The 143,191-nt window shown below is 35.2% G+C and overlaps 2 protein-coding genes across 2 annotated transcripts in view; both read left to right on the plus strand.

Annotated features, from left to right (window-relative positions):
* Positions 1 to 12,773: 12,773 nt before the first annotated feature.
* Positions 12,774 to 52,232, plus strand: LOC145255588 (uncharacterized). The gene is made up of 4 exons (XM_080114069.1): positions 12,774 to 12,906; positions 31,044 to 31,196; positions 38,440 to 38,691; positions 50,865 to 52,232. The coding sequence occupies exons 1-4, from the start codon at positions 12,901 to 12,903 to the stop codon at positions 51,459 to 51,461; spliced, it is 1,008 nt and encodes a 335-aa protein (XP_079970195.1). The 5' UTR covers positions 12,774 to 12,900; the 3' UTR covers positions 51,462 to 52,232.
* A 90,683-nt stretch (positions 52,233 to 142,915) lies between these two features.
* Positions 142,916 to 143,191, plus strand: part of LOC145255595 (uncharacterized) — a 111,423-nt gene continuing 111,147 nt past the window's right edge. Inside the window, exon 1 of the mRNA XM_080114081.1 lies at positions 142,916 to 143,191. This exon is cut by the window's right edge and continues 641 nt beyond it. The gene's annotated coding sequence lies outside the window, so the exon portion shown is untranslated.

A 143,191-nucleotide genomic window follows, 5' to 3' on the forward strand; every position in this document is an offset into this window, starting at 1 on the left:
ATGTTACTAATTTTGACAATTATTTTTCATAATTTAAACCATCCTTATCGCCCTCTCTTACTTACATAATTACTTTGATATATTTCCTGGGCTGATTATTTTATTATAAACACACAATCGATTAACTCACATTTAATCTTTGTTCATAATCCTGGATATGTTACTAATTTCGACAATAATTTTTATAATTAAAAACCCACATTATGCCTCTCTCTCCTACTCATATAATATATTTGATATATTGTCTGGGCTTATTATATCATTACAAACACATTAATCAAGTAACTGACATTTCATCATTTTTCATAATTCTTGGATATGTTACTAATTTGGAAAAATAATTTTCATAACTTTAACCCACTATGTCGCTCCCCCTTACTTAAATGATTACTTCGATATATTGCCTGGGCTGATTATTTCATTACAGACACATAAATAAATTCTGTGTTTTCTCATAGTATATATGTTTCACCTATCTTATCCAATCCTGGATGACGCCGCATATTCTGCTAATATATATCGTTCACCTATCTTATTTGATCCTGGGCGACGCTGGGTATTTTGCTACTATATGTTTTCCACCTATCTCATTCAATACTGGGCGACGCTTTCTGATAGTATATATTTACACATCTCATTCAATCCCTGGACTGATTTCATATCCTCCCCCCCCACTGTTCAAAATATACATTAAATAAAGTAATGTTTTAATCGTAAACTATTTCAGCCATTTCTGGGACCGACTTTATATCCCAAACCCACTGCTAAAAATGTACATGAAATAATGTAATGTCTAAATAGTAAACTGTTTCAGCCATTTCCGGGACCGACTTTACATCCCCAACCCACTGCTAAAAATATACATGAAATAATGTAATGTCTAAACAGTAAACTGTTTCAGCCATTTCCGAGACCGACTTTATATCCCAAACCCATTGCTAAAAATATACATGAAATAATGTAATGTCTAAATCGTAAATTGTTTCAGCCATTTCCGGGACAGACTTTATATTCCCAACCCACTGCTAAAAATATACATGAAATAATGTAATGTCTAAATAGTAAACTGTTTCAGCCATTTCCGGTACCGACTTTATATCCCCAACCCACTGCTAAAAATATGCATGAAATAATGTAATGTCTAAACAGTAAACTGTTTCAGCCATTTCCAGTACCGACTTTATATCCCAAACCCACTGCTAAAAATATACATGAAATAATGTAATGTCTAAATAGTAAACTGTTTCAGCCATTTCCGGGACCGACTTTATATCCCCAACCCACTGCTAAAAATATGCATGAAATAATGTAATGTCTAAATCGTAAATTGTTTCAGCCATTTCCGGGACCGACTTTATATTCCCAACCCACTGCTAAAAATATACATGAAATAATGTAATGTCTAAATAGTAAACTGTTTCAGCCATTTCCGGTACCGACTTTATATCCCAAACCCACTGCTAAAAATATACATGAAATAATGTAATGTCTAAATAGTAAACTGTTTCAGCCATTTCTGGGACCGATTTTATATCCCGAACCCACTGCTAAAAATATACATGAAATAATGTAATGTCTAAATAGTAAACCGTTTCAGTCATTTCCGGGACCGACTTTATATTCCCAACCCACTGCTAAAAATATACATGAAATAATGTAATGTCTAAAATGTTTACGATTTAAACATTACTTTATTTTATGTATATTTTTTGCAGTGGGTTGGGTATATAAAGTCAGTTCCGAAAATGGCTGAAACAGTTTACTATTACTAAAAATATACATGAAATCATGTAATGTCTAAATAGTAAACTGTTTCAGCCATTTCTGGAACTGACTTATAATCCCCACCCCACTGTTGAAAATATACATGAAATAAAGTAATGTATAAATCGTAAACTTTTTCAGCCATTTCCGGGATTGACTTCTCATCTCCCATCCTTCTGTTAAAAATATGCATTAAATAAAGTAATGTTCAAGACGTGAATGGTTGCAGCCATTTCCGGAACCGACTTCATATTTCCCACCCCACTGTTAAAAATATACATGAAATAAAGTAATGTTTAAATCGTAAACGGTTTGACTAATCTCTTGGACTGACTTCATATCCCGTAACCCACTGCTTAAAATATACTTGAAATAAAGTAATGTTTAAATCATAAATTGTTTCAGCAGTTTTTCGAAAGTAATACATAAAAAACATTAACACAGTTAGTGATTAGGTAACCATTGCTTCAACATGAATGTCTGAGTGTACTATCAGTTTCAGCATTCCAGTGACTTAAATCTCCTATTTTTTAGTTAATTTGGTTAATGGAGGAGAAATCCTTCATTACTGATACAATTCTTATTTTTGTTATTGACCAGAGAGCCCCTTTTGGGGAGCTGGTTTCCCCCATAATTTTTAACCGACCTCATGTCCAATTCCGCCCTTGTGGGGAGGAAAGTAAACAAAAAAAAAATCAGAACGGACATTTTCCAGGGCATTTTATAATTAATCAGGAGTAACACTTCCAGTGCATTTTGTAATTAAATCAGAAATAACTTTTTCCGGTTACTTTTTTAATATTAAAACTTTGTTACATTAAACATAGTACCTATTCACAATGCTTCCCCACGGGACAGAATTAGACACCAGGGTCGTTTTTTTTTTTTAACGTGGAGAAAAAATTGTCTTAGTCGTAAATGATTTCTCTTCCGCTGAGAGAGAAGAAATTGAAATGTAGCACCTGAAGAACAGATACTAACTACACTTTGATCTTAGCCAAAAAGGCAAAGAAAGACAAATCATTTTTATTAGCTTTGCCTCAACAGCGACACCAATTTTTTTTGTTTTATTAGGAAATTGGAATTTCCACTTTGCTTTTAAGGGGTGACAATTTTTATTTGGAATATTCAACTTTCCCTTTTAAGGGATGCACAGCATGATAACGGACGGAGCGATAAGCGTAATAATATAATGATTAGGGGTTTTGATAGAGTGTCTTACTTAAGGGGTCGGTTTGTCAGGAGTTTGTTTATGTTGGACTTGAAGAAGTTCAAGTTGTAGTCAGGTGGGAAACAGGCAAGCGGCAGAGAGTTCCACTGGCGTGCAGTTCTAAGAAAGAAGCTTTGCTCATGAAATCTACGTTTGGATTTAGGCACAGATAAAGAGTGGGGAAAATTATTGACAGTAGTTTCAGCCAGACGGGTGTTTCTTGTGAAAGATTGGCGAGGGGGAACGAGGGATTGGAGCCCAGACGAGCACCTGCCATTGAAATAATGATAAAACAAAGACAGGCTCGCAACGTCTCTCCTGAAGAGAAAAGGACATCCCCCACTAAACCACGAAGTCTATTTTGTACTCTGTCAAGGCAGGATAGGCTGTTTTTAGCAGCTCCTGCCCAAATGTGGCAGCAGTACTCCATCCTTGGACGTACTTGGCTTTTATATAGATAGAGAATTGCATCAGTAGTGAGATATCTTCTGGAGCAGTAGAAGGATCCACCATTTTCCCACCGTCCCTGGCAACAGATTTGATGTACGTGTTCCATTTCAGATCAGGAGTAAAGGTCAAACCCAGAAGCTTGTCAAAACATGGAGCCTCCCCAAGACGAGAGCCATCCATTTCAATTGATGCCAGATGGGGATCAGAGCGTTGATGATGTAAAGATAGAAGCTTGGTTTTAGATGAATTAAAAGTGACCAGCCACTTCTTCCCCCATTGTACCATGTGCTCAAGATCAGAGGAGAGAGAATTAGAGAGAACTTTGTCATTTACGGCCTTTGATGTGTTGCCATAGATGGTCGTGTCATGAACATAAATGTCAACGAATGATTTAAGTATGTGTTTTGAGAGATCATTGATGTAGATCAGGAAGAGAGTTGGGCCCAGGATGGACCCCTGAGGGACTCCAGCATTAATACTGTGGGCCTCTGATTTCTGCCTATCAACCACTACTCTTATGAGCCTATCGGAGAGAAATGATTTAATGATTGAGAAAACATTTCCAGTAATACCGTAGCTGGAAATCTTGTGAAGTAGGCCCTTATGCCATACCTTATCGAAGGCCTTTGATAAGTCAAGAGCAATTGCCCTGGAAAGGAAACCTTTGTCAAGCATGCCGGCTGATTGAAGAAGAGAACATTTTAGTCCACGTGTGTTTATATGCAGTAGTAGCCGGGGTAAAGGAAACCGATTATAAGAGAAAGAAAGGGCAAAGTCTTCTGTGTATTAATGTGTTGTCGTGCGTGAGTGTGAGTTGTATGTTTTTAGCATGACAAAAAAATGTTCGTTTGGGTAGAGCACGTGGAAATAAATGGGAGTTTGAAGAGAGCCAAAGCTAGCTTGTAGTACTCACGATGTTTGCTGTTGGGCAAACCAGCGAGAAAGAGGATTAATGGTTTCAAATTTCGCCTTTTATATACTCTGTCACGTGACAGTGTAATTGGACAAGCCAGGGAGAAATGGATTTCAAATCTCGAAGTTGTGAGAAGTAGTCTCTGCCTGTTTGTAGCGGCTGCTACAAACAACATTTATTTTTTCTATTCTCCTGCGACGCGTTATTTCTGATTACGGCTGTGACGTCACTCACGTGATCCCTCTCTGGAACGTGCTCTTTCCTTTTTATAGTCTTCTTTTTCCTTACCGTCGCCGCCATTTTGCCTACAGGTCGGTATTTGAATATAGTCGTCACCGCTATGTCACAATTTCTTTTTTTTACACAGGCATCACCGCTTATCAAGGCCCAGAGGCCACTCGAGGATAAGGGTTAAAGATTGTACAGTAATCAATTGGACAATATAGTAATCGTTAGTAATGGAAATTCTGGAAATTGTTTAAATTAAGTGAAACGGCTCATCAAGAACTTGTTTACGTTGGACTTGAAGACTACCATATTGTAGTCAGCTGGAAAGTAGGAAAACGGAAAACAGTTCCACAGGCGTATAGTTCTAAGAAATAAACTTTGTTCATGGAATCTACGTTTAGGTTTAGGCACAAATAAATAGTGGGGGAAATTATTTATAGTGTTTTTAACTAGACGAGTGTTTCTCGTGAAAGTTTGGTGAGGGGGGGGAGGCATAGATTGGAGCTCAGAAGAGCACTTGCCATGAAAATAACAATAAGCAGGGACAGACTCGCAACATCTCTTCTGTGAGAAAGAAGTTGCAGAGAAGAGAAAAGGCTACAAAGTCTATTTTGAACTCTATCAAGGCAGGATAAGGTCTTTCTAGCAGCTCCTGCCCAGATGTGACAACAGTACTCCATCCTTGGACGTACCTGGCTCTTATATAGGTAGAGAATTGTATCAACAGTGAGATATCTACTGGATCGATAGAAGAATCCTATCATTTTTCCAGCGACCTTGGCAACGGATTTGATGTATGTGTCTACAATTAGATCTTCTTTTCAAATAATCATATTGTCGTTAGAATTTAAATACAGTTTAAACATGACGGTAAAGATATAAATTCAATTAAACTTTTTTTTATATTGACCGCAAACAAACGTAAAGAATAGACACATTCATTCTATTTAAATTCATTTAGATAACAACGGTTTCCAATAGGAAATGTAAACCACTTCTAAAACGTTTAAATAAAAAGTTGAGCAAGCAATCACAAGGTTTTTAAAGCATGGTGCGGTCAAATTTTAATCGTTCTTTGAAAGTTTGTGACTATTTTTTTTTACACTTTTGACTGAACTAGAAATACGTTATGTAATTCTGATACGAAGGTCATGGAAAAAGGTGGAAAGTACTGAAAATCAACAGTAAACAACTATTGAGATAGCGCAAATTAATTTGCAATGGTTATGGAAAGAGGTGAAGATTACTGAAAATCTGTTGCAATAAAGTAAATTAATTTGCAAAGATTATGGAAAGAGGTGGAGAGCACTGAAAATCAATGGTAAACAGCTGTTGCAATAAATCAAATTAATTTGAAAAGGTTACAGAAAGAGGTGAAGAGTACTGAAAATCAATGGTAAACAACTGTTGCAATAAAGCAAATTAATTTGCAAAAGTTCTGGAAAGAGGTCGAGAGTACTGGAAATCAATGGTAAACGGCTGTTGTAATAACTCAAATTGATTTGTAAAGGTTATGAAAAGAGATGGAGAGTACTAGAAATCAATGGTAAACAGCTGTTGCGATAGCGCAAATTAATTTTTAAAGGTTATGGAAAGAGGTGGTGAGTACTGGAAATCATTGGAGACTTGCTGTCAATGTAGACTCCAGGAAGCACCGCAGGTTGTTGATAGAGATCAATCTTTGATGATAGCCAGTGTAAAAACTCCTAGTGAGTACATATTTATAATGTGCATTCTGGATGGTGATAGAGGTTTATTTTTTGCATTCTTTGAACCTTAAAATGTTATGTCTATACATCTAGGCAGACAAGCGAAAATCTAAGTGTTCGACTGAGCGTCAATCTATGGTTATTCCCTGCAAAACATTCACAACAAAACCTCGTCTAGCTGCAACCATTGTCAATAATTTCCCTTTGTCCCTCTGTATATCCAAAACTAAATGGAACTTCTCATGGGCCAAATTTATTCCCTAAAACTATCCGTCTGTGGAGCACAGTATCACAGGGCTGCTTCTTGATTAACTACAACATTGCAGTTTTCAAGTCCAATGTAAACAAATTCTTGTTGAGCCATCCTCTGAAAGAATGAATTTCTAAACATCGTTACAAATCCCCTCGATGTTTCATCGTCCGCTTGATAAAATCAATAAGCATTGTCCTCAAAGTGTTTCTTTTTAATAATGAGTCTTCATTTTAAAGTTCAGAGGCCACTTGATTAAAAGGGTTAATAATATGGAATGATTATCAGTTGAAAGATGAAGAATACCATAATCGGATTGAAAATGATTAATCAATGTTGTTGTAAGAAAACGCCAAAAACATGGCGATCCATAATTTGTTATATTACATAGGTTCTTTTGCATATAAGGAAGATTTACAGACAGACAGGCGGCAATATTACCATTTCATATACAGAAAGAAATAAATATATACGATATTATCACGTTGACACCGGTTCCCGTTAGGTCACCGAAGTTAAGCAACATTGAGCCTGGTCAGAACTAAAATGGGTAACCATTTAGGAATTCCAGGTACTGTATGTGCTCTCCGCTTATCTCAGCATTGTCTCTAGTCGTTCTGGATCTCTCCTTATCACTGGGCTCAAGCAGTGCCGATCCGGGAGAGGTATGGTTGTAGATTACGCAACCCTTACTTCATAGTTACATGCGCATCGAATTTTATAGGGGGTATCCATTGTCTTTTGAGACTGAACGGAGGCATTCGTTTATCCATATACGATATCGAATGACATAAAATACTAGGCTTGTCTGAATGTCAGATGGCAGAAGTTTTCACCGGTTAGTTTAGTTGAAGAATGAACCGTTGATTTTCACACATCAAGAGGAAACATTCTGGATCATGCTAGGCATGGGTGGGTCTCGTCCATTCGTAAATAAGGAATGACAGAATACTAGTGAGAGGATGATATCAATGTGATTAACAAACTGGCTTATATTAGTCCCAAGTCCTCGTTTTTTTGTTTGTTTTTTAAAAAAATTTTTTTATTAACATTTTATTAATGAGAAAATAATGTTCATACAAATCTATAGCTTCATAAGTACTATTCACACTTTGCTCCATTGGATACAACGGTTAATACTGCTTATTAACATTAAAAAAATGTTTACAAACTCAATTTAGCCGCGGTTCTGGATATGACCTTAAACTATACCCAATTGTGAGGCCCCCGCTTGCGGGCTTTAGGGAGTGTGAAACCACCCTTTAATTGCCATTGCTCCCATGTCCATTCTAACCCGGAGTGATAGTACCTGTTAGGGTCCCAACTATGGGTTAAATAGAAACCGACTTAAAAAACAAAACAAAAAAAAAAACAAAAAACAAATATACTCTATTAAACAATTGTTTTTCAAAATCACTGGATTCGGCATTAAATAACCTGAAAAGGGTTGATATGCCGTAAAACAAAAATGAACAAACAATTTAGCCGATCGTAAATTGAAGTTTCGTTAAATAACAGAAAAGTTGAAGATATCAGAAGTGCATTTATCATTTTTAACATTAAAAAATTCCAATGAAAAAAGCTGCGTTCAATGTTTGCTGTGTTGTTCACAATCGATCAAAAAAAAAAAAAAAATAATATCCACAATTCAAAACAACTGTTTCAAGATACCTAAAAGGAATTTTTTTGCCTCAATATGTGACTGTCACATGGTGTCACAATATCTTGAGATACAATTACCGTTTGGAGCAACACTTGTCCATTGTCTTTTAAGTCCATGGTGGGAAGAAGATCTTCAAGACTTCTTATGTTTTGAAAGTGCTATTTGGACGAGTGGGTGAGTTGATTTTCTGTTAGCATTAATTCCTCACATCATAAATCAAGTACCAGAAGTTTGGAGTTCTAGCAATGAAATAGAATGCTTTATAATGAAGATAAGGCATTCTAGTCTCAGAAAACATTGTTTTATTGCTTTATTCCATTTCACAGTCCAATTCATTTGGTAACGCAGCTTCCAATGAATAAAAAAAAAGAAAAAAAGAAAGAAAACAGCAGTATTCTATTTTTTCCTTCTCACAAGTAAAAAAACAAAAACAAAACAAAACAAACAAACAATAGAAAGAGAGAAAACAAAAACGAAATTCACATCATGTCTGCCACTCAACCACATCGCATACTCTCATCATCGTGTACTCGTCACGGCCGGGGGCCAATTTAACTTTTCTAGATCTTTTAACTCCTTTACATTTGCACATCGGGAAATGGTTGACAACCTGTTTTTTTACTAGGGGGAAAATGCTTCAAGATACCTAGAATGATAGCAGACCAGCGCTTTAATAGGTATAAGTCGATTTTTAAATATGGGGAAATTTCTATTCATCTCAAGATTCGTCTAAGGTCATGCAAACAACGACTTTCATTTTCACTTTCACTTTCACACACACACACACACACACACACACACACACACACACACACACACACACACACACACACACACACACACACACACACACACCTCTATATAAAAAAATGGAAACGCTTTTTTGCTACTTCTGGCAGCACTTCCTATGCACAACTTTTACGTTCATCACTTACAGTTATTTCTGAAGTGTGTTCCTATTCAGCAACGCATACATTTTGTCCTTGTTTTATAATTCATATTTTTCCTGTTGGACGTACCCTCTTAAATACGTACACCCACTGAGAAAGTAGATATAGCTTTTATTCTAATGCAAATCTCTCCTCCCCCCCCACATATATATATATATATATATATATATATATATATATATATCGTATGTAGTTTATTATTTGCCTTTAAACATATTACTATTTTATACATAATACATTACAGTTAAAAATTTATTTAATAAATGCTCCCTTATTCTTAATCGCTTATTTTAATAACAATTTCGACAGAACCTACCAGCTCACTACACTTATTACGCGTGCATACAATTACTTTCAGGAATAACAGATTGTGACAAAAACGAACACCTCAATTTGCATGAACATGACCGCCTTTGTATACAGATAGCATGAAAATAAACTGTGTTTTTTTTTATATTGTCGTATTAAATTAGTTTCCTTTAATTCGATTTCACAAGACTAACAAAATTATCCTTGCTTATATGCGTACACTATACATACATAAAGATTCCATTTTTATGCTTCCAAACACGAACACACCTACTATATAGTGAGCGCTACGGTAGCCTGAACGAATAAAAAAAAACTATTTACCGGATCTTTTCACTTCCATAAGACTATATGATGAATTTAAGCGCCAAAAGACAACCTTACAAATTCGCCAATAACGTACACATCTGGTAACGTGCGACATATTTCTGCATAGGATTTGCAAGTTCCAGTAATATATTTGCAGTATTTTTGTTTATTAAGTTTTTCGAGTAACGTATATACTATTTACACAGATAACGGGACGTGTTGCTTTCTTTCCCTTATAGGATATTTACGTTGAATTCAAAACATAGGAGGACTTACATTTGGAACGACCCTTATATATATATATATATATATATATATATATATATATATATATATATATATTCAATGAGTAAAAATAAAAGATGGTTGACGTTATGTTGTTTTGCGAAAGAAAAACCGAAGAATTTAAAAAATGCAGGGGACATCATCAGGATATCAACAGGAAAAATGCAGAAGAAAAAAAAAAAAAAAAACGTTGATCACCATTTTATAAATTCTTCCTTTTTTCTTTCTCAAAACAATATATATATATATATATATATATATATATATATATATATATATATATATATATATATATATATATAGAGAGAGAGAGAGAGAGAGAGAGAGAGATAGATAGATAGATAGATAATTCATTCCCTTTTTCATTGTACCTATTTGTGAATTATTCCACGGATTTCTGCCTTTTGGATTATTTTTGACCATCTACCAATTACGCGATTCCCTTGGATTTTACTTGTGCGATTGGAAATTTAACCAACCTTCTTGGATTCTGTATTTTTGGATTTTACTGTCATTGGATACTTTACCCCTTACCAGACTATCCATTCACGTGAAATCACTTTTTCCTTCACCCTATTCCTTCTGCTTCACTTTTTGTTATTAAGTAAGATCTATGACTTACTTGTAGTTTCATTAAATACTTTTGCAAGCAAAATCCGATCCCGCATTTTGCTAAATCCTACCCTTTGATAATAAGGAAAGTATTTCTTCGAAACTTAGTGTTTCCTCTTCAAATTAAATATGTTTTTAACTCTTTTTCAAAGTGTTTTTTAACATGTTTTATTAACTGCTTGCGCTTATATATATATATATATAATATATATATATATATATATATATATATATATATATATATATATATATATATATATATATATATATATATATACTAGCTAAAGTACACGTCGTTGACTGGGTTCAAAAACAGCCTACAGAAATTGGACTCTGATTTATGAAAGTATGATAGTATATGAAAAGGAAGGGTTGTAAATTTGAGTTGAATTTGGGGGTATCAAAACCAAAGCAAAATATGATGAAAGTAAAAATAAAATAGATAAACCCCATAATTTATTATACCGTACCTGTTTACACTGAAACACTTATCAAAATATTCTGTGGATCTATATTAAAAAACCTTGTTAAACTTTGTGACATATTTCCATTCTATGGAGGTCAGGCGCGAACGAACATCCCATAATTTTATTATACCATATTTCTTCAAACTGAAACATAATTATCAAAGTATACTTATGCAGATAGATATGAAAAGTTTTTATTAAAGTTTGTGCCTATTTCTATTCTATGGAAGCCAGGTGCGAACGCAGACCCCACAATTTTATCATACCATCCCTATTTAAGTAAAAACTTACTTATCAACATCTATATCAAAAACACTTGTAAACGTTTTTTTTTTTAATTTTTATTTTTTTTATTTTCATACTTTGTGGACCAGGCGCGAACGCAGACCCCAGAATTTTAATAAACCACCGTTCTGCCAGATCAAACATACCCATTCCTGCGTCTCGATACATTTTCTATCATTATATGTACTCATTTTTTTTTTAAATAGTCAACCATATAGGAGCCTATTCGTGATCACACACACACACACACACACACACACACACACACACACACACACACACACACACATTCAGCTTTATATTATATATATATATATATATATATATATATATATATATATATATATATATATAATGAGAAAACGATAAATGGTAAAAAAACTGAAGAAAGTGCTCAATATTGATGTAGAGCAAAATATGTTTTAATATGGGATTAAAAACGGCAATAAAATACACACACATATGTATATACACACACACACACACACACACACACACACACACACACACACACACACACATATATATATATATATATATATATATATATATATATACACAAAGGTGGTTCGAAAGGTAAAGCATCATATTTTTTAGCTCTAAAAGTTGAAGAGCTAAGAAGACGGGAGTGATACCATTAAATCGATGACCTTTTGTGCTCCAGGGTTTATTTTTATACATAGTCACCACTATTCTCAGTGCATTTTTGCCAGGAATAAAATAATCCATCACTGCTTCTGACGCACATCCATAACAGGTGTTGGTTTCTTAAAGTTTCACAACATCAATATCTGCAACATAGAGATGAAACTTTCTGATCATGAATGCATAAGTTCAGTTATCATAATAACGTAATTTGCAATCTCCTCTGACCCAGAATAAAAATAGGAGACATTACTTTTGGATCGTCCCTTTTATTATCTTAAGAAACAAAGTCTAAAAATAATCTTATTTCTGTTAGTACGTTTCATTCTCTTTTAATAATCCATTAAAAGCGACATTTTTGTATTTCATTTTGAAAGCTTTCTTTTTCTAAATTTAGCACTTGATTCATTGTAAAAGGAATTTATTTTCTTGTAAATACTCCATAAAAATGTCATACGTATAAATTTTATATTTTACTTTGAGTGATTATTTCTATATTTAGTAAGAGGCGCATTCGAAGGTGAACTTAAGATTTAGCAACAAGCAGTACAGAAAAAAAAGAGATTGCAATGTATAAAAATGTATAAAAGGAATTGTTTAGGTATCGCATGGGAAACCTAAGGCAATAAAACGTATTGTTTTTGGCTTGTTTTTAAGAGCAACACATGAAGTTCTTCATTGCATCGGACATAAACATTTTAATGTCTGTTTTTTTTTTTTTTTTTTTTTTTTTTTTTTACCGGAGATCAGAAGAATTCTCAGTGTTTATTATTCTATGTTTTGAATATCTTTACAGTCTATGGATTTATAGATGAGAAGTACCGAGTACTTGTTCATGAAATATTCAAGATATGTCTGTAAGCAAATTTCTAAATTATGTATTTGGTGATGTTTTTGAGATAAGATTTTTTTTTTCACTTACATCATTTACATGTTTTTCAATGTTGTCATCTTTTTAGTTGTTATTGTGTTAACAATTTTGTAGACATAAAATTAAAGGATTTGATGTTCTAATTTAAAGGATTTCGTAAAGATAGTCTATTCTCCAATAAGCGGCTACCATATTGAATATGTGTTCTGGAGAACACAAGGGTCGGAAGTAAATGAAAAAATAATAATGTTAAAATGAAACGATATAGTTTTCATAGTTTTTAAGATTACGTTGTATATCTATATAGTTATTATGTTCTATATCTATATAGTTATTATGTTCTATAGCTATATAGTTATTATGTTCTATATCTATATAGTTATTATGTTCTATATATATATAGTTATTATGTTCTATAGCTATATAGTTATTATGTTCTATATCTATATAGTTATGTTCTATAGCTATATAGTTATTGTGTTCTATAGCTATATAGTTATAATCATTGAATCAAATAATTATCCACATTCTTTATTGCAAACATGAGAGGTCACGGTGGTCCCGGCTGACGACTTAGGTGTCTCAAGTTCGATTCCAGTTCGTTCCACAAAAATCACTTTTACTTAGGATGTTGACAACCTTCATACAGTTTTTCATGTACCCCCCCTTAAAAAGAGTCTAAATTGAAATTTACGAAACATCACGATTACTCTGCTTACTTTAAATGAATCAACAAGTTTGATCTTGTGTTTGCTTGATATGTTTTTTTTTATTCTTTAGTTTTGTTTTGTTGTATAAGATTAAATGAGAAAAAAAGTGATAAAAGCAAGTCTGAAGGGATTTTGATTGAGTGTTTCAAAAAGTATTTGCTAGCCCTCCTCCATAAAAACTCAGAGAAATAAATATTCAGATCACTCCCCTTAGGTTTATTACCGCATAATCACGATGACATGCAAGTTCTCATTAGATTGTCGAAGTTAAGCAACGTTGAGCCTGTCCAGTACTAGATGGATGACTTTTTGAGAATACCAGGCGCCGTATGTAGGAGGAGATCGACATCTCCCTGCAAGAACTGCAAAAACCTAATGTTATCTCCCCTGGTAGGGATATTTAAGCGGCTGAGGACAGCTTGTGAATTTGATATTCCCTTAACACTTCTTCCTTTGGGGGAAGCCGGTTCAATGCGCCTAGAGTGAATGCCACTGGCTGGCTGGCTTTATTAACCTGTTGACAAGGATACACACACATAAAACAAACAATTGTCTCAACAAATATCAAAGACAAATGTAAGTTAAAATCCTTTGATGAATTGAAATCAAAAACCAGTTGAATGAAAATGGCTTCATTCGTTTTTAATTTTGTTTGACTCTTTTACGGCAAATTGACTCTTTGGAGATTGTTTGATCCCAATAGCGCCTACTTTTACAAGGTGCTTTCAATAATTTTCAAGACGTTTTTTGTACAGGCATTTAAAATTTTCGTAGAATCTTGAAAATTCAGTATGTTATTGCTATACTTCTTATGAGATGACTGACCAATTTTTATGATTTCAGGTTCAAATGAACAGCTACAGCAAGAATTGGAATACACGCTACCAAAGCCTGCTTGTCACAGCTGGTGAATTTCAAAAATGCAATCTGGACATAAGGACACTTTAGAAGAACGATATGCAATAAAATTATTTTTTAAAATTTGAAAAAATGCCACAGAAAAGTATGGAATGCTTCAGACTGCTTTTGGACCATCTTGCATAAATAGCGCATCAGTTTTTGAGTGACAGAATTCTCAGTGGAGCATGCTGAATCTTCCATACCACAAAAGGCCACACAATGCAAATCCACCCAGAAACTTATGATGATCCCCCTTTATGACAGCATTGGCATGATCTACATGCACTGGGTTTCCACTGGACAGACAGTCAAAAAGGAATACAACGTTAAGGTTTTAAGGGAGTTCAAGAAGAGATTCCATTCGAAGAGGCCAGCACTCTTCAAATAAGTTCATTGGCATTTCCACCAAGACAATGCACCAATTCACAACTTAATCCTTGTCACAAACTATTTGACCAAGATGAGCATCAAGACAGTTCCTCACCTCCCCATAGTCCAGACCTTGCGCCCTGTGACTTTGTGGTATTCTATAAGCTCAATGAAAACATTAGAAGCTACCGTTATGAGACAATTGAGCAGATGAAAGAAGCTGTTATGAGAGTCATTGACACGCTCACACAAGAGGACTTGCATGAGCCTTCCAGAAGTTGTTGCAACAGTACAACAAGTGCGTTGCAGCCGAAGGAGATTACTTCGAAGGGGATTAGAATTTTATGTGTTTACTATCAATAAAAGTACCCATACAAAAAAAGTCTGGAAACTTATTTAAGGCACCTCGGATATTGGTTTTGGTGAAGCTTGCTGCATCCGCTAATGATGTGGTTTATTATCATTTATTATTACTAGGTGTTTTCACAAAAGCAACTATCAGTGATTGCTCAGTGACAACACCCAGGGTGTTCCCTGGATTCTGAGTGAGTTAATGTCCGAAATGTTCAACAGTTTCTACCTCTTGATAACAGTTGCAAATCATTTACCAATGATTACTTGCTGGCACTGACTGTTGGTTTTCTCTGAGATTTGAGTGGTGATAGACTTCTCCAATGTTCCAGTACACTCTGCACCCTTCCAGTAAAGGTCTGGTTGGTGCTCTCCTTTCTGTCTTTCAATAGCTGAGGTTGGTGTCATCATGTGTAAGAATGTATACATTTTTCTTTTTTGAAGTGGGAGTATCAGTTTATAAGGTTTATGGTAGTGTTAGTTTCCTTGTGTTCGTGTGATGGTCTTTCAATGTTTTTGTTTCCATTTCAACTTACCTGTGGCTGATTAGCCTTCATTGGTTATGTGGGGTTGTTTCCGTATTTGAAGACTTTTCTTAATATTTTAGTTTTACTTTAATTACTCATTGCAATGTGTTGTATAGTAGCAGTCTTCCTTTTGATTCCAATTTCTTCTAGTTCCTTTTTCAGTTTTTTTTTTCAGGACTGTTCCTAGTGTTCCTACAATTATTGGAATTATAGTGATTTTCTTTATGTTTAAATCTATGGCAACTTTTGTGTATTTACTTTGAGTGATTATTTCTATATTTAGTAAGAGGCGCATTCGAAGGTGAACTTAAGATTTAGCAACAAGCGGGACAGAAAAAAAAAAAAGAGATTGCAATGTTTTATAAGGAATTGTTTAGGTATCGCATGGGAAATCTAAGGCAATAAAACGTGTTAAGACGGCAAATCTATATTTTCACAGTCTCTTTTCTTTCTGCTGACTATTATCACATCTTCTATCCTTGCTTGGATGAGTTTGTATGCTTATAACTCCTTGTCCCAGAAAATGTTATGCTTTTAATTTTGTAATTCTATCTACAGCTTATGTCTGTACTATTTCTCTGCATGTTCAACGTGCAGGCATTTGCATAGTTCCTAGTAGACTACTTTTCCCATGCAGTAATTTGTTTTGATATTCTTTCACCTTAGTCAGAGGATATGTTTTCAATTGAGTTTGTGATTATGTTTGTTTATAGCCACCTCGCTTGACCAATCGTCATCAAAATTGTTCAAAATATCGGTCATTATGTGACTGATTTAATTTTGGGACATCACAATTTGGGTGATAACTTTGGTTCTGTTCATCGTAGGGACTCGTCATATTGTGGCCAATGAAGGTACACATCTTATATGACTTTGAGCTTTGACCTAGAAAATTTTAGTCAGGTTGAAATTTTGATGGCATTACAACTTCCTATTTTTCTAGATCTGCTGTTTTTTCGTAACAGTAGCCACCATGCCAAATTTCAGTCGGATCAGATAAACAGTTTCCATCACATAACTTTGGAAATACTTCATACAACATGGAGAAGTAAGGTCCAGCCAATATTTTGGTCCATCTTTACGTTGGTAGAGGAGATGCAGTAGCACGAGTGTCTTCTTCTTCTTCTTCTTCTTCTTCTTCTTCTTCTTCTTCTTCTTTGCCAAGCAAGAAAAATAACTTTAAAAAATTAGAATGAGCGTTGCATGACATGTTTTTTTTTAAAGAACACATTTTTTAAATTTTGCAAACACACACACACACACACACACACACACACACACACACACACACACACACACACACACACACACACACACACACACACATATTTACATTATTTATGAAGTACGTTTTACACATGTGTTGTTGAATAGCGGAAGTTCACCAAACAACTCATCAGAAACAAATATAATCTTCCTCAAAAGACAGTTGGAAATCTATAAAACTCAGATAAGCTTACTTGCCTGGCCGTTTAAATCATCTTTCCGGGTTCTGACTTCCAGTTTAAAAAATTCGTCTGCTTACCTATTTCATGGCCGTCCGGTCTTAAGTCCGATATTAAAAGCTACTGCGGCTATTCAAAGTATACACAAGGTCAACAATATGGTTTTTGTTTTAACTTATTTTGACATGTATTCCTTACAAATAAATGTAATTTAACCCCGTCGAGTTACAAAACTGATTTAAATATAAACATACAATATATAACTATAAGCATATTTATAACACTATTTACTGCTTTTAATAGCGCTCCTGTGGATTCTGACGATTTATTTACATTTTTTTTTTCAGGCTTTACTTAAAAATTATTTTCTCTTCAAGGAGGGGAAAGGTAGAAACTTAGTTTAAGTAGTGCTTTTAGTAGGGCCTCCTTAATTTTAATTTCTTAATTTTAATTAGTGCTTGCAGTAGTGCTCTGGAGGCTTCCTGAGTTTTATTTTTTTCACTCATCACTTGAAAAACTGTTTTATCAAGACAATAAAAGGCAATATAACCTCAAAATCACTTTTTGTTTTGAATATTTTTTATCTTACCTTTTATGGGTCAACGGATAGACTAGTATATATTGAATCCCCAAACAGTGTTTTTTTTTTTTTTTTTTTTTACACTGTGATCACCACTTATCAAGGCCTGGAAGCCACTCAGGGATAAGGGTTATTGCAAGTACATTACGTTAGTGTGGAGATTTGATGAAGTGTTTACTTAAGGGGGCGGTTCATTAGGAATTTGTTAACATTGGACTTTAAGACATCCAAGTTGTAGTCAGGTGGGAAGCAGGCAGACGGAACAGAGTTCCACAGGCGTGCAGTTCTAAGAAAGAAGCTTTGTGCATGGAATCCGCGTTTTGATTTAGGCACAGATATAGAGTGGGGGAAATTTTTCACAGTGGATTCAGCTAGACGGGTGTTTTTCGTGAAAGATTGGCGAGGGGGGACCAGGGATTGGAGTTCAGACGAGCACCTGCCATGAAAATAACGATAAAACAAGGATAGGCTCGCAACGTCTCTTCTGTGGGAGAGGGGTTGCAGGGTAGAGAAAAGGGCATCCCCCACTAAACCACGAAGTCTATTTTGTACTCTGTCAAGGCATGATAGGCTGTTTTTGGCAGCTCCTGCCCAGATATGGCAACAGTATTCCATCCTTGGATGTACTTGGCTTTTATATAGATAGAGAATTGCATCAGTAGTGAGATATCTTCTGGAGCGGTAGAAGGATCCCACCATCTTTCCAGCGACCTTGGCAACAGACTTGATGTACGTGTTCCATTTCAGATCAGGAGTAAAGATCAAACCCAGAAGCTTGTCAAAACACGGGGCCTCACCCAGACGAGAGCCATCCATCCCAATTGATGCCAGCTGGGGATCAGAGCGTTGATGATGTAAGGATAGGAGTTTGGTTTGGATGAATTAAAGGTAACCAGCCACATCTTCCCCCACTGAACCACGCGCTCGAGATCAGAGGAGAGAGAATCCGAGAGAACTTTGTCATTTATAGCCTTTGATGTGTTGCCGTAGATGGTCGTGTCATCAGCATAGATGTCAACGAATGATTTAAGTATGTGTTTAGGGAGGTCATTGATGTAGATCAGGAAGAGAGTTGGGCCCAAGATTGACCCCTGAGGGACTCCAGCATTTATATTGCAGGCCTCCGATTTTTGTCCATCTACCACTACTCTTATGAGCCTATCGGAGAGAAATGATTTAATGATTGAGAAAACATTTCCAGTTATACCATAGCTGGAAATCTTGTGAAGTAGACCCTTATGCCATACCTTGTCGAAGGCCTTTGATATGTCAAGAGCAATTGCCCTAGAAAGGAAACCTTTGTCAAGAGATTCACTAATCCTGTGAGATATAACCGTCAGCACATCTGCGGTAGATCTTGCAGAGCGGAAACCATATTGTGTGTCACTAAGAAGGTTATTCCTGCTGAGATGGTTGACTATTTCTCTATTTAATATGGATTCCAGCAACTTACTCATAACACACAGGAGACTTATTGGTCTGTACTGAGAGGGAGAGGACTTATCACATGAATTCTTAAATACAGGGCAAACTGATGAGGTCTTCCAGGGGGTCGGAAAGCACTTCTCCTTAAGGCAGCGCTTAAATAGTTTCGTAAGTATGGGAGAAAATTCTGGTTGAAGCTTTTTTAACACTATAATTGGGATGCCATCAGGGCCCGTTGCTTTACTGGAATCTAGATTTTTTATTAGCTTTGCGACCTCATGCACGGATATTTGTATGTTACCTAGCTTGTTCTGTGTTATAGGAGGAAATATGGGGAGTTGATGGCCTTCGTCGCATAGGGTAGAATTAGCTGCAAAGTTCTTTGCAAATAGTTTGGCCTTGTCTGACGCTGACGAGATGACCTCTGGTCCATTGATAATGGTTGGGATAGAACGCACACTTCTGTTCAGGATCCTATTTGTTATTTGCCAAAACTGGTGGGATCCAAGCCGCTGATCAGCTACTTTGGATTTAACAGACTGGGCATATAGCTCTCTTGCATTTTTTATTACTCTTTTACAGTGGTTGCTTGCAGACCTGAAAGCAGTTTTAGTCTCAGTGCATCTATTACGTTGGTAGCTATGGAAAAAGTAATTTCTGTGCGCGATAGCAGCAGCACATTCTGGGGAGAACCATGGCTGGCTGTTAGGTTTTTGTTGGAATTTTTTAGATGGTATGAATTGGTCTATGCCTACAATTAACCATTCGGTCAGATCTGATACTATAGAGGACACTTCCTTTTTAAACATGGAGTGCAGAGGTAAATCAGATATGAATGTACGGAAGCTATCCCAGTCAGCCATAGAGTATCGGTATACAGTACGGTGCAGGGGTACGTCTGGGGGCTTCTTACATTTCGTTTTTATCTTACCTGATACGACGGAGTGGTCGGAGGATCCTAGGGGAGAATGAACGGTACATGAACATAGCTCAGGGGAAGTTGAGAGAAAATGGTCTAAGAGGCTTGCATATTGATCGGGTGTATCGGGCACACGGGTGGGTTCGCAAACAATCTGAGTGAGGTCATAAGCAATGGCAAAATCATGACAAAACCTCCCCTCATCATCTGTCTTATTTAAATGGGTCAGCCATTCCACGTTATGGACGTTGAAGTCACCACAGATGTGGATATTAGCCGAGGGATGTGAAGACAGTATGTGGTCTATTTTCTCAGATATGCTCTTAAAGATAGTAACTCCGCTGTTGTGGGGCCTATAGAGGGCAAATATAAATGCAGTGGTGTTAGCAAGTGCAACCCTGAAGCACATATAGGGTAAATTAGGATCTTCTCTAGAGATATCCCTGCCACACGGGAAGCCATCCTTAATGTAAGCACATATTCCATGCCCATGGCGATCTTGGGTGTCAGATTTAGCTGTTAAATTGGAGTATCCATTAATTAAGAACTCATCTAGGGAAGTGGTCGGCCCTATTCCAGTTTCACTTAGAAATAATATGTCCGGTTTCGTTTCCTGTAATTGGGTTTCAACCTCTGGAAGGTTGGAACGTAGACCCCTGATATTGGAGAAGGAGACCTGGTAGTAGGGGTCTACGTTGGAAGATGGGGTTCTAGGTTTAATCGAGTTTTTATTCTGGAGATATTTCATGTTGAGGTTTTGGGATTTGTGGAATAGGTCGGCATACTTGGTTAGGGCAGTACAGAGAGGGAAAGTAAGAGAGAAAAGGACAGGAAAATTTTTTTTTTGTAGCACACGAAAAGGTAAAGCCGTAACAATTACCCACTAGTATGGCATCGAGAGGCCCCACCAGAGACTGCTGCATGGTCCAGATCCACTCACCAAATGGCAATACAGCAGTCCCAGTACTTTGCGCCTGCTGATAGGACAGCCTCCTTAGTGGTTAATCCAAGGTTCGGGTCCCTGACTATCAGGCGGATAACATCAGCCCAGACAAAACGTTTACCTCCAGCACCCTTACTAGTGACATGGCCACAAGGGACAGACAGAGACAGAAAAATTTCCGACATCTCAGACTACTGGTCACCAAGTACTACCGACCTTTAAGCAGCTTTTTCTTCACCCTTTGTCAGAAAAATCACTCATTAAATGAGGACTGAATGACAAAATAGGAGAAGCGAGAGTTACTGGTGTTTCATGGTAAACAACTGATGATCCATTTAAGAATATTGTTTGTTCATGTAAGCAAAACTATTAAGCAATGCAGGACTTACTGACAAAATAATGTTCCAACGAAGGGCAACTTTTTAAAGGTTTTAAAGAAACTTCCAAAACTATATATATAGCCTTTAAATTCCATGAAACGTGATGTTTACGCAGAACAACGCGTACCGTTTAAGCTTAACTATTATTTTTTAAACAATTCTTGCTTTTGTTTTTGTTTTCTTTAATTCATATTGCATAAAATTCAGTTTCAGTATAAATCGGTTCGTGTTCTTGCCTTAAATGCAGTTAAAATCTGATTTCTCAAAAACAGCCTCAGTCATCGAAATGCCTCACTTGCCTCCAAACATATGACGTAATTTTCGGCCGAACAGATCTTCTTAACATAGGTCGTGCCCTGACCTTTGTTCTGGTGGTTCAGTTTATTGGCCAGTCCTGGAGATCATCATGATCCAGTGATAAATTTCTCTTTTTTTTCTTTCTGTCTCATCATGTTCAAACACGTGAAGCCGTTCAATCTTTCCAGAGAAACACGTTTGAACCACAGTATTATCTGTAATGAGAAAATTCAGATTAGTCTGATTAAAATAAAATCTAAATTAAGGCATTTTATTCAATCTCCAAAGAAAGAGAGAGACAGAGATAAAGAGAGAGAGAGAGAGAGAGAGAGAGAGAGAGAGAGAGAGAGAGAGAGAGAGAGAGAGAGAGGATGGGTATCAAAAGATTAACTACATCTGACGTTTTAATTTTATGTCTTTTTTATTGTTATGCACTTACATGGATGGTTAATTGTGTTATGCATCTACTGAGATTTTGGTAGCCAAGTGAATGTACGTCCAGCCATTCTGATGAATCGTGGAGGACGAAGCAGCTATCTGTGGATTACTACATTTTATATTTATGTATACTCTCCCTACTTATAGTAATATATCCCTAATAAAGATGATATAGAAGTAAAGAGACTCATCATTTTTAGTGCAAGAAGAATTTCTTAACATATGACACACCACTCAATAAGTTCCGGACCTAACATATAGGTGGCGCCATTAATACAAAAAAAATGCATATGGTATTTATAAGGTACTAACTTTCAAGTAGTATGTGTCACAATTTAAGCCCAATCGGGTTATTAGTTTACAAATATTCAAAACTGCCTTAAGGAGAAGTGCTTTCCGACTCCCTGGAAGACCTCATCAGTTTGCCCTGTATTTAAGAATTCAGGTGATAAGTCATATCCCTCTCAGTACAGACCAATAAGTCTCCTGTGTGTTATGAGTAAGTTGCTGGAATCCATATTAAATAGAGAAATAGTCAACCACCTCAGCAGAAACAACCTTCTTAGTGACACACAATATGGTTTCCGCTCTGCAAGCTCTACCGCAGATGTGCTGACAGTTATATCTCACAGGATTAGTGAATCTCTTGACAAAGGCTTCCTTTCCAGGGCAATTGCTCTTGACATGTCAAAAGCCTTCGACAAGGTATGACATAAGGTTCTACTTCACAAGATTTCCAGCTACGGTATAACTGGAAATGTTTTCTCAATCATTAAATCATTTCTCTCCGATAGGCTCATAAGAGTAGTGGTCGATGGACAAAAATCAGAGGCCTGCAGTATTAATGCTGGAGTCCCTCAGGGGTCAATCCTGGGCTCACCTCTCTTTCTGATCTGCATCAATGACCTCCCTAAACACATACTTAAATCATTCGTTGACATCTATGCTGATGACACGACCATCTACGGCAACACATCAAAGGCTATAAATGACAAAGTTCTCTCTGATTCTCTCTCCTCTGATCTCAGGCGCGTGGTTCAGTGGGGGAAAACGTGGCTGGTTACCTTTAATTCATCTAAAACCAAACTCCTATCCTTACATAATCAACGCTCTGATCCCCATCTGGCATCAATTGTGATGGATGGCTCTCGTCTGGGAGAGGGCCCGTGTTTTGACAAGCTTCTGGGTTTGATCTTTACTCCTGATCTGAAATGGAACACGTACATCAAGTCTGTTACCAAGGTTGCTGGAAAGATGGTGGGATCCTTCTACAACTCCAGAAGATATCTCACTACTGATGCAATTCTCTATCTATATAAAAGCCAAGTACATCCAAGGATGGAATACTGTTGCCATATCTGGGCAGGAGCTGCTAAAAACAGCCTATCCTGCCTTGACAGAGTACAAAATAGACTTTATGGCTTAGTCGGGAATGCCCTTTTCTCTACCTTGCAACCCCTCTCCCACAGAAGAGACGTTGCGAGCCTGTCTTTGTTTTATCGTTATTTCCATGGCAGGTGCTCGTCTGAACTCCAATCTCTGGTCCCCCCTCGCCAATCTTTCACGAAAAACACCCGTCTAGTTGAATCTACTGTGAAAAATTTCCCCCACTCTTTGTTTGTGCCTAAATCAAAACGTGGATTCCATGAACAAAGCTTCTTTCTTAGAACTGCACGCCTGTGGAACTCTGTTCCGTCTGCCTGCTTCCCACCTGACTACAACTTGGATGTCTTCAAGTCCAGCGTTAACAAATTCCTAATGAACCGCCCCCTTAAGTAAACACTTCATCAAATCTCCACACTAACGTAATGTACTTGCAATAACCCTTATCCCTGAGTGGCTTCCGGGCCTTGATAAGTGGTGACCACTCTTTAAAAAAAAAAAAATATCTGAATTTTGTGTGTTCATAAAGCATTACTTTCTGAGTGAAAAAAAATACTGCTCAAGCAATGGCTTGATGACTTATTTGGACTCTGTTCCGTCTAAAACAGTGGTTAAGAGGTGGTATACTGACTTTAAACGTGTTCGTAGAAACACAAATGATGCTGAACGCACAGGTCGTCCAAATGCAGCAGTTGTCCCAGAAAACATAAAAATGTTTACAAACTCGTTTTGGCCGATCGTAAGTTTACATTGTCTGAGATAGCAGAGAAGTTGAAGATATCAGAATGCACTGCTTTCAACATTTTGCATAAATATTTGTTAACGAGAAAGCTGTCTACAAAATGGGTGCCGCATTTGCTCACAGTCAAGAATGCATGAATGACGCAGAGCATTTTTGTAGCAGTTTCAAAGCAACAAAAAGAAGTTTTGGCATCAATATGTGACAATGGATGAAGCACGAAGACTACTTTACTTCAGAGTCAAATTGGTGGTCAATTGAATGGATAGCAAACAGGTGAAAGCTGTCCAAAATAGCTAAAGATTCAAACATTAGCAGGCAAGGTTTTGACCTCCATATTTTTAAATGTGCAAGGTATTTTGTTGCTCAATTACATTGAAAAAGGAAAAACGATGAATAGCAAATATTATATATCATATATAGCATTATTGGTGCGTTTGGAGAAAGTAATCGTCAAAAATCGGTCACAACTGAAAAGAAAAAAGATAATTTATTGTATCATAAATGGATTGCAACGATATCAAAATTACATGGACACATTTAGAATTGCTTTTGCATCCAGCTGCGTCTCTAGATATGTCTAGTGATTATTAGCTGTTTTCAAACTCCAAAAGAATGAATGCTTCAGGGAAAAAAGTTTGGCTTCAATGAAGAAGTGATATCATAAAATGTGCATTAGTACTTGTTCAGTTGAGAAAAAAAACATGGCCGACAGCAAAATATAAAAGATTAAAGGTCTTAATATCCAGAAAACTACTTGTCTGTCCCAAATTTAAATGTGATATTTGTCTTCAGCATACCTGAAGACCTTGAAAGTCGTCAATTTAACAGTGAATGTTGGGTTGCAGTTAGATGAAAAAAGTACCAAACAAATACAGGGCGGAACGATAGAATTGTTGCCCTAGAAAAGATATGATTCCATTTTCGTTTGATGAAAACCGGCTTTCTTTTTTTGTTGCAGCCCATCTATTAGTTGGCCAGTAGTGTAGAAATCCCAAGAGTGAGAAGAGCCTTCTATCATGTCTGAAAGTGACACAATGTTCAACAATCCAGATCAGAGATGTGCCACTGTACAACTCATGCTCTCTACCAATACAAGTTATGACAACCGAACCATTGCAAGCAGCCTCAAAATGTATTGTTGGATTGCTACAAAGAAGGACGTGCCCAGGGTGATGAAAACAAAGTTTCCAGCTATGGTTATAGTCTTTGGTGTGGTTTCAAGTAAGGGCCACATCATGCCACCTAACATTTTTGAAGTCAGCTTGAAAGTCAACACCAAAGTGTACCTGAATGTGCTGAAGACTGTGGTGATCCCCTGGTGCAATCAGGTGGCCGCTGACAGACCCTGGGTGTGGCATCAGGATTTGGTGCCAGCCCAAAAGTTCAACGAGACCCAGGCTTGTCTTCAGAACGAGTGCTATGACTTTGTACCCTTCTCTCATTGGCTTCTCTACTCCCCTCACCTGAACCTGCTGAACTACTTCGTTTGGTCATAAGTCGAGAACATCACCAGCATAACCTCCCACAACACCAAAGCCAACCTGATCGCCGCCATTCGCCCAATATTTGCCGACCTCCCGCCGACGCTTGTGGAAAAAGCATGCTCTCAATTCCAGACCCATATCGAGGCAGTGATTGAGACTGAAGGCGACTACATTGGATAGATGTCAGCTCTACTACATAATCAAGTTACCTTAATTGATTTTTTTCAATAAAAGTTTTAAAATAAAAGCTGTAGTGTTGTTTTCTTTAGGGCGATACTTTTATCGTTCCATCCTGTAAGGGTTGGTTTAGTCTAGTTTTCCTAAGCTTATATGCCATATGATCACTAAACATACAGTAATTCTTAAGTTTATTAATCAGCAGTCAACTGTACAAAGCATTGATCCCCTTCCAGTGCATCTTGTTGAACTCCGGAATCTTTTTGTTAAACTCGAGAATCTGTACAGAATTTCGAACAGAACTAATTAAAATCCACAAGGATATCTTGCTCTCATTCCATCAGCCATGATCAGGTTGAAGTCTTAAGTAATTTGTTGACTCCCACTTTAAGCTTATTATTACTTAGTACTTGTATCTTTTATACGACATTGTGAAACACAGTATTTATTATGAATAATTGATGGCATGGTTTATACAGTTACTTTTTTCCATGATATTCACTACAACATAGTTGTGTCACGTTAACAAAAAGGTTTTATTCAATATAGACTTGTTACGTATTTACAGTAATGGTGATCATTTTGTGAATCTTTCTTTGTGAGATTTTTTATGTTCAATTCAAGTGGTTTCCTATCTGGTACAGGCATTGATGGCTATGATTCTCCATCTATCTCTCACCTTTGAGTCATTCATGAATTCATTGTTGCTCATCATTCACAACCCCATTCATGTTGTTTTCTCGAAAGTGCTTGATGTATTGCCGCAGCTTTCTTTGCAGTTGTACAGACAGTAGGTTGCAGTTTCTTTCTGTCCGAGCAATGATCTGGGTGATTATCTTGACCATTGTACTCAAAGAGATCTGTCCAGCTCAACAAGATACGAAACCATAAACAGAATTATTTCTGATTACTTCCATAGTACATCAGTCACCTGCTTTCCATAACCTCACGTTACCCTGGTTGAGGGGTGAGGGTGAAATGGGTACTCGATTTTGCTTAGAGGTCTCTCACAGACTAGCGGACGGAAGGAAGCGCCTAACTTTTCCTTTGACAGTAGTGCTATCTTGCTACCCTATACTTTGCCTAGTATTCCCAAATGGTCACTCATCTGGTATTAGTCAGGTTCAGCATTGTTTAATTTCGGTGACCTGGCAAGAACCGGTGTGTCAACGTGATTATGCCGTTACATTTTTATGTAAAGGGCTAAAATAAATGACAGATAATTATTGCAAAGAAAGGAGATGCCTAGTGACTTTAGTCTTGAAAAAATCAAGGCTGTGGGTAGGAGGAAAGCAGTCAGCAGGAAAAGAGTTTTACAAGACTGCAGTTCTTGCAGAGAAATTACTAGAATAGGATGCTGAGATATCTAAACAGTGGGTTGAAGGAGACCACTAGACCAAAGAGTCAAACGAGCTGCAGTAAAGGAAGCAGGGAATAGATCAGACAACTTTGAAGAACACATGCCATAATAGTATTTATAGAAGAAATGTTGAGACTAGCAAAATCGCATTCTGTGTGTGTGTGTGTGTGTGTGTGTGTGTGTGTGTGTGTGTGTGTGTGTGTGTGAGAGAGAGAGAGAGAGAGAGAGAGAGAGAGAGAGAGTGCAAAGGAGAAGAAAGGGTGGAGCCAGTCAAACCTTATCAAGAACCCTTAAATGGAACAGAGATTCACCTACCCAAATATGACAGCAGTAATCCATGCATAGATATGTAGAAAGATATAGAATAGCCTTAGATGTGAGAAAGTGTTTGAAGCAAAAGAGAGAATCGACTTCACATAAAACGGAAAGAGCAATGGATTTTATGTATGAATTTCGAGAAAGATTTGATGAGAAAGAAAGACCAAGAAGTTTCAGAATCAATTTATCCTAAAAAAAAATATATATATATATACGGAATAATCACACCAGTTCTCGTTAAATCATTGAAATTAAGCAACATCGAGCCTGATCAGTGCCAGATGGTAACCAATTTGGGGATACCAGGCGCTGTATGTAGGAGGACGTCGACACCTCCCTGCAAAAGTTGCAAAAACAATATTGTCAACTCCTCTAACAAGGCTATACATGCGACTGGGGACCGCTTGTGAATTTCATACTCTCATAAAACTTCCTCCTTAGGAGGAAGCTGTTTAAACACGGCCAGGGTTAGTGCCGCAGTTTCATTTCATTTCATTCTACTCAAAAACAGGAAGAAAAGGATCACACCTATGATTGAAAGATAAGCTGTGTCTTAGCAGGATTAAACGAAACAAACCTTTTTTTTTTTAATCCTATCCACAACCGAACCTCAGTCAACTTTCAGATCAGCTGCATATTCAATCTGATTTCAAATGCAATAACCACAGTTGATTAATTGATCTCGTATCAATAAGATTATAACGTTACTAGCTGTCTCTGATAGGGGATGGGGGGGGGGAGAGGAATTAGTTGTTTATTTTTCTAAATATTTTTTTAAATTTATTTTTTTATTTTTTATTTTTGTTTTAATTATAATGTGTTTGAGGAAAGAAGGAAAAAAATAGAGAAAAAATATAAATAAGAAGGCTTATGCTGATAACAGATGTTAGAAACATAATCGACCGATGTTGATTCTGAGGCCCCAACATTTTAGCTATGAGGGGTCGATTTTTTCTGTTTAAAAATAATCATTAATAATCGACTGTGTGCTGGAGCTACCACCACGAGTTGTTGTTGTTGTTATTGTTGTTGTTTAAACGAGTTGGACCAGAATGCAGCAGCGTTAAACCTGATATTGGCTGTTTTTAATGAAAGTTCTTTTAGTGGATTTAGAACACTCCATGTTGCTGAAGGATTTCCTGTTACTCCTGATGTCAAGTCAACAAGGATCAGCAGATGTACCGAGGCACTGAGTGGCAGTTTCATATGCACCAATGCTGTTGTCCTCATGCGATAGATTTCTCCTCAAATGCATTAGCAAGATACACCCGAAAGCAGCCAGATCCTGGTGCAGACACCTTTGCACTTTACCAGAACGCATTTAGCCAGATTGCAGCCTTAATATTGTTGGGTGTCAGGTTAATCCTCTTCAGGTGGCCCTGCCAAAAACTAAAATTCCTAACAGCATAGTCCTGACATTATCTGCTATCACAGCTCTTCCGGAGAAGTTGCATTGCTGATATTTACTTCCTTCCCACCACAGAAAGATATGACATAAGGTCAGAAAGTGAGGAGACTCAAGCGAACGCCCTCAAGAAGAAGCACTCTGACCTATTCAACAATTATGGCGCTTCAGTCAGTTAGCAATAACCTAACTCCTCTCAAAGAAAGAAAACAAGATCTAGGATGGTGGACCTCCTAGGTGCAATTAAAACCAAAACCACAGCCTGACGGATAAAAGGTTACCAAAATAGCTCAGTTTCTGCCAGACTGATTGTCAGAAATGGATCCTTAACTGATATTTAGCAATCCAGCGTCTATAAGCAACTGTAGCTGCATAGAGACTGCTTCTGCTACTAGTTTGATGTGAACGGCAGGGCTCCTTTTAAGGCTGCTAATATCTTAGCTATTAACTGTCGTTTTTGTGTTTTAAAAATGATTATTAATAACTAACAGGAGTGGTGGTGCCAAATCTTGCTGGTCGTAAAATACGTCTGAATATATTTTAATTCATACAGATTTCGTAATAATTATTACAAAGTCAATTCTCTATTGAATATCATATTGTACCTAATATGTACTACTATTTTAAAAGTAAAAAAAAAAAATAAATTGAAAAGTAAAAAATGACTTGAGTGCTATCAGCTAGAATCGAAACCAAAACATTTAGCACTCCTGCCATGTTCCTTCACGTTCCTACCGTTTAACCTTACCCAATAGATTGGAAAATTTAAAAATTAAACCACTTTTAGCTATGTTTAGTTTTACGCATGTGAAAACTAATACAAATATGTCGGCAGGTTGAAATGAACATTTTGTATTTCAAAATGCGGCTTTCAGCATGCGTTATTCCTCCATCTTGTTATTATAAACGACACTTGGTGTATGATTACTATTTCCTGTTAATTTCAGTGTTATGTGACCAGTAGTTTAAGAGTTTATCGGTTAAATATTTACGCAGACACAGCCACACGTCCATACATCTACTCTTTTATTTATATAAATTTACTGCCTGTTATAAATTCAAACAATACAAGTGGCTATACCTTGAAAAGAATCTACTAATCAGCCAGGATAAATCAAAGAGTTATAATAAAGGCTCTTTGTAATAATTTATAAAGACAGCATACTAAATAGTCTTTTTGCGAATAAATTATTGTAGTCCCTCTTATGATAAACAAGCAATTTAAAGAAATAAATATGTTAATATTTATTTTTAAAAATGTAATTATTTTATCTCAAGTCGAACATGGGTAAACAAAATGTAGAAAATTATTTTCATTAATTTTGTAAGTGGATGGTGCTGTTTATTTTATAAACGAAAATTGTCCCCAGCATAATAAACTTCCGAGCCAGCATAAGTATTTAATGTAAAAAAATTATTTTTATTAATGTTGTAACTGGATGGTGCTGTTTATCTCATAAATGAAAAATGTTCCCAGTATAACAAACTTCCAAGCCAGCATAAGTGGGTAATGATGGAAACTAAAGCAAATTAAACTTTTAGTTTAAAGAATATACTGTGAGTATAAAAAGGAAGAAAGCACTAGTCAGAATCAAATATCGATTTATCTATACTATATGGTTCTAAGGTCAAAAATCTGACTGACTTTTATATATTACATAATGAAATTCACTAAATACACCATAGTACGATTTTGGAAGTAATTTCTTGCACATTGTACCGGATTTGTTTAGTTTATCTGCTTTATGGTATGATAATGTTTTCATGTGTATTTACTGTTGAACCATAGTCTCTAAAAGTATCCATTCTGGTAATAATGCATCTCACTTATCAATTTAAAAATTTTCATTTGACACAGATTTAAAACAAAATGATGAAATTAAAAATTTTTTTTACAACTTTGATTCATTTTTCTTCATTGTATTTACTGAAATATTAAATGTAATTGTTATTTGAATTGTATTTTCAAGGTTCATATGCCAGCAGTGGCCGGTTACAAGTCCATCTTTGTTGGCCGAGAGCTTTTGGCCAAACAAGGTTATGCCATTCTTTCTTATCCGTTAAGAAAAGGAATTGTTATTGACTGGGATGGATTGGAAGAAATATGGAAATGCATTGTCCAAGTTAGTATAACTTTTATTTTTACTAATTGTAATAAATCCTTCCTTCTCTCCCCGCCCTTGTTGGAGATTATCTCCCTTGTATGAAAAAAATTTCCAGTATAAGATTATCTCCCTAAAATAAGACTCACCTTTTATAGATATTAGTTGATTTTTATACACTTTTTTTTTTTTTTACTTTACATAATCATTTTAACTTATGACCAACAGTACGAATGTCGGCCATTCTGTTCTACTTTGGATATCATAACGGTCAGCTATGAACTTATATATGACAGCCTGGATAAATTAGGCGAAATCAATACAATAGCATTAGATATCTTCAAAGCCTTTGATAAAGTGTAGGTGTTCCTGGGAAAATAAATTTACTTGTTTTACAATTAATGTCATGGAATGTGCTCCAATGAACTTGCTGCACACGTACCTCCTCAACATAAATACCCCCAACTCATCTGAATAGCAGCAAAATCATAATCTTCTCTGTAAAGGTTTTCAGACCAATGTATATATATATATATATATATATATATATATATATATATATGTGTGTGTGTGTGTGTGTGTGTGTGTGTGTGTGTGTGTGCGTGTGTGTGTGTGTGTGTGTTTTAGAAGACTGAATATATCTAAAGAAGTAATCCGAAGCTATGAGTTATCTCTAGCAGAAGAAGAAACAAAACGGAAACTGAAAAACAAAGAGAGATCAACTACACACGTTTAAATACAAAAAGGTACGGTAGGCTGATTGCAACAAATACATATATACTAACTTTTGATTCCCAAACAATACCAAAATAAGTTAAAATTGGTTATTTAAACGTAAAAGTACAGCAATATATACCAACTCCTGCAGGAGGAAAAAAAAACATGTGAAAAGTGCAGGATAGAGAGTCAGACCACTCAGAGGAAGAGTGTACCAATGAATTAAAATGTACAAACTGCAGAGAAAACCATCCTGCATACTCTAAAATATGTAAAATATATGCAAAGGAAGATGAAATAACGGAGATAAAACGCAAGAAACATAACTTTTCTAGAAGCAAGGAAAATAGTTGAAGCATATTTGAAAGATAAAACATGACGGAATCACAAAAAACACAAAAAATAATCCAATAGATTTTAAAACAAATATGAACGAACTACTTCTGCTACTAACTCAAGAACACACCACAATAGTTTGCCTTCAAGAAACCTTCCTGAAACAAGAAGACAACATTGATATTAAAAATTGCCAAATATTTAATTGCACTCATAACTCTGGTATCAGGACCTCTGGGGGTGGGGTAACAATTCAAGTCAGAAATACTATACTCTACAGCAAAATAAACATACAAACTAACATCCAAGCAATTGCCATTAACGCCACTCTACATAAAACAATAACGGTAAGTTCTCTGTATATCCCAGCAAATGATAAAATGAATAAAAATGAATTGAAAATACTGATTGACCAATTACTTAAACCGTTTATCTTATTAGGAGACTTCAATAGTCATAACATCCTAATAAAAAGAGCAAAACGTCGAAAGATTTTATCAACGAAAATGATATATGCTTCCTTAATGACGGTTCACCTACACACTTGAACCCAACTAATGGAAACAACTGAACCATTGACGTAAGCTTATGTTACCCATCAATACATATGGACTTTAACTGAAAAGTATATGATGACACTTGTTGCAGCGATCATTTTCGGATACTGATAGAAAGCCCAAAATACAACAGTAATAACCCTCTCCGATGGAAACTAAATAAGGCAAATTGGCAAATATTCAAAGAAAAATGTAGGAATACGTTGAATCACAGTGAGTCGAACAACGACTCAGTAGAACATATCACATAAACACTAATCGAAATAGCAAACGAATGCATCCATAAAACTTCAGCACTTAACAGGCTCAGCAGACCCTGATTTTATGACAAATGTTGAAAAGCCGTCAAATTGCATAAAGCAGCTTTAAAGAAATTCCAAAAGCTTTAAAGAAATTCCAAATCTGATTGAATACAATCTAAACAGAGCTAAAGTTCGTAAGGTAATTAAGACAGCTAAAAAAGAATGCTGGTTAAACTATGCCAGTAAACTGAATTCCTCTTCGGAACCTAGAGCAATGTGGGAGATGATTTGAAAAATTGCAGGTAAACATCAAACAGCACCAATTAAACATCTCCTTAAAAATAACTCCAGAGTAACTGATAAAAAGGACATAACAGAATTACTAGCTGAAACCTTTTTTCAAAATTCATTCAATCAAAACTATAACACAAATTTATGGTAATTAAACAAAATGCTGAACAGCACAAACTAAATTTTAAATCGAAAAACCGAGATTACAATACACAGTTTACATTAACCGAATTAAAAGATTCTGATAAAAGATCCCACACACAGCCGTATGACCAGATGAAATCTATTACGAACTCTCTACAATATCAATAAAATTACTATTAAGAACTTATAACAAATTATGGACAGAAGGTGAATTCTAAGACTTATGGAATCTCACCACAATAATAGCAATCTCGAAACCAGCAAAAGATAATTCAAACCCGCAAAACTACAGACTGATCTCATTAACCAGCTGTTTGTGTAAAATAATGGAGAGAATAATAAATGACAGATTGGTTTGGTATCTTAAATCCAACAACTTTATCTCCAACCTACAGTGTGGATTCCGTAATAAAAGAGGTACAACTGATCACCTACTTCCAACTGGAAACAGTTATATGGGAAGCATTTATCAGGAAGGAGCACCTATCAGCAATCTTTTTCGACTCTACATGGAATTATGGAACAATGAGAGACTTGCATAATGTTGATTTAAAAGGCAGACTTCCACAATTTATAAAGGGATTCTTACCTGACTGCAAATTTAGGGTTCACATTGGATCCGCCTTTTCTAACAGTATGAGCCAGGAGGAGGGAGTCCCTTAAGGAAGCATATTATCTGTGACGCTATTCAATGTTAAAATGAACAGCATATTGAAATGTTTGGATCCTGACGTTGTGTGATCCTTATATGTAAATGATCTCCTGGTGTAGTGCAGATCAAAATATATATGCACCATTGAATACAAACTCCAACACTGCCTAAAAAAACTGGATGAATGGGCAACAGAAAATGGATATCATATCTAAAAGTAACCTATGTGAGAAAACGATATTGTTTTTGCACCAATCTAATAATTCTAAAACTAAACGAACTCCCAAAAGCGAAAACCCATCCTCATACCTACCAAGAAAAAATCGGTGATATTCTTCTGAAATACTCTGACCATCTACAAATGTTTACTGACGGCTCCAAAAACCACGTTAGAGTGGCATGCACTGCCATTTTGAATAGAACAACTCTAAAAAAAAATCTTTCCAGCAGAAAGTTCCAGTTTTATTGCTGAAGTATGTGCCATCGACCTCACTCCCAATATCTTAGAAAAAAAGATAAACATAAGAAATTCCTAATATTTTCAGATTCACACTCCATTCTCACATCAATAAATAAAAGAACTCAAAAACACTCTAATCATCAAACTATTAAACAGAATCAACTCATAATCTAAACACAAAGAAATAATCATATGCTGATTCCAAGCTACATTCGGAATAAAAGGAAACGAAAGAGCTGACTTAGCTGTTAAATCAGTTCTAAACTTGAACCCTGATACAATTAATATTTCCTACATTGATTTTAAACATAAAATCAATCAACTATTTCATGCAAAATGACAGCAAATAACAAACTATATAAAATCAAACCCATACTAGAAGAATGGAGATCAACTACTAGAAAATCAAGAAATGGACAAGTAGTCATATCTAGCATACATATTGGTCATACAAAACTCATGCACTCGTTCATACTTAAACAAGAACAGCAACCACAATGCCCATTTTGTCAGAAAACTTGCACTGTCAATCATCTTATCGTAGAGTGTAGAGCACTTGATACTGCCAGAAAGCTAAAATCTAACAATATGAAGAATATCTTCGAAAACAACTGCTTGGACGAAATTCGCTTCCTTTTGAGAGTAACAAGACTATTCTAAAAAATATAAAGAAATGGAAAAATTTTTTTCTTTTCAGGCATTAAAAAAAATTAATGAGGTTTGATATTCTGGTTAAATATCTCATCAAGCAAACAAACAAACAAAACAAAAATATTTTCTCTCTATAAAACAACTCAACTAAACCCTATGAATAAATATTTGAAGATATAAATACCTTGAAGCCTAATTTTTTAATGGTTAAATTCAATCATAAAATAACCCAAAAAGATTTTGCCCCCCCCCCCAAACAAAAGCAACAAACAAGACAACTAAATCGAACACCATGAATAGGTACTCAAAGATATAAAAAATCTAGAACATGAATTTTTTTTTCAAAATCACTGGATTCAGCATTAAATAACCTGAAATGGATTGATATGCCGTAAAACACCCACATATATATATATATATATATATATATATATATATATATATACTTCATTTACTCACATAAAATTAATGTACAAAAGTATAAATTTATGTGTAAACTTTAAGTATTTACTTCAACAGTGATCAATACGTAGGTAGAGCTAGTTAGTAAGTTATATATATGGCGATTAAAAAAGAAGTTCCTATCCGTCGCGGTTACCACCTGACGAAGGCCAGAGGAATAGTTGGCCGAAACGTTGTGAATAAACAAAACCAATAAAAGATCAAAAACAACAACTGATAAAGATGAGAATAATAGTCCAAAATAAAAATAAATTAATATATAATGCTCATCTCAAAAATGAATTCCAATTAAGGAATAATATATGTATATATACCAATCGGTACGGACCCGACTATAGAAGATCAGATGAATAAACGTGGATTTATAAGATAAAAGAATCCATCCTTGATTGCCCTTCGGGGCCCGTGGCGCAGTTGATAGAGACGTTGAATCTCTACAGTTTCAGATGAGCATTGTCTGAAGATAGCGGTTTCAATCCCACCCAAAGCGTGCCAGAGGTTAATTGGCCAAAATGTGGTGAGACGACAACAACTATGGATGGCAGTGATGGCTGAGAATGCAGTTAGGAGATTCGAAGTTCCTATCCGTCGCGATTACCACCTGACGAAGGCCAGAGGAATAGTTGGCCGAAACGTTGTGAATAAACAAAACCAATAAAAGATCAAAAACAACAACTAATAAAGATGAGAATAACAACAACTAATAAAGATGAGAATAATATAATTAATATATATGGTGATTAAGCTACACTGAATATTCCGCATTTCATCCACTCCTAGAGTGGATGAAATGCGGAATATTCAGTGCAGCTTAATCGCCACATATATTTTATAACTTACTTTATATATATATATATATATATATATATATATATATATATATATATATATATATATATATATATAGGTAAAGGGGATTAGAAAAGTAGTCTAAAAAGCATAGTGTATTTTAATGTGATAGTAAAATCACTAATGTGATTAAAATGCAAGAAAGAACAGTGCTCGTTGTAATGCAGATATATAATAAGCTCTATATCCTAGAGCTATTTTGATATTAAGTAAGATGATTGATAATTTATAATTAAAATTAAAAGTTAAAAATTAAAATCGGTTTCATAAGAAGGAGCGCAACAAAGCCAATAAATTTAAAACATTTATAAGCTACATCTAACACCCAAATGAATGCTTTGACGATGATAATCTTAAAAGGCGAACCATTATAAGATACATATGCCTTACTTAAAAAAATGCTAGGTTTATATTTGGTGTCTTTAAAACAAAACCCACCCAATATTTTTGTGATGAGGAGACTTTGTTTCAAAAAACTATATGTTAAAATTATTGCCCATGACTTAATGTCTATCTCAATAAAAACATCCGAAACGATTGTACAATTTAAATGAACTAAATCAGGAAACGCTTCTACAAGGATCAAGAAGAGCCACCGCAGGACGGCAGTGAGGCGATTGAAACTGTGTATGACTGTTTTGACATAGACCCTCCAAAAGGGATGTCAGAACCGAGACGCTTCGGCAGAAAGAGGAAGTGCACAGACCCCTTAGTGGTCTGCCCCAAAAGGAAGAAATACTGATTTTCACAACCGCGGAAATCAGCTTTGGAGGGGGGATGTTGTGGGGGAATTACCCTCCAAATGGACTGTTCTATCCATTATATAAACCATAGACCTTTTGATCCGAGGTGTGGATTAAACACCAGAGCGACCCTCGCCTGCTCGGTAACGTTTACTACTCTTTTCAGTTGTAACACTTTTACGTTGTTGTTCCAGTAATACATTGTTTAAACTCTATTCCGTTGTTCTGTTTTCTTTGTGGCTTATTGCAAGCCATGTCAAAAAGTAGAAATTATTAAAAAAATGCAAGAAATATCGAAGCAGGCATCGCAAACATAAAAAAGTAACTAAGAAAAAACCGCCGAAATGGCACACAAATACTAACCACCAAAACTCAGAAAAACTAAAAGCACCGAGGGCTTGTTTCAGATGTTGTAGAATACATTGGGTAAGGGATTGCCCATTTTTTTTTTAAAAAGATGCCATTTATCCAATAGGATCGGTGATAAAAGTTTGCAGTGTAGGAAAACTCAGAATAGAAGCCGTGTACGGCAAACCAGAACTAAGGACGTCATAGATGAAAAGCTATGCAAATATGTAACGGTTAACATTTTCGGCAAGGCCATTAAATTCCAATTAGACAGTGGATCGGATCTTTCAATAATTAATCTCAAAACGTAGAAAATATTACGAAACTAATAGAACGGCGACGGCCGTTAATGGTACAAAAATTCATTTTGAAGATGAATTAATTACCTCTGGCGAGAAGGAAAGTATTTCTTTGAGACTCCGCGGATTAAGGACTATCCACTTATTTAGTGTTTCCTTTTCAAATTAAATATGTTTTTAACTCTTTTTTAAAGTGTTTTTAACATGTTTTATTAACTATTTGCTCTTATAAGCTCTATCTCCTACTTGGTTTTATCGAGCTTTTACGTCTGGTTGAGATTACTTTATGAATATTAATTCTTTAATATTTATAATATACTTTAGTTTTACTATCCTGGATCATTTTGGTAAATTTAATTGTAATTTTTATTTTATATATATATATATATATATATATATATATATATATATATATATATATATATATATATGTTAAAGCTTCAGTATTTTCAGTGATCTAACAAGCAACTTTTAATATAACTGTGTACATTAATCATAATTTTATCATTTCAGGATGGGAATAGTTTTTGTCAGCATCCTGTGTTTTTAACAGAAGCGACTAATGTCCCTCCCAAACAGAGACAGAAAATGGCAGAAATAATGTTTGAACAGTTCAACATTCCAGCTTTGTATATTGGAGACCGTTCTGTGATGTCACTACTAGCCACGGCTCATACCAGCGGCATCGTCTTACACTGTGGTGGAGATGTGACACAGTCAATGGCAGTATACGATGGCAATGCCTTGCTGAATACTGCCATAAATGTATGTTCTTTTAGTTTTCTTTAATTTGGAATTATACAGGATGGAACGATGTAAGTGTCGCCCTAAAGAAAACAACAATACAGCTTTTATTTTAAAACTTTTATTGAAAAAAATCAATTCAGGTAACTTCATTATGTAGTAGAACTGACATCTATTCAATGTAGCCGCCTTCAAAATCAATCACTGCCTCGATATGGGTCCAGAACAGGTAGCATGCCTTTTTCACAAGCACCAGCTGGAGCTCGGCAAATACTCGGTGGATGGCGGTTATTAGGCTGGCTTTGGTATTGTGGAAGGTCATGTTGGTGATGTTCTTGACGTATAACCAAACGAAGTAGTCCTGCAGATTCAGGCCAGAGGAAAAGGGAGGGCCAGTGAGAGAAGAGTACAAAGTCATAGCACTCCTTCTGAAGCCAAGCCTGGGTCTCTTTGGACTTGCGGGCCAGCGCCGAGTCCTGCTGCCACACTCATGGGATGTCATGTCAGTGATGTTCTCGACGTATGACTAAATGAAGTAGTCCAGCGGGTTCAGGTCAGAGGTGGGGGCAGTGAGAGAAGCATACAAAGTCGTAGCACTCCTTCTGAAGCCAAGCTTGGGGCATTTTGGACTTGTGACACAATGTTCAATGAGACTTGTGGGCTGGTGTAGAGTCCTGCTGCCACACCCAGGATCTGCCAGCGGCCACCTGATTACACTAGGGGATCACCACACTCTTCAGCACATCCAGGTACACTTTGGTGTTGACTTTCAAACCGACTATGAAGATGTGAGGTGGCATGACATTGCCCTCAATTGAAACCACACCAAAGACCATAACCGTGGCCAGAAACTTTGTTTTCATCATCCTAGGCATGTCCCTGTTATTCGTGGCAATCCAACGATGCATTTTGAGGGTGCTGGCAATGGTTCTGTTTTCATAACTTGGATCGGTACAGAGCATGAGTTGTACAGTAGCACATCTCTGATCTCGCTTGTTGAACATTGTGACATGATAGAAGGCTCCTATCGCACTTGGGATTTGTACACAACTGGCCAACTAGTAGATGGTCTGTAACAAAAAAGAAAACCGGTTTTCATCAAACGAAAATGGAATCATGTCGTCTTTTCTATGGCGACAATTTTATCGTTCCACTCTGTATTATGTTTGTAATAAAACGTTTGTTAGTTTTCAGCTTAACTAAACTTTATTCTATATCAATGTCCTTTTCTCCTTTCTGCAGCCTCTTTCTCATTGCTCTGTTATTATTGTTATGACAGGTGTCCAACTGAGCTTTACTCCATGATCCCCCCCACAACGCTAGCTACAACCACTATCAACAATTTCCCTTATTCTCTATCTGTGCCTAAATCTAAGCAAAAATTCCATGAGCAGAGTTTTTTCCCTAGAACTGTTCCTCTGTGGAACACACTATCACAGAGCTGGTTTCTGACTGACTATGACATAGGCATTTTCAAGTCCATCGTGGACAGGTTCTTGCAGATCCGTCCTCTAAAATAAATTATCAAATTTCCATTACGGTACCCATTAACCCTTATCCTTGAGTGGCCTGTATGCCTTGATGAATAGTAGTATATGAAGTAAAAAAACTGAACATCAGTTACAAAATTGACCTTATTAGTTTATAGAATAATAGTCATGGGAAGATAACTGTGATTGTCTTGAAAATAATAAAAGAAACACTGTCAAAAGTCAGTGTGTTGAGGTATTTAGTTTTTGTTGTTGCAGAATAAAACAGTAGAAATTGCTATTGGAACAGTATCAGAAACTCGCCATAAAGCGAGCAGACAACAGAAGATATTGTGTTAAAAAAAAAACAAAAAAAAAACCCAGCTTACTTTGTAGGTTTGTATATAATCGTGTTTTTCACTTGTGAAGTATTCCATTTCGGCTACTAGTTAATGTCGGATCATCAAAAGAGAATAGAAACATTTCAGGGCCTTCCCCTTCTTAGTTTATTCACTTAGGTGTTTATTGTTGTGTTTTTTCCTTTTGAGGTATTTCATTTTGTCATTCAGATAATATAGGGCCACCACTGATGTGAGGTCCGATATTCTGAATTGCATTTAAATGAACTGTCAATACAATAAAAATTGGATGTTTAATAATTTAACGTTTCCTGTTATGTTCAAAGGCTATGTTCTAACATATTCGTTGAGTTAAGACGCGCTCATAGAAAGAAGAAATCGTATATATTTTCCAAGAAAGTTACACGTTGTTAGTTTATTTGTTTGTTATTTTTATTCAGTTTTTAGTAGCTATTCTAAAGTAAAGTTCATTTTATGTCTACAATTTGTGGCTACTTCGACCTCCATTTTGTATATGAAATGAAGACAAATTACATTTTCAACTAAACTTCAGTCTAGTATCAAAGTGTAGTTTCTGTTCAGTCTCTGGATGCCATTCTCCCAGAAATTACCTTTTCTTTACAGAGGCCAAAAAAAAAAAAAGGTTTATTGTCTGTTGCCAATGTTCTCATTTGCCATACAGTATCTATCAATAAATGGCTTAAATGGAAAATTTCTCCATAAAATAAACATTTTTTTTTTTTAAATTGTTTTTTTATTACATTTTCACCCCAAACAAGGCACATTGCCACTTTGGTGTAGGGGGCTACTATCAGGGGCAGCAACTATTGGGGCACTATGTTGGGATTTGGGCAGCAAGATGTCGGTTCACGTTATACTTGAACTTCTTCATGTCAGTACAGTTAGGGAAGCAGGGACCTGGAATGGAATTCCAGAGTCTAGCGGTTCTGGGGAAGAAACTACTGGTATCTGGGGAAGAAACTACTGGAATCTTATGGGAGTTGTTAGCTCAACCTAGTGATTACTAAATTATTCTGTTCACCTTGCATTTTTTGTTTAAGTAAACCTTAATATTTCTTGGGGTTTTACTTATTATTTTCTCTGGTGCTCCCAGATTTGGCTGTCTGAAGATACTGGCTTCCTGACCTACAATGCACCATTGATATCATTGTATTTTTCCTTTTCCTTTGCAAAACTCAATCATGCTCTGCAAAGTCAAAAACCAAAACAGCTATTTTCCTCTACAAAACAACCAAACCAAACACTATGGATAAATATTTAAGATAGAACTCGAAGCATAAAACTTTTTTTTTTTCAAAATTAACGGATTTAGCATTAAATATACTGAAATAGGTGGATACGCCATATAAAACAAAACAATCAACCCAAATATCACGAATAAATATTTGAAGATATAAAGTTTAGTAATTTTTTTTTATGTATGTAAAAATAATTTAAGATTTCTAATTTCTTGCTCTAACATAATCCACACTGACTGTCTAAGAATTTATAAACCTTAACCTACCTTAAGATTTTCAACCCAACTACTGGAAGCTGTCCGTTCTCCTTACGTTCCTAAAAATCATTAGCTGTATTTATGTGTGAGTTCCATATGGAAACATTGATTTAATTTGAATAAAATAAAATACGCATCAAGTGCATTTGAAAGTCAAATCACAACGTAATATTAGGAAAATGAACAAATATTTTACTTGTTTGAAATTTATAACTTAAATATATTTCGGAGCTATACTCCATCCTCAGTATGTTGTTTTCTTTCTTTTTTTCTTTTCTTCTTTCTTGCCATGTTGTAAAGTTGGAGAAAGCAAAAGTTTGTAAAGAGCCGTCCGTTGAATCTCAACGGTTGTATTTTGAAATGTTGGAACAGTGCGTAGGCAATGCGAGAATAACGTTAAGAGTGTGAGTTCCATATAGAAACGTTGATTTAATTTGAATAAAATAAAATATGCATCAAGTGCGCTTGAAAGCCAAATCGCAACGTAATATTAGGAAATATTTCGTATCTGTTATTGTATTCTTTTTTGAGCTAGTTTGCTGCATTCACTTATTGTGTGGTTTATTATTATTATTATTATTATTATTATTATTATTGTTATTTGTTCACTATGAGTTCTCATATGAGCTCATTGGTTCACTGGCAATAATAGGTGGTGCCTTCTGAGTGATTTCCAAAATTCTCTGCTTCTTTCAATAACAATTGAAAATCACTTTGCCTTTTCGCAGAAGCCGTTTACCATTGATTTACCACTGATAAAGGCCATTTATTTATTTATTTATTTACAAAAATTCATTCATTAATATTTATTCTATCGATTTCATCTTCCATCTTTGCTGTTTCCATTATTACGTGCCCTCATAATCATTTTAAAGTTTTACACCAATTTCAATTTACTCTTTTAATCAATAACTTTAAGAATTTAAAATTGTAAATATTTAAATTAAAAATTAAAAAATTTTAAATTTAATATAATCAATATTTAATCAATAACTTATTGAAAAAAAATTTAAATAATAAAAAATTTAAATTTAATATAATCAATATTTAATAAATAACGTTAAGAATTAAAAAATTTTAAATTTGAATAAATTTAAATTTAATATAATCAATATGTAATCAATAACTTTAAGAATTTTAAATTTTGAATTTTAAAATTTTAAATTTAATATAATCAATATTTAATCGTAACTTTAATTTTTTTTTACCTAATTTGGTTTTCAGGAAGAATGGAATCATATTTTTATTATACCTAATTTCATTATTTTAGGTATCTTGTTTCGTATATTTCAATGAAAACATATGCACGTTACTCATTTAAAAAAATATCTTTTTATTAAATTATAAGTTTACAATTGATAGAAGCAGGAATATGTTTTATAATAGTTATGAATTTGTTGGATTTTAGGTTATGAGAATTGTGTTCGCATCTTCTTTTGTATATATAGATCACATGCCAACAACTCAGCAGAAGCAATAACAATAATAGCGCCAGCAATAAAAGAATGCATACTATTCCAAAGTTCGGACCAATTGCCCCTTAAGGAATATGTGCTTGATAACCAATATTGTACAGGGTGTCCAAAAATCACTGAAATTGAATAGATTCTTTATCTTTGATGATATCTTTCTGTAATTTTAATACAAGCTGACTAATTACATTTTTTTTTTGCATGATTATGCAAAATTTAAACAATCTTTATTTATGAAAAATAATGTCTTTTAAATGTTGCCCATTTTCAGTTTCGCATATTTGTGCTCTTTCCAAAACATTATTCATGGCAGATTGCAGAATCTCTGGATTGCAATTTGACCCCCTTATTTCGTTTCTGATTTCATTCTCTTATTTCCTTCAATTCTTGCAGGATTTGGGGTTTGTAAACATAGACTCTTTCTTTAAGATATCCGCACAAGAAAAAGTCGGGGTTCGTCAAGTCTGGCAAACGTGGTGACCATTTGACATTGCCGTAGCAAGAGATAATGTTGTCGCCAAATTGACCTCTGATTTTGGTAAAATAATATCACAACTTGCGTACGTTGTGCAATGCTAAACTTAACCATAATTAGTTTTCCAGATATCATCTGTAAAATATCTGAAATAGAGAAAAAACTAATCATTAATGGTAAAATGACAAAGATTTTCAACCCTTCAGTGACTTTTTGGACACCCTGTGTATAAAGCTACAATGTGCAACATCAATAATGATCATCATATCGGATAGATCCAAAGAGTCTATTGTTGGCATTGGTTTCCCTAATATTCTCCCAGTCAGAATTATTTTTAGGAAAACATCAAGTTTTTACAGGAGGGACCACTTGAAGGTTGCCAACATCCTAAGTGAAAGTGATTTTTGTGGAACGAACTGGATTTGAATTTAGGACACACAGGCCGTTAGTTCGAACCACCCTCACCTCCCAACATCAATAATGAAGAAAGGATATACATAGATGCTAGCAAAAATACCGTTAAGCCAGATCTGCCGAACACATGATAACCAAGAGAAATGAGCATATAGATACAGTACTGTCTAAATATATATAGAAGCAGATATCCCCACCCCCACCCCCGCCGAAATATTTGCACTTTCATAAAAATGTAAGATTATTAAGCTACCAACATAAATAATAAAACTCTATAAATTGTACCTGGAGACTAAGTACCATATCACAAAACCTTCCACAAAACCCCAAGCTACTCAATAAAATACGAATTTATACCTAAACTAGACTAACCGTGACCCGTTGAGTCAGTATATATTATATAATTTTCAGAATGTGAGAGATTATATAATTATTTCCACAGCCAAACAACGTTGTTTGGCTGTGGAAATAATTACATATATTATATCTAGCTATGGAATAGTTAGTGTATGGAATAAATAATGTATACGCGTGATACTCGTGATGAAAAGAAAATATTTTTAAAAAATCACGTAAATTGATCAAGTATTTTTTTTTTTGCATAAGAAAAACATTTTTGTGAAAGCATATTAAAATGAGAAAAATAATTATGCATAGATTAATCTGAGCATATACATTATATTAACCTTAATTTTAACTGCCAGCATATGTGTGTGATTATCTTCATTTCCTTTCAACTTGATCAATCTTTTACAAGAACTTTGGATAATATATGGCATTGGTTCTTGTTATATCATCAATATTAAGTAACGTTAGGCCTGGTCATTACCAAATGACTAACCTATTTGGGAATACCAGGCGCTGTACATAAAAGGACATCGAACCTCCCTACAAGAACTGCAAAAACCTAACATCGTCATTTCCCCTGACCAGAATATACATATGATTGGAGACCGCTTGTGAATTTAATATTCCATTGACACCTCCTCCTTTGGTGGAAACTGGTTCAATCCGCCTAGAATAAACGCTGCTAGCACAACTGGCAAGATCTTTGAGTCTCATGGCAAGTTGTTTTTAAAGTCCGGTCTTTTTTTTTGGGGGGGGGAGGTTCAAACATAAATTTGTGGTTTCTTGTAGATGAATAAGCCAAATGACTAAAAGAGATAAAAACCGAAGATTTTCTTTTCAAGTAGAACCAAATATCACTTTGAGAACTGTTCAGATATAGAGCATATCAATTGATGTAGAAGATATCGCTCAGACTTCAAACAGTTCTCTCTTTATTCAAACTCCTTCCTCTGTAAAACAGCGGCCAGTGTGTTGACCCAGCAAAACCTGATTCCATTTCAAGCCGGTATTTAATGCCCGCTTCGAGATTATAGGTGAATACTTGAAGACACTCAAGCATTGTTGGCTGCCAAAAGAGATGTCACTCATTAAACAAGCGTGATAAGATACTGCAGATGGCCGAAACTAGAAAACAAAAAACTTAGAAGATTTCTTCAGTGTAGAACAAGTATTAAACCTCCATTGACTTACCACTTAATTTTCAAACACTTTTCCTTGTAAAGAATTTCAAGATTTTAAAAAGTTTCCTTTTTTAAATTTTTGTTTGTCCTAAACAAAGCATATTGCCACTGACTTGTGGCAGCTACTATAATATAGGTCATAAAACAATAGCCACCACTTATAACATAAAGAATTACATTGCTTAATATCTGGAAAAATACTTATTTGCAGAAAATTTAAATGCGATATTCGTTTTCAGCATATCTGAAAACATACAGAAAACAAGTCTTTTAAAGTAGGTTTTGTGTTGGTCTATCAGGCCACAATTACCAAATCAACATCACCCCTAAAAAAATAACAGATGACCCCCCCCCTAAAAAAAACGATGGCTATAAAGTGGGTGTTCATTTTACGTTAAATTAATATCGAAAAGTGGTACTCCACTTTTTAAAACTATAATTTTTGGTGGGTTAATACGGCATAATGTATGTTGATACGCTGGTTCCTGTTAGATCAGCCCTGGATATGACCTTAAACTATATCTAGTGGTGAGGCCCCAACCTGTGGGCTTTGGGGAGTGTGGAGCCACCCTTTAATTGCCATTGCTCTTAGGTCCACTCTGACCCGGAGTGGTAGTTCCTGTTAGGGTTCCAACTATGGGTTAAGTAGAAACCGACTTGAAGACAAAGATATTCTATTAAAAAATTTTTCTTCAAAATCTTTGGATGCGGCATTAAATAACCTGAAAAGGGTTGATATGCCGTAAAACCAAAACAACCAACCAACCAATCCTGTTAGATCACCAACGTTGAACCTAATTAGTACTAAAATGGATGACCATTTGGGAATTCTAGGTGCTTGCATTACATTTAAATTTGTGCATGTTAATATGGTGGAGGCGAGGGAAACAGGGAGCAAAATGGGATTTCTGATGGAAAACAGTCCGAGGAAAGAAGCTTTTAGATTAGAAAATCTCTTGGCAGCTAGGAATTTTGTTTGCTAGTTGGTTGGATTCGGGGTATTTATGTTGAGTAGAGTACACATGTACAAAGTAGATTGGAGGAACATTCCGTGGAAGTACTTGTAAAGTAAACACAGAAATGTAACACTGTGGTGATGCAACAGGAAAGTTAACAGATTATGCGGGATCTATTTTTTATTTTTATTGTTTTGTTTTTGGCACACTATCCAATAGTGGTTGGTACACCAGCCAAGATCTGACAACAATGCTACATGCATGGGAAAATGGTGGCTTTATAGAGGTATAGGATACTGGCTGGTGTGAGGAGTGTTCTAACGCAGTTGAGGGAACCTACCTTGTTTGCAGCAGACTTGGCAACATCCTCTATGTACTTATTCTACTTCATGTTACCTGAGACTGTCAAGCTGAGGAGTCTAAACGTTGGACTCTTGGAAAGTCATGATAATACATCAAAAACTTTCGAGAAGCAGTGTGAATAGGGTTCTGAATAATGAGCAACAATGAATTCATGAATGCCTCAAGGGAGAGAGATAGATGAAGCGTCATAGCCGTCGATACCTGTACCAGACAAGACACTACTTGAATGAATGAATGAAGACAATAATTGTAATACAATCCTCCGCTATAATAAATATTAATGTGTATTTATTTGCATATAAATGAATATAAATCCATCTTATCACACAAAAGTTAGTGAGTAAAACATGTACCTTTTTTTCTAGAAATGAGGAATCCCAAAAGAAAATAGCAAGTCAGACAATCCCTGCCAGCTGAAATAAATTTATAAAAAATAGTCTACTCCAAATAAAAAAGTTAACTGTGTTTTTTTTTTGTTTTTTTTTAGGTCATTAGAAATATTAATAAGAATTTATATATGATAAATAAATTACTGATGAAATTTTATGATCTTATATGAATAGTAGTGCGAACACTGGCGAGGTATAACACTTTTTTTTGACATTTGTGGCAGAAAGTGTACACTAGTACATATATAAAAAAAACAATTTATTGGTTTCTCTATTTTACAGACTATCAACTAGTGTCAAATTTTAATATATGGAGGCTCGTTGGAAAGGTAATGACCTTAATTGTAGTGGGCTATGTGACATTTGCCCTTAAGGTCGCACATTAAGGGGATCATCCATCATCCAGAGCCTATTTTTGTCACTTTTTTACAGCCATAAAATGTTTCAGGTAAAGGTGCAATACCTTTCCACCCTACAAAAAATCCTTAAAAATTACCAATAATATAGGTTTTCAAAGGTGTTGAAAACGAAAATAACATTTAAAATCCCCAAAAACGATTAGTTTTTAAAATATGAAGAAATTATAGTTTCAAAAAGTGGGGTATCACTTTTCTATATTAATTTAAAGATAAGCACCCACTTTTTTGTGCTTACCTGTTATTTTTTTTAGGGGTGGTGTTTATCGTGGCCTGGTAGACCAACACAAGACCTAACTTAAAAACCTTGTTTTCTATTGGTTTTCAGGTGTACTGAAAACAAATGTCGCATTTAAATTGTCCGCAAAAAGTATTTTTCTGGGTATTAATTAAAAATATGTGCGCACTTGCCATAAAACAATAGCCACCACTTATAACATAAAGAATTACGTTGCTTAACATCTGGAAAAATACTTATTTGAGGAAAATTGAAATGCGATATTCGTTTTCAGCATATCCGAAAACATACAGAAAACAAGTTTTTTAAAGTAGGCTTTGTTGGTCTACCAGGCCACAATTACCAAATTAACATCACCCCTAAAAAAAAGTAACAGACGCCTCCCTACCCCTAAAAACGATAGCTATAAAATGGGTGTTCATTTTACGTTAAATTAATATCGAAAAGCGGTCCCCCACTTTTTAAAACCATAATTTCTTTATATCTTGGAAACTACTCGTTTCCTGGAATTTTAAACGTTATTTTCGTTTTCAGTACCCTCGAAAACCTGTTTTAGTGATAATTTTAAAGGATTTTTTGAGGGTGGAATGATTTACCAATGTTTCAATCATAGTTTTCCTAGTTTTGCATATGAATTACAAAATATCTGATAGTTCCCCAAAACCGCTGACCTTGATTGAGGGGAGACTAAAACTTGCTGTTATCGTTTCAAATGATCTGAAATAAGAACAAGGGGAAACTTGATTCAAAACATTTCTCATATGTTATATCCCCCCTCTTTGGTTTTCATACATAAAGTAAATTTCACAATGTATAAAAATTATTTGATACTGGAGATATTCATAATCGTACCTTATTTCGAAAAGAGGGAAGATATAACATATGAGAAATATTTGGAATCAAGTCTTCCCTTGCTGTTATTTCAGATAATTTGAAACCACAGCAGCAAGTTTTAGTCTCCCCTCCATCAAGGCCAGAGATTTTGAAGAAATATATATATATATATATATATATATATATATATATATATATATATATATATATATATATAAAAGTGAACGTGTCTGTCTGTCTGTCTATCTGTCTGTGTACATTTCCCTACGCAATAACTCTGTCAATTTTTAGTCTATAGACTCGAAATTTGAAATACTGGGTACTGAGATTTGGCAAAATCGATGTGACGGGTGTCAGCCAGAAATTTGGCTGTTAAGGGGTCAAATTTCAACGATTTGACCTTTAAGAACTCTACCAAACTCCTCCGACAATTTTGGGTCTAGACACTTGAAATTTTAGATATAGGTTCCTTGAACCTGGATCTAACTTAATAAAGTGATTTGAGCCCGAAACTATAAATTTTAAGGGGTCATAATAGGGGTCAAATTAAAAAAAAATTTACTCTTTTTTTTTTTTGCTCAGCATACACCTCCAAACACCCGGGCAACGCCGGGCTGAAATGCTAGTATATATATATATATATATATATATATATATATATATATATATATATATATATAGGTTTCGATTCTAGATGATAGCAATCAAATCATATTTTCTAAATGATGGCACTCAAATCATATATTTTTTTAAATTTTGAAATCATGACTATATATTGGGTACAATGAATATGAAATAATTGACTCTCTAATAATAGATACGAAACCTACATAAATTAAAATATTATATTTAAGCGTATTTTACGACCAGGCAACACCGGACGCCCCTGCTAGTATAACTATAATAAAGGATTCATAGCTAGATGCATAATAAGTGAACTTTAAGAAGGTTCTTTGAATTCGAAAGCTTTAAATCTGTTAATGATTTATTTATTGGTAATGTGTCGTTGTATAATAATTTAACCAAATCTAAAATGGAACGCGTATAGCTAATCTGTTGCTAAAGTTGCTGTAAAAAAATGTTGGATCATTCTACTGCTCCAGAAAATACCTGACTCATGAAGCTGTCTTCTACCTTTATAAGAGTAAGATACGTCCTAAGATGGAGGGGTATCATTGTCATATCTAGAAAGGTAACTCTCGTATTCGATTTTTTTTGTGTCGGGGGGGGGGTATCTTTTCTATTCTTTAGAGCCCCTTTCTCACAGAGGAGGTATTGCTAGTATCTCTCTACTCTATTGCTATTTCCATGGAAGTTACTCGACTGAGCCCCAATCTCTAGTCTGTCTTTGTACCATATTCAGAGCAAAACACTCGTTTAGTTATCACAATTGCAGAAAAGTTTCCTTTCTTCCTCCATGTGCTCAGTCTTAGGCAGAATTTCCATGAACAGAACTGCAGAGGAGTTCTATCTGTGGAACACATTACCATGGAACTGCTTCCCTGATAATTACAACAGTTAATCTTCAAATCCAGAGTCACCAAGTATTTGTTATAATCTGTTGCCGTGAGTAATCAAACGTGCTTTATTCTATTAATCATTTTCCGTACTCTTATAATATTCTGCATCTTACAAGTGTCCATCTCATTAACCCTAATCCTCGAATGGCTTTCGACCTTATGGTAACCTTATGGTGACCTTATGGTGTTTTTACTTTTGGTTTTGAATGAATATTTTATTAACCGTTAGTTGATGTCTTTTCAGGTAAATGTTACAGGGAACGATATAGACCGGTTCTTTGCAAAGAAAATGGAAGCGCAAGGTTTCAAGTTTAAGACCCTCACCGAACGGAGCATAATGCAAGACTTAAAAGAGAAACTTTGTTATGTGGCAAAGGACTTTTCAGCCGAACTAAGCACCAAAAACCAACACTCATCCACACCAACTGTTTATGAACTCCCAGACGGTAACAAAATATCTTTTACTAATGAACATTTTGTTGGAGCAGAGGCGTTTTTCTGGCCGCCACTTCTCCATAAACAGTCCTACAGTATTCAAGACGCTATTGAAAATTCTGTTCGATTTTGCCCACAAGCTATTCAAGGGCAGATAACCAGCGTCATTGCAGTGTCAGGAGGTTCGTCCTTGTTCCCTGGATTTGATCACAGACTGAAATCTGAACTCTGTTATCGTAATGCTGCTTGGAAAAATGTAAATATTGTCCCCCGGGATGATCGACAGTTGACTTCATGGATTGGAGCCTCAGTGCTGGCGTCTCTACCATCGTTTCCAGAAATGTGCACCACAAGACAACAGTATCAGGAAAATGGAGATTCTATTATAAATCTTAAAAGCGTCTAAAAATTCTATAATAATTACACTGTAAAATATTGGATGATTTTTCTGGGAAATGAAGTAGTAGAAGAAAAAAAAATTGTAGGGGTGCAACAGGAAAAGAGGACATATAAGACGACCTGCGTGCTGGGAAGAGTGTCAAAGACTTTCTTCTAGCCACAAGCATAGGGGATGCACCTTTTCTCTCCTCCTCTTTTCCTCTCCGCAAAGAACATATTTGTATATAATTTCAAAATAAAAACTATAATTATTTAAAAAAAAAAATAGTGTCGATTATTTTAAGCAAGCAATATGTTGAATGAAAAAGAAAGCAAAGAGAAGCAAAGTCTATAAACAACCAAAATTTTGGAGACGTCGAACAGGTTTTATGGCACATCAACACTTCAGTTGGTTATCTATCTATATATCTATAAAAGTGAGACTATGTGTATGTGTGTGAGGACACTTCTCAACCTACATACTCAACAAATTTTTAATCTACAGACTTGAAATTTGGTATATAGGGTATTCAGACCTGACGAAAACTTTTTAATCGGTTTTCATCCGGAAAAATAGCTGCTAAGGGGTCAAAATATAAACATTGGTATTTGGAAGTCATCGGATTTTTATCTGCTTGTCAACTGTTTCATGAGGTTTAAAAACACTTTCTAAAGATCGTGTCAAGCCAGTTCAATGTTTATCGTACTTAATTCTCCGTCTTTAGGTTTGGATTTCCATCTCAGCTCGAATATTTTTTTTTTATACTTACAATAAGTGAACTGTTTAGAAAAAAAACAATACTCGCATGCACATGTCTCAGTTTCTTTATATATTTTGTACTTCATTTTTTTAAAGGAATTTAACGTTATGTTTAATACCGGGCAACGCCGGGTAATCTTCTAGTATATTCATAAAAGTGAGAATATGTATGTATGTTTGTGTGTGTGAGGACAAATCTCAACCTATATACTCAAATTTTTTATCTACAGACTTGAAACTTGGTATATAGGGTATTCAGACATGTAGAAACCTTTTTAATTGGTTTTCATCCGAATAAAGGGGCGGTTAAGAGGTAAAAATTAAAATCTTGGAACTTGGGGGGGGGTCATCGGATTTTTATCTGTCAACTGTTTCACACGGCGCATGAGCGAATCATTCACAACAGCTTCCTTGTGTTAAGAATAAGTAGGTTTGAAAACATTTTTTAAAGATCGTGGCAAGTTGACCTAATGGTTGTCATACTTGACGCACTGTCTTTAAGTTTTGGTTTCAATTTCAGCTCGAGTATTTTTTTTTTACTTACAAGAAGTGAACTGTTTAGAAAAAACATAATAGTCGCATGCACATGTTTCAATTTCTTTCCGTTTTTCTTTACTTCATTCTTTTTAAAGGAATTTAACGTTACGTTTAATACCGGGCACGTCGGGTATATTTGCTAGTTTAATATAAAATTAAGAATAGAATAATCATTCTTTATAGTAATTAAGATTCGTAAAATTATCTGATTTTGTAAGCATTATAGTCTTGAAAGGAAGAGGGATAATAAAAACCTGGTCAGAGATAGATTAGTCTGGAATATACTTTTAAAATTAAGTGCAGACATAATTTGATAAGTGTAATCGGTTATCAGATATGATTTACAAAGACGACCTTGAAGGTTAGCTTAACCCTTGATGAGGGCAAGATAGTTTCTTGGTTAATTTGATCATTTTTTAACATAGTGCGGACGCGCATATGCAAATGCACGTGAAATGATGTCACCTGTAGAAAAAAAAAGATTTAAAAAAAGCGATCACGTTAGAGACGGGAAGAACGTTCGAGATCACTTGAGAAGCGCGGGTAACGCTCGAGAAGACGATCACGTGAGGGATATCACAGTGGTAACAAGAGAATGAGGGAATAAATGCCGTTGTACAATAAAACAAGCGAGTTGCTGTTTTTTTTTCTATTCTTTGTCTGCTTTGCTACTGAGATATACAACGTGTTGGTTCATGGACAACGTTACAATTTAATATAGGGAAGATTTGAAGTTGGATTTCAGTTGCAGTCAAAATTTTAGTTAAAGTTAGATCATTATGTAAGGTCTGAAGGAATAAGGGAAATTTTATCTCTGAAGCCTCATCTGAAAATTATCCAGAGGCAACTTGTAGTTAAGGAAATAGATCCATTATATTTAACCCATTAACGCCCATGGTCCTTTTTTAAGGGTCACATATAAAATGTTCAATATTTATTGAACAGTTAGTTCTTTTTTTTTCAGAAATATTTTTAATTAACAATAGATATCAAAGTGTATATTAAATATAGGTAGAATTCATTTTATAACAATTTCATCTAATATTTTGAAGCAAAATTAAACATAATTACCAAAAAAAAAAAAAAGATTTGGGCCTTAATGAGTTAAGATGAATAAAATAAATATAATATCGTTAAATGAGAATGGAATCATCTGTTTTTTCATGTATAAAAATAAACAAGAACTGTTGAGATCTCATGGCACTTGCTAGTTCATAGTTGTTTTTTTTCACTATGGTGTCACTACTTATCAAGGTATAAAGCCCCTCGAGTATAAATAATTTGTTCACATTGGACTTCTATGAATAAACTTTTCTCATAGAAGTTTCGTTTAGCTTTAGGTAGAGAGAAACGAAAACTATTGACAATGGTTGTAGCTAGACGAGTTTTTTTTTGTGAATATTTTACGAAGGTGGGGAGGGGGCTTGCTTATATTATAGCCCTAAGCAAGATTCGCATGATGCATTCATTCCATGTAGTGCTACACAACCTAAGCACTGATCCTACTTGAAAAGAAGATTTTGTTTCCTGACGCAATAATGTCCATTTCTAAAAAAACGCAACACAAATTAACTTCATAATTTTCTGTTTAGAAAAGGTTTGATTTTTTTTCATTTTTTGTAATACAAATGTATAATCCCATTTTTATACAAAACTTAAAGTCTTAAATAATAAAAAAGATTCTTTTTTACGTTCTTGCTTTTCTGTCACATTATGATGGCTATAATTTTTTTTGTATGCGAATAGGAGGTAAATGGAGGAATACATAAAGCAGAGGGGTCAATGATGGAGAAAAAAGGTTAAGAATGGCTCTTCTAAGATATAGAAAATTTGATTTAATGGAAATATGGGTTAGAATAAAACGAAAATACTCATTGAATTAGAAAACAATATGAACGAATAATGAACCACTAACTACTGCGATGCCCTTTTGTAAAGCAATATGTAAATTAGTGAAGTTGATTACGTTGATTGCATACACATGTTCAGTATATTAGAAAGCTAAAGATCTATTTTGAATATGAATTTGGCGTTTTAATCAGTGCGATTAACTTTTAATATGTATGCACAAAAAAAATAAGATTACTTTTTTCAGAGGATGTATATTGCTACATTATACAACCCTAAAATTGTAGATACGCCATAAGTAGAAAAGACATGTCTTTCACTGTTTTTTTTTTTTTTTTTTTTTTTTTTTTTTAGAATTAAATAGCCTCTAAAATGTTTATGTGCCTTAAAGCAAACAATGCAAATCTTGTATGGTTTTTCAGCATTGAATAATCACTAAAAGGCTTAATACGCCATAGAACAAAGACTACAAGCTTTTTATTGTCTAAGCATTAAATGTCTATCCAAATGGTCGATATGCCATAAAACAGACAATACAAGCATTTTATTATTTCTCTGCGTTAAATAACGTTTAAAATGTTTGATATACAATAAAATAGACAATACACGTCTTTTATTATTTTAGGCATTAAACAACCTCCCAAATGGTTAGTCTGTCAAAAAAAAGCGTTTCTATTAAATAGTCCCCAAACAGTACATATGACATAAAGCAGGAAATACAAGCTTTTAATTATGTATTGCTGTTAAATTACTTGCAAACGGTCGATATGCCACGAAATGGAGTATACAAGCCTTGAATTATATTTTGCTATTAAATAATTCTTAATGCCATAAAATATACAATATCAACCCTTGTATCTAACAATTAAATAACCCTCAAACGGTTTAATATCACATAAAACGGGCAATACAAACTTTAAATTATGACTTGTTAATTAATAGCCCTCAAATGTTTGATAAAACACAATACCCAAGCCTTAATTATATTTTGTTCTTAAATAAGCTTTAAAAGGGTTGATAAGTTATAAAACAGAAAACGCTGGCTTTTTATTATTTCTCTGCATTAAATTACCTTAGAAACTACTAGTACGACATAAAACAAACAATGCAAGCCTTTTATCGTTTCAATATTAAATTACTTTAAAAGGATTGATATGCTGCAAAGCAAGCAAACCAAACCAGGACAAAAATAAAATAAAATAAAATAAAATAAAATAAACAAAAAAGCACCCCCCCAAAAAAAAACACGGTTTGCGCGTGGGCGATGTTCATTCTTTTGTACAAGAAAATTTGCAAAAAAGCATCTGAAATTGATTATTATTGGCTTAGACTTATGGAAGACTCAGACAGCATCATTGGTCAGTTCTTCTGCGCTCCTTACTCGTATACTTATCTGTAGACTTCATCTTCATTCCAAATTCTTGCTATATATATATATATATATATATATATATATATATATATATATACACACATATATATATATGTGTATATATATGCATGTGTATATATATGTATATATATATACACACACATATACAGGTATATATATATACATATATATATATATATGTATTTATACACACAAACGTACATACACACACGCATATATATATATACTTCATCTTCATTCCAAATTCTTGCTATATATATTATATATATATTATATATAGATATTATATATATTATATATTATATATATATATATATGCGTGTTTGTGTATATGTATGTGTATATACATATATATATATATACACGCGTACATACACACACACGCATATATATATATATATATATATATATATATATATATATATATATATATATATATATATATATATATAGTAAAAGCGAACGTCTTATTTGCACAAATATGGGCGTGTCAAATAGATTAAACAACTTTTTAAAAAAGAGTGGGTAGATGTTTATTTTTTTTGTATTTTTTCATGTATTTACCAGTCATTACCAAAGTGTGTTATCTTAAGTGTGCTGGATGAAAGGAACATAGATATGTGAAGGGGGTAGGGAGTATGGTTACAATCATATGTATAGCATCCATTATCTGACGATCAATACCCCCATCCCTTTTCGTGAGTTTTTCGCGAACAATGATTTTTCTATATGATTCTGGATACTCACTGTTCTTTTCCAGTCGTGCACAGATTTAGTCAAATAAACTTGACTCCTCTTTTCTTTTTCTTTTTTTTTTTAATTATAGAAAATATTCTCGTTCGTTAGAGTCACTTCCGAAAAAAATAAAAAATAAAAAAAGATTGGGTGGATATAAACAGAAAACTCTTTATTCGCCGATGTTTTTTACATACGCAGTAAGATTCGCAGATGCAGAGGTCTTGCGATTCCTGAGCTGAATGTACATGCAGAATCTTTCATTTTTTTTAAATGAAATCACAAAACACTTTAAAGTTTACAAAACAGCATAAAAAACAGATGTATTACAATTGACACGGTGTATTTTTTTCTTTTTATTATTTAATAAAAGTTTTGGAGTTGATTAGTTTTAAAAGAGTAATAATTTTATCAGAAATATGCATAAAATTTGAAAGAGAAGCATACCGAAAACGTGATTGAAAATTTTAACGAATTAAATATTTCCTTGGGTAAGTGGTTAGCGACACAAACTGTTGATGTTCCAAGTTCGAATTCAGTTCGTTCCATGAAATCACTTTCTTTTAGGATGTTAGTAATCTTCTCTCCCGAAGTCTTTCTAGATAGAATTATGACTAGAAAAATATTGAGGAAACCAATGCCAACAATAAAATCTTCGGATGAGGGAAGTCGATGACAAGATGACAAATTCGAATCCTGTTTCGATAAAGCGCCACTTTTCCTATGAGTGTTGGCAACTTTTACGTGGTCCCTCTTCTAAGTACCTGATTCTAGAAAGAATTGAAAAAAAAAAAAAAAAAAAACCCCACCAAACAGAGCAAAACGATGCCAACAACAGAATTGTGCTGATGCATACATATGAAATTGTTTTTATGAGTCATAAATTTTAATGGCTAGTGCTCAGTCCACCCTCGCCAAACTTTTATAAATTTTAATGGCTAGTGCTCAGTCCACCCTCGCCAAACTTTTATAAATTGTCATGGCTAGTGTTCAGTCCACCCTCGTCAAACTTTCATAAATTTTCATGGCTAGTGCTCAGTCCACCCTCGTCAAACTTTCATAAATTTTCATGGCTAGTGCTCAGTCCACCCTCGCCAAACTTTTATAAATTTTCATGGCTAGTGCTCAGTCCACCCTCGCCAAACTTTCATGAAAAACACTCGTCTAGCCAAAACCACTATCAATAATTTCCCACGCTCTTTACCTGTGCCTAAACCTAAATGCAGATTCCATGAACAAAGCTTCTTTCTTAGAACTGCATGCTTGTGGAACTCTTCCGATTGCCTGCTTTCCAGCTCACTACAATCTGATTGTCTTCAAGTCCAACGTAAACAAGTTCTTGATGAACCGTCCCCCAAGTAATCCAATTTACAAAATTCCTACTACTTACGTTTAGTACGCTATAATCACACTGACTAATGTATACCCATTAACCCTTATCCTCGAGTGGCTCCCGGGCCTTGATAAGTGGTGATTCCTGTGTAAAAAAAGATGCAGATCAACAATGACTGAATGTGAATGCAAAACGCGATAAATCCAATTTTATTATATTCACAGATTAAACAATAAAAAAGACGAACGTATCAAATCTAGACGTCGACTAAATGCTTATTTTAATCGAAAGCAAAATAAAATTATGCCAGTATCACTTATCACCTAATGTAACATATAATTACGGAGTATCAAAATAAATGTGTGCTTGTGCACTTAGTGAACTGCGCTATTTTTAAATAGTATTTTCATGTTAAATTAAAGTTTTATGATATCTTTTTAAATTAAATTGTTTGGTGGAAGTACAGAATAGTTACAAAACGCCCTCCTCTCCCCATGTTAAGAATGGCTTTCTAAATAATAACGTACTTATTTCAGCACGATTCAATAAGTGCATAAATACCAATAAATGATCTTATTATACGTCAGCTAATTCCTTCATCTATACGTGTTATCAGTTCATGAAAACGATTTTTCATATATTATCAAGTTGTCAGGAAAGTTCAGTTTGTGCCGATTTTTAAAGGAAGTAAAAAGCGATCATCACTTTTGTACTAGCAGTTTCGTCTGAAGAGGTATCTAGTTGCTTGTAACTAGCTGACCGAAACATACCCAGGAATGCGTAGCGACATATAAGTGTTTATATAAAACGAATACAAGTACAGTAGCGTCCAAAAGTTAAGGAACGATCGATCATTTTTTTTAATGGCTTCTAACTTTATCTATGATAAAGAAAAAAAAAATTTTGGTGAATTTTCCAATGTTTAATAATGGTAGTTAAAGAAAAAAAATTTTTTTAATTTTTGATTTTAATGCATATTAGTTTTTTTTTTACATATAAATAAATTTAATTAAATTACAGGCGTCCAAAAGTTAAGGAACGAGGGAAATTCATTATGAAAAAATAAAGAATCCTTTCAGTATTTAGTGAAAAGCCCCTTGTTTTCAATCACACTATGGCATCTTTTGCTGCAAGACAGAACCAATCGTTCACATGTTATAGGTGAAATATTATTCCAGGATGTTTTTATACATTCCCATAAATCATCAAGATTTTTTGGGGTTTTTTCTGTGATCTTATCACCAATAATTTTCCAAACATTTTCAATTGGATTCAGGTCTGGGCTCTGAGCTGGCCAATCCATAACGCAAATATTGGATCTATTTAGCTCTTCTAAAACTATTTTTGCTTTATGGCACGGTGCGTTGTCTTGCATAAAGATATCAGAATTAGAAAGATTAGGTACCACATGTTCTCTAATCAATTCTCTGTACATTCGGGCATTAACTTTTCCATGAATTCTCACAAGGGGGCCAGTTCCTTTTGAAGATATCATGCCCCATACCATTATACTGCCGCCTCCAAATGTTACTGTACTTTTAACGCACTTAGGGGACAGTCTTTCTCCATTTTTTCTTCTGACATGTGGTCTTTTGTCTGATCCGAAAAGATTAAATTTAGATTCATCAGTAAAATGAACCTTAAATTTATTTATATGTAAAAAAAAACTAATATGTATTAAAATAAAAAATTAAATGTTTTTTTTTTCTTTAACTACCATTATTAAACATTGGAAAATTCACCAAAAATTTTTTTTTCTTTTTCATAGATAAAGTTAGAAGCCATTAAAAAAAAATGATCGACCGTTCCTTAACTTTTGGACGCTACTGTATATCTTGCCCTACTTTGGTATTGAGCATTCTTGCATTAATATCATTAAAACTTCATTGGTTGCCTCACTTCTAGAAAATATGAACCTGGAATTATATATATATATATATATATATATATATATATATATATATATATATATATATATATATATATATATATATGCGATCCATTATATAAATCTCACCTGTCTGTTTAAATGTATCTATGTATGTATGTATGTATGTATGTATGTATGTATGTATGTATGCATGCCTAAAACTTTCGACAGAGGCGACAGATTTTCACGAGATCATTGTCGTTTTGAAGATCGACCCTTCGGATGACAAATATCGAAAAATTGGTTAAAAACATTAATTCCTTCACTCTCAACTGGGCAAGGATAGTCATTTTTTTTTTTTTTTTTTTGCATCGCCATTTTTGCAAGTCATCGTATCGGTTGGAATGACTTTACTAATTTCAACGTTCCGAACTTCCGGTCGCGTCATGGAGTAGGGGTAAGACGCCAGGGTTTCTTTTACGTCCTTTTCTGCTTTCGCGTCACGGGTTCGAGACTGCCTGCCTACTACCACTTTTTATTTTTATTTTATTATTATTTTTTTTTTTTTTTTGCTCAACACACACCACCAAACATTCGGGCAACGCCTGGCGCCAAGGCTAGTTCAATATGTAATCCCCCAAATATGAAACATTTTGTTGCACAATCTTTCCCAATTATTGCTCCGACTTAAAAAATTCCATTTATTATTTTCTATTTTGTTCTGCCAATCAACATTATATTGTAATGTAACTTGTGAGGATTAATAAGTCAGCAAATATAAAAACTTGAATGTAAATAATAAAATATATGACGAAAAATGATAAGTGAAGACAAAAAATGATTTTGATTATATAAACATTCCCATCATGCACATTTCCGCTCATAAAACGAACAAAAAATTTTCATTTCTTTCAGCTCTGATTTAGGACGAAGTGGACATGCTCTTCTGAGATTTGAGAATTGAATGAACTGTTACACTCTCATTCATCTTTTATACAAGTCGAGATGTAATTAGACTATCTAATAAATATATAAAATGTTTAAGCTTAGTCATGCTATTTCTTACATCTATTCTATATCAACCAACCATGGAAAGAAGTATCGTAAAAGTAAAAGTCAAACGGCTAATAATCTACACGCTACAACATTTTATTATTATTTGGATTTATCGGACTACTGTTCTCATCTTGAGTGTGATTTTCACAACGTTTCGGTCGATATAATCTCCGACCTTCTTCAGGTGTATCTTGTTGAACTCGGGAATGTTTCTGTCGAATTCAGGAATTTGGACGGAATTTCGAGTTGTCTACAAGGACCCGTGGCATGGTGGTTAGAGTACTTGGAAAAATCGATTATAAAAAGTGATATTCTCCTGAAGGTTGAAGGTTCAATCCTCAGTATAGGCGACTGAAAAATACAATTGCGAATTACTTAGAACCTCTATCCAGTCATGGCTGGCGGAACAAGAGCATGCTACTCCCGTGAAGTAAAGAAAGGGTTCCGCTCGAAATTCTGTCCAAATTCTCGAGTTTGACAAAAACATTCCCGAGTTCAACAACATACACCTGAAGAAGGTCGGAGGTTACATCGACCGAAACGTGAAAATGACACTCAAAATGAGAACAGTAGTCCGATGAATCCAAATAATACGAATAACCAATCCTCATCTCAAAAATTCAGAAGCAACATTTTATTACTTGCTTCAGATGATGTCAATGGTTATTTGATTGGAGGTTAGCAGTTCTATCCAAGAAAAGGAATATGAAAACAGGGAAGGACACGTGAAAATGTTAAGGCATTTGAAAAGGAGAAAAATATAGATGAATCAAATAGCATGGATGGAGGATGTAATGTGTGTGTGTGTGTGTGTGTGTGTGTATGTGTGTGTGTGTGTGTGTGTGTGTGTGTGTGTGTGTGTGTGTGTGTGTGGTGCGTGTGTGTGTGGTGCGTGTGTGTGTTTATGTGTATGTGTGCGTGAGAGAGATTCTAAGGAACGTCACATTAGAAATAACGTTCCCACACAATTTTTATTAACCACTCTATACCGCGGTACAATAATGCAATAAAACGTATGTACTAACGGACGGGTATGTCGTAAATACCCTGGTCGTAAAATTCGAATAAGTCATTAATAGCAACTTTTAGTTCATCATCACCTGCCAACGTTTTGCTATTCAAGAAGTTTTTTTTTAGTAGTCTGTTGGCACAAAGTCGAACAAGTACGACAGGTGAGGAATAATTTCTCACTCCAGTTTCAGAAATCTTTCACATATGAGCTGTGCAATGTGTTGTCTAGTTTTAGCATGAAAGAACAAGGCATTGAATGTTTGGACACATTACATTGCGGTTATTTACACTATAATTGAGACTGGATGGACAGTTTAAGTTTCTTTTGATTGATTAAGTTTCTGAGATTGTTCAGTCGTATCTTCATCTCTGTCTTGCTTATTTTGGGTATCAAGTTCAAGTACAGATACTATTTTTCTTCTGTAGTATCTAGAAGTTGAGCGGGATCATTTTTGATAAGTCGTAAAAATGGCTTACAGATTGAGTTGTACAAAATAACTTGTTTCGTTTAGTTCTGTTAAGAATTGACTTGTGTCTTTCAGTCGTAGGCCTTTTCTATCTGAGATTCTCATTGATAGCTTTGCTCTTGAGGAGAAATCGACTCTGAAACTTCTTGGCTTTTCCTTTTCATCCAGTCTTGGCACTAGTGCAGCTATTGGATTGATCCGTGCTGAATAATAACGTTATTATTTAGAAAGCCATTCTTAACATGGGGAGAGGAAGGTGTTTTGTACCTATTCTGTACTTTTTAACCTTACAATTTAATAAAGGAAGATATCATAAAACTTTAATTAAAACTGAAAATACTATTTAATAAATAGTGCGGATCAAATAAGAGCACTAGCACCCAAATCTTTTTTGTAGTTCATGTAGTAGATCTATTTCTCTTTCTGCTTTTCGTAAGGTCGGTTCTCTCTATTGCTGTAAACACTTCCTCAAACCTGAGACTATTCTCTACTTCTACAAATCAACTATCAGAGCATATATGGAGTATTGATGCCATATTTTGGCTGGTGAATCTCTGTCTCATTGGTTTGGTTGTTTTTGTTTGACGGCATATCAACCCTTTTTAGGCCATTTAATGCCGAATCCAGTGATTCTGAAGAAAAAAGTTTTTAATAGAATATATATATATATATATATATATATATATATATATATATATATATATATATATATATATATATATATATTAAGTCAGTTTCTATTTAACCCATAGTTGGGACCCTAACAGGTACTACCACTCCGGGTCAGAGTGGACCTGGGAGCAATGGCAATTAAGGGGTGGCTCCACACTCCCCAGAGCTCGCAAGCTGGGGCCTCACCATCGGATATAGTTTAAGATCATATCCAGGACCACCTGTCTAATTTGAGAGTTCTCGATAAGATGCATAAATTATATCTAAAATTTGACTGACTCCGCCCTTTCTTCTTCTCTACAACCTCTCTCTCACGAACGTAATGTTGCTAGTCCTAGTTTTTCTTTTTTCAATAAATATTATTATGGCATGTATTCGCCAGAATATCCTGATCTATTTCCTGCTTCCTTTGTTCCAGCTCGTTCGACACACTAATTTAGTCGTCCCCATCAATTCACCTTTTTGATATCTCATTGTAATACAGTAATTCCACTAGCTTATTTCCAAGAATTTCAGGCTTGTGGAACTCTTTTCCAGTTGACTATTTTTCTCCTTTTCACGACTAAAGCCCATAGGCATCTCCCCTTCTTGTTATAATTATGTTTAGTTCTTGTTAGTTCCTTACATAAAGTGGTTTCACGCCTTGTTTTGGGGCGATTTTCATTTAAAAAAAATATTAAGAAATCTAAAGATCGAGTGTAATAGGAGGAAATGACGGTGCAAATAGTTTGGATCTGATGATGATACTGTTACGAAACTCTTTTAAATTAGAAGTTGTTGAGAAGCGACTGAGAAGAACATTGATGATGAGAGGCGGAGACATGCTGCACAATGATCTTTATAAAACTGGCTCTCATCCAGACCAAGCCTATGATCGTTCCAAGTGAAAACAAAAATCTATCATTGCGGACCTTGTTGTAGCTTGGAACTAATGCAATAAAAGAAGATGACAAAAAAAAAGAAGATGACGATGACAACGAGGACGACGAAGAAGATGATGAAGAATAAGAAGAAAAAAGAAGAAGAAGAAGAAAAAAGAAGAAGAAGAAGAAAAAGAAGGAGAAATTTAAATATCTAAGAAATATCCTTGTAAGGTCCATTAAATCCTTCATCAGTTGAACAAAAGAAGAGCTATTGGATCAAGAACAAGAAAACTAATGACTATAAAGTATACACAACAACTGGCTCTATGTGAAAAAAAAAAGAAAGACAAAGTGGATTAGTAAGTAAAGAAGACTGCGTTCCTTTATCGTATCAATCACGCAGTCTTCGTTACTTAAATATAAAAAAAAATATTTAAAAAAGCATAAACATATAGAAAAACTGATTTCAAAATGAATAATACATAGAACTGTGAAACTAGAAACAAAATGGCAAGAAAAAATAACGTGAAAAGAAGTAGCTATATGATCGATTTATGAGACTTATTAAAGAAATGGACATGACTACGCAAAGGACACTTGAACAGAGAAACTGATTCGTTACTGACAGCTGAACAAAACAATGCGATAAGAATGAACTACATAAAGGGCAAAATAGACAAAACCCAGAAAAACTGTAAATGTAGATTCTATGGACAAAGAGATGAAACGTTAAATCACACCATCAGTGAATGTCACAAACTAGCTCAAAAAGAATGCAAAAACAGACACGACTGTGTAGGAAGGCAACTCATTGTAAACGTCAGCAGTTTGAAAATGCAAGCATAAACCAGATCAAGTAATGAAAAATGAAAATCATAAAATCATTTGCAAGATGGAAGTACAAGTGGAAAAACTCATCCAAGGAAGAAGTCTGGACGATATAATAATCAACAAGAAGGACAAAGGCTGTAAAATATCGTAAAATTCGCCATACCAGCAGATCGCAAATCATGGATATAGGAAAAACTATAAATACACATGAAACTTGCCAGAAAGCTGAAAAGAATATCCTACATAGAGAAAATTACTGTAATATAAATTTTCATTCCATTTGTCAAAAGTCAGACAGTACTTCTGTCGACAGACATTCTTTGCAAAAAGTTCCTATCTGTTTCCTTATTGACTACAACTTGATCGTCTTCAAATCCAATATCAATATTTTTTGTCAAAAAACGTCTCATAAGAATTAATCAGTTCATATCATTGATCACCATCAGTACTCACATAGTGTTCTTCATCTTTGTTTGATAGACATTTCTGTCTCATTAACCCTCATTCTCAAATAGCTCTGGGTTTTGATAAGTGATGACACAGTAGTAAAAAAAAGCTGAATAAAAAAGAGATTATTGATGATTAAGTCTGATCCATGTCCTAAAATTTGCAATTTTTACGTCGGTTTTTAATGTAGGGTAAAATCCTGTCCTCATCCCTCCCCAGGTTTTGTACGCAACATGAAAAAGTAAATAGTTATTCCCCTTCTTCTCTCTTCTGAAAGTAAACCTTTCCCTATATTAACAATTAAAAATTCCTACCAAAGAGTAATATCACTATGAAAGTGTAAAACAATTAAAACTCGAAGGTTTATTAAGTTTTATTCAGTTTTATTGCAAAGTTTTGTAAATACAAAAAATGCACCCTACATTAAAGAAATATGTTTGTTTATGCCAATCAACATCGACTGATGTCGACTAAAAGCTGTCGCTTTTGTACCTCTGATCCCCCCGGCGTCCTTATATCACTTTTTCAAATATCTCAACAACTTCCTGTGCGAAAAATGCTCTAGAAGCCGAGATGATGCCGAATTGACCTTCAATGACTTCATCACCTCCAGAACTCCGAATTTCTATGCTAATGGGATAAATAAACTTTTTTCTCGTTAGCAAAAATGTGTCGATTCTAATGGTTCTTATTTCGATTAATAAAGTTTATTATGAAAGGAGTTATGATCTTTTGGTGTTAAACGGCAATAAACGACATTATTTTTTCACCAGCCTTATATTAATGTCGTTTTTGACATGAATTATATATATATATGTGTGTGTGTGTGTGTGTGTGTGTGTGTGTATGTGGCGTGTGTGTGTGTGTGTGTGTGTGTATGTGGCGTGTGTGTGTGTGCGTGTGTGTCATGTGTGCGTGGTGTGTGTCGTGTGTGTGTGTGTGTGTGTGTGTGTTCAGAAAATACCGGCTGATTTGTTGATTCAGTTTTTATATTGCTAATGTTGCAATGTTCTATGTAAAATTTCACATACTTAAAAATGCACTCTTTATTAAATTTCCAATAATTTATTTAATAATACAATTTTGAAACATATAAACTTTTTATAATAAAGATGGAAAAAAAAAAAGAAATGAGCATATATTTCTAACATGAGTTCAAACTCGGTCATAATGCTTCCCAAACAACTGCCAATATTAACAGGGCATTGGGAAGAACGTCGAAGTGCAAAGGTTGTTCCAGTGGCACAGAAATCAATTATGTGGTTGGGTTACTTTATGTGGCCGTTGCTTTACAACAATACTTTTCGTATGTATCAACATTCCAAGAAGTATTATCGTAAAGCAACGTTACATAAGGAAACAAACCACATAATTGATCCCAAGCGATAATGAAGAACTCGAGGGTGTTGGGAACGGAATGTTCCACTAATAATAGATAAATATACGCTATTATGTATCTGTTCGCATGTATATGGCCTGGAAAACCTATCTCTATACTGAAGCAAAGAAACTTATAAAATGTATTCATATTCTAGTATTGAAGAAAAGATAAACAACCCAACTGAAAGAACGACAATCACCGAAATTAAGTTTATATATACAGGGTGGTCAAAAAGTCAGGTAACATTTTAAAGAAAAACGATATTTGCAATACACGTATATATATATATATATATATATATATATATATATATATATATATATATATATATATATATATATATATATTTTAAATCTAGATTTAAAATTAAAGTTTATATATTACACTCAAATATTTAAACAAATAATATTAAACGAATAGAGATTATAATGGATCATATTGTTTTTTCTACCTTTAACATGTTACCTGACTTTTTGACCACCCTGTAGATATGAAAAGCTTTGCTTGTGTAATTCCTTCAGACATCACGTTAGAGTGGAAAATATAACTCCCAGTATATCACCATTATTTCAATCATATAAATAAGCCTGTATATTTGTTCCCTGACTGTTAATTTGACCAAGTTGGCATATATTTTATTTTGAAATAAATAAGCAAATAAATAAATAAATAAAAACGAGAAACAAATGGCTGTAAAATAAAGCGAGGAATAAAATAAACAAACAAATAAATAGAGTTTGTCAATAAACTAGATAAATAGGGAAGTCGCCACCAGAAAAAAAAAATACATAAAGTCCTAAGATAGGAAAATAGCAACGATGAGGGTATAATATTACTTCAGATTAAAGCGGAAACTTAGGTCAATAAACAACCACCAAGCTAAAATAAAACCAATACCTCCATGCTGCAACAGCTCGACCACACGGGATTATACCTCACCCCCTATTCTTTTTCTTCACTACACCTCTCTCTAAAACCCTCTACTGTTCACATTTACAAACTATACACCCCCTTTCAGAGCGTAAACCACACCCGAATATATTTTATAAAAAACGATTGTAATCTTGACTCTCGTTTCGATATTGCTCCTTTTTTTTTTTTTGTCTGACAACGTGGGTTCTTTGAATTGAGATTCCACTGAAACATGGATGCACATATGTAACCAATAATGTCTGTATAATAAACAGACTACACACACACACACACACACACACACACACACACACACACACACACACACATATATATATATATATATATATATATATATATATATATATATATATATATATATATATATACTAGCATTTCAGCCCGGCGTTGCCCGGTTGTTTGGATGTGTATGTTGAGCAAAAAAAAAAAAATGTGGTAGTAGGAAGGCAGGCTCGAACCCATACCGTGAAGGAGGAAAAGAATGGGAAAAAACCTGACGTCTTTGCTGTTACGACGACCGCCAAACCGGAAGTGACTTATGTTTAAATTAAGGCTAGACAATTGAAAGTAGAGAACGACTTTCAAAAATATCGGCGAAAAAAGCGATCCCCCTGTAGAAAAGTGCCAGTTAAAGGTGAAGATATTAATGTTTTTAGCCAATTTTTCGATATTTGTCGTCTGAAAGGTCGAACTTCAAAACGATACTGATCTTGGTAAAACCCGTCGCCTCTGTCGAAAGTTTTAGGCAGACATGCAAACATACATACATACATACATTTATATATTAATAACTAAAAATTTTCGACCCAACCGATTAAAAAGCTTGCCCTATCTCTGAATACCTTTTATGTAAAATTTCAAATGTTTCGACCAGAAATTGTTTGAGTAATTTGGTAGAGACCGTAGAGGTCAATTTTTTAAAAACTTTGACCTCTGTTATGACCACTTAACATTTATTGTTTTTGGCTCCAATCAAATTATTAAGTTAGATCCATGTCCAAGGAACCTATATCTAAAATTTCAAGTATTTAGACCTAAAATTGGCGGAGGAGTTTGGTTGAGTTTTCAAAAGTCAAATCGTTGAACTTTGACCCCTTAACAGCCAAATTTCTGGCCGAAAACAAATTACAAAGATTTTCCCACATCTCAGTACCCTGTATATCGAATTTCGAGTCTGTAAACTTAAAATTGACAGAGTTATTGCGTAGGGAAATGTACACAGACACACAGACAGACACTCAGACACGTTCACTTTTATAGATATATAGATATATATATTTATAGTCTGATACTCAATTTATTTATCTTAATAGGACCCAAACAGCGGGGTTGAAACAACATTTCCTTATTTTATGACTGACAAGAGACAAGTATAGCCTTGTCTTTATCAAAACGATAAATTTCCTAAAAAATGGGTTGCTTACACGTTTACTGCTTATCAATAAGACTGTCTCCTAATTTTGGAGACATAAGAATAGAAAGGCGCAATTTAAAAAAAAATTATATCCTAAAATATTGTTCCTTCAATAAATACTAGCTATTTATACTTTATGTTTTAAAGAATAAACGTGAATAGAAATAAAAAAGAATAAAGAATTTTGGATGGATTTTATTTCTCGAGTATAATTTTACAAGGTTATTGTAAACTGTTTTTAAAACAGTTTTTAAAATCCTAATAAAATATATACGTCCCCGATATGATTAATAATTATTATTAATTTTCAATACTAGCAGTTCAGCCCGGCTTTGCTCGGGCCCTATGTACAGTTCATAACTTTATGTGCATATATATATATATATATATATATATATATATATATATATATATATATATATATATATTAAAAGTTTAACTCATGTCCAGGTAACCTACATCTAAAATTTCAAGTGTTTAGGCCCAAAATTGGCGGAAGAGTTTGGTAGAGTCTGCAAAGGTCAACCCTTTCAACTTTGAATTCTTGTCAGCCAAATTATCGCCACAAAACTGATTAACAAGCTTGCTGCATGTCTGAATGCCACTTCTGTAAAATTTCAAATGTTTGACCTAAAAGTGGCTGAATAGTTTGCTAGAGACCACAAAGGTAAAATCTTTTGAACTTTGAGCCCTTGGCAGTAAAATTTTCGGCCAAAATATGATTAAAAAGCTAGTAATTGAAGATGTCAATATTTTAAAAACTTTGCTCTTAATTTTGACCGCTCAACATTTGTTTTGGACTCAAATCAAATTAAAAAGTTTGATCCATGTCCAAGTAACCTACATCTAAAATTTTAAGAGTTTAGACCTAAAATTGGTAAAGGAGTTTGGTAGAGTTTTCAAATGTCAAATCGTTGAACTTTGACCCCTTAACATCCAAATTTCTGGCCGAAAACCGATTAAAAAGAGTTTCCCAAATCTCAATACCCCTTATGTTAAATCTCGAGTCTGTAGACTAAAAATTGACAGAGTAGTTTGGTAGGGAAATGTACATACACAGACACACATACACTCAGACAATTTCACTTTTATAGATATATAGATTTGAAATAATACAGTATTATTGCGTTGATACATCTCTTCGTGTTAAATTACTAGAGTTAAGTAGTGTGGAGCCTGACCAGTATCAGGTGGGTGACCGTTTGGGAATACTAGGCACTGTATATCATCTTCTCTTGGTCGGGATATATATGCCACTCGAGACTGAATGTGAATTTAATATCACCTGCAAATTTCCTCCTCAGGAGGAAGCCAGTATATTTTGCCCAGGTACCAAACCAGGTACTACTTGTTTATTTTCTTTTTTAATATTAGAAATCGCTGTTGCTTTTTTATTTTTTTTATTTTACAATGACTAACCTATTAATTAATATTTGGACTACCCATTTTTTAATGTGAATTTTAAAAGTGAAATTTCGAATGGACCGAACAAACGAGAATCAGATGCAAATGGAAGTTAAAAGAAACAGAGTTTACTCTCTCAGTCACTGGGTAGCATGAACTAATTCTCTTAAAGTAGACAGATCCCAGTAATGATAAAAAGTTGACCATCATAATTTTTATTTTTTATTAAGGAGTCACTACTTATCAAGGCCCGAAGGCCATTCGAGGATAAGAGTTAATGAGTGTACAGTAGTCAATGGAAAAATGTCATAGTAATCGTTAGTAGTGGAAATTTGGTAAATTGGATTATTTAAGAGGACAGCTCATCAAGAACTTGTTTACATTGGACTTGAAGATGACCATATTGTAGTCAGTTGGAAAGCAGGAAAACGGAACAGAGTTCCACAGACGTGCAGTTCTAAGAAAGAGACTTTGTTCATGGAATCTACGTTTAGCTTTAGGAACATATAAAGAGGGGGGGGGGGAATTATTGATAGTTTTCAGCCAAACGAGGGCTTGAATTGTTTGAAGGAGTCTCTAAGAGTCCACAAATGCTTATCGTTGAGGAAACCATTTGCTGACGAAAGGTAGAGGTGAAGATTTAAAAGACTAGAGAAATAACTAGCCCATTATCTCAGTAGAAACACAGAGTAGTTTTGGAGTAATTCTCACAGAGCTTTATTAAATCATCACAATTATTGTTCTCAATCTAATTTTGGTGCAAGTCAATTCTACCAAATAAGTTAAAGCACAAGTGGTTTTGCTATTCTTACTATAATTTTTCTAGCTGTGAGTTCTCACACAGGTTTTTATCAATGATGGCCCAGGGGAAACAACTTGTGGTATTCCATGAAGGTTAATTGACAATGCAGAGTGATAGTAATCTTCACTTCTTGTGATAACTATTACAAACCACTTTTTATTCTTACAAAGGTCATTTGCCATTGATTTCTCTTTGATAATAGCCGTTGAGTTTTTCTGAAATTTCAGTTGCAGGATTCTAGTACTCTATGTGCCCTTCCAGTGACAGCCTGAATAGTTCTCTTCATCATTGGTTCTTCCATCCTCATCAAATCTGTTGCCAAGGTTGCTGGAATAATGAATGGATCATTGTACTGCTTCAGTAGATATCTCACTTCTAATGCAATCCTCTATCTGTATAAGAGTCAAATACGTCTTAGAATGACATACTGTTGCCACATCTCAGCAGGAACTGCTTGGAGCTCCCTATCCTACCTTGACAGAGTTCAAAACCGGCTTTGAAACCTGATGGGCGATATCCTTTTCACTTTTTTGAGTATGGCTTTATTATATACAAACTTTCTCAACGTTTCCATGTATAAACATGATTGATTCCCATATTGAAACCTTTTTCTTTTCGGAGATTTTGTTTACGATAGAAGGAGAACTCGAGTCAACTATCATCCCAGCATCTTGCAACCTTCCATAATCAACGAACACAACATGGGTAAAAAGATGCAAGCCGTGTGAATTGTCGACCGGATGCTAAGATAAAGTATGGAGGCGAAACCAGCTTGTGGCAGCTCAAAGGACAACAATGGTAGTAGTACCAATAATAGTATTATAATTTTTACCCTCCAAAGATATATCAGTTAAGTAAAAAATGTTTCTTGCTAAATTTGGTAGTTTTTAATCTGCAAGTGTTTATTATTATCAGTGGTAGTAGTAAGTGTAATTGTAGTAATAGCAGTAGTACTATATATAAAATCACCTTCTCTCTCTCTCTCTTTCTCTCTCTCTCTCTCTCTTTCTCTCTCTCCATGACATATTCAGCATATCAAGTATGCCGAATTATGTGGAATTCGTTCCAATAGTGTTAATTTATCTTTTAGTAGACGTAATAACACTAGTAACACGTTTATCCCCCCATGATAGACTTGATTTACATATCTTGTCCCCCCCATGATAGACTTGATTTACATATCTTATCCCCCCCATCATAGACTTGATTTACATATCTTGTCCCCCCCATGATAGACTTGATTTACATATCTTGTCCCCCCCATGATAGACTTGATTTACATATCTTATCCCCCCATGATAGACTTGATTTACATATCTTATCCCCCCCCATGATAGACTTGATTTACATATCTTGTCCCCCCCATGATAGACTTGATTTACATATCTTGTCCCCCCATGATAGACTTGATTTACATATCTTATCCCCCCCCATGATAGACTTGATTTACATATCTTGTCCCCCCCATGATAGACTTGATTTACATATCTTGTCCCCCCATGATAGACTTGATTTACATATCTTGTCCCCCCATGATAGACTTGATTTACATTTCTTGTCCCCCCACGATAGACTTGATTTACATATCTTGTCCCCCCCATGATAGACTTGATTTACATATCTTGTCCCCCAATGATAGACTTGATTTACATATCTTATCCCCCCCCATGATAGACTTGATTTACATATCTTGTCCCCCCCATGATAGACTTGATTTACATATCTTGTCCCCCCATGATAGACTTGATTTACATATCTTGTCCCCCCATGATAGACTTGATTTACATTTCTTGTCCCCCCACGATAGACTTGATTTACATATCTTGTCCCCCCCATGATAGACTTGATTTACATATCTTGTCCCCCCATGATAGACTTGATTTACATATCTTATCCCCCCCCATGATAGACTTGATTTACATATCTTGTCCCCCCCATGATAGACTTGATTTACATATCTTGTCCCCCCATGATAGACTTGATTTACATATCTTGTCCCCCCATGATAGACTTGATTTACATTTCTTGTCCCCCCACGATAGACTTGATTTACATATCTTGTCCCCCCCCAAGATAGACTTTATTTACATATCTTATCCCCCCATGATAGACTTGATTTACATATCTTGTCCCCCCCATGATAGACTTGATTTACATATCTTGTCCCCCCCATGATAGACTTGATTTACATATCTTGTCCCCCCCATGATAGACTTGATTTACATATCTTATCCCCCCCATGATAGACTTGATTTACATATCTTATCCCCCCATGATAGACTTGATTTACATATCTTGTCCCCCCCATGATAGACTTGATTTACATATCTTGTCCCCCCCATGATAGACTTGATTTACATATCTTGTCCCCCCCATGATAGACTTGATTTACATATCTTGTCCCCCCCCATGATAGACTTGATTTACATATCTTGTCCTCCCCATGATAGACTTGATTTACATATCTTGTCCCCCCCATGATAGACTTGATTTACATATCTTGTCCCCCCCATGATAGACTTGATTTACATATCTTATCCCCCCATGATAGACTTGATTTACATATCTTATCCCCCCCCATGATAGACTTGATTTACATATCTTGTTCCCCCCATGATAGACTTGATTTACATATCTTGTCCCCCCATGATAGACTTGATTTACATATCTTATCCCCCCCCATGATAGACTTGATTTACATATCTTGTCCCCCCATGATAGACTTGATTTACATTTCTTGTCCCCCAACGATAGACTTGATTTACATATCTTGTCCCCCCCAAGATAGACTTGATTTACATATCTTATCCCACCCATGATAGACTTGATTTACATATCTTGTCCCCCCCATGATAGACTTGATTTACATATCTTGTCCCCCCCATGATAGACTTGATTTACATATCTTGTCCCCCCCATGATAGACTTGATTTACATATCTTATCCCCCCCATGATAGACTTGATTTACATATCTTATCCCCCCATGATAGACTTGATTTACATATCTTATCCCCTCCATGATAGACTTGATTTACATATCTTATCCCCTCCATGATAGACTTGATTTACATATCTTGTCCCCCCCATGATAGACTTGATTTAGATATCTTATCCCCCCATGATAGACTTGATTTACATATCTTATCCCCCCCCATGATAGACTTGATTTACATATCTTGTCCCCCCATGATAGACTTGATTTACATATCTTGTCCCCCCCATGATAGACTTGATTTACATATCTTGTCCCCCCCATGATAGACTTGATTTACATATCTTATCCCCCCCATGATAGACTTGATTTAAATATCTTGTCCCCCCATGATAGACTTGATTTACATATCTTGTCCCCCACCATGATAGACTGGATTTACATATCTTGTCCCCCCCATGATAGACTTGATTTACATATCTTGTCCCCCCCCCATGATAGACTTGATTTACATATCTTGTTCCCCCCATGATAGACTTGATTTACATATCTTGTCCCCCCATGATAGACTTGATTTACATATCTTATCCCCCCCCATGATAGACTTGATTTACATATCTTGTCCCCCCATGATAGACTTGATTTACATTTCTTGTCCCCCAACGATAGACTTGATTTACATATCTTGTCCCCCCCAAGATAGACTTGATTTACATATCTTATCCCACCCATGATAGACTTGATTTACATATCTTGTCCCCCCCATGATAGACTTGATTTACATATCTTGTCCCCCCCATGATAGACTTGATTTACATATCTTGTCCCCCCCATGATAGACTTGATTTACATATCTTATCCCCCCCATGATAGACTTGATTTACATATCTTATCCCCCCATGATAGACTTGATTTACATATCTTATCCCCTCCATGATAGACTTGATTTACATATCTTATCCCCTCCATGATAGACTTGATTTACATATCTTGTCCCCCCCATGATAGACTTGATTTAGATATCTTATCCCCCCATGATAGACTTGATTTACATATCTTATCCCCCCCCATGATAGACTTGATTTACATATCTTGTCCCCCCATGATAGACTTGATTTACATATCTTGTCCCCCCCATGATAGACTTGATTTACATATCTTGTCCCCCCCATGATAGACTTGATTTACATATCTTATCCCCCCCATGATAGACTTGATTTAAATATCTTGTCCCCCCCATGATAGACTTGATTTACATATCTTGTCCCCCACCATGATAGACTGGATTTACATATCTTGTCCCCCCCCATGATAGACTTGATTTACATATCTTGTCCCCCCCCCATGATAGACTTGATTTACATATCTTGTCCCCCCACATGATAGACTTGATTTACATATCTTGTCCCCCCCATGATAGACTTGATTTACATATCTTGTCCCCCCCCATGATAGACTTGATTTACATATCTTGTCCCCCCATGATAGACTTGATTTACATATCTTGTCCCCTCACATGATAGACTTGATTTACATATCTTGTCCCCCCCATGATAGACTTGATTTACATATCTTGTCCCCCCCATGATAGACTTGATTTACATATCTTGTCCCCCCCATGATAGACTTGATTTACATATCTTGTCCCCCCATGATAGACTTGATTTACATATCCTGTCCCCACCCCATGATAGACTTCATTTACATATCTTGTCCCCCCCATGATAGACTTGATTTACATATCTTGTCCCCACCCCATGATAGACTTGATTTACATATCTTGTCCCCCCACATGATAGACTTGATTTACATATCTTGTCCCCCCCATGATAGACTTGATTTACATATCTTGTCCCCCCCCCATTATAGACTTGATTTACATATCTTGTCCCCCCCATGATAGACTTGATTTACATATCTTGTCCCCCCCATGATAGACTTGATTTACATATCTTGTCCCCCCCATGATAGACTTGATTTACATATCTTGTCCCCCCCATGATAGACTTGATTTACATATCTTGTCCCCCCATGATAGACTTGATTTACATATCTTGTCCCCCCTCCCCGATGATAGACTTGATTTACATATCTTGTCCCCCCCCCATGATAGACTTGATTTACATATCTTGTCCCCCCCATGATAGACTTGATTTACATATCTTGTCCCCCCCATGATAGAATTTATTTCCATATCTTGTCCCCCCTCCCCGATGATAGACTTGATTTACATATCTTGTCCCCCCTCCCCGATGATAGACTTGATTTACATATCTTGTCCCCCCCATGATAGACTTGATTTACATATCTCGTCCCCCCCATGATAGACTTAATTCACATATCTTATCCCCCCATGATAGACTTGATTTACATATCTTATCCCCCCATGATAGACTTGATTTACATATCTTATCCCCCCCATGATAGACTTGATTTACATATCTTGTCCCCCCCATGATAGACTTGATTTACATATCTTGTCCCCCCCTCCATGATAGACTTGATTTACATATCTTGTTCCCCCCCATGATAGACTTGATTTACATATCTTTAACCCCCCATCATAGACTTGATTTACATATCTTGTTCCCCCCATGATAGACTTGATTTACATATCTTGTCCCCCCATGATAGACTTGATTTACATATCTTGTCTTTCAATTTATGTAATAAGTAACAGTTTCTTTATTATGTTTGTCTTAGAAAACTCCTTTAAATTTCGAATTTCAACTGAAAATTTAATCAATTGTTATACTCATACTTTTCAGACAGAAACCCACATTTCCGCCATGATCCCTAACAAGCACTTAGACAGTTAAGTACAACCAAGAATCAAAAATATCTTTACGACAAAAAAGTGTGACTCCAAGCAGTAAGTGGGACAAGAAGACATTTTGTTTTATCAAACGTTGTGGGAATCTAGAGAGGGAAGCAGTGAGGCATGTGTATTTTAGTCACAGATAATTTACATTTGATTACTTGTATACAATTTACATTACAATCTCTGTGGTATTTAAGAAATGAAGTGTCATGAACATTTATTTTTTATTTTTAGAATTATGTTGTTGATGATACATTGCATTTTGAACGATTAAGTGAAGCTCTCTCTCTCTCTCTCTCTCTCTCTCTCTCTCTCTCTATATATATATATATATATATATATATATATATATATATATATATATATATATATATATCGGTAGAACTGCTGACTATCAACGCGATGGTTCTAGGTTCAATTCTCGGCTTCGGAGAGGTGCTAGTCTAGCGGCATTGATGAGTTGTGATACAACGAAACAGGACTGTATATCGATGACTACAAATATATATATATACTACGTAGACCCAACATTGCCCGGGATTGAATAAGATAAACGGATGTTCCACGCTTCCAATATTCTATTGTCATCGAAAGCGGTGAAATCGCCTATTTTTCAATGAAATCAATTGCTCTAAACAGAAACATTTCGAACGTGCCCCTGCCTTATCAAAGAACCTACGGTTGATTTTATACGCCGGGTTCTTCTGCTTGTGCGGTGATAAAACTTCTCAAATACACTTGTGATGTTCGGCTATACAAAAGTGTTAATTTTGGTCAAAATCGGACTGGCCATTCTTTAAATAGGTTGTTTCGATTATCGATTTTTTATATTTATCGGAAGCATTTTTTTTATTGTACACAAACTGGTTATCATCTTGCATTTCTTGTGTGCCATCTAGATATGTTGAAATAATGATCTAATACAAATATGTATGCAAAACGCATCCATTTAAAATAAGAGGAATTCAGTAACGTATTTAACGCCCAGTCAAAGCCGCCTCCCCCCACCCCGCTAGTACTTATAATTATATCTATCTATAATACTAGCAGGCTGCTCGGCATTGCCCGCTCGTAAATTACGCTTAAATATTATATTTTGATTAATGCAGATTTCGTATCTATTATTATACTAGCGGGGCAGAGGGCGACCGGCTTTGCCCGGTCGTAAAATACACTTAAATATGATATTTTAATTTGTCCAGATTTTGTATATATTATTATAGAGTCGTTATTTCAAAAGTTAAAAATATTTGGGCACCACCAGCTAGAATCGAAACCGAAACTGTAGTATTCAAAGCTGGTGGCGTTATCACTGTACCAATGTGACACGCATATAAAGTGATTAGGAATTAAAAATTAAAAGTAAACTGAAATAATTTCACAAAATGCATAACGATTTTTTCAATTTTGACCCATTTTTGACCCCTTAAAAACTATTTTAACTGGTTAAAGACCCATAAAAGAACGGCCCGTTAAAAAATCCAGTCATTTGAGACCCCTAGCGCCGCTCCGTGACTTTTAGTTTTGCAAGAGATAGAGTTTGAAAATATAGAGACAAACCGACAGACAGACATATAGCTTTTTATATATTAGATTATATTGGACCCAATATATAGTAATGATTTAAAAAAAAAAAAAAAAAATGACTCGTGCGTCACCACCGAGAATCGAAACCAAAACGTTTAGTTTACCATTTATTTTTTCCTTTGGCGTTAATGCCTGACCTATGAAGAAGACATGTTTGCTGCAAGGCTTAAAATTAAAACATGAACCAATTGCTATTACGTTACGCATGCATACTCGTAATGCCGTCATTCAACCTCCACCTGCAAATTCCATTATTTTAATTTTCACACTTTTGCATCGATTTCCCCCGGCCCAAACCCTAATATAAAGTTTCGGATGAATTCGAATACCCTATATATTAAGTTTCATGTCTGTAGGCCAAAAACTGACAGAGGACTTGGGTGCATCTTGTTGTGTTATTAAAAGAAAAAAAAATGCTGCGTGGTTACGCGCGTAAGAAAGTTGAGAATTTTTAAAAATATGAGAGAGAAAACGTTATTAAAAGAAAAAAAAATGCCGCGTGGTGAACGCGAACTTGCAAAACTTAAGACCTCAACGACATTATCACGTGCAAATTTAGCTTTGTAAAATGAAAGAACAAATCAGCCGTTCGCGCATACAGCGTCGAAACTAAGATTTTTATCTGACCCCTCTTCAAACAAAACGACATTTCTACATAAAATAATTGACGATTTTTTTCTAATTTTTCGATATTATGTGTCCGAGATCCTTCTTTCTAACTGATTCATGCGATTCTGATGCGGATGACAAAAATCTAACTGATTCTTGTCTGATTCATGCGAGTCTGATGCGGATGACAAAAGTCTTTAGCAGACATACAAACGCACGAACACACTAACACACAAACACATAGACGATTGAGATTTATATAATGGACTAGCAAGGAAACTCGACGTTTGCCAGGATCGCATGATGATCAAAGAATGTTTCATCCTCCCATATTTTATTGTCATCAAAATCGGTGAAATAGACCGTTTTTCAATCAAATCAATTAATTTTGTGCTCTAGTTTAGAACCCACCGTGGTACACCAAGAGGAAGTTCTACATATCTCCCCGCAGTGACATAATCCACAATACATTATAGTTTACATTGCACTGTAGAAAATCTATTGTTAATTTTATAAAATTATTTTTATAAAATGGCTTGAATGGAATTTAACATGCAAAAAACATGTACCATGGCTCAATTGTGCTCTAAGCGTAAACATTTATTTCAAACGCGTTCATGTCATATCAGAGAACTTACTGTTGATTGTATATGCCGGATCTTTCTGTTTGTGCGGTAATAAAACTTCACAAATGAACTTGTGATGTTAGGCTGCATATGGCGTTAACTTTAGTCAAAATAGCCTGTTCCTTCTTTCTTTTTTCGATTATCGATTATGGATACTTATCGAAGACCTTCCAGTACAAAATCTATCTAAGAACACTGCCATCCACATAAAGTATAGTTGTGTGAAATTTAAGAAAAATCGGTAAAGCCATTTAGGAGTCCATAGGGAACGAACTCACACGCAGACAAAGTTCCATATATATATATATATATATATATATATATATATATATATATATATATATATATATATATATATATTAAAACTAAGTTGAAATTTAAAATTAAATTTATTGTTCGACTGAATAACCCAAAAAACAATTTTCAAAGTCTTTATTCCTAGCCTTATTATTATTATTATTATTATTATTATTATTGTTGTTGTTGTTGTTGTTGTTGTTGTTGTTGTTTTTGAGTATTCAGTCGAACAATAAATTTAATTATAAATTTCAACTTACAGTTTTAATTTCTTTTCGTTTATAATAAGCTCTACTCTTTTGTGTGTGTATTGAGCTTTTTTATCATTTAGTTGGGATTAAAATATCTATATATATAAACTGGTAATTATATTAGATTAAAGTTTAGCATTGCTTATATCAGGTAAACACAGTATCTCCTTTGATTTCATTATATATATATATATATATATATATATATATATATATATATATATATATATATATATATGACTGCTTCATTTAATCACATAAACTAATATACGAAGGTATAGATTTATGCGTAAACTTTAAGTATTTACTTCAACAGTACTCAATACGTAAGTAGAGCTAGGTAGTAAGTTATAAAATATATATGGGGATTAAGCTACACAGAATATTCCGCGTTTCATCCAGCTAGGATTCATCTTAATCGCCATATATATTTTATAACTTACTATATATATATATATATATATATATATATATATATATATATATATATATATATATATATATATATATATATGGCGATTAAGATGAATCCTAGCTAGGATTCATCTTAATCGCCATATATATATATATATATATATATATATATATATATATAGTAAGTTATAAAATATATATGGCGATTAAGATGAATCCTAGCTGGATGAAACGCGGAATATTCTGTGTAGCTTAATCCCCATATATATATATATATATATATATATATATATATATATATATATATATATATATAGTCATCCACATACAGTACTGTTTCGCTGTTTCACAGCTCATCAGTGCGGCTATATATATATATATATATATATATATATATATATATATATATATATATATATATATATTTATTCAGAAAGTGTGAGAGAATATATATATATATAATGTCGCAGTCTACAAGAGCCAAGAAAGTCAACAAACCGGAAGTCCAAGACTCGAGTTTCGCCCTCATTTGAGCTCATCAGTTAGACATATCCGCGCTCAGAACCTCTTGCATGCTAGGCGAGCACTCTACCAACTGAGCAAACACGCCACACACACAAGAAAGTCTATTAACTTACACAGATCAAGCAACCCGCGGTACAGATCCGACAGTGGAAAGAACCTACCTCATATCGAACAAGGGATGAGGTATCAAACCAGCTTTAACCCAAGCCGTCGTCTCACTAGTAGGAATTTTATATACTCGAAAGGACGATGTCACCTCAACAACCTAACCTTACGAGTAATCAATAGAATGTTCAGAAAGTGTGAGAGAATATATATATAATGATTTTTCACAGATATGTCTAACTGATGAACCCAAATGAGGGCAAAACTCGCGTTTGTTGACTTTCTTGGCTCTTGTGGGCTGCAACGTTGGTTCGGCTGTGGAAAATCATTATATATATATATATATATATATATATATATATATATATATATATATATATATATATATAATAAAGAGAGAAAAAATTAGAGAGAGAGAGAGAGAGAGAGAGAGAGTGTGTGTGTGTGTGTGTGTAAGAGAGAGAGTGAGAGAGAGAGAGAGAGAGAGAGAGAGAGAGAGAGAGAGAGAAAATTTACTCTGTCCCACTTACTATTCTTAACCACCAAAGATTTTAAATCCTTTAATGCAAACTGGTCAACAATTTGAAAATAAAATAATGTAGAAACATTACTAAGAATCAAATTGTGCATTTGAATCATTGTAAACACAAGTCGTTTGTGCGCAATCATTATTATTTTTTTTTTTTTGCTTCACTTTCCTTTAACATTAAATAAAAACTTTTATTACACTTATGCAGTAAGTCAGGAATAATCGTAACACCCTGAGAAAAATGACTAGAAGAGACATAGAAAATGTATTAATAATAAGTTGTTTGTGTTTATATGAATTCTTGTTCCATTTTGTTGTTGTTATTGTTGTTGACAAAAGCTAAATGCAATGTCTTTCTTTCATACAATGTAACAATAGACATCGTTCAAAGTTTTCCACACAAAAAACAAATCGTGTTCATAAACATCAATCTTATAAGCATTTTTTGGACTTTTTAAATATATATATATATATGTTTCTGTTTTTCTACACTCATCAGTATGGAGTTACGTAACAAAACAGTCAGTTGGACGATTCGAATCCCAGATTTGTGGAAGTTTTATTCCCACCATTTTCTTCTCCTTTCTCTTATTCTTCCTTCTTTTCCTCCGTCTCTCTGATTTATTCTATTTCCTCCTCTTTAACAACACGTGATCCCGTTCAGCTCGCTTATTGGACGGGTCATTTATTTTCCCGCTCAACGGTGAAGAATTCGAATTAAAAAAATCAATTGCTTACAGGTCGTCTTAGCGTTAAGACGGGTTAAATATGTCTAAGTTCCCGGACACATTTTGTCGAGGTCTTCGGTAAGGAATAAAAGAAACCAGAAAGCTAATCTTAGACACTCAACAACTCTGTCTCAACTAAAAAAAAAAAAAAAAAAAAAAAAAAAGTTGTAAATTTGAATTACGGCAGAGAGACGTGAATATTTTAATTATATCGAAGGATAATTATGGAACAAAGAATCGAAAATTTGATTCAAGAAGTTTTCTAAGCTACATTTAAAAAAAAAGAAAAGAAAAAAAAGGCGACTATGAAATTCTGCCTGAACCTGGAAATGTATTCTTTCTAATCCACTTGAAAGGAACTACGTGAAGAATTGTTCACTTGTTAGCACTATAAGTGCAAGAAATGTTTCGGTTAATTTTCTTTTCTAGTAATGGAAAAAAGGACTTGTTCACTTTGGGGAATATACTTTTCTTAAAAGCACGAGAGAATTCATGCAAGGAAGTTTAAAAAGAAAAAAAAAAAGAAAAGCGGTATTACCTTTAAAAATGTCTTTCAAAGGAGGATACTATTAAGAACACAAAGAGCTCTTCTAAAAAATATAAAGTTAACATGCTACGCGGAAATGACCTTCGTCGAGCTTTACGAAAATAATTTCTGCAGATCCAAGTTTTACGAATGCTGGCTTCTTGCTATCAGGCCGTTGTAACGATCCCACTTTGAAAGAGAGATAGATCGAGTATTTTAAATGAAAACACAAGTAATGACATCTATACAATATTTTAGCCTCCCGAACCTAGCAACGTGGCAAACTTCGCACATTTAATTTCCCACAAAAGGGATTAACGTATTGAACCTTAATACTTATTAGTTAATAAATAGGTATTTTTAATATCCATAGGCATATACAGGGCTCTACAGAAACATTTATCTTTAGTTGACCTTTGACAACTAAATATTTTCGTTTACTAGCCAAATAGTAAAGTTAATAGCCAAACCTACGTGATTTTTGGAATATGACATCTTCGTTCTGTGACGAATACGTACATGATAAATATTTTTCTGTATTAAAAAAAAAATAAATGTAATTCTAAACTCACCTAATTTATTCAGATATTTTTACAAAATAAAGATTAATAAGATATTTTCACTGAGTAATGAACTTTAAAAGATTGTCGCTGTAAAGAGCACATTCGCCACTTGGAAAAATTACTCACAGGTGCGACTGTTTCACTCGCAACATAAAGCCCGGATATATGTATTTTGTGTTTTTCTACAATCGTCAGTGTTGCATGAGGTACTGACAAGAGTTTTCACCGTCTCGAGTTGCGTCCCGTACCGGTGTACGTTTTTGCTTTGTTTACAAATGTTAAATAAAGACGCCATTATCTAAAAACTGATCTATCTGTAGCAGAATTAGCAGTAACCAAAATGAGAAATAGAGCTTACCTCGGATACGTCTGTTTTGGGTTGAGCGAAAGAGAGAGTTCCAAGATGGCGTTCATGGGCTTTTATTAACGTTTACACAATGTGATTATCGTTGAATCACGTCTGCTCTCGCGCGATTATGCAAATATGTCGTTCCCGGCCACTATAAAGGCAGGACACTGGAAAGGAGAGGGGGCGTTCTGCAGATTGTGTGTAGGTGATTCTGGCGAGTAGATTGTGCTTGTTACAACCCACGTGTCTGCGAGAAGCGAGTTTTTGTTCCGTCTGTTTTTAGTTGTATTTTTTTTTGTTTTGCCTACTACATTTTTGTTTCAAGCTATTTCGGCCCAACTATGGCGAAGGTGCGGATAAGCAGCAATATTATCAAGCTGTTCTCTGGCGAGGGAGATGTTGTAGCGTGGCTGAAAAAAGTGAGACTTATCGCACAACTTCAGCAGGCGGATGATGTAGCGAGTCTGCTACCTTTATATCTGGAAGGTGATGCACTGGCCCTCTACATGGAAATGGAGGAGGACGATCAAAGAGAAATAGACCGGATTGAGGCCCGATTAAAGGAGGCATTTACCGACGACACGTTTGCAGCATACAGAAAAATAACTATGGTTAGATGGGCTGGCGAACGTGTGGATGTTTACGCCAACAAAATCAGGCAGTTGGTTGGATTGGCCGGATTCACAGGAGATGGCTTAGAGAGACTCACAAAATTGACTTTCGTCACTGGGTTCCCTGACGCTATCTCAATTGCTCTTCAACAGGTGCTGAACATCAAAGTCCTGACCATGGGGGAACTAATGTCGAGAGCAAGAATTTTGACGACGACTGGGGAACACAATCAGGACGTGGTTGCGGCCACACGCTCACCCAACAACCACAGGGCCCAGAATATTCCTGTTAGTGTGACCTGTTTCAAGTGCAATACGAAAGGCCACTTTGCAAAGGACTGTCGAAAACGTGGAACACGGGTTACCATTGCGGTGAGAGTGGGCACTGGGCTCGGAAATGCTCGGGAAATGAGCACGGGGAGGATGCGTAAGCGCCAGTCTCCTTCCCCACCAAGATGCGAGTACGACGCTCCCGGTGATAAACATCCAGCTTGATGGAACGCGATGTTTGGCGCTTATTGATACAGGATGCTCTAGAACTATTTTACATTCAGACCGGTGTCGGTCTTGGAGAAAAACGAGCGTAGATGTCAAAACGATTGGTGGAATGTCCCATGCGTGCTGCAGTGTTGGAGCGGTCTCTGTGTCCACTGACGAAGGTGTGTCTGCCAGAATCGATGTGTTGGTGGTGCGTGGCAAACCACTGGGGTTTGACTTACTTCTAGGGATCGACGCCATAAAAGCTCTGGGCGGTGTCGTTGTCAACCCTACAGGATCAGTGCGGCTGGGCGACAGGAAAAATATTAAATGCGCAGCCATTTCTATTAATAAACCAGATTTCACCGCCACCTTTGATCATCAAAATCGAACGTTGACCGCATCGTGAAAGTGGTCTGAGGACAACCCCCTGAAAGACTACACAATCGAGTGTCAGAATACCCAGTGCCGGCGGAAATCCATGAAGAATACACGCAGGAGCTCCGCACCTGGATAGATAATGGTTGGCTCGTGCCGTACCCAGAGGATAAATTGGGACCTCCCAAAGGCCTAATTCCCCTGATGGCTGTGATGCAGCAGAACAAAGCCAAAGTGGACTACCGGGAGCTAAATCATTACGTAGACGTGTTTACAGCCAATGCAGATGTTTGTGCAGCTAAGCTGCCCGAATGCAGACAAAAAGGTGCTAATGTATCTCTACTGGACCTCAGGGGAGCATACCTACAAGTCCGGGTCCATGAGACACTGTGGCCATACCAGACTGTGGAAATCGATGGGAAAAAATATTGCCTGACCCGTCTGGGGTTCGGTTTGAATGTGGCTTCCCTGATCATGAGAGCAATTGTCAGCGAAGTACTGTCTCAGGAAGAAGTTGTAAGCCGTGCAGCATCTGCTTACATCGATGACATTTTTGTCAATGAGGACGTGGTGCCCGCGACCCATGTAAGAGAACACCTAGCGCAGTTTGGGTTGGAGTGCAAGAACCCGGAGCGGTTGAAGGACGGTGCATGGGTGTTTGGATTGGCGATCTGGATGGAACACAGTGAACTACGGTGGAAGCGAGGAAATGCAATTCCAGAAGCTCCCAGCATTGTTACGCGATGGACAATGTTTTCCCTGTGTGGTCGACTTGTCGGGAACTTTCCGGTGTTCGGTTGGCTTCGTGTGGCTTGTGGAATACTTAGAAGGAGAGTAAGTTCGGTAACGAAGGGCTGGGACGATGAAGCAAGGGACGCCATACTGCATCGTATGATGTTCGAAACCTTGGAATCTGTGCAGCGGAACGATCCGATCCGGGGAAATTGGTGTGTGGATGGCAAAGAGCTGAATGTATGGGTCGATGCTAGCTCCCTAGCAATTGGTGCAGCCTTGGAGATGCGCGAAACTGTGTTGGAGGATGCATGTTGGCTGCGACCTGAAGGTGACTCTCAACATATCAACTTAGCCGAGCTGGATGCCGTATTGAAAGGTATTAATTTGGCTCTACAGTGGCAGAGCAAAGTGCTACACATAAAGACAGATTCTGTCTGTGTATACTATTGGGTCTCGGACACACTAACTGGAAAGGCGTGAGTGCGCACTAAAGGAGGCGACTAAGCACTCTAAAGGAGCTCGTGAAAGAGTATGGGCTGACAGTGGACGTGACGCTGGTTCCATCAGCACGAAGCATTGCTGACCGATTGACACGAGTACCACAGACATGGTTTGAGGCAATGAAAAAGAAAAACGGGCCTGACCCGGTGATAGGCACGGTTCACACAGACGAGCTGGAAGAGAGTCAAATCATGGCTATTCACAAAGGTAGTGAACATCCGGGGGTGCGACGCACTACCTACTTTGTCAGGAGAAGTTGCCAAACCACGACAAAAGCAACCGTTAAAATGGTCATATGGAAATGTGAGGAATGTCAGTCCATTGACCCAGCGCCAGTCAGGTGGGAAAAGGGAAAGCTGGAAGTTAACGAGAATTGGCAAAGAATTGGAATGGATATCACGCATTATGGCACCTTCCATTTTTGAACTCTAACAGACTGTGGTCCATCGCATTTCTCCATTTGGAGGAAATTGGCAAGGCAGGACTCGGCAAGCGTGATCCATCAGTTGGAAACAGTGTTCCTCGAGCGTGGCTTGCCGCATGAAATCCTTTTAGACAATGACACGGCTTTCTGCAGCAACGCATTTCAAGCATTTGCACATAAATGGGGAGTTCACTTGCGATTCCGTTGTACGTACACTCCAGCTGGGAATGGCATAGCGGAGCGATGTCACTGTACAGTGAAACGAATAGCGGCTAGAATGCGCTGTCCCATACAAGAAGCTGTCTACTGGTATAACATCACACCAAGAGACGATACATATCCCTTCACTGCGCCTGCCAACAGGATTTATCGATACGAAGTTCGAGTAAAGGAGACCAATCTCGCAACTGCGTCCGCAGATCCCAAGGACAGTTCTTACCAGGTTGGAGATCGCGTGTGGGTCAAAAGACCGCAAAATCGATGTACCACAAGGTTCGACAAGGGTGAGGTGACCAAGGTAATCAGCCCTCAATCGATTTTGGTGGACGGTGTGCCTCGCCACGTGAAAGATCTGCGCCCTCGCCATTATGTTGTTACATCAGAGGAAGAGAAAGACAGTACAATGTCTTCTGAACGAGCAGAGAGTATAATGCAGGATGATGAAGAGACATATAATGCACATACGGAAGAAGCGGAAGAGGGACCACCCGTCTTGCCTTTATGAAGGTGTACCCGACAAAGACGGATACTGCCCCCCTGTCCCTGCCCTGATTGTAAAACACCGCCTATGGAACAAGCTGGCGGCAATAACGGTGGTAATGAGGAAGATGACAGGGAGGAAGTGCTGCCTCCAGTTCTTCGAAGAAGCACCCGGCAAAGAAGACTGCCCCCATGCCCCGTTTGTGATCATGAGATCAGGGGGGAGTGTAGCAGAATTAGCAGTAACCAAAATGAGAAATAGAGCTTACCTCGGATACGTCTGTTTTGGGTTGAGCGAAAGAGAGAGTTCCAAGATGGCGTCCATGCGCTTTTATTAGCGTTTACACAATGTGATTATCGTTGAATCACGTCTGCTCTCGCGCGATTATGCAAATATGTCGTTCCCGACTGCTATAAAGGCAGGACACTGGAAAGGAGAGGGGGCGTTCTGCAGATTGTGTGTAGGTGATTCTGGCGAATAGATTGTGCTTGTTACGACCCACGTGTCTGCGAGAAGCGAGTTTTTGTTCCGTCTGTTTTTAGTTGTATTTTTTTTTTTGTTTTGCCTACTACATTTTTGTTTCACTATCGTTATGTCTTTTATAATCCATTGACATCCTCAATAAGATAATGGCACATGGTGGCATCGGTGGGATGGAAAGAGTCCAAGTAAGATGTAGAAAAGAATAAGAAGCGGAAAGTTATTTGCAGAAACAGATAAGTAACTTTATTGTTCTTGTTTCAAATTGTAATTTATACGTACGTCACGTGGACGAGGAAAAATATGTCGGAAGCGGACATGGAAGAAACAAACAGACCAGTGGCTGACATAAGGCCTCCGGCGCTTCTATGTATGGAAGAAAATTTAGCGGCGAATTGGAAGCTGTTTAAAATGGTATAACTACACCATTATTACGTGTTTGACGAAACAGTCATTGCAATATCAGGGAGCACTTTTGTTTCATACGTTGGAAGTTTACTACGGGTTTCAATTTTCAACATCCAAAGACGAAAGAACACCCACCGAAATTATTCAGGCATTTGATAAATATGCTATAGGGGAAACGAATGAAACCTGATAAAAATGTGTAATTTTTGCGACAATTGCGTTTCATCGGTACTCAGAGATCATGTAGTACTGGGAATACACAACCCGCTGACACAAGCTGAGTTATTGAAAATAAGACAGTTAGACTTACAAAAATGTATTGACATCTGTAAGCTGTCTGAAAATGCTACATTCCAGTTCAGAATCCTAAGGCCTGAAGTAGTGAACAGGGTTGATTTTAAACCCAGGAGAAAGACATTGGCACAATCTGACAGAGAGTACTGGGCGTGTGCATTGCGGCATGGAGCGAGCAAAGAGTTATGTCCTGCATTTTGTAAAACCTGTTATAAATGTAAGCGAAAACCCACTTTGCCATGAAATGCAAAGTATCAAGGAAAAAGAAGGTGCAGACTGTCAAAACCCAACATTATGACCAGGAAAACGACGGTAGTAGTTGTTCAAACTATGGATATGTAGACAGCGTAACAATTAAGGAAAGGGTGAATGCTGTAAGTCCAGAGGTGATAAAAGCGGAAATGATGGTGAAAGGAAAACCAATTGCCTTTCAGCTCGATAGTGGAGCGTCCGTGAACATATTGAATGAAAAACACGTGATTGGAAAAACTAATAAGACTCTTGTCATGTGGAATGGAGCAGAAGTGAAGCCATTAGGAGAGTATCGAGTAAAAATGATAGACCTCAAAACTGGACAAAAATATGCAGTCAAGTTTGTCATTGTGAAAGAGAATTTCCATTCCTTGGAGTAAATGCAATCCAGAAAATGGAACTTGTCACAATCAATAACAACAAATTCAAAATGGTCGTCAAAGTTTTCCAAATGAATGAATTCAGTAGCCACTACTCAGACAGCATTATCAATGACTTCAGAGATGTATTCAAGGAAGAATTGGGTCAATTACCAGAAGTACATTTGCAGATGGATCCAGGAGTAACACCAAATGTTGCAGTAACGTGGAGAATACCAGTGGCACTTAAGGACAAACTAAAAGTCGAGTTAGAAAAACTGGTTAAGAAGAATGTTAATGAACCAGTGAGTGACCCAACACCATGGGTAATTGCTTTAGCACTGGTAGCTAAGAAAAATGGAAGCTTACGGATATGCATAGACCCAAGACCACTGAATAAAGCTTTGAAGAGGGAACACTTTCAGTTACCTACACTGGACGATTTACTACCAGAACTGGCTGACAACAAGGTATTTTCTACCCTGGATCTACGAGATGGATTTTGGCATGTAAAATTAGACTAAGCCAGCAGTCGCTTAACAACATTTTCTACACCATATGGTAGGTTCCGGTGGAAAGTTTTACCTTTCAGGATTGCTCCAGCACCGGAGATATTTCAAAAGACCCTTTTTGACAATGTGTCCGATTTAGAAGAGGTGGTTAACAAAGCGGATTATCTGGTGATTGGGAAGGGTAAAACGATGGAAGAATCAACAATTGATCATGACCAAAAACTCAGGAGCTGTTGCAGAAATATTGTGATCGTGGGATGCGATTGAATGCTGAAAAATTGAGCCTATGACAAACGTCTATATCTTTCCTGGGATACATGATTACCAGTGATGGTTTACGTCCGGATCCTGGGAAGGTAAGAGCCATAAAAGAGATGCCGTGCCCAACAGATGTGAAGGGAGTGCAACGATTGGTTGGATTCGTAAATTACCTGGCAAAATTTCTACCACACATATCTGACGTGATGGCCCCAATTAGAAGTTTAATGAAGGCAGATGTGCCATGGACATGGTCCCAAATTCATGAGGAGGCTTTTGGGAAAATTAAATAGTTAGTGAGTGAGGCACCAGTATTAAGGTACTGTGACCCCAACAAATCTTTGGTCATTCAATGCGATGCAAGTGAGAAGGGCATGGGGGCTGCACTATTGCAAGAGGGTCATACGAAATAGAGTAGATTTGAAGAAAACTGCAGAGACACCCCCACTCACATCAGTAATACACCAGCCATATGAAGTGCAGAGCAAGTTACCCAATAATGCAGGGCGGGGTACAAAAGAGATATGCACCACAGAACCACCTCAATATGAAGGTGAACTAAGAGAAAGCCCAAACCCGACCCCATCCCCAACAAAACCAAGCCCAGAAAGGTTGCGGACAACATGGTTGGGAAGAATAGTAAGAGATTCTGTGAGATTCAGGGATTTCACAACATAAGTGAAAGGGCAGAATAATCCCTGCTATAAGTAACAATACAATAAATTCTGAAAATGAACTGATCTCTTTCTGTAAACATAAGTCCAAATTTAATTACGGCAATTTTGAAATTACATAGTTATTACTTTTACCCTTTATATAGATATAAAAATTTTTTTTCTTTAACTTTATCGTTTTTCTACATGCTTCTTAATACTTTATAATTTAATAATCTTTTATTTTAATTCTTTATCTCTTCTTCGCATGGCCAATTTTTTATCTGCATTTTCTGCTTTATTCTTTAAACTTTCCTATCTATCTAATATATCAATCTACCCACACTTTCATATCTTGTATGTATATTTACTTATATTTTACTATATGCATTTACTTACCTTTTTTTTCTTTCTTGCTTTTTTCCTGAATTTGCAGATACCGGCCATCCTCTCCCCTTAAATAATTTTTATTTTATTTTTTTATTTTATACTTTATATTTTATTTTTTTTATTTTTTATTATTTTTTATTTTTTATTTATTTATTTATTCTTTATTTATTATTTCTTTTCTATTAATTAATTAATTAATTAATTTATTTATTTTCCATTTAATGTCGTCTAACAACTTGCTGACATTTTTTTAAGTGATAACCTGTACATTTCTGTTGACCTATATTATTTTGCCCTATATATTTTTTTTCGCGCCTTTAACATTTCCTGTCTGGGTCATTTTGACTTTTGTTTCCCTTAATTTTATATTTTATATTTAACTTTATCATCATTTTTTTTCTCTCTTTATTTTCTCTCCTCTTTCTCTTCCTTGATCTTTCTTATTTATATTTATGTCTCGGAAGTAGAGTGAAAAGCATATCTTATTTTTCTTTTATTAATATTCTTGGAATCTTTTCTTTTTTCCTTGTACACATTTTTGTGAATTATTCCATGGATTTCTGCCTTTGGATTATTATGGACCATCTTCTTCCAATTACGGGATTTCCTTGGATTTTACTTGTACAAATGGAAATTCTTTTAACTTTCTTGAAGTTTTACATTTGAATTTTACCGTCACTGGATTTTTTATCTTACACCAGACTATCCATTCATGTGTAATCACCTTTTTCTTCACCATATTCCCTCTGCTTCACTTTTTTTGTTGTCAAGTAAGCTTTTTGACTTACTTGTTGTTTCATCAAATACTTCTGCATGCAAAATTTCGCTAATTCCTACCCTCTGATGAGAAGGAAAGTATTTCTTTGAAACTCCGCAGATTAAGGACTATCCATTTATCTAGTGTTTCCTTTTCAGATTAAATATGTTTTTAACTCATTTCAAAGTGTTTTTTAACATATTTTATTAACTGGTTGCTCATATTATAAACTCTATTTCCTATTTGATTTTATCGAGCTTTTACATCTGGCTGAGATAATTTTATAAATATTAATTCTTTAATATTTATAATATACTTTAATTTTACCATCTTGGATCATTTTGGTAAATTTAATTGTAATTTTTATTTTATATATATATATATATATATATATATATATATATATATATATATATATATATATATATATATATATATATAGTTGTAGAAAATATTTTATGCTATAATCAATAATACGTAAATAATCTTTTCATTTTTAGAAATAAAACCAACCTTATACGCGCAAAATCTGGAGCAGTTTTGAAAACTAATGAAATTACATAACAAAATTACGTGACAAAAAAGTCAGTTGGACGATTCAACCTTTTAATGGGAGAGATTATTACAATTACCGATTCCGATTCCAATTCTTTATAAATCTAAATATTTAACTATGAACGTGTTATTTTGTCCTGCTTACTGTAAAAACACATCTTAAATGTCCATATATTTTCTCAAACATAAAAACACACTTGTGAGGAGGTGATCTAGAGATTTTAGTCTTACTGGAAGTTTAAATCAATAAATATTTATTATTTCATTATTACTACAGGCAGTGAAAGATGTTTTTAAGCCAAATCAAATAAAAAAAAATAATAATTAAAGAAATCAGTTTTGACATCAGAAAATAGGCTATAATTTTTCCGATTCCGATACCGATTCTGATACTGCAAAAAGCTTTGATTTTTCCGATCCCTGATTCCGATTCCGATTAATTGTCTCAACACTAATTTTTGCACATTACAAATTGGCCTTGTGTCTAACCTTGTCCTTAAAATTCAAATAAGAATTAATACTCATTTTGAAATTACTTTACCACACTGTTGTTCTCGATGAAGGTGCAAATATTTATTTCCATGCAAATAAGTTTCATTTTTGGATTCATTTTTGCAGTTCTATAAAACAGTCTGTCAGTTTGTCAACCTAAAGTTTGAAATAGAATTTTAATTTTTTTGTCACACTTTAATTTAAAATAAAATATTTTTTTGACAAATGCACAGATCGATTAGATGCGTCTTAGTTTAGATTCATGCAAGAAGCTATATAAAAGACCGTCCATCATTCGGTCTGTCACGTTTAAATTTTAAATAGTATTTTCTTTGGCCTGCCACACTTAAGTCGGTCGGTCATGCTTCTGTTTAAATTAGCATTTTACTTGTTCTGTCAGACTTAAGTTTGGAATAGAATTTTCGATGGACTGCCACACTTAGGTTTAAAATAGTATTTCGTTGATCTGCCGCACTGAAGATTGAAATACATTTTTATGTCTGTCACACATACACTTTAAATAGCATGTTCGTCGTTCTGTCGTGCTTAAATTTTAAGCATTTTCTTGGTCTGTCACGATTCAGCTTACAATAACATCTTCATCGCTAAATGCGCAGATTGGATGGCTGCGCCTTGAAAATATTCATTCTTGATTTTTTTTTTTTTTTTGAATTTCAAAGAAAATATTCCTATATTTTGAGGCACAAAGAAGTACAGTTTACAAGATAAGTAAACCTGGGTGTTTTTTACATCAAGACCGAAAAAAAGTTGTTTTTTAAAAACTGTACAAAAAGGCTCATTGATAATTCTTAAGTTTTTAACTGATGTCGAGAAGACTGAACAGAAGATTCCATGGTGAGATTTTGCTGCAGAAGTTGATTCATTAATTCTTCATTACAAACGAAGCAAATCTCTCGTGGGAAATATTGCGTTGGGGGAAGTGAGTGAGTGAGTGAGTGAGTGGACGACACAGGAAGTATCAGTTAGAAAAACGACTTTCAAGGAGATACTTTATATTTTGTAGAAACTTAATTGATTCCGTGGAGGAGAGAGGGGGTCAGGTTATACTGCCACTTATTATGTTTACCCGTACTATGCCCAAACAAGGAAAATTTCTTTCAAAAAGGGCGTCATAATTTGCCACTAGCCTACTGGAGTTGGTAAGATATGAATTGGAGATGCAATCTGATCCATACAAGACGTCTCATATTGGAATTTATAAAGGAAATGAAAAAGAAGAAAAGTGTTCGAGTAATATGTTAGCAGCCTCATATCGATGTTGAACTTGCGATATTATGTTATATCATGTACACACTGCGAAGAGCGTTCAAAGTCTAGATACAAATCTATATATCTATACAAGTGTGTGTGTGTGTGTGTGTGTGTGTGTGTGTGTGCATTTCCTTACCAAACCACTCTGTCAATTTTCAGTCTACAGACTCGAGATTTGACATAAGGGGTATTGAGATTTGGGAAAATCTTTTTAATCGGTTTTCGGCCAGAAATTCGGCTGTTAAGGGGTCAAAGTCCAACGAATTGACCTTTGAAAACTCTACCAAACTCCTCCACCAATTTTGGGTCTAAACGCTTGAAATTTTAAATGTAGGTTATTTGAATATAGAGCTAACTTTTTAATTTGATTTGAGCCCAAAACAATAAATGTTAAGGGGTCAAAATTCGGGTCAAAGTTTTAAAAAAGTTGACCTCTGCGGTCTCTACCAAATTATTCAGCCAATTTTTTGTCTGAACATTCGAAATTTTACATAAAGTGTATTCAGACATGAGCCAAGCTTTTTAATCGGTTTTTGGCTGAAAATTAAGCTGGCAAGGAGTCAAAGTTTAAAAGATTTGACCATTGCTGTCTCTAGCAAACTATTTAGCCAATTTTGGGTCTAAACATTTGAAATTTTACATAAAGGGTATTCAAACATTCAGCAAGTTTTTTAGTCAGTTTTTGGGCGAAAATTTGGCTGTCAAGAGGTCAAAAGTTGAAAGAGTTGACCTTTGCAAACTCTACCAAACTCCTCCGCTAATTTTGTGTCTAAACACTTGAAATTTTAGATGTAGGTTACCGAACATGAGTCAAACTTTATATATATATATATATATATATATATATATATATACATATGCTGATAAAGTTGTGAACAGTGCATAGGACCCGAGCAAAGCCGGCCTGAACTGCTAGTGAGAAATAAAACTATAATGTGCAATTGAGCTTCTTTTTTTTTTTTTTTTTTTTAACTCTTATTCACTTCAACGAAGGCATGTTGCTACTTGGACATAAAAGTCTACTGTTTCTGACTACAAAGGTCCATGTAGGGAGTTGTGCAGCGAGATGTGTGTTTGCTTTACATTTAAACTTCTGCATGTTAATACAGTCAGGGAAGCATGAAATAGGGAGGGAATTACAAAGTATAGCAGTCTGAGGAAAGAAAAGTAGAAGACTTTCTGGCTTCTAGTGATCTCAACAGTGAATAAGTAGGATTTTGCTGATTGTTCGGTTAGACAGGAGTATGTACATCGAGGGGGCACAAGTGCTACGAGTTCGTCAGAGCAAGTTCAATTAAAGTGCTTGTAAAATAGACACAAGGGTGCAAAATTGCAGTGATGCGACAAAGGATGGAACTTTGCTGATAGTGTGGGGTCTTTTTAGATTGGAGACTCTTTTTTTTGGATCTTATCTAAGAAGGAGAGACTAGTGGAAGATGCACCAGCCCAAATATGGCAACACTACTCGATGCAAGTACGAATACTGGCTTGATAGGATACTCTCAGATGTGAGTGGTTTTCTAGCAGGGTAGAGAGAGCCTATTTTCTTTGCAACAGCCTTGGCAATGTCCTCAACGTATTCGTTCCTATTAATATTGTCTGATCTTGAGCATAAGGTTAAACATTCACAAGCAAAAAAATCTTATCAAGATTAAGTGGTGAAGTGGAAATGAATGTATGCAAAAAGGGAAGAAAAAGATATATTCTTACCAAAACATTTTATCAATAAATTAATATATGAAATACATATGAATTCCCATATTGAAAACATATTGTTGGATTCATTTAAATCTTTACAATTATTTCAATGTGATTTTTTAAAAAATGTCTTTATTTTATAATTATGTTCTTTTGTTCTACTATTGATTAAAATAATTTAACACTTCTATTTGCATATATATATTTAATATACAGGGTGTCTCAAAAAATGTACTGTAATGACATATTTCATGACGTTTGAAGCTAATCCATTTCATTCTATGTTCATACATAAAGATTTTATTGTCATCCGAAGTGTGAGTACATTTTTTTGGGACACACTGTATAAAGTTAAGGCGGTCCCACCTTCCATGAGTGTCCAATAGTTTCTGTAACAACATGCACTTACATTAATCTGTCCAGTTAGTGATGTCTGCCACATGTTGGTCTTTTCCATTTGCTAGCAATAATATTACGCCACTATTTTTGACATCGTCTTTATAACAAATACTTTCGAAGCGAAATAAAGATATAGATAGAGACAGATATAAAGATATAGATGGATAGATAGATAGATAGATAGATAGGTAGAGAGAGAGAGAGAGAGAGAGAGAGAGAGAGAGAGAGAGAGAGAGAGAGAGAGAGAGAGAGAGAGAGAGAGAGAGTTTAATAGGTTTCTCTCCATAGCTGATTTTGCACTTTTAGAGGCGGCGAACTTTAAATTAACAACTCTATTTTCTTTAATCTCAGATTTGGCAACTATCACTTATTTTAAATTCAGCTTAGTTTGGTAATTCATCATAATGAGACTGACACTTGAGCAGCGTTTGCAAATCATAACACCAAAAATGAAGAAAGTAAAAATAACTATGTCTCACCTGGTAAGGAAGAAGATGGAACCTCAACAGATGAAGAGGAAAATGTAAATTATGGAAAATGGTATAAAATTGAGATCAGGATAAGGTATTTGGACCTGTGGAATGCTTTCGATTTGGTTTTAGCTGGTAAAATAGCTACCAAGCGGTTCAAAATTAAAAAAAAAACAAACAAAAAAAAACATTGATCTTGGCCTGATGCAAGTCGACTATCCCAATTTCGTTCTACGCATGCGCTAATTAATAGTTATATGTTAAACAACGTTTTTTTTTTGTTGTTTCTTTTTTTTTTTTTTTGCTGCTGCTGCTTTTGCTTATGGATTTAGGTAATACGCTAATCGACAAGACTGGAAAGCTGTATGTTTTAGTTTCGATTTTTAGCTGATGGCAGCCAAATCATATTCTTTTTATTTTTGAAATCATTACTATCTATTTAGTACAATATAATAATCAAAAGAAAATTGGTTCTGTAATAATAAATACGAAATTTGCATGAATCAAAATATAAAATTTCAGCGTATTTTAGAACCGGGCTACGTAATAGTATAGTTTCGGTTTCAGGTAGACAGATACTAAATCTCCATTATTAATAAGATTGTTACTATACACACACATTAATACATTATATCTGATATCTATAAGCGTGCATCTGTTTTTCTTCATTTTTATAGTGAATCTAAGTAATCATAAAAAAATGTAGAATTCGTTATTGATTCATTCATAAAGCATTTTCCTTATATACTTGTAAATAAATAAGTCATAGCCCATCCTCTCAAAAAAAAAAAAACGTATCTGTGCTCTCCCCCTTCCTCTTAACAGGATTACCTGCTCTGCCTACGCTTGACCGCAGCAATGTGTTCCTCCCAATGTAACACCGCCATGAAGAAAACAATTGTACCGCTAGTACCAAACATATTGTAATTGAAAGGAAATAGCTTTTGTGGTGAAGTGGGAAGATGATACCACAAGTGTCCTCCACCCCGAAAAGTAGAGTTTTGCATCATTTATGCCCCCTTACAAAGGTTGAAATAAAGATACAATGTTACTAAATCTTATGTCTAGAATCCTTATTCCAATTTTGATAAAAAAAAACTCTGCATGATTTTGATTCTAAGACATATCTAAAATTCAAGGATTAAGCTGACGGGGTCTTAAGACGAAATTGAAATTCAAGTAATCTTGCTATATGTTAATTACGATAGCGTGTGTGTTATTTTGTGTGTCACACTTACATCTTTCTTCTTCTGATTGACTGTCGTTTAATTGTTATGACTTTCCATTTCTTGGAATAAATAATTTTACCAAGAACTCATCAGAAGTTTGGGTTTCGGTTTCGATTATAACTGATGGTACTCAAATCATCTATTCTTTTTAATAAATAATTTTACTAAGAACTCTTCATAAGTTTTCGTTTCAGTTTCGAATATAGCTGAAGGAACTCAAGTTATATATATATATATATATATATATATATATATATATATATATATATATATATATATATATACCGCCTTCCAAAGTGTTAACTTTCTGTCCCCATCATCAATAATGAATTTCCTTCTCTATGTTAAAAAAAAACTGTCTACGCCTCTCTTTATATCAAGTTCCTATTATAAATATGAACTGTGTGTAATCTATAATATAAATCTCACCTGTCTGTTTAAATGTATGTATGTATATATGTATGTATGTATGTATGTATGTATGTATACCTAAAACTTTCGACGGAGGCGATGGATTGTTTTGAAGCTCGACCCTTTGGACGACAAATATCAAAAGATTGGCTAAAAACATTAATTCCTTCACCCATCAATAAGCAGTTTTCTAGAGGGAGGGGTCGCTTTTTTGCGCCGCTATTTTCGAAAGTCATCCCCTCTTTTCGATTGACTAGCCTTAATTTAAACCTACGTCACTTCCGGTTTGGCGATGGGCACAACAGCAAAGACGTCATGTTTTTTTATTTTTTGTTTTATTTCACATTCTTTTTCTCCTTCGTGGTACGGGTTCGAGCCTGCCTGCCTACTACCACTTTTTTTTTTTTTTTTTTTGCTCAACACACACCTTCAAACTCTCGGGCAACGCCGGACACCCAGGCTAGTATATTAGAAATGTCGTTATCCGTTCTGTGTACCTCGTTCTGTGTACCCCGTTATGTGTCGTCCCTGATATACACACCCCACGATACAACACAAAAAGCTGTTCATTTTAATGGTATTACTCCTGCCTTTTTTGCTCTCCAACTTTTATAGTTAAAAAAGCATTACTTTTGGAATGAACCTCGTATAACAAATCCCTCTCTGAACGCCCATGCAGAGTTATCGTTCATTGCTTATAAAAATGCATTGAGAATGATGGTTACTATGTAGAAAAATAAATTCTGAAGTACAAAAAGGTTGCTCGTTTTAATGCCCCCCCCCCGTTTTCGTAATTTTCCAAGTTTTTGAGTTAAAAAAATAGGAGGCTTTACTTTTGGAATGACCCTCATAAATATATAGTTTTTTAGGGTGAGATCGATGCTAGGAATTCCGACTTGCTCAAACACCTCAACATTTCAATGTCTGCCAAGAAAGGTGGAAAAATTATTGGCTGCTTCCTGTTTATATACATAAACACAAAAGAAGTCAATAGACCCTTTATTGTCATTAATAATGAGTAATGCTGTTAAAGGGTCTTGATGGACCTAGACAAGATAATATTGATTATTTCCCTTCGCTGATGAATTGGACAATCGTTTAGCTAACAGTGGAAAGTTAAATCCCGAGGTTTATGGCAATTTGATGCTGATTAATTTTACTTTCATTTCAACATATTATATGATTCCTCTAAAATTGTGAAAATTCTAATGCTTCTTTGGTTGGTGATATATGATAGATATATTTATATCTGAAGCATAAAAAAATGTCAGTTAATTTAAAATATTAATATTTCAAACTTTTACTACTACTTTATATGGTTGAGGGTGTTGGTCGTTGACAAGGGAAACAGAAACTTTTAACATGTATGAATTATTTTTGTGTGCTGTTTATTTAATTCTTTTAAATGGTTATATATATATATATATATATATATAAGAATTAAAAAGAATTAAATAAACAGCACACAAAAATAATTCATACATGTTAAAAGTTTCTGCATATATATATATATATATATATATACATATATATATATATATATATATATATATATATATATATATATATACACACACACACACACACACACACACACACACACACACGAAATAATCACGTTGAATCAGATCACTGAAGTTAAGGAAAGTTGCGCCAGGTCATTATTAAAATAGGTGACCAATTTGGGAATTCCAAGCGCTGTACGTAAATAGACGTTGACACCTCCCTGCAAGAGTTGCAAAAACCTAACGTCGTCATCTCTCCTAATGGGGATATACATGCGACCGGGGATCACTTGTGAATTTCATACTCGCATGGAACTTCGGAGGAAACCGGTTAAACCTAAATAGGGTTAGCGCCGTTTCACACACACACGCGTGCGCGCGTATTTGAAGCACAAAAAATGTCAAGATACTGATATTCTAAAATGTTCTGCTTTTGTACTGCTCTGACTGCCAGCTGTATGCGAAGGAAGCAGAAACTCTAAACGTGTACGAACTATTTTTATTGGTCGTCTATTTACTTGTACGATACAAACATATAGTGTAAATAAATAACTTTATTCGTCTTTTTAACTTATAATAGTTGCAAAGAATATTTACAATTAACTAGCAGGGAGACCCGAAGTTGCCCGGGATTGAATGATGATTAACGAATATTTCGCACTCCTATATTTTTATTGTCACTCAAAAATCCGTGAAATCGCACGGGAGGAAGCTTCACATACCTCCATGCAGTAACTTAGTCCAAAATTTATGGGGTTCTACATTGCATTCTAAAAAACCTACTGTTTCTATTATAAAATTATTTCATATAAATTTCTTTCATGTTAACGAAAATAATAAAAAAAATCATTAAGAAAGTCACGTGCGTTTTACCTAGATCACGTCATGAAAAAAAAAAAAAAAAAAAAACAACAACAAAAAAAAAAGACGCTATCAACTTACCCACAGTAGAATTTTCACGGCCCGTTGTTCTATCATTGTTGCTAAGCGACGCCATGGAAAAAATGGCTTTACCGATGATAGATAAATTAAAATAACGGTTTCGATTATCGATTATCGGTAATTATCGGGAGGGGGGGTATTCTGAGACAAAACTTAACTAAGATCACTCCCAGACTTATACACTGTAAATTTTAATGAAAATCTTTTCAGCCGTTTCGAAGTCTCTAAGGAACGAACTCACACACACCCACAGAAAAGTTGCATTTATTTAATTGTAAAGTGTAACACTCTATAATTTAATATCGAGCACTAATAAGAAAAAAAGTGATATAAAAACGAAATGATTTGAGTTAAATCGATGAATCATTTGTCTTCCTACTATTTAATTTTTGCTTTTTGTGTGACTAGACTTGATCCTGTTGTCGTTGAAGTTGATAAAAAGGAAGAAGAGGAGGTGAAAAGGGAGGAATAGGAAGGATTGACTTAATGTTTGATCAATATTTCTTGCCTTGATTGCTTATCCAAGTGTCTATATTTAGCATAAGTGCTTAGTGGTGAGCAAGCACATGCTGATGTACACGTACGCGAGATTATAAAAACAAACGTACTAAATCCAATACCAGCAATTGTTCAGAATTCAAATAAGTACTATATATATATATATATATATATATATATATATATATATATATATATATATATATATATATATATATATATAATTATTTACTATAATAATTATTAAATACCTACAGACACTAGCGTTTCATCCTATATATACATATATATATGTGTGTGTGCGTGTGTGTGCGTGCGTGTGTGCGTGTGTGCATGCGTGCGCACGCGCGCGTGTGTGTGTGTGTAACGGTTGAATAATTTGGTTTCCTAGATGTAGATCAACTGAAACCCGCGTGATTATTAAAGAGTGCTCAGTGGAGGACAGAGCAGGTATATAGCATGTTTATTATACAAACATTGTTGATTACATATATGCATATATGTTTCAGTGGAATCTCAATTTAGAGAGATCCATCTCATCAGACAAAAAAAACATTTTTTTTTAAAAATAGCAACATTGAAGCCAAAATCAAGGTTCATTTATTTGGTATATAAAAAAAAGATGTTTGTGTTTGACTTAAACCCTGTAAAAGCGGGTGTGGTTAGTTTGTGAGGACAGGTAGATGGGATTAGGGGGTAAAGATGCAGCAAAGAAAGGAATAGGAAGTGAGAGGGGTAGCGAGAAAGGGAAATACATCCCAGTTTGATGAAGGTATCTCAATGAAGGGGGGGGTATGGCTATAATTTAGTTTTGGACATTAGTGTCTATACTTTGATCTGAAGTGGTTCAAGGTGGTCTTTTTCATTTTATTGGGGCCGTTTCTTAATTGTAAGTTTTTTGTCTATTTCATCTGTTAATATATGTACTTTGACGCATTATTTATTTTCTTATTTACTGATAAACGTGATTTATTCTTTTACTAGCAGGCAGTGTAGCGTTGTGCAGTCGTAAAATGCATATAAATAGTATATTTTAATTAATACAGAAACTGAGACATGTTCATGCGAGTATTCTGTTTTTTGCTAAACGGTTCACTTCTTATAAGTAAAAAAAAAAAAAAAATACTCGAGCTAAGATCGAAACCAAAACCTAAAGACAGTGAGTCAAATACGGTAACCATTAAACCAGCTTAACACGATCTATAAATAGTGTTTTCTAAACCTACTTATTCTTAACATAATAAACTGTCATGTTTCACGATTATGCATGCACAGTCGTGAAACAGTTGACGAACAGATAAAAATCCGATGACTCTCAAGAAGAGACAACATGATTCCATTTCCGTTCGGTGAAAACTAGCTTTCTTTTTGTTGCAGATCATCTACTAGTTGGTCAATTGTGTGCAAATCCCAAGAGCGATAGTAGCCTTTTATCACGTCTCAGAGTAACACAATGTTCAACGAGCGAGAACGGAGATATGCAGCTATACAACTCATGTCCCTTTCCGATACAAGTTATGACAACAGGACCATTGCCATCACCCTCAAAATGCAAATCCGGACAGTTCAACGCTTGAGGGCACAGCTCAATGGAGTTTCCTACCACACTTATGGTTTTTGGTATGGTTTCAAGTGAGGGCCACATCATACAACCTCACATCTTTGAAGTCGGTTTGAAAGTCAACACCAAAGTATACCCGGATGTGCTGTAGAGTGTGATGATCCCCTAGTGGATGTGACAACAGACTTGGTACCAGAACACAAGTTCAAAGAGACCCAAGGTTGGCTTCAGAAGGAGTGCTACGACTTTGTACCCTTCTCTCACTGGCCTCTCTCCTCCCCCGACCTGAACCCGATAGCTTTGTCACATACTTGGGAACCGAATTTCTGCCCAGGATCAACCGGCTAATCTACACATGTAATCAGTTATTGTAGTAGATTTGATGCGTTTTTTGGCTAAGAAAGAACTATCAGAAGCCAACATATACCAACTTTATTTAATTACTTTCAACTAAAAAACAAATTCAGTCATAACTTCTGAACACATAAATTCAATTGTGCAATTTTAAATACATAAATCTGTATAAATTGCTAGTGTAGTCGAATAATCAACGATAACTATTCTGTATTTTAAAAATAGATTGTTAACTATTCTGTATTTTCAATTAACAATTTTCGTGGCTAAATTCGTTACGCTGCTGTCCAAGCTCTCTATTCCAAATTCGCTCCTGTTTCTGAAAAAACTTTTTTTTTTAATCTAAGCCAACAGCATTTTATTTGCATATGAGATAACGAGAAATCGTGTTATTTCACACGGCTCCCCAGCATATAATTGTTTAAAAAAGTTTTTTGTCTGATAGGACTCTACAAGGTTTGTACCATTTTTCAGTTAGTTTATTGAAAAGTCTTGTTTTTCCTTTATTTGACAATCCTTTTCTATAAATTGTCTATATAAAAGAGAGACGATTTTTCCGTCTCCCCCCCAAAAAATACAAGACAAAAACATTATAGCAATAAAAAACACAGATGCCACATATAAATTTAGTATGGCCACACTACCTGATGCATATTTTCCTAATATTATTAGTCGATTTTATTTAATATCATAAATTCCTATAATGTTTCCGAGGAGAGTGTCTCTTCTCAAATACTTTGAGAAGGTTGAAGGTGATTTCATCCTACTTAAAATATCAATTGTTTCGCTCGAATATTATATTAGCTTCATAACATCGGTCGTACAGCCAGTGTTTTTTTCTTTTCATTCCGTACTTTTAACATGTGAAGCAGTCGAAACTTGCTACAATAGCAGACAGGGGAGAAATCTCGCGGCTCAAGATTTAAATCAACCGTCTCCCTGGCTTGTCCAATCGCAAACCAGATCTCAATCACGTGACCGAGTACATAAAGGCGAAATCGGCAACTCTTCCTCCTTTTTTTTCTCCCTGCTGGCTGGCAGCAAATACCGCCTCGAGCCTTTGGCCCCTGTCTAACGTGAGTACAACAAGCCAACATGGCGACCTTTAAACACCCACGTATTTTCCACGTGCGATACCCACATGAACTTTCTTTATCATGCTTCAGAACTGCTCTCGTCGATACACTGAAATACACTCCTAGTACCCACGACAACGCGTAAACACATTGAAGACTTTGCTCTTTCTTTCTCCTTTAACTGGTTTCCTTCGTCCCGGCGACTACTGGCTACAAACATGTGTAAACTGAACTATTATCTCCGTCAACAAGCTGGTATAATCCTTTCACACAAGAACACTTCTCGCTACTAACCCGTTTTTCTTTTATACACGCTACTAACGAAAATGAGAATTCCTTTCGTTGTTTTCACTAAACATGCACCTATTATGCCTAACATCCATAAATACTAATCGCTCTCATACGCTGTCATTTTTAAACTCCGGGCAATTTGATTGGCTACTCCTGACCTAATAAACACATTTTCTTATATAAAAAAGATAATATATTTCATTTATATCATTTAATATTTACATGTATTTACGTAGTAAACATAGATTTTACTTGAACGAACATCAAACATTGCTAGCCAACCTCATTATTCGTCAGTTTTATTCAACAATAATTAACTGATTTGCTATTCCAGAATATATTCTCCAAATAAATAAATAAATAAATAAATAAATAAAAATAAACCAACGCTCTATGCGTATTCGAGTTCTTCTTCTTCTTCTTCTTCTTCTTCTTCTTCTGTTTTGTCAATACCGACGTCGCTACTGACGTCACAGTGTTATAAATGTAGAGAATTTAGGTTTTGTAAATGCGTATTACATTTTACATTCGAGAATATATTCTCAAAACCAATAAACAAACGTTCTGTGCTGATTCGCGTTCTTCTTCTTCTTCTTCTTCTTCTTCTTCTTCTTCTTCTTCTTATTCTTCTTCTTCTTCTTCTTCTTCTTCTTCTGTTTCGTCGCTATCACTGCGTTGTAAATGTAGAGGATTTTTACTACTTTTATTTAACACAAAATACTTATTCAAGTATGTAGAAGAGTTACTTTTTGCTGTTTTGTTGGCAAAAATTACATTTTAGATTGTTCATAATTTTAATGAATAATCATACTAAATCACATTTTGCATTTTATTGAAGTTGATCTAATAAGGGTCTAGATATACAACTAACACACACTGGGCCCACACCGCAGCAACAACTAACAATATGAAACACATAGAATATACCTTGCACACTAGCAAACTGCCACATGAACACGAGTAATTTATGTCACTGCACGAACATCGCATACACTGCATCACATGAAATAAATCATACATCGGTAGCACAGTGAAGCCCCTGCATATTAGGATCAAGGAACACATGCAAACATGTAACTCTTCATTTCACAGGCACACCCATGCTCGCAACAAGATTATTAAAGTAGATATCCTAACCACCGAAAGAGATGTGGAGACCTTCGAATAAAGGAATCCATTTTAATTGCTAAATTACCCCCTGAAATAAATCATCGACACGAATTAAGGTCCATATGTCTAATTTAAAACACACATCTACATAATACCCCAAAAATAACAAAAATAATAAAAACAGATAAACAAGTAATAAATAAATAATAAACGCATAATTTAAAATATAACATAAACCAATTAAATCAATAACAGTCAAACATTAAATGAAACTTAAAAAAATAAAAAAAATTAAAAAGAAGGGAAGCCGAATGCAAACAGTCATTACAAATAATCCGAACACGAGATTAAATAATTAGGAAATAAACAAATAAAGGAAAATCATATATATAAGTAATAAATAAACAAAAAATAAAATAAATGAGTAAATAGACAAAATGTAAAAAGAATATATAACAGCCTTAAATAAATACAAATAAATACAAATAAAGTTAATCGTAAACAGATATGCAAATGCCTAAAATACAATAAATAAATAGATAAAGAAAGGGGAGAAAAAACAAATAAAAAAGATGAATAAAAATCGAAGTTAGACCAACTTCGATAATACATATAGACCAATTTAGAATAAAATAATATACCAAATAATAATAATATACCAAATAATAATAATATACCAAATAATAATAATATACCAAATGTAGAATGACTAATGTTAGAAACATAAAAATGAGAGAAAAATGAAAATAAATTAATAAATAAATGATGACTACACTGAACAGCAAAATATAATACATACGAGTAAGCAAACATATATGTGCATGGATATGTGTGCATCTGTGAGTGTCATAGATAACTAACCGTTAGTAAAGTTATTCCCTTTAACTCTGAAAATGTTACCTCCTCTTAATAGTAAAAATCGAAACACCTCACCGACTTAAAAAAAAACACAGTAAATAAATAAAAAACAAAAACAAACGAAGATTAGTTATAAATACAAAGATAAATAATTAAGGTTATATATTAATTTAAAAAATATAAATAAACATAAGCCCTATATTATGAAGCTATACATCTGAAACAAATAAATTCACTTCCAATTGCTGTAGAATTTGCTCATTTACAATTAACCCACTATGCACGTTTAAATGTCGGACATACGCCCGACAAAAGGAAGACTTCCCGAAATATTGTAACACAGATATGCTAACTGACGCAAGTAATAACATATTTTTAAAAAACCTATTTTAAAATGTCTGTTTTTCTTTCAGTTATGTGTTAATTTATTTACCCAATTATTTTTCTTCTTACACTTACCCACAGTCACCCTCCACAAATACTTTTGTTAAAATTTATTATTGGAATTTATTATTGTCAATTTGCGACTTGTGATTCACTTACTATTTTTCCTCAAAATAAACGCGTTCTCCAATTTGGAATTCAATGTCGACCCATATTCTTTTGCAAAAAAAAAAAAAAAAAAAAAAAAAATGCAGACGCCATTCCATTTTTAGTATACTTTTCAAATAGTTATACTCATAAATGCGTCGCCTAGCTTCGAATGTTAGCAAAAGTGGTAGACAATGTCCATTCAAATCTAACCAGGAATGATTCGAAAAAATTAGCTGAGTTGTTCAAGAATTACATACGTTAACTTTGCCAACTGAATTTCTTCTTTATTTCAGTTAGTGAGAGAGGAACCTATCACCATACCTTCCCCTAAATAGGTCAACTGAACTTACATTAAATAGAATACTTAATATTATTGTCATTTATTTTTAATGAAGAGTCGACAATGCATTGTTGGCAGCTTCTCAATTGTCTCTCAGTCCTCATTTAGAACAAGTGGTTTTTCTGACAAAGGGAGAAGAAAAAGTTGTATTCTAGGTCGGCAGTATTTTTGCCTGAGCAATCGCCTGTCAGATATTTTCTATTTCTATTTCTATCCTTGAAACCATGTCACTAACAAGGGTGCTGGACGTAAACGTTTTACTGGGCTGATGCTATCCACCTGATAGTCAGGGACCTGAACCTAGGACTAACCACTAACGAGGCTGTCCTATCAGTAGGTGCAAAATACTGGAGCTGCTGTATTGCCATTTAGTGAATGGATTCTAGACCATGTAGTAGCTTCTGGTGGGGCTTCTTGATGCAATATTAGTGGGTAATTGTTACGGCTTTACTTTATCATGATCTCCCCCCCCCCAATAATATTTCTTCGCTTCTTTCTCTCCTTTACTTTCCCTCTCTGCCCTACTCTAACCAAGTCTGTCAACCTATTCCACAAATTCTAAAACTCTATCATGAAAAGTCTCGAGAAAGAATACAAGATTAAACCCAGAACTCCAACTTCCAACGTAGACCCCCACTACCATGTCTCCTTCTCCAACATCAGGGTTTATGTTCCAACCTTACAGAGGTTGAAATCAAATTACAGGAGACCAAATCAGACCTATTTATCCGCCTAGTATTCGCCAAGCTTCCGCCGGTGATTGTGGAAAAGGCATGCCCCCAGTTCCAGACCTCTAACCTCTATTGAGACGGTGATTGAGGCTGAAGGTGACTACATTGAATAGATGTCAGCTCTACTTAATAATCAAGTTACCTGAATTGCTCTTATTGGTTTCAAAATGTAGCGAATACGAAATACTCCACACTGCCAATCCTGTTGAGTAGAATGAAAAATAGTGTACTCCTTGCTTTGTTTGGCTATTGCAACAACAATAAAAAATTTAATCAGCCTTTGGCCTCTCACTGCCCTATCACTGACCAACGATGGAAGTCAAGCGATTTCATTTTAGCCGAGAAAAGCCACCAGCATACACAATCTTCTTGTGCAAATCCGTTTCAGCGTTTCGCTATCACAACAAAACAAGAAACTACAAAACAATTGTACAAGTTTCTTTCTTTCGGATATGCACTACATAATCATGTTTTCATTTGTTTTCGGGTGTTCTGGTACAACAATTCCGTTAACAACTTATTCTCATTTATTTTTATTTTTAAGGATTACATACTCTGATTAATAGATACCTAACAAACCATTTATTCAAGTTTTTTTTATGATGATACTAATAATATCTCGCTGTATTCAAAAGTTTGCAGCCGTTTATCCACAGTCAGTATTTAATATGACTCACATACGATAATGCGCCAGATAGTCATGATTTGTTTATGAGGAGGCGTCTTTTACCAAATTTGCTCTGGTTTGTACCATCTTGCTACCGGGCAACGCCGGTACACTGATTCTGCTATTTATTAATTATAAATTGTTATTTTGGCGGAGATTCATTCCTATAAGAAATTTATAATTGCCAATAAATATGTACAGTATCAGTATAAAATAACGTAACAAAGGTTAACCTAACCAGTAACATTCTTGAAAAATGTAAAAAAAAAAAAAAAAGCAGAATCACAAAGAAGTGTGACTTGCAACGGCTTTCAACAGTAACTCTCGTAAAATAAAAACTAAGCTAATTATATATATATATATATATATATATATATATATATATATATATATATATATATATATATATAATGTATGGCAGTGTCGCCTGTCATGCTTCAAAAGGGTGGGCATTAAAAACATAAGCAAACGCTTGGTATAGAAATCATTATAATAGGGAAAAAAAATTAAAACAAACATTTCCTTTTTCAAAATATCCAGTTCACTTAAAGCATAATAGTTGATCCTCTTGAGTAAAACAAATAAAACACAAACAACAGAAAATCTTGCTTGTAACGGCTTACACTTACACATGAGCCAATGGGTAAGCAAACATGCTCACGGTGGTAGACATCTTAGTTTTGTCTACTCAAGTAAGATATAGTTTCTATGCCCCCAACGGTAAATATATGTGTCTGTATTCTCCTATGTACATAAACCCATGGCCTCGGTAAATGGATTTGCTTTGACAACAAAATGACTAAAGACTCAAATGTTACTTGGTTTGTGGTGAGGATATTCCATCAGTCAGTTGTTTAGTTTTCCTTCATTTGCCGGAACAACTAAAACGTTAGTCACTGTTTTAGCAGATTAGTTTTCTCTTTCGGCCATCTAATAAAGTTTGATTAAAAAAAAGTTTTATAAAACTTTCCAACAACCACAATAGTTTCACAATCTAGATATACAGGGGGAACGATAAAATTGTCGATATATAGAACAGACATGATTCCATTTCCGTTTGATAAAAACCGGTTTTCTTTTTTGTTGCAGACCATATTCTAGTTGGCCAGATGTCTGTAAATCCCAAGAGCGATAGAAGCTTTTTATTATGTCTGAAAGTGATACAATGTTCAATAAGCGAGATTAAAGATGCGCCGCTGTACAACTCATGCTCTCTACCGATTCAACTTATGACAACAAAACCATTGCCAGAATCCTCAAAATGCATCGCTGGATTGTCACAAATAACAGTGACGTGCCCAGAGTGATGAAAACAAAGTTTCTGGTAATGGTTATGGTCTTTGGTGTGGTTTCAAGTGAGGGCCATATTATGCCATCTCACATCTTCAAAGTCGGCTTGAAAGTCCACACCAAAGTGTACCTGGATGTGCTGAAGAGTGTGGTGATCGCTTGGTGCAATCAGGTGGCCGCTGGCAGACCTTAGTTGTGGCAGCAAGACTCGACGTCAGCTCACAAGTCCAAAGAGACCCATGGCATTGCTTCAGAAGGAGTGCTACGACTTTGTACCTTTCTCTCACTGGCACCCCCTCCTCCCCCGACCTGAACCTGCTGGACTTCTTCGTTTGGTTATACATTGAGAACATCACCAACATGTCTACAACACTAAAGCCAGTCAGACCACTGCCATCCACCGAGTATTCATTGAGCTCCCTCGAGTGCTTGTGGAAAAGGTATGCTCCCAGTTTCGGACTTGTATTGAAGCAGTGATTAAGGCTGAAGGCGGCTACATTGAATAGATGTCAGCTCTACTACATAATCAAGTTACCTGAATCGATTTTTTTTTTCAATAAAAGTTTTAAAATAAAGCTGTAGTGTTGTTTTCTTTAGGGCGACAATTTTATTGTTCCACCCTGTACTTTTTCCATATCTGAGTCCTTATGTCTTAAATTTTTATACACAAACTCAACCTAGCAGTAATTCCATTGCATTTCTAGCGTACAGGTACAAAAAAAAAAAAAATGAATTACATCTGATTTTCTTTTCACAAACTAAGCAGGGGAACTTTTTGTCAGAGCTTTCCAACACTACAACCACTGATTACTATTTTGGTTTTGGTAACATTCACTTTTATTCAAACTTTTACTTTCCATAGAATTCCTCCAATCGTTTAAATTAACAAGAAAGTCTTCCATTGTTTTGCGTGCAAGTACTAAAGCTTCAGCAGAGAGTATTTCTTCTGGTTTGGCTTTAGAAAGTTTTTAATTTTAGCAGTAAAGCATTTTTTGTCAATAATTTTTTTTTAACTTAATTTTAGTTATATCAAATCTGTTTATATATATATATATATATAAAAATGAGAATGTATGCGTGTGTGTGAGGAAAATTCACAACCTATATACTCAATGAATTTTTTATCTATAGGCTTGAAATTTGGTATATAGGGTATTCAGACACGTGGAAAACATTTAATCGAAATTGAAAAATTGGGAGTCAAAATTGGATTTTTATCTGTTTGCCAACTGTTTCATGATTGCATGCATCAATGGTTCACGTGATAGATTACTTATGTTAAGGATAAATAGGGTTGAAAACACTTTTTAAAGGTAGTGTCAAGCCGGCCTAATGGTTATCGTGCTTGACTCACTGTCTTTAGGTTTTGGTTTCGATCTCAGCTCGGGTACTTTTTTTTTTATTAGTTATAAGAAGTGAATTGTTTAGAAAAACCATAATACTCTCACGCACATGTCTCAGTTTCTTTCGAATTTTTAATTCACTTTTAAAGGAATTTAACTTTACATTGTGAAAGTAGCATTCAAGATGAGAGCAATAGTCTGAAGAATCCAAATAATACAAATAATCAATCCTTATCTCAAAAATTCATAAACATATCAGGAGTTATCTACTTAAGTTTAAAATGTGCAAACAAACAAAAATAAAAAAACTGAATTGACTTTGTTGCATTCTGGTAACACCGGGTAAGTACAGCTAGCATTCGAAATAAAAAAAAAGGTAAATTTAAAGCTTAATTGCAAAGTATACCACAATTAAACAACTCCTCTTCCTTCCCTTGTATGCCTAGCACCAGGAGGAATTTCTTTGACCAGATTCTTCACAAAGGTTTCCTGTCTGTGGAATACATTATCACTGGACTGTTTCCTTTTAGATTACAACATGATCAGGTTCAAATCCAATTTTAACAAACTCCTGTCATGAACCGCTCTCATAAATATTTAAACTCAACCCATTTCATCTATATGTAATTTGGTTGGGCTTACTCTTTCTTTTTTTCTGCTCTTTGTCTCTCTCTATTCTCTCTCTCTCTCTCTCTCTCTATTCTCTCTCTCTCTCTCACATACACACTGACGTGATTTTGCTAGTCTCAGTCTCTTCTATAACACTGTTATGGCACGTGTTCTTTAGAATTGTTTGATTTATTCCTTGCTTTCTTTGCTCCAACTTGTTTGACTCATCAATCCAGTTGTTCTCATGAATTCGCTGATAGAATACATCTACTTATTTAGGCAGCTTCTTTTCCAAAACTGCAGGCTTATGAAACTCTCATCCCGCTGATTGCTTTCCTCCTATTATAGCTTTCGTCATTTTAAGACTAAGGTCAATAGGCGTCTCCTGTTTTTGCATTAATCATCTTTCATTCTTTTTAGCTCCTTACAGCAAGTGGCTTTATGCCTTGTCTGGAGCGACTTCTATAAATAAATAAATAAATAACTAAATAAATGATTTTCAATCGTCTCATGAATTTCTTCATATCTCAACTGATTTCCTTAAGTCTTATTTTTGAGTGTCTTTTGGCCTTGATAAGTGGTGAACAGTCCAGTATAATAAGGATGACATGAGTAAGCCTAAAAAAAAAAGAAGGTGAACTCATGAATGTGTGCTTATGTTTTATAGACAGAGTTAATTTTACATACTGGTCTGCTGATGTGTTGTCTGATGGTGTTTGTTAAAGTTTAAATAATAATTACAATGTGAAACCAGCACTCACCTGTCTACAAAGGACATTTTGTGATTGTCCAACAAGGTAAGTATTTATAACGTGTTTATTCCTCTCCAGATATTTTATGAATGTGATTGTACGTCTAAAATATCTAATATTGTGGGCAAATCAAATATCATGTGCCATGTTTAAAATGAAATTCTTCAGAAACTATAAACAATGAAAAAAAAGATAAGCATAAACTAAACATTGCCACAGTATTGCATCCCGGTGCTTGTTTTAGAAATACTTTCACGTAATGTGCTCCGACGAACTGCCCTTGCACCCCCCCCATGCAAATCCCCCACCCCAACTAACTGTAAAATTCTGCCCCGGAAAGGTTTATAAATTTTCTACTCTTCTAGTTTCTTTTCTCGGACCCTTTACCTTTGGAATTCTTTTCCTGCTCTCTGTTTCTCCAACTGCACCAACAGAGAAGTGCTGATAGCCAAATGATTAAGGACACAGACTGACAACCTGGTTGTGTCAAATTTGAATCTAGTTCGTCCCACAAATACTTTCAATTAGGGAAATTGGCAACCTTCACATGGTCCTTTCTGCAAGTACCTTATGTCTTTCTATAAAGAATTCTAACTAGAAAGATATCAGGGAAACGAAGGCCAACAATAATCAATAATGAATGAATGAATGAATGGTGCTCAATAACAGCGATAACAACAGCAGCAACAACAATAAAAACTGCCACAGCATTCAGAAATTTAAATGTAATGTGAACAAACATCTTTCTGCCAATGTTACCACCCATGTTGCCATCTGGCCACCATCTCGAATTGCAAGTAAAACTTTTTCAAGAATGGTGAGGATACATGAGATTGATACGTGTGCCATTCCTGCAGGTTGCTGGTACAAACACAGACAATATATTGGTTCAGTTCATAGACGTTAACTTTTGCGTTTGTCAGCTTCCCAATCGTCATTAAAAAGATCAAGACGAGGAATCTGGTTAATGATGGCTGAGTGAATGAACAGAAATAATATGACAATGCATGTATAATGTCTTAAAGATCAGTTTCGATGTGATGACCTCGGAAGATTAAATCTAGGCAGTACAGTGAGATGAGTGAAAAACAGGAGACTTTGTTGGTATGGTCACATTGAAAAAGATTTTTTAAAAAGAGTTAGTAAATGTAGAACAATTGAAGTGGCAGGATTAGTTGGCAAGGAAAATATGAGAGAAAATGATATGTATGGACTCCAGAGAAAGAGAGATAAGTAAAGACCTGGTCAGAGGTAAGTTAGTTTGGAAGTAAATTTATAACAGCCTTCCAGCACATACCAGCAGGTAAAACGGACATTAAACTGAATATAATGATACTCATAAGACAAGTCTTAGTTTTCTATGAGTACAAGGAATTAACTAGCGATCTTTTGGCGATCATGTGCGAAGCTCCTTTTCATATGTGGCTCTAATTTCATCAGAAAAATAATACTCTGTAGCTTGATTAGTTCACTTTCATAAGTCAATCCAGGTGTCTTGCCACTTGTCAGATTTTACACTGAAGTCACTGAGCAGTGCACACACAAACAGACTTTTTCTCAAAACTTTACTACTCCAGTCTGCATGATGAGAACACCGCCAATTACTTTGTGGCATCATAATCTAACAGCAGGTTAAAGTTTCATTAACTTCTTACGCATTCCATCCATGCAGCATGACCGCAGCCGAGATTGAACTCACTACACGAATTTGTAGTGTAACTCAAATCTTGTCGGTAGCTGAATACTTGATGCTTCGCCAGGGCTATCAAGGGTATTTTTTTTATCACGATGCCATCACTAAATGGGGTGCCTACCACGACTTAAGAGAGTCCCATCCACCCTCAAGAAAAGGATAGACTGCGCCAGTTTCTCAATCTGGTATTTTACCTTGTGGTACATACAGCACATCACCTCCCCAAATGGTCACCCATCTGGTACTGGCCAAGCTCAACGTTGCTTAACTTTGGTGATCTGGTGAGAACTGGTGTGTCAACGTGATTATGCCATACGCATTACTAACACTTTAAGAGCAGTGAAATTTCCAGTGTCTGTGTGAATCTTCACGATACCTATCCCATGACATCCACTGGTTTTTTCCACTTATAGTGGTCACTCTGACACTTCTCTTTTACCAAGTGCAACAAAGTCCCACACTCACTGTAGTATAAGAACAGTTAAAATCGAGGCGTGCTGAGCACGATATCGCATGCATACAGACTTTGATAACACTTCATTTACATATTGTATAAGGAAGAAATCGACGCTGACATCTTGTACTCAGTCACATTTTATCGGTAACAGAACACATGCACACATTTTCTTCTTGTGCAATTTGTTGCCACATACTCTTATCTATTGAACCACTAGCAGACAATTCCAATGCACGGGATCGACCAGGAAGAAGTTTTCACACTATTTTAGGTTGCTTATGTGGCTGTGAAAATAGGATATTTCGAGGTGTGATTGTTTAATAACTCGTCCAGTTGCCCATAAGAGTTTTCACACTATATGCAAGAGATGAAAAGAATACATAAACTGTTAAATTTCAATATTTTTTGAATCCTATCAGAATATCGATACAAAAAATTGAAAGGTTCTATTTATAGACAGGGGTGATAAGAACCGACCAATCAGATGGAACCAAACTCTGCTACTCTGCTGGACATTTTAGAATTCCGAGACATACTTTTTCATCTTCACACAAAAAGGAACTTTGTTCTTCATTCCAGGACTTCTTTGGATTGGCTACCTAGTCTTCTAACTGCAAGCTTTTACAATTCAAAAGCTCTTTGGGATTGATGCTGCCATTTTGTTTGGGACAAAATTTCTCTTCTTTTCGCTTCTGAAAATATACTAAAACTCGTTCAAGCAGTTTGTCAAAAAAGGTCAGCATTTTCTTCATTACAGCCAAATAAATGCCTGCTGTTTCTCCAGGTTAGATTGTTCATAGGAAATGTAGGGTTTAGTGACGAATAACGTGTAGATCCATCATCTTGATTTGAATTAAATCCCTCTTTTCCTAATCACTCAGATAATAATGATATTGGTGTGGACCGGTTAAGGGTTCAGAAAACAGACACAACTCATTATTTAGATTTTTTGGTCGTCTGGCAAGATAAAAAAAACAAACAAACAAACAAACAAACAAAACGTTTCAAACGATTGGATTCTAAGTAGGACATCCCCCCCGTACGAATGGGTGAATATGGTATTTTGGTGAAAGAGGATACTAGCTAAGAGAATTTCTTGTTTAGTTCTAAAGTGACAAGGATGACCAATGACCCCATTTTTCCCCCTTTTGAGTTGGCCTTGTGCCTAAATTTTTTGTGTATGTTGAACTTACATTGTATTTTTGTCCTGAATAAAAGATATAATATCTCAAAGTGTAATCTGTTCTGATGCTTCACTTCAGTTTATTTTATTCTTGGTTAGTAGAGGAGAAATCCTTCTCGACTGAGACAATTTTTACCTTTGTTGATTTCTCTACGTTAAAAAACGACCCTGGTGTCTAACTCTGCCCTCGTGAGGAGGTAAGTAAATAAGAACTCAGTATTTAGTGGAAAAGAAATATATTAAAAGAAAAAAAAAACAAATACAATAAATAAAGTGGTTACTTGTCACGACGGCCAGGTGCATATGTCTTGTATATAACACTGAGAGGTATATTCTCTTGGTCTTCATAGTAAGTAGAAGAGTTCATTATTATCCGTAAGGTGAGCATCACAATACATATGTACTTTCAGTTAGTTTTACAGGAGTTAGCTGCTTGATACATTTTAACCTACACAGACGACTAATTAATTTGAATTTTTGGATCCATTCCAACAAAGGGATGGAGCCACCGAACTTTGAGATGAGTTTCAAGTCGTATATGTCTATCACTGACAGAGCTCAAAACTAAAAGTGACGAATTATCATGACAAAAATAGGATGTAGCCAATGAAGCAAAGTCAATGTACTCGCTACAACTGACAGAATCGCAAAAAACTACCAGCACAGCCACCAATAACTGATCACTTTGATACACTGTAATTTTTTTTATATTTTTCTCTCTCTCTCTGTACTTTTTCTTTTATCTTCCACAAAGTCTTTAAGCCGTCCAACACATGCCACCAGCATGTAAAATGGACATTAACTTATATATGATGATTTCAAGAATAAAATTTGCATATACAAAGTGCATTCCAAAAGTAATGCTTCCTATTTTTCATTCCATCAGAATAGATCAGAGGAGATCACAAATCTGCATTGTTATGATGACTGAACTTATGCATTCATGACCTGAAAGCTTCATTTATTTATTGCAGATATTAACAGTGTGAGACGCTAAGAAAGAAACTTCTGTCATGGACGTGCATCAGAAGCAGATATGTGTCATTGAATTCCTAGCAAAAGTGCATTGAGAATAGTGGTGATTAGGTAGCAAATAAATTCTGGAGCAAAAAAGATTGCTTGTTTTAAAGGTACCTCTCCCATCTTCAGAGCTCTTCAAATTTTTTAGTTAAAAAATTAAGAGACTTTACTTTTGGAATGACCCTTGTATGACAAAGTGCACGCCGGACGCCCATGAACATCTGTTGTTCATCTTTGGCAAAAGTGCATGGAGAATGGTGGTGACTATGTAAAGAAATAAATTCTCGTACACAAAAGGTCGCTCATTTTAGTCGTATCACTCCCGTCTTTGTAACTCTTCAACTCTTTGAGTTAAAAAATAAGAACTTTACTTTTAGAACTACCTATGCAAATCGCATAACTCTCAATATCTTGGCCTTTCAGTTCTCTCCGTTTATCCTACTTAGTTAAGTCAACCTCTGATCATTAATACAAAGCTCAGATTCTAATCACGGCACTGTTTATTTTCTATATGGAAGACTAGCAAGTAGACTCGACGTTGCCCGGAATCGAATGAGGATCAACGCATGTTCCACGACATACTTTTATTGTCATCGAAATCAGTGAAATTGTCCATTTTTCAATCAAATCTATGGATTGCCTGCTCTAGTTGGAGGCCCACTGCGGGAGTCACCAGGCGGAAACTTCAGTTACCTTCCCGCAGTGACTTAGTCCCTAATACATTGTAATTTACATTGCACTGTAGAGAACCTACTGTTGATTTTATAAAATTATTTTTATATCATGGCTTGAATTAAAGTTTAAAAGTCAAGTATCCTGGTTCAGTTGTGCTGAACGAGTCCTGTAATATCAAAGTACCTATTGATAATTTTATATGCCTAGCTTTCTGCTTGTGTGGTAATAGTGGATTGAATTTAAGATTAAAATTCAAAAGTCAAGTATCATGGTTAAATTATGCCCTAAGCAGAAACATTCATTTCAAACGCGCCCCTATCTTATTAAAGAACCTACAGTTGATTTTATAAAATTATTTTATATAAAAGCTTGGATTAAAGTTTCAAATGCAAAAGTCAAGTATTATGGTTCAATTGTGTTCCAAACAGAAGCATTCATATCGACCGCGACCTTGTTTTATCAAAGAACCTACTGTTGATTCTATACACCAGGCCTTCTCCTTGTATGGTGTGTTCCTTCTTTAATCGGATTTTTCAGTCGTTTATGATCAATTTTCGATACTTATCAGAGGCATTCCGACATAAAACCTAAGAACACTCCAGACACATAAAGTATATTTATGTAAAAGTTCATAAAAAATCTGCCCAGCCGTCTCAGAGTATATAGAAAACTCTCTCTCTCTCTCTCTCTCTCTCTCTCTCTCTCTCTCTCTCTCTCTCTTACACACACACACACACACACACACACACACACACACACACGCAGAGCATGCCTTTTAAATATAAGTAGACATATTAGCGAATTCTTTTCAGAATGGCCAAATAATGTTTTCTTTCACATTGATGCTCTATATGGCAAAGAAAAATAGACTCTCTTTAGAATGAGGTAAGTCACCTTCACACATTTATGCTGCCACACTCTGGTTCTAATTTACTACTCAATGGTGTAAGTGTTCACTAATATGCTGAGAGACCAGGGTTCAATCCTCAGTTGAATCATACCAAAAACTTGAAAATTGGTATTTGATGCCTCCTTGCTAAAAACTCAGTATTATAATGTTAGGATCAAGGGTAAGTGGAGTAATTCTAGGATAATAGTGGCCCTCAACTATGATCGACTACTATACTTTTTTTACTTTGCAACAAGGTACCATATTTTTTTATCTGTTTATATATTTTAGGCAGACATACAAACATTACATACATACATATACATGTTTACATATACATGCATACATTTAAAGAAACACGTGGCATTTATATAATAAACTAGCGGTGGGTACCCGGCGTTGCCCGGGTGTTTGGAAGTGTGTGGTTTTGGATAAATCAAAACACCTGGGTGCTTGTGTCGGAGAGGGGGGGATTAAAATAAAAAAAAGTTTTCGTAGGTAAGTATCAAGTATCGAACCTAAACCCTTCAGTCGAAGTTGGAAATTAAAGTGTGAAAAAAAAAAACATGCGACGTTATCCACTGGGCCACCATGAAATAGTAACAGAAAAATGATTGAATTTATTAAGTATTACGAATTGGCAGGTGCCCCTACTTAATGAGGTCAACTTTGACTGCGGGGCAGTATTTTATTTACCGCGAGGTAGGATTTTTTATTTTTTGTTTCCCCAAGATGTTGTGGGGAAAACCAGCTCCCCATAAAAAGGGGATTGTCCAAATTGAATAGCAATTGTCTGATATAAGGAGAAACTCCACATTGATCAAATCTGATTGCTTTCGGGCGATCGCGACCGGAAAATGGCGCCAGAATTAGTTTCACTTTTATTATACGAAAAAGCTTAATGCACATGCAGTGATCAAAAAATGTTGAATATTTATCTTTTCAAAGTCGAGCAAATTAAATACACACGCAACCCCCGTTTGTAACTCTTCGATATTATAATTTAGACGTGATATAAAAAGTTTTAAGAAGTGACACACAATATGGTTTCCGCTCTGCAAGATCTACCGCAGATGTGAGACGAAACCGGACATATTCTTTCTAAGCGAAACTGGCATAGGGCCGACCACTTCCCTAGATGAGTTCATAATTAACGGATACTCTAACTTAACTTCTAAATCTGACCCCAAAGATCGCCATGAGCATGGAATATGTGCCTACATTAAAGATGGCTTCCCATGTGGCAGGGATATCTCTAGAGAAGATCCTAATGTACCTTATATGTGCTTCTGGGTTGCACTTGCTTACACCACTGCATTTATATTTGCCCTCTATTGGCCCCATAACAGCGGAGTTACTATCTTTAAGAGCATATCCGAGAAAATAGACCACATCCTTTCTGCACATCCCTCGGCTAACATCCACATCTGTGGTGACTTCAACGTCCATAACGTGGAATGGCTGACCCACTCAAATAAAACGGACGATGAGGGGAGGTTCTGTCATGATTTTGCCATTGCTTATGACCTCACTCAGATTATTCGCGAGCCCACCCGTGTGCCCAATACTACAAGTCAATATGCAAGCCTCCTACACCTTTTTCTCTCAACTTCTCCTGAGCTATGTTCATGTTCTGTTCTTTCTCCTCTAGGATCCTCCGACCACTCCGTCGTATCAGTTAAGATAAAAATTAAATGTAAGAAGTCTCCAGACGTACCCCTCCAACGTACTATATACCGATACTCCATGGCTGACTGGGATAGCTTCCGTACATTTATATCGGATCTACCTCTGCATTCCATGTTTAAAAAGAATGTGCCCTCTATAGTATCAGACCTGACCGAATGGTTTATTGTAGGCATAGAAAGATTCATGCCATGGTTCTCCCCAGAATGTGCTGCTGCCATCGCACACAGAAATCACTTTTTCCATAGCTACCAACGCAATGCACTGATACTAAAGCTGCTTTCAGGAACGCCAGCAACCACTGTAAAAGAGTAATAAAACATGCAAGAGAGCTATACGCCCAATCTGTTAAATCCAAAGTAGCTGATCAGTGGCTTGGTTCCCACCAGTTTTGGCAAATAACAAATAGGATCCTGAACAGAAGTGTGCGTTCTATTCCAACCATTATCAATGGACCAGAGGTCATCTCGTCAGCTTCAGACAAGGCCAAACTATTTGCCAAGAACTTTGCAGCTAATTCTACCCTATGTGACGAAGGCCATCAACTCCCCATATTTCCTCCTATAACACAGAACACGCTAGGTAATATACAAATATCTGTGCATGAGGTCGCCAAGCTAATCAAGAACCTTGATTCCAGCAAAGCAACTGGCCCTGACGGCATCCCAATTATAGTGTTAAAAAAGTTTCAACCAGAAACTGTTTAAGCGTTGCCTTAAGGAGAAGTGCTTTCCAACACCCTGGAAAACCTCATCAGTATGCCCTGTATTTAAGAACTCAGGTGATAAGTCATCTCCCTCTCAGTAAAGACCAATAAGTCTCCTGTGTGTCATAAGTAAGTTGCTGGAATCCATATTAAATAGAGAAATAGTCAACCACCTCAGCAGAAATAACCTTCTTAGTGACACGCTATATGGTTTCCGTTCTGCAGATGTGCTACCGGTTATATCTCATAGGATTTGTATATATATATATATATAATTTTTTTCTTGATAAAGGTTTCCTTTCTAGGGCAATTGCTCTTGACATATCAAAGGCCTTCGACAAGGTATGGCATAAAGGCCTACTTCACAAGATTTCCAGCTACGGTATAACCGGAAATGTTCTCTCTATCATTAAATCATTTCTCTCTGATAGGCTCATAAGAGTAGTGGTTGATGGACAAAAATCAGAGGCCTGCAGTATTAATGCTGGAGTCCCTCAAGGGTCCATCCTGGGCCCAACTCTCTTCCTGATCTACATCAATGATCTCCCTAAGCACATACTTAAATCATTCATTGGCATCTATGCTAATAACACGACCATCTACGGCAACACATCAAACGCTGTAAATGACAAAGCTCTCTCTGATTCTCTCTCCTCTGATCTCAAGCGCGTGGCTAAGTGGGGGAAGACGTGGCTGGTTACCTTTAATGCATCTAAAACCAAACTCCTATCTTTACATCATCAACGCTCTGATTCTCATCTGGCATCAATTGAAATGGATGGCTCTCGTCTAGGAGAAGCCCCATGTTTTGACAAGCTTCTGGGCTTGACCTTCACTCCTGATCTGAAATGGAACACGTACATCAAGTCTGTTGCCAAGGTCGCTGGAAAGATGGTAGGATCCTTCTACCGCTCCAGAAGATATCTCACTACTGATGCAATTCTCTAGCTATATAAAAGCCAAGTACGTCCAAGGATGGAATACTGCTGCTATATCTGGGCAGGATCTGCTAAAAACAGCCTATCCTGCCTGACAGAGTACAAAATAGGCTTTGTGGCTTAGTGGGGGATGCCCTTTTCTCTTCCCTGCAACCTCTCTCCCACAGAAGAGACGTTGCGAGCCTATCGTTGTTTTATCGTTATTTCCATGACAAGTGCTCGTCTGAACTCCAATCTCTGCCCCCCCTTGCCAATCTTTTACAAAAAACACCCGTCTAGCTGAATCCACTGTCAAAAACTTTCCCCACTCTTTATCTATGCCTAAATCGAAACGTAGATTCCATGAACAAAGCTTCTTTCTTAGAAAACTGCACGCCTGTGGGACTCTGTTCCGTCTGCCTGCTTCCCACCTGACTACAACCTGGATGTCTTCAAGTCCAACATAAAAGAATTCCTGATGAACCGCCCCCTTAAGTAGACACTTTATTAAATCTCCACACTAATGTACTGTACTTACAATAACCCTTATCCCTGAGTGGCTTCCGGGCCTTGATAAGTGGTGATCACCTTGTAAAAAAAAAAAAATTAAATAAAAAAAATAAATGACCTCCCTAATAAAATTGTCTCTGAGATGAGTATATTTGTTGATGACACCACACTCTATAACAGGCACGAGGGGAAAACAAATAAACACATATCTAAGGAAATGGCAGAAACACTAGATGAAGACCTCTAATCTGTAGTGGAATGGGGACAAAAATGGATGGTCACATTCAATGCTTCCAAGACTAAGCTCGTTTCCTTTAATAATTACATAAAAAACAGTTCTACCACCAATAGCAATGGCCAAAATCACATTACATGAAAGTGCTTCTTTTAAGCTCCTCAGCCTAACGTTCACAGAGAACATGAGTTGGAAAAGATACATTGAGAGCATTGCCAAGGCTGCTGCGAAAAGGTGGGCTCTCTCTACTGTGCTAGATAGCTACTTACGCCTGGAAAGTATCCTGTACCTCTATAAGGTCACCATTCGCTCATGTATGGAGTGCTGTTGTCACATTTGGGCTGGTGCATCTGTTACTAGTCTCTCACTCCTGGACAGAGTTCAAAAGAGAGTCGCCAACCTAATAGGTCCTGAACTGGTATCTAAGCTTCAGCCTCTGTCCCAGCGACGAGATGTTGCATTCCTCTGCCTGTCCCGCAAGTATTTTAATGGTAAATGCTCTGATGCACTACAAGCACGTGTACCCTCTTGACGTGAATTCCCCCGACAAACCCAACAAGCAGTTAAATCCCACTCCTACACAGTAGAGATCCCTAGGTGTAAGAAAGCCATTTACTCCAATAAATAATCAATCCATTATATTATCATTTTCAGTCCCCCACCCCTAATTTCTGGCTCCCATCTTATCTCGCAATTACTTATAATCGTCACCAACTAACTTCGGAAGAAACCCCCCCCCCATCCGATTTTGTTTTATATCATAAGTTGCTTAAAACGTGATTAGTTAAAGTTCAGAATAAAATCACGCTTTCTCTTAACGGTTAATTTAAAAAAAAAATCTTCTGAACGCTATTAAAAGTTAAATTCTTCACTAGTTTGGAGACGGAATGCGTTGTTGTGATAAGTGATTTTCTCTATTAATTCGCACTTTTTATTTTAAGATTCAAATATTAATAACTACATTTTATTTCAGTATTTAATTTATGTATTTCTGTTGTATTAAATGCTAGCTTTAATTTTTTTTTTTTTTTTTTTTTTTTTCTCGTCCATAAATGTTTATCTACCAAGTTGATCTTAAATATTGTATAATCAATCCATTATATTATCATTTTCAGTCCCCCACCCCTAATTTCTGGCTCCCATCTTATCTCGCAATTACTTATAATCGTCACCAACTAACTTCGGAAGAAACCCCCCCCCATCCGATTTTGTTTTATATCATAAGTTGCTTAAAACGTGATTAGTTAAAGTTCAGAATAAAATCACGCTTTCTCTTAACGGTTAATTTAAAAAAAAAATCTTCTGAACGCTATTAAAAGTTAAATTCTTCACTAGTTTGGAGACGGAATGCGTTGTTGTGATAAGTGATTTTCTCTATTAATTCGCACTTTTTATTTTAAGATTCAAATATTAATAACTACATTTTATTTCAGTATTTAATTTATGTATTTCTGTTGTATTAAATGCTAGCTTTAATTTTTTTTTTTTTTTTTTCTCGTCCATAAATGTTTATCTACCAAGTTGATCTTAAATATTGTATAATCAATCCATTATATTATCATTTTCAGTCCCCCACCCCTAATTTCTGGCTCCCATCTTATCTCGCAATTACTTATAATCGTCACCAACTAACTTCGGAAGAACCCCCCCCCATCCGATTTTGTTTTATATCATAAGTTGCTTAAAACGTGATTAGTTAAAGTTCAGAATAAAATCACGCTTTCTCTTAACGGTTAATTTAAAAAAAAAATCTTCTGAACGCTATTAAAAGTTAAATTCTTCACTAGTTTGGAGACGGAATGCGTTGTTGTGATAAGAGATTTTCTCTACTAATTCGCACTTTTTATTTTAAGATTCAAATATTAATAACTACATTTTATTTCAGTATTTAATTTATGTATTTCTGTTGTATTAAATGCTAGCTTTAATTTTTTTTTTTTTTTTTTTTTTTTTTTTCTCGTCCATAAATGTTTATTTATCTACCGAGTTGATTGCAAAAATAGATTACCTAATTGTACTCATTTTTTGTTCGTGGGAGGGGAATCTATCACCATACTTTCCCTTAAACAGGTCCGTTGGACTTTTATTAAGTACAATACTTAATAGTTATTTTTTATTTTTTATTTATTTATTTATTTATTTATTTTTTTTATTTTTTTTTTTTTTTTTTAATGGAGAGTAGAAAACGCATTGTGGATGCGTTATCGGCAGCTCCTGTTACTCTCGCTTCTTCTTATTTGTCCCTCAGTCCTCATTTTTAAATGAGTGATTTTTCTGACAAAGGGAGAAGAAAAAGCTGTTTTCTAGGTTGGCAGTATTTTTGCGCGAACAGTTGGCAGAGTTGGTGGAAATTTTCTGTTTCTATGTCTATCCTTGTAGCCATGTCACTAGTAAGGGTGCTGGAGGTAAACGTTTTGTCTGGGCTGACGTTATCCGCCTGATAGTCAGGGACCCGAACCTTGGATTAACCACTAAGGAGGCTGTCCTATCAGCAGGTGCAAAGTACTGGGGCTGCTGTATTGCCATTTGGTGAATGGAATCTGGACCATGCAGTAGCTTCTGGTGGGGCCTCTCGATGCCATACTAGTGGGTAATTGTTACGGCTTTACCTTATCATGTGGTACAAAAAAAAAAAAAAAAATTCTTCGTTTCTTTTTCTCTCTTAGTTTCCCCTCTCTGTCCTGCTCTAAGTAAATCTGTCGACCTAGTCCACAAATTCCAAAATTTCATCATGACAAGTTTCAAGAAAAAATACACGATTAAACCCGGTTCTCCAACTTCCAACGTAGACCCCTACTACCATGTCTCCTTCTCCAACATCAGGGGTCTACGTTCTAACCTTCCAGAGGTTGAAACCCAATTACAGGAGACTAAACCAGACCTTTTATTTTTAAGTGAAACTGGCATTGGACAGGCTATTTCCCTTGATGAGTTTGCAATTACAGGATACTCTAACTTAACTTCTAAATCTGACCCCCAAGATCGCCATGGGCATGGAATATGTGCCTATATTAAAGATAGCTTTCCATGTGGGAGGGACATCTCCAGGGAAGATCCTAACTTACCTTATATGTGCTTCCGGGTTGCTTTAGCTCACACTACTGCATTTATATTTACTCTCTATCGCCCCCACAACAGCGGAGTTACTATCTTTCAAAGCATATCTGAGAAAATTGACCAAGTCCTTTCTACTTATCCTTCAGCTAACATTCACGTATGTGGAGACTTCAATGTTCACAACGTCGAATGGTTGACCCACTCAAACAAGACCGATGATGAGGGGAGGTTCTGTCATGATTTCTCCATTGCCTATGACCTCACTCAGATTGTTCAGGAACCTACCCGTGTGCCCGATAATGACGGCCAGTATGCGAGCCTACTAGACCTTTTTCTCACAACTTGCCCTGAACTATGTTCAGTTTCTGTTCTGTCGCCTCTTGGATCTTCCGACCACTCTGTTGTATCAATTAAGATAAAAATGAAATGTAATAAGTCCCCAGACGTACCTCTTCATCGTACAGTATATCGATACACTAAGGCTGACTGGGATAGCTTCCGTACATTTATATCTGATCTACCTCTGCATTCCATGTTTAAAAAGGATGTGTCCTCTATAGTATTAGACCTAACTGAATGGTTAATTGTAGGTATTGACCATTTCATACCCTCTAAAAAGTTTCAGCAAAAACCTAACAGCCAGCCATGGTTCTCTCCAGAATGTGCTGCTGCCATTGCGCACAGAAATCACTTTTTCCACTGCTTCAAACGTAATAGATGTATGGAAACTAAAGCCGTTTTCAGGACTGCCAGCAACCATTGTAAGAAAGTAATAAGGAACGCAAGAAAGTTGTATGCTCAATCTGTTAAGTCCAAAGTAGCTGAGCAGCGGCTTGGTTCCCACCAGTTTTGGCAAATAGCAAACAGAATCCTGAACAGAAGCGTGTGCTCCATCCCAACTATTATCAATGGATCTGAGGTAATCTCGTCAGCATCAGACAAAGCCAAACTCTTTGTCAAGAACTTTGCAGCTAATTCTACCCTTTGCGACCAAGACCGCCAACCCCCAATATTTCCTCTTGTATCAGAAAACACGCTATGTGATATACGTATATCTGTACGTGATGTTGCCAAACTAATCAAAAACCTTGATTCCAGTAAAGCAACTGGCCCTGATGGTATTCCAATCATAGTACTCAAAAAACTTCAACCTGAACTAGCGCCCATACTTACAAAACTGTTTAAACGTTGTCTTAAGGAGAATAGTTTCCCATCTCCCTGGAAAATCTCATCAGTATGCCCTGTATTTAAGAATTCAGGTGATCGCTCATCCCCCTCTCAGTACAGGCCAATAAGTCTCCTGTGCGTCATGAGTAAGTTGCTAGAATCTGTATTAAATACAGAAGTAATCAAACATCTCAACAAAAATAACCTTCTTAGTGACACTCAATATGGTTTCCGTTCTGCTAGATCTACAGCAGATGTCCTTACAGTTATATCGCATAGGATTAGCAAATCTCTCGACGGTGGCAATCTTTCTAGGGCAATTGCTCTTGACATATCTAAAGCCTTTGATAGGGTATGGCATAAAGGTTTACTTCATAAGATCGCTAGCTATGGTATAGCTGGAAAAGTCTTCTCAATTATTAAATCATTTCTTTCTGATAGATTCATAAGAGTAGTAGTTGAGGGGCAAAAATCAGAAGCTCACAATATTAATGCCGGTGTCCCTCAGGGATCCATCCTGGGCCCAACTCTTTTCCTGATCTACATTAATGATCTTCCAAATCATATCCTTACATCATTTGTAGACATTTATGCTGACGACACTACCATTTATGGTACCACATCTAAGACAGTAAACGAGCAAGTTCTCTCCAATTCTCTCTCCTCTGATCTTGAGCACGTAGTACAATGGGGAAAGGAGTGGCTGGTTACTTTTAATGCATCTAAAACCAAGCTTCTCTCTTTACATCATCAACATTCTAATCCACATTTGTCATCAATTGAAATGAATGGCTCTCGTCTTCAGGAGGCCTCAAGTTTTGACAAGCTTCTGGGCTTGACCATTACTCCTGATCTTAAATGGAACACGTATATCAAATCTGTTGCCAAGGCCGCTGGAAAAATGGTGGGATCTTTCTATCGATCCAGTAGATATCTCACTGCTGATGCTATTCTCTATCTATATAAGAGCCAGGTACGTCCAAGGATGGAATACTGTTGCCACATCTGGGCAGGAGCTGCTAGAAAGAACTTGTCCTGCCTTGATAGAGTTCAAAATAGACTTCGTAGCCTCGTAGGAGATGTCCTTTTCTCCTCCTTGCAACCTCTATCTCACAGAAGAGATGTTGCGAGTTTGTCTCTGATGTATCGTTATTTTCATGGAAAGTGTTCAACTGAGCTTCAATCTATGGTCCCCCCTCGCCAAACTTTCACAAGATACACTCGTCTAGCTGTAAACACTATCAATAATTTCCCCCACTCTTTATCTGTGCCTAAACCTAAACGTAGATTCCATGAACAAAGCTTCTTTCTTAGAACTGCACGCCTGTGGAATTGTCTTCCGTTTTCCTGCTTTCCGGCTGACTACAATATGGTTTTGTTCAAGTCTAAAGTAAATAAGTTCTTGATGAGCCGTTCCATATAAGTTATTAAATTTACCAAATTTTCATTACTAATGATTACTATATTGACCAACTTCTACTGTACACTCTTTAACCCTTATCCTTGAGTGGCCTCTGGGCCTTGATAATGTGGTGATGCCTTTGTAAAAAAAAAAAAAAAAAAAAAAATAGTTTCTTCCCCAGAACTGCTAGACTTTGGAACTCCCTTTCGAGAGATCCTGCTTTCACAACTTACTGATATGCAGAAGTTGAAGTGTAATGTGAACAGACATCTTTCTGCCTACCTCCCTTCATAATATCCCTGCAACTTATGTCCTCAATAGTAGCCTCCTACTTCAAAGTAGTACTGTGCCTTTTTTGGGGTGAAAATTGAATAAAAATATATAAAAATAAAGGAACAAACCACCAGCACAAATATTTGTACTGATGTTTTGTTTTCTTAATTCCATTCATCCAGAGGAAGTCTCAAAATGAAGATGAAACGTCGATAAACACATAAATTTGTTTGTTCCTTTTTCATTTCGTCGCAATACTATTTCCACTATTCTTATCTCATATATATATATATACAAAGAGAACTTTTGTGTATGGAAGGTAAATAGATGAAATATCCGGAATTAATATACGATGGTCTGATGTCCTTCTGTAAATGAAACGGCCCATACAATTGTACAAAAGTCTTTGATTTAGAAAAAAATGATTTAGAAAAAAAAAATTAAGCCACTAGAATGAAGCCTAATATGTACATATGTATATATATTTAGATTCAGCCACTCTGATGAGTCGTAGACGACGAAACACGTGTCAGTGGATAATTATATTTTATATATATATATATATATATATTATAATAAAAAAATAATATATATATTATAATATATATGATATAAAAATCATATATATATTATAATATATATGATATAAAAATCATATATATATATATTATAATTAAAAATAATCATTCTTTATACTTACATATACTAGTATTTCATGCTTACGCAATCATCAGTGTAGGGGGTAACAATTCCTACCGATCATGAGATTCAAACCCAGTCACAAAGCCACTTTTTGCTCCAATTTCTAAGTCTTTACCACATGCCCACTAAACAACTTCCACAGGAATAAAAGGCGAATACATTACACAATCTAGAGTGTTTGAAGGAGTAGAAGTCGTGAACATTGCATAAACGCTATTTTTTTAAATTTTAGTTATCATTCCGCAGACAGTACTCATCCTTAAGTATTCTTAAATGGGCTTGATAATTCTAGATAAACAATAATTATTCTTTATATGTACAGACACTAGTGTTTCATGCTTACGCAATCCTAAAAAATGATTCTCTCGGGAATTGTGCAATGGTGAGAAAATTTTGAGAACATGGATGGTGTATTCGCCTTCAAGAGTAACCTTATGTTGCTTCTGCTGCAGACTGTTTTCAACTGGACTGTCGAGATTTTTCTGCTGATGTGGGTTTTACGAATTTGTGGAAATTAAACCCAAAAGTATATGAACATGAAGTTAGCACATCTCATGCTCAAGCCTTTCTTAACTGGAAGCATCTAGAGATCCGACTTGTTGAAGGAAAGGCAGTTGACAAAGTAGAGCAACATTTTATTGAGAAGAAAACTAAGAAGTGGTGGGAAATTATAGCTAGATTGCTGAACAGCATCAGGTTTCTCGCCAAGCAGAATCTGGCACTACAGGGTCATCGGGAAGACATCCATAATGATGAAAGAGATCAAGAAAACAAAGGGATATTTTTTAGAATTGGTAAATTTATTGGCCAACTATGACCCTGTGCTCCGTGAACATTTGGTGAAAGTTAACCTGGGAAAGAAAATCGCTACTTCTTATCTGTCACCAGACATTCAAAATGAATTTGTGAGCATTTTGGCAAAGCAGGTGAGAAAGAAAATCATCGATCAGATCAAGGGAAGCCAATATTTTTGCATAATTTTTTTTATCGTACTCCTGATGTATCTCACAAGGACCAGATGAGTGAGGTATTGCGCTACATAAAAATTGACGAAAATAAAGTAACAATGGAGGAGTCGTTTCTCCGCTTCATCGAGACAAAAGGTAAAAACGCGGAGGACATTTCTAAACTGATTTTGAGAGAACTGGAAAACGATGGGATTCAGATTGGTGATTGTATTGGCCAAGCATTTGACAATGCTGCTATTATGGCAGGCCACCGATCGAAACGAATCTCCCAAATCAACCCAAAAGCTGTATTTGTGCCATGCACTAACCATTTATTAAATCTGGCTTGTGTACATGCCGCTTCTGTAGCAGTTCACTCTGTTACATTTTTTGGCATACTGGACCGGTTATTCTCGTTCTTTTCTGCATCTACACATCGCTGGGATGTCTTGATTCAGTTGACCGGTCTAAGTATCAAGCGGACTGTGAATACTAGATGGAGTAGTCAAGTAGATGCTGTAAATGATGTGGTAAAAAATTATTGGAAGTCGTCATTACCCTGGAAAAGCTCACAGAAGGAGAAAATGCAACCACAAGATCAGATGCATCTTTAATTCTCAACTCGATATTGTCGTTTCTGTTTCTTTTATTTCTGAGCCTTTAGAAAACTATTCTCCCAGAAATCAATGATGCCCAGAAGTATCTTCAAGAAAAGTTCTGTCAGGCTGACTGCGTGGAGAGATTGCTTCTTCAGAATAGAGAAAAGATGGTGGACACTGCAATAGACGAGTAAAAAAAAAACAACAACTCTGCTCTGAAATGGAGATAAATATGGAGCATTGTATCCGCAAAAAGAAACGAATGGATGATGAACGATTGACTGATGCAGCACTGGGATTTAATACTGAGTTGAGACGGGAAATGCTGTCTCTCATAGACAGGTTTACTGAAGAAATATCTTGTAGATTTCAACAAGTTCACAATCTTGCAAATAAATACGTTCTTCTTACACCGCCAAATTTGCTTAATGATAATTATGATTGTCAGCTTGGTGAAGTTGACGAATATATAGATATAAATATATAAGATAAATTCTTTGCCTAAAGGAAGAGATTACAGTATTTTGTAAAAGCTTCAGGAAAAAACAAAATCAATGGACCTCTTGAACTTTTGAACTTTATACAGAGATACCACCTTGGGGATTCCGTCTCTAATATTATGATCTTGCTGCGCATTTTCCTTACCCGAGCTATTAGCGTTGTCAGCTGTGAGCGCTCTTTCTTGAAACTGAAGCTCATAAAAAAAAACTACCTTCGATCAAAAATGAGCTAGACAAGGCTTACAAACTTGGCAATCCTCTCCATAGAGAGGGAACTTGTCGATAGAGTTAATTTTGATAGATTTATTGATAATTTTGCCGAAAAAAAAGCGAAAAGTATGTTTGTGAATTTTCAACCGACTTGATGCCTTGCGATAGTTCTCTCACAAAATATAAATTTATAACCTTATTTTCAATTTATAAATATTTTTTTAACTATTTTAAAACTATTTTTAAAAGGATTGAAACATTACAACAAATTTCTTAAATTTCGCGCTTAAACCGAGCGATTACACATGCGGATACAAGACGTTTTTTCTCTTCGGTAAGCTCGACTCTTAATAATAACATTATGAAGAAAAAGAAAAGAAAACTACATCGGACTATCCTCTCCTTGATACAGCCATATTTTTTCAAAATTCGGACTTTAACAACAATAAAAAAGTAAATAAAAATGATTTTATCATTTCTTAACCTTTTCATGTTTTCAAATGTTCTCATTTAAATTTATAAATTCAAATTTCAAATGTTCTCATTTAAATTTAAAAAAAGAAAATCTTTTCTAAAATGTGTGACTTTCCATTTCTTAGATTTTACGCTTAAACCGAGCAATTACACACAAGGATGTAAAAAAACGCCGATACAAGACGTTTTTTTTTTCGCTTTGAGAGGCTCGACATCTTAATAATAACATTATGAAGAAAAAGAAAAGAAAATTACATTGGACTATCCTCTCTTTGATACAACCATGTTTTTTTATGAAAATTCAGACTTTAGCAACAACAAAAAGTAAATAAAAATGATTTTATCATTTCATAACATTTTCAGGTGTCCAAATGTTCTCATTCAAATTTATTATTATATTTGTTTGTGTAGCCAATTAATTTGATTTAACATTTTTTAATAATTTGAATTATACGTCTTTGTTTTGAAAAAAGTATTTGGTTTCTTTTGTTTCATATTAACGCTTTATGTTTTATCCCCTTCAGATTAATGTTTACATGCTTATTATTATTCAAATTATTGAAAAGAAATTGTTAAATTAAATTTAAATTTAAAAATAGGGGAATTGTGTAAACATTAATCTGAAGGGTGTAAGCATTAGTTCAATGAAAATAAATATTTTGCAGGCTTTTTGGAATTTTGAAGGTTTTAACAGGTTGTGATATGCCAGCAGTGAGGGGGGGGCGGCAAAACAGGTAATCATATGCCAGCGGTGGGGGGCGGGCAAAACAGGTAATCATATGCTGGCGAGAGCGAGGGGGTCAAAACTATATGCCAACGGGGGAGGCAAAACAAGTAATTATATGCAAGAGGGGTGGGACAAAACAGGTAATTATAGGCCAGTAGAATCCCAGGATACGGTGGCACTAGGATACGTTTTTTTCAGTTTACGGTTATTCAGGTGTAGAATACGATATTTTTCTGGCCCCTGGTTACGGTATTTGCCCCGCCTTATGGTATTATTTATAATGCTATTTGATTCTATACATGTATATTATATACTGTACTGTAATTTGTTACTAATCTTTAATGCTGTATTTCGGGGTTCTACTATGTATCTATATATCTATAAAAGTGAAATTGTCTGTCTGTGTGTTTGTGTATATACATTTCCCTACCAAACTACTCTGTCAGTTTTCAGTTTACAGACTCGAGATTTGACATAAACGGTATCGAGATTTGAGAAAATCCATGTAATCGCTTTTCAGCCAGAAATTTGTCTGTCAAGGGGTCAAAGTTCAACGATTTGACCGTTAAAAACTCTACCAAACTCCTCTGTCAATTTTGGGTCTAATAATTTGAAATTTTAAATGTAAGTTATTTGGACATGGATCAAACTTTTTTTTATTTGATTTGAGACCAAAACAATAAATGTTACGTGCATATGTGTATATATATATATATATATATATATATATATATATATATATATTGGGATCAAATTAAAAAAAAAATCCTCTACGGTCTCTACAAAATTACTCAGCCAATTATTAGTCTAAACATTTGAAATTTTAAATAAAGTGTATTCATACAGTCATAGGGCAAGCTTTTTAATCGGTTTTTAGCTCAAAATTTGGCTGATAAAAGGTCAAAGATTTGACCTTTGCAGTTTCTAGCACATTATTCAGTCAATTTTGGGTCTAAACATTTGAAATTTTACATAAAGAGTATTCAAACATGCAGCAAGATTTTTAATCAGTTTTTGGCCGAAATTTTGGCTGCCAAAAGGTCAAAGTTTTAAAGATTTTACCTTTTCGGTCTCTAGCAAACTATTCAGCCAATTTTTTGTTCCAAACATTTGAAATTTTACATAAGGGGTATTCAGGCATGCAGCAAGCTTTTTAATCAGCTTTTATGCGAGAATTTGGCTGCCAAGAGGTCAAAGTTGAAAGAGTTGACCTTTGCAGACTCTACCAAACTCCTCCGCCAATTTTAGGTCCAAACACTTGAAATTTTATATGTAAGTTACATAGACATGAGTCAAAATTTTTAATATATATATATACACATAAAGTTATGAACAGTACATAGGGCTCAAGCAAAGCCAGGCTGAACTGCTTGTATATATATATATATATATATATATATATATATATATATATATATATATATATATATATATATATATATATAGCGCCTATGTAATATGTTTCGTTTTAAAGTACTCCTCATACCTCTATTTATAGTCTCAATATATTTTATCAAAATTTACTTCCATTGTGTCTCATGGGGAGTAGACCCACGCTATCCTCCCCGCCTAAAAACCACTCTTTTCTCACCGTTAAGCAAAGCATAAACGTTCACTATCATTCATTCAACAAAGACATTTTTCACGCTTAGAGAATTCTAGGTAAAAAGAAATTTACTAATGCGTAAATACCCAAAGCTACACATCAACAAAACTGAATACAAACAAGTATTGTATAGCTATCACAGATTTGCACATGTGACCTTAATTCTTATGTGGACTGGACTCAAGCATCTGTTTATGAACATCGACTTTTTTTTTTGTTATAGAAATAATAACCTATAATCTATAAAAATGTTACGCTGTGTAGGATGTTCACTTTGGCCAAAATCGTCTGTTCCTTTTGTCATCGGATTATTTCTATTATCGATTATCGATACTTATTGAAGAGATTCCGATACAAATGCTATCTAAGAATACTGCCAGAAATATAAAGTACCTTTGTGTAAAATTTCATAAAAATCGGCTCAGCCGTTTTCGAGTCTATAGGGAACGATATCACACACAGACACACACAAAATTCTTTTTATATGATTTGTTTATCTATTATATCTATAAAAGTGAGACTGGGTGTATGTGTGTGTGTGTGTGTGTGTGTGTGTGTGTGTGTGTGTGTGTGTGTGGACAGCTCTCAACCTATATATTCAACAATTTTTTATCTACAGACTTGAAATTTGGTATATAGGTCAATCAGACATACGAAAACTTTTTAATCGGTTTTCTTCCGGAAAAAAAGGCTGCTAAGAAGTAAAAATTGAAAAATTGGTACTTGAGGGGGGTTATCGGATTTTTATCTTTTTGTCAACTGTTTCATGACTGCTCATGTGCAAATCTTTCACATTATGTTAAGAATAATCAGGTTTGAAAACACTTTATAAAGCCCATGTAAATCTGGCCCAATGGTTATCGTACTTGACTCATTGTTTTTAGTTATTGGTTTTGATCTCAGCTGGAGTATTTTTTTTTTACTTACACAAAGTGAACTGTTTATAAAAAAAACCCATAATACTCGCATGAACGTGTCTCAGTTTCTTTCTGTTTTATTTTTTTTTCTAAGGAATTTAATGTTACATTTAATACCGGGCAACGCCGGGTACATCTGCCAGTATTCTATATTTCTTCAAGTCCTATGTAAACAAGCATATTCTAATATTATCAAAGTGACTATTTCATTTGTTCTCATTCACACTATTTTTTCTCCGTGTTCCTTCGTCTGATGCAGGATTCTTCTCACTGTTGTCTATCTAACGGATTTATTTTATGGAAATCGCACCAGACAAGGCATGAAGCCACTTGGTGTAAGGAGCTAAAGAAAAATACTACGTTGAGAGCAAACTCTAGCCAACAATGTGTTATATGGATATATTTAAGCCCAGAAAACAGCAATTTTTCTTATGATACATCATTCATGAAATGTGAGGATTAAAGACGAAATAAGGGAAGTGAAAAATTTATAAAAGCTTCTCTTAAAATCTCTTGATTAAATTAATCTTATATTTTAATACTTTATACATGACGAGTAAAAGTAGTTCCCAAAACGGAACAGCTTTACACTACTTTTATGTCTCCCCTTATGAAGATTAAAATCGAAATGTAATAATACTAAACCTTGTGTATAGAATTCATATTCTAATTTAAATCAAAGCACATTACATGATTTTGATTCTATAATATATTTATTGATGCAAATCTATGGTTGAATATCAGGCTCTAAAGTGACTTTGCAACTGAGTTCGAATCCTACGACCGGCAATAATTGTCATTTTTATTTTTACAAAGGAGTCACCACTTACCAAAGCCCGGAGGCCACTCGATGATAAGGATTAATGAGTGTGCAGTAGTCAATGGGAAAATGTTGTTCACGTTGGAATTGAAGACGACTATATTGTAGTTTGTGAAGCTATTCTTAAAGCATAGATGAATCAGACGTAGTACATGTCAGGAAAGTAAAATATAAATCCAAAAATTACTCCCCTGAAAAAGAAAAGAAATATAACCAATCACATGTTCAGTATAAATTAAAAAAAATACTCGGCTAATAAAAGAGAGAATAGAAAATTGCTACCTGCATTTTCAAAACGAGCGAACTGCACAAAATCAGAAGAAATTGGTCCGAGATCATGTAATTGACGTTAGGAATTACATTGGGAAAATTTATGTCTGTTTCGGAATAAAACTTCGTCAAAAACGTTCGTATTGTAAGCAAAAGCAAAACAAGATTCAACGAAAAAAATCCAACAAAAATTTCCGAAAGTAAAATATTCAATAAAAAAGTGGGTCCGATCTTTCCATTATAAATTTGCATACATGGGAGAAACTTAACAACCGACTTTGCAGAAAACAATAAGGTCAGCTCACACAGTGACTGACAAGAGAATTAATTTTACTGGCGAATTATTGTTAGCAGTAAATTTTAATAGAACTGTTAAAAAATTGAAGACGTTCACACTAAAAGAAGTCTGAGAATTCATTTGAGACGGACTGGATGAAGTTTTAACCGCTAGGATTTTTTAACCAGTAATATGTAAGTTGAACAAAATCCAAGAAACGGAAACGTCTCATACGAAATCCTTTCGAAACACACTGTCTATGAAAAAACAACCAAAGATTTATCAAATGAAGTGCGTACAGCAAATCTAGGAGAATATGGAATTTAATAACGTAAATAATTCGAGACGACGTTGAGAAATAATGCAGCTACGACAAGAACAATTTAAAATTGAACAGCAAATAAAAGCGTTACAAAAATGTAGCACCAAAACGAAGTTGTTTCGAAAAGAAAATAAAGAGGTTGAAGCTTTAAGGAAAAGACAAAAACCAATATTAACTCGAGCCGCAAGTAAGATTGACAAATATGAAGTTGGTCCGACTATATCAACTCTAACATTCCAGTTTCTTTGTATAAACGTAGAAATACCAAATTAACTGGACTTGCACGACGGAATTCGGGTGTGATTTAGAAATCAATGGATGATGTAACTAAAGAAATCAAATCAAATTGTAAAGGACGGATGATATGGTGTTTATCATATAAGTCTGAATCATACTCATAAACGTTACAAAAGCCAGTTTTTAAAATATTATAACCTTCACCTTCACCGAAGTACACGACTTATACGATCTTCACCGAGGTGCGCGACTTGACACACAACAAAAACAGCTTCTTAATCACCTGCTAACGCACGCGTCACTGTAACGTCCAATGACAACAACTACAACAACCTTCTCACTAGACCTGCCTTTTATACCACTATCTCAATCCCTCCTCTTGCGCATGCGCTCGTAGATTCCTGACAACCTCGAGACTTCCGCTTATAAAAACCGAAGTTTTGTTGTTGCGCATGCCTATACAAGGCACAAACACGTGGGCGTTTGTTTTGTTGGTAAGTACTACAAAGATGTCACCCAGACGACACTAGCGACACAAAAAGAGTCGATCGACGCCACTTTTGAGACATTCGATTCTGACGCAACTCATCCAAAAACAAAACAGCGACAGAAAAAGGACATTTACCGACTCACATATTAACGGCCCAAAGCGGAAAAGATAGATATTTACAGTACAAAAGGTTTGGGACGGTGTGTGGTGAGGATTCACCCATACACATTATATACTCTATCGAACCATATAAATATACCGAGAAATGTCACTTTTGTAGTGTTGTCGTATCTTGTAGTATGCTATTTTGGCGTTAACTGCCACAACTCTTATTCTCTATGTATTCTTTCTTGTTGTCTTTTTCTAAACCATATTTGTATCAAAGTATTTCTGTTGTGTAGTGGGGACAAGACATTCATATAACGGAGACGACGATGAGACAATTATAATGCATATCCGATCCATATTTATAACACATAGGAAATGAGAATGAAAGAGGATTCACACAGGTAACACTTTGGAGAGTATTCAGTTAACATTATGGAAGGAGGGTGTTACATACACATGTTCTTTTACAAAGACGAATCACAAAACGCATTACCTTTCATGTTGAATGATGACAAACGAAGACTTATAAATAACCTGATGATCTTCTGCACATCAGCTGGTGATGATGATGGTCAGGAATTCAATTTCCTTTAGAATTACATTTTCTTGTTTCCCTTTCTGGTCACTTCCAAAAGGGTTTCAGCGAACTCCTTTTCTAACGGTTTCGAACTCTCGAACACCTCTCTGTCCGAAATCTCTGCCCGAACTTTTCTCTGACTCAACTGTCTCCCTCAATTCAAGCCTTTTTCTTTAATAAATATTATTTTCCAACTTATTTACGTCTTTCTTTAATTACCGAGGTCTGCCCCCTTTCTATATATAACATTTCTTAGTGACCCTTTCGGGCCACAAATTCAAAAACAACATGAATGATATTTCAAAACTCTATATAAGAATTCAGAAATGTTCCAGAAAATGGTATTTATAAGATATTTATGATAAATTATTAACTAAACCAGATAATTATTCGGGTCTTTTTTATTGTCCACGACAATAACAGAATTTCCCAACAGCATGAATAATATCTCACGGCTCCATATTGGATTTCAGAAAAAGCCAGAAACATATTTTCCAGATTTCATATTTAAATTTAAAACAAAAAAAAAAAACTTCCAGTAAAAGTCATAGAAAATCATATTTATAAAATGTTTATGATATTAACCGAACAATTTAATCAATTTTAATTCATAAAGCGCCACAAAAACCTTAAACATAAATTACAAAACTAACAGTCAAATAAACAAATACTTTTGTCGTCGATTTCTCCTCTAAGACAAATATGAAATCCAATCCTAAAAAGTGCAAAATTCACTGAGAATGAAATAAAAAAGTTAATAATAATCTCAACATTTATATATATATATATATATATATATATATATATATATATATATATATATATATATATATATATATATATATATATATATATATATATATATATATTCGCGTGTGTGCGTGTGAAAAAATCGGTGGCCTATTTTACGTGTCGAAAAATGGAGGATTTTAAAAGCGTTATTTTGGAACTGGCCAGGCACTAACAAAATCAACAACTGAAATGCAATATAGTGGAAAAATCCGTAGTAAAGATAAATAAATTCACCAACGAAATTTGTTAAACAAAAGGAAAATAATTTGCTCTTACACCGCGTTTTGGTTGCGACTAATTTAATTAGTGCAAAGATTTCCCATATAAAATGAAAAATTGTTGGACTTACGATCGTATGAGGCATAAAAGTACACACTACAGAGTTAAAAAAAAAAACGTTATCAAATTTTTTTAAAGTGACGAAGGTGAAAATATTATAAAGTTTGTGCAAGTAAGAATATTGAATAAAGATATAAAATTGCAAGTTGATTACGGCTCAGCTTTTTCAATAATGGCTCTTTAAACGTGTAAAACATTGGAAAACTAACTTTGATGAGAACCAAAAATGAATGTAGCCAAATGTGTCACCGGAGAACAAATAAATTTTGAAGGCGAGCTAATAGTTGAAGTTACATTAAAGAATACACTTTGAAATTGAAACTGCTTGTGATGAACAAGTCAGACAGCTTTTTTTGGCAGAGACTGGATGTAGAAGTTTCAGTTATTCAATAAAGCCAGCAGCTCTGCGTGTCAAAATATACCTTAAATCAGACAGACTAAAAAAAAGAATTAAAAGATAGATATTCGGAATGTTTCTTTTCTTTGTTGAACTAATAAGATGTAACAATGACTTTCAAGCTTGAATTAACACTAAATATTAAGCCCATTTATAAAATAAAAAGTTTTTTTTTATTCATGCCATTAAATCAAATAAATGAGGAATTAAATAGACTCGAGAAATGGGTAAATTATCGAAAGTAGAACAGGGTGATTGGGCTGTAATAAGAAGTCAGATCTTTTCAAAAGATTGAATCAGATACTAAAGGATTAGACATATCATCCGCATAGTCTAAAAGAGATATTCGCTAAACTCAACAGAATTTTTTTTTACTTGTCAGTCACCACTTATCAATGCCTGAAGGCTACTCGAGGATAAGAATTCATGAATGTAAAGTGGTAGCATAGTAATCGTTAATCATGTAAATTGGGTAGGATTTGATTATTTATGGGGATCGCTCAACAAGTACTTGTTTACATTGGATTTGAAAGCTACATGATTTAAGTGATGCGTATCTACAAATACTTGTGGGCAAGAAGTTCTCAAAGCAATTTTGTATAAATACTCATAGGAGTTTGTGCAAATTCAAAAGACCACCATTTGGGGGTAAGGCATCAGCCATTTTTCAACAAATAATGGATACATTGCTTAACGGACTGGAATTTGCGACAGCCTAGCTAGATCACGACAATTATGAAGCTGTATCTGAAATAACATTGTCCTTTATGTATGCAGTATCTGGTGTCTTAATTCAGCTCCATACTAATTTTGTAAAAGCTACTTTTCACTGACCAAGGAAAGTGAAAAAGGAAATGGTTAGTCAAAATCAAATATCTATTTGTTAGATTCAAGGTTATCGATTTCTAACTTTAAGAAACAGGCCGACTTAATTTTATAGAGTAGATATACACACAATGGCTAAACGAAGAAAAATATAAAGATATCTAAATTTAGGCACATCAACAAATTCACTCCCCCCCCATATACATATGCATATAATGATCATCATTCATATATAATGAGAAAAAAAATGAAGATAAATTCACAGAGAATATAAAAAGAAAAGAGAAGAGAAGGAAAGAAAAGAAAGAAAGTTATGGAAAATATTGGCGAGAAAAAGTGAGGGAACTGGAGGAAAATGAAAAATAAAAATGAAGGAAAAAGAACGGGGGAAGTTCAAAGAGAGTTATAATGAAAGAACGTTTGATGTATAAAAAGTAATTGAGAAAAATGAATACATTGGAGAGATAGGAAGAATGAGAGATTAAGTAATGTATAGAAAGAAGGGGGACATAACTATATGAAAGAGGAAAACGTATAAAAAGGGGAACGACATATTAGAAAGGCACAGAATTAAGAAAAAGAAGAAAAACAGAGAAGTAAAACATGAGAACATCTATAATATAAATCTCACCTGTCTGTTTAAATGTATGTATGTATGTATGTATGTATGTATGTATGTATGCATGTATGTTGGGGTGGAGAGGGCTCCAGTAAGCCGTGGTGAAGGCGACCTTTCTAGGAGAAGCAAAACAGTACCCGCATTAAGCTGGTCTGTAGTTTGATTTGTTGCTGGCTATCTTGCTCTTGCTTGTTGCTAGATCTCAACATTTTGAACCGAGAGATAGACTTAGCTGTCGTACAAAGCTAAGACTCTGTAACATCATCTTTGTATAGATACTCCCTCAGGTATTTGGGCTCATGGACTTTAAGTGTCCGAGGGAGTGGCACTCGTCTGACAAGACGTTGCAATCATCATGTATGTATGTATGTCTGCCTAAAACTTTCGGATTTTCACGAGATCAGTATAGTTTCGAAACTCGACCCTTCGGAAGACAAATATCGAAAAATTGGCCAAAAACATTAATTCCTTCACCTATAACTGGGCACTTTTCTACAAGGATGGGTCGCTTTTTTCGACGATATTTTCGAAAGTTATCCCCTCTTTTCGGTTGATTAGCCTTAATTTAACCCTTCGTCACTTCCGGTTTGGCGATGGACGCAACGGTAAAGACGTCACATTTTTTTCACGTTCAATAGTCTAGAAATGAAAAGAAACTCAAGATAGGGGAAGTAGGAGAGGCAATAAAAAGGAAGAATAGAGATGCGATAAAAAAGCAGACTAGCAAAAGAAAAAAAAAGAGCCAAGAAAAGGGAAAAAATAGATACAATAAAAGGGAAGACAAGAAAAAGAAATAAAGAAACAAGAAAAGGTAAGAAGGAGAAACAATTGAAATAAAGAAGGTAATAAAAGAAATAAGTGAAACAATAAAGAGGAAAAAAGAGAGAGATAAGAAAAGAAAAGAAAGAGAAAAGAATAAGAAAGGAGGGATAAAAACAAACAAAAAAATGAATAAATAAATAAATAAATAAAAACGGAAAAGAACACTTTCTATCCCAAACCTGTTTAACTTGTTTGAAATTATTTCTTCTTTCAAACCACCTTTTTTGCTTTTTTGTTTTGCTTTTTTTTTATCTTCAGCATTTGTTTGGTTGATCTGCCGGGGATTACCTCAACACACCTTGTGGAAGCTACATAACACAGACACTTTTTTTTCGATAATGAATTCCTAATAATAATAATAATATAAAAGAACAAGACATAGTCATACAACATTAAATACAAGTTCTTCCAACCCACAACATAATAACCTAAAGAGAAAGAAGGAAAACGGAAGTTTTTTGGGGTTCTTTTTTTTTTTGTAAAAGAAAAAAAAGAAGAAAGGAAAAAAGTCAACA

Source organism: Euprymna scolopes, chromosome 3 (genome assembly GCF_053919585.1).
Source record: "Euprymna scolopes isolate OS-2025 chromosome 3, ASM5391958v1, whole genome shotgun sequence".
In the NCBI taxonomy this organism is placed as follows: domain Eukaryota; kingdom Metazoa; phylum Mollusca; class Cephalopoda; order Sepiida; family Sepiolidae; genus Euprymna; species Euprymna scolopes.

Coding starts and splice junctions, on each gene's coding strand:
- LOC145255588 (XM_080114069.1), top strand. Junction 31,197..38,439: donor TATGGAAATGCATTGTCCAA/GTTAGTATAACT, acceptor TTATCATTTCAG/GATGGGAATAGTTTTTGTCA. Junction 38,692..50,864: donor TGCTGAATACTGCCATAAAT/GTATGTTCTTTT, acceptor ATGTCTTTTCAG/GTAAATGTTACAGGGAACGA.